The sequence below is a fragment of the Pseudonaja textilis genome, chromosome 3, assembly GCF_049901715.1.
Source record: "Pseudonaja textilis isolate UNSWEBS1 chromosome 3, rPseTex1.2, whole genome shotgun sequence".
Lineage (NCBI taxonomy): Eukaryota > Metazoa > Chordata > Lepidosauria > Squamata > Elapidae > Pseudonaja > Pseudonaja textilis.
This window is the reverse complement of record NC_141992.1, coordinates 135273174-135417352: the sequence shown is the minus strand read 5'-3', so window position 1 is coordinate 135417352 and position 144179 is coordinate 135273174. Positions and strand designations below refer to the sequence as shown.

Below are 144179 nucleotides of genomic sequence, written 5' to 3'. Positions count from 1 at the left end.
AAAATCTGTAGCATCTGAACAAAGCTTTTTCCATCCACCTTTGCGGCCTAGCAGAGTTTTGTAGTCCCCGATCCTTTTATCTGACTGCTGTTGTGTTTTATTAATTAGATAAGTCTCATTAATTTCAATAATTAAAAAATGAGCAATATCACATTAGGCTGGATATCCGCAGAGATCTTTTTACTGAAGTCACACAATGTGACATGAATGATCTTATTTTATTCTGGTTTTGAATTTATTCACCACAGCAGATATTTTTAAAACAGCTTTCATGACCGTTTTCACTTCAAGGATCAATACATAGATCATCAGTAGCTCCTCAGCTTTTGAGATCACATTTCATCTTGCTATTTCCTTTCCTTGATAAGGGAAAGATTAAAGTTTAATTCTCCCGTTGTTGCTGCCCCCTCGTTTTCTTCTTGCTGAATGCCTCACGGTTTTTGGCTGCTCTTGCCTGAGGTTTAATTTACTGATAGGACAAAACCTTTTGGAACTGTGCTTAACATATTTTATTGATTGCAGGTCCTTGTATGGTTTTAATTTGCATTCCTGGCATTTTTAAAGCAGCCTTAACATGCTCTCAAATTCCTCTCTTTCCTTAAAATTTCTGCCCTTCCTTGAAGGTGCGATCTAATCTTCCCGGCCTTTGTCTTCTCCCATTAAGTGATTGAAGGGGACGTGTGGGTGAGGCCTAATTTGGCAGCCCTTGTTAAAATGTTTGTTTATGTTGTTGATGTAAGCCACTGACAAGCAGCCTTGGCACCAAATGCTCCCAGCAGCTGAGAAGGAAATTACTGATTTTCCACAGGCCCCATTCATGAAGTAGAAACCAATGTCCTTATTTGGCTATTTGGATTCCCCTTTCCCGTCATTACCATCAGAGGATAAGAATTTTGCCCAGTAGTGTTTTTTTTGTGGGGCAACAAAGCTTATTTTTCCAACATTATTTTGAATGTGTGCTGTACTCCTCTAGCTGAGACTCTGAGGGAACTAATATAACAATCGTAGCAGTTATGAAAACTCACTTGTCTGAAACAGTCACTCCAAGTAAACCCTGCAAGACTAATTTGTGCTATTTCACCACAAAATCGGAGAGACTGAGGAGGGGGACCAAAAAAAGTTAAGGCAGTCTTCGCTGTGCAATCAAAACCTCACACACACACACACACACACACACACACACACACACTTTTTAAAAAATGTATGTCACCTGAAGGGTCAAAGCAAAGTAGAATTTTGGGTAAACAGTGGACAGCAGATGGGACATATAAGTGTTAATCAGTAGAAACATCAGAAGCTTTGTGGAAAGAGCAATGGTACAACGGAAGACCACAGTTGCTAGTCAATGGGGATAAACTGGGAGAAATTAATAACAAGAGAGGAATCTTTCAAGGAGACTCACTCTCACCACTACTGTTTGTTATTGCATTGATTCCTCTGTCAACGATACTGAACAAGTTATGGGCTATCAAACATCCAAAAACATCTTCCAGGCTATCCCGCTTCCTTTATGTGGACAATTTGAAACTGCATGGAAAAACACCATCCGAAATAGAATTGTTGCTCAACGTGGCCAAGACTTTGGACTAGACAAAGGTGCTCCCCTCATCATCAACATCACTAGAAATCATTCTCAGGCTGACCTCATGAGGCACTGAAATCAAAACTTTGAGACGTGAATATGTCATGAGGGTAGAGAAGATCATAAAAATTCAAACTCAGTGGGGGAATACTATCAAAGCTCTCGACACACGGGCAATTCCAGTCATTAGATACACAGCTAGAATAGTGGACTGAACTCAAGCAGAAATAAAAGCCTTGGATAGGAAGACCAGAAAAATATTAGCAATGAATTGTGCCCTTTTCCATTGGGAAAGCCATCACTGTTGCCCTTCATTTGCACCATATAAATATATAAATGCACAATGACCAATAAAGTTGCAAGAAAAGGACTTCTATGCTTCTAAACTCTAATCCATGCCCAAAGTGCTTAAGATTTCAGCTTTCATCTGCCCTAGCAAGAATGGCCAATGGAAACGGACTGTGGAGACCATAACTCAAAACATCTGACGGCTCTATTCTATCCATCTCTGCAAAGCATTCCTCTGTGAGTAAATCTCACAAAACCTAATGAGTCTTACTTCTGAATAAGCGTGTATAGAATTGCACTTCTAATCTCCAGTGGCTTTTCCTCTAACTGGTCTCCAAAAAGCATGGTAAAATTTACATAGTTCTAATCCTGCCTAGTTCATATGAATCTGTTTATTCTCAAACCTGATGTCAGCCACAAACTCAGGTGGGATGCTTCAGGGAGATTAGATTTCTCTGAATTACAAGAACATCCCCCTTTTTTAAAAAAAAAAGCCTCAAGCTTTTTAACACCATATTTAATAATCTAGATCAAGCATGTTTGGACTTTAGATGAATTACATTGCCATGGAGAAGTTTAGTATAACAAAACTGTGAACACTCAGTAGCATTTAATGACAGTTGCCACTGGTATATTGAACAGAGCCTAATCTGATAAATGTATAAGCATTCAATATTCACGTGGTGTCTTTGCTGTGGAAAATGAATTAAATGTACTACATTAGAAATTCATAAAGGCTTGTGCAGAGAACTTACTATTCCAATTACTATGGCATATTTTATTTATATCCCACCTTCATTATTTTTATGTAGAACTTAAGGCAGTGAAAATATCTAGTATTCCTTCCTCCTCCTATTTGCCCCACAACAGCAACCGTGTGAGCTGGGTGTATAATATGAGTCACTAATACCTCAAATGCAGTATAACTCAGGAAAAAATTGCTAGATAAAATCTGCAACATTTTTATTAATAGCTTAGGTTGCATCAAGGGACTTGGGAAACATGAGGTAATATAAATAAAGTTGAAGGTCACCATTCTAATTCATGATAAATTTTACTACGATTTAATTGACTAAGCTATGGTTTGCTTTGTCCACATGTTGTTCTAAAACTCAAAGCATAGATTATAAATGGCACACAATCCATATTATGATTTTGTCCAATATTTTAATGCAGTTATTATAGTTGGCAGGTCACAATTTATAGTTTAAATATAGCAATACCTATAGCACTTAGAGTTATATACCGCTTCACAGTGCTTTCTAGCCCTCTCTAAGCGGTTTACAGAGTTAGCATATGACCCCAACAATCTGGGTCCTTATTTTACTGACCCTGGAAGGATGGAAGGCTGAGTCAACTTTGAGCCTGGTGAGATTTGAACTGCCAAATTGCAGTCAGCAGTCAGTCAGCAGAAGTAGCCTGCAGTACTGCACTCTAACCACTGTGCCACCATGGCTCAGTACTTGTTGTCATATTAGAACATGTGTTCAGAAATTACTTACAAAGCTTGTCCTGCTAATAAGATATGAAATGAATAAGAGTTATTCTTGATAAGGAATATCTTCATGGATCTCTCAAAAGACTACATTGAAGGAACAAAACTTATTTTCAAGAGGGAAAAAAATCATTGGACTCTAGTACATGCCACACATCATGATCTTGAGGACTGTTAAAAAGATCATAGGGATACAGTTGAGTTTGTGTAACATAGATTGTATTAAGCAGTTGGTCATCCTCTGTTTAGTCTGGTAAACAATGGGCAATCTTGATTATAGGTCATCCTTGATATACAACCACAATTCAGCCCAATGTTTCCGTTGCTAAGCGAGATCATTGTTCAGTGAATTTTTTGTCACATTTTACCACTTTCTTGCCACAGTTGTTAAGTTGAATCACTGCAGTTGTTAAGTTAGTAACATGATTGTTAAGGGAATCTGGCTTTGCAGGTCCAAAAGTCACAAAAGGGGATTGCATGATCCCAGGTCACTGCAATTGTCATGAATACTTGTCAGTTGTCAAGCGCCCTGTCACTAAACTAATAGACTTGAGGACTATCTATATATTTCTATTCTGTTCTGTTCTTTCTACCTTCCCACTTCCCTGGCAAAAGCTAATTGGGCTTGATGAAGGCTGTAAGTGTAATCTGTATCTATGGTGGCTATGTGAGCTATTTTCTTTCACAGAGGTTGTGGACTATCTATATAGAATAGAATAGGATAGGATAGGGTAGCGTAGCATAGCATAGCGTAGCATAGCATAGCATAGCATAGAATAGAACAGAACAGAACAGAACAGAACAGAACAGAACAGAACAGAATAGAATAGAATAGAATAGAATAGAATAGAATAGTTTATTGGCCAAATGTGATTGGACAAACAAGGAGTTTGCCTTTGCGTAAATACTCTCAGTATACATAAAAGAAAAGATACATTCATCAGGAGTCAAGAATCATAAGGTACGACACTTAATGATAGTCATAGGGTACAATAAGCAATCAATCATACTAGGAAACAGTCAATATTAATCGTAAATATACAAGCGACAAACTTACAGTCATACAGTTGCAAGTGGGAGGGGATGGGTGATAAGGAGTGATGACAAGATTTAACAGTAATAGTAGTGCAGACTTTGTAATAGTTGAACAGGGTTGAGGGAATTATTTGTTTAGCAACAGTGATGGCTTTCGGGGGGGAAATTGTCTCTTCGTTTCCAGATGTTATGTCCCAGAGCAGAGCCTTAGAATTAAGTAGAAATGGTGAAGGTAAGCATTATCTTGAATAAAACCAGAGCTATATTGAATTTGCTGTTTTAAATTACAGAGGGCTAGGAACGTTAAGTCTGCATTGGCAGACATGAAAGAGTCTTGTAGCATATTCAAATGCTACTTCAGATTCCGATTCATGGAAGTTCAGGCTGTGATAAAATCAGTTAGCCTTTAAGCAGTCACAAGACTTTTTAACATTTATTTTCCTGTTCATCCTGGTGGAAGAGTCTGAAAGCTTGACCACAGCAGCCGTATAGACTGCTGTACACCTTGAAACAAAAGAAGTTGCTTTTGAGTATGGAAATGAATTGGTATTAAGTACTCCGGATGAAGCAGTAAAGCTGAGAAGGTGGTCCTGCGTATTACCACCTTAGCCGAAATAGCAGAGAATGATTTCACCTTCCTTTGGAGAGCTGTCAAGTTATCAATCACTTCCAAACTGCTAATCAAAACAGTTGATCTTGACGGCAGAGCAAGTGAGTAATTCTCTGAACCAACCACACACATCTGGAGGGTACTTAGTTGGGAAAGATTAGCATACATGAACTCAACCAACCCCAAATGCTATTTCTTGATCAACTTTATTTTATCATTAAAAAAAACCCAATCCTGAAATATAGGATTGGAGCAGAGGTGATATTCAGCAGGTTCTGACCAGTTCTGGAGAACCAATAGTGAAAATTTTGAGTAGTTTGGAGAACCGGCAAATACCACCTCTGACTGGAGATTTTACAGTGTCCTTCCCCTGCCATGCCCACCAAGCCACGCCCACAGAACCGGTAGTAAAAAAAAAAAATTGAATCCCACCACTGGACTGAAGATGCCAGACAGTTTTTACTGTGTTTTCAGAATATCTTAATAGGACTGCTCCTTTGCAGCTTCATTACTACTCCTTGAGCAATGCAGGATAAATCTGGATGGAGACAACCTTTAATTGGATTTAATTTAATTTTAATTGAATTTAATTTTAAATATATGCATAAACAACATCCATTCCCATTTCTCATCTTCTATCCTGTACTCTTTTCTTTGCCTTCTTCCCTATACAAAAGCCTAATACAGAAAAATAGATTCCTGGTCACACGTGCACATTAGCCAAAATAAAGTATAAAATGAAGAACAAAAAATGTGTGAGTCTTTGTGTACATACAGAGAGAGAGAGAGAGAGAGACAGAGAGAGAGACGCAGAGACAGAGAGAATGAAGAGAGGGAGACAGAGAGACTGAAGAGAGGGAGACAGAGAGAGACAGAGGGAGGGAGAGAGAGGGGGAGCGGAGAGAGGGAGGGATGGAGGAAGAGATGGAGAAATCATTTCTGATTTCCCAAAGGGGCTTCCGCATCTGATCCAAGAGTCATTTTGTGTTCACCTCAGTGAGATATATCAGAAAGAGATGTAAACGGAAGTGTCTAATATGCTATACAAAAGGAAACCTTGCTTTCTAAAAGCCATATTAAAAATAGCCCTCATGATGTAGTATTTATGTTCATTAAGGTTCTCTGGGGAGTGAACTTCCTGCTGGCTGCCCCATTTGACTTTGCTAGTTGGAAGCCGGCTTTGAAGGACACTTGATGGCAAAAGATTCAAGAACAGGTTGTAAATCTCTTTTTTTCAGTGCCATTGGAACTGCAGGTGGTCAATGAACAAGGAGTTGTAAGTGAGGACTACTGTACTATCTTTTTTTTTCTTCAGAACTTAACAAACGTTTTTGCCCTCTTTGCTTATAACAACAGTTCTTGCCAACTCCTGTTATGTTCTTGATTGTCTACGTGGTACTTATTTGTTAGGGAACATGACATACCTTAAGAAAGTATCCAAAATTGATCTCCCTCTTCGTTATCACATATGGAGAACCACTGACTTTTCACCCACGTTTTGGCAGTTTAAAGAGAGAAAGACAAGAGACGTACAGTAATGTCCATAGAAAAAGCAGGAACCCAAACCGTCCTCTCCCCATGTTGGAAATGCCACCAGACACATGGATCGTATTATCATATGTGGTAGACATGTGTAGAAACCAAAAGATATTGGACAAAAATACATATGGGGTTGGAAAAGATGATACAGCAACATATTGATTTCAAACCTGAAATATTTCTGTTGGGGGTTATACCTGAATCTTATAGTAAAGAGAATGTATATTTAATTATTCATGTAACTTAACTGCAGCAAGAATCGTATTTGCATGAAATTGGAAAAGTAAAAAAATTCCAGCTGATGAGAATGTGATCAGGAAAATATTAGAATGTGCAAAAATGAATAGGTTAACAGCTGCAATTAAAGAGAAGGAACAAACTCAATGTTATATGATATGGGAATTATTTTATCAATATCTGGAGAATAAACATGGAAGTTAAAAATTAAAGAAAATTAGGGAAAAATAGTAAACATGTGAATAGAATTCAGTATGTTAAGATGAAGATTATTATAATAATTAGATATATTATGTATACCAGTATTAAGTAAGAATAGCGTATCAATACTAAAGTAATGAATATGGATAAACTGTAATTGTTATTGCACAAGACATTGTACCGAGACAACACACTGTTTAAATGGAAGATAGATTGTATAAAATAAAATAAAAAGTTTACCAAAAAAACCCCAAACCCCAGTCCTCTTCCTCTCAATTAACCATGGAAAATCTAACATCTACTAACCATGGGAGGACTAATCCATTAATCAGGGAATGAGCAAACCACAAACGTAGTGACGTATGTATTATCTCTTTATTTTAGAGGAAGTAACAAGAGGCTTTTGATCTCTCATTATGATGAAGACTTTTCTCTTTAACACCCTATCATTCTCTTAGTTCCTGGACCCATCCTGTTGAAACAACATCAAGCAGAGGTGCAAAACAGGGTTTTAAGCTAGAGATAAAAGAGTTGACATGTGCCAAATCTCTTTTATCCAGAGGTGGTGTTCAGCAGGTTCTGACTGGTTCTGGAGAACCGGTAGCGGAAATTTTGGGTAGTTTGGAGTACCGGCAAATACCACCTCTGACTGGAGGAGATTTTACAGTCTCCTTCCCCTGCCACGCCCACCAAGTCACGCCCATGGAACCGGTAGTAAAAACATTTGAATCAACATAGGAAATAAAATAATAACGTGCCATTCTACCCAGTGCACTGCATATTTTTATGATGTTGTTCTCTCCTGAGAAAGTAGTGGCCAGAGAACAGCCACCCAAACGAGAGGAGCCAGGTATGAATAGAGTGATATTTTCCTAGGCTGTGTCTGATCTTCCTGTGTACCTTAGAAAAACAAAAAAAAATAGTGCTGTTTCTCCAGGAAGTCCAATGTTGTATTTGGCACATGACAAATATCCAGCTTTTCTCTGTTTGGAATCACGCTTACATCCAATTAGAAGCAAAAAACTGATATTTCCGGCATTTGTTTATAAATCATCTTCCCACAATCAGTTTATTGTACATAATTGTACAGTTATGATCAGCTGTGGTGAGTGGATGAAATTTTTTATGCAAAATGTTAACAGCTTCATATTAATTAAAACACTCTTGTGTAAATAGATCCTTATGTTGAAAATGCAGAAGCAGAGAATATATTCTGTGAACAATCACCACATTTTATTGATTGCCAAGGATGAATGTTAATATCCTTTGCAAAAAAAAAAAAAAGTATTTCCCTTTTAATTTTGCTTTTTTCTCTCTCCTTGCTGTATATTCCTGCAAAACTGAAACAAGACCCTGGTTTCTTCTCTAGTGATTGCAAAAAACCTTTGGTCCTATATGGCTTCATATACTCTAGGGAGAACGCTGAGGTCAGAATCTTTCAAAGTTAGCAGCTTGGTTTTTGAGGTGTGTTGAGGTAATTCCCCGTTAGGAGAATGAGCGCACACAGGGAGACGTAGTGAGAGTGGTGAAGAATAACACACAAACAGCACACAGATACACTGTACAGTAAATGTAGGTTTTTACTTCCAATAAAGGTTTAAGCAAAGTCCAAGATAAGCAGTTCAAGTCATTCACAGGTAAAGCAGTCAGTGTTCAGTTCAGGGATAATCCAAATATCAAAGGCCAGTATCAAAAAACAGTTCAGTAACAGACTTACATCAACCATCAGTAACAGTCTCTCCAGCAGAAGGAACAGAGAGACTGAGACTAAACAACCCAGGTTTCTGGCTCCATCTTATGGCCATTTGCGGAACCACATCCAATTACAGTTTTAGGATTCTCTTAAAGATACAGTATTAAAATGTCTATCCTAGTTTATATATTTCCAACCCAAATAACTGTTAGGTGACTTACATTCCTAACAAGGTGGACATTTGATTGATTCCTGTCAGCTCTTGAGTAATTGGATCAGGACTTGTTAAAAAATGCAATGAGGTTGTACAATGGTAGAAGTATTTCCTATAGGCAGCCCGACTAAGAGGCAGGCTTTCTGAAGTTTACAAAGCTGCAGTTTTGTAAAGCCTGGATGAGTTTTACTAAAGGTGTCACTAGACCTATTGTATTGCAGGAACATCAAAGAGTAAACCTTTCCGGTCAATAGCTTCAGGTTGCAGTATTTTTTTTTTCTGAATTCCTTCCTTTGTCTTCTTTAAAATACTATAGACCATACTGGGGCGTACTGAATTACAATAAAGGAAAAAGCGGGAGGAAGCCCAACTGTTCTCAAGTGACATCATCAGAAAACCTGCCTGTGATTTCAAAATAATCAAAACCACACATAGACAAGGCAGGCTTGGTTTTTCATATTTTTTTCTTTTCAGTAATCTCTCATCCTCCAGATAGTGTTGGATTCCATTACCCATTACTAAAAACAGCATGGCCAGCAAGTTATGATTGACGGTAGACTGAGTCCATTAAAGGAAAATGGACCTCAGTAGTCCTATCCTTGGTTTAATTTAAAACAACAGTGTAAGAAGGCATACACCATCCAATGTAGCCTATTGTGACTAATGACTTCACCAGAGATCCTCCACATCCAGACACTTATTCTTTCATGGTTGTTATTGTAAATGATGCTACGTGTTCTTTGCTATAGCTATACAGTATAGTTGCAACCAAGTTGGAAAACAAAAACGGGAGTGAATGGTACAGAGGAGAAAATAAGGAGTAAGTGTGTTTATTGGTGATTGAGTAATTCATGCTTATGTACAATCTATGCTAACAAGTATGAGAACTTATGTAAATTCCATATTCTGTGTCTGTCTGTGTGTGTGAGAGAGACAGAGAGAGAGGGGTGGGGGCAAGAGAAGAAAGAAAGAAAGAAAGAAAGAAAGAAAGAAAGAAAGAAAGAAAGAAAGAAAGAAAGAAAGAAAGAAAGAAAGAAAGAAAGAGGAAGATAGAGAAAGAAAGACAGCAAGAAAGAGCAAGAAAGAAAGAGGAAGAGAAATACCCAAGGCTGGACATCTAGGAAGTGAGATTCTTAGCCATCTAGCAAAAACTGTGTGTATATCTTTCTTCCCCCCGCCCCCAAATATAAGTAGTAGCAGGTGGGTAAAAAGAAAAATATTTAGGAATGGAATGGAGTGGAATACTTTATTGGCCAAGCGATTGGACACACAAGGAATTTGTCACCAGTGCATAAGCTCTCAATGTACATATAAACAATAAATAATATAATTGTAAGATACAAATGGAAGAAGGTAATAGAAAATATGAGAAGGATAATATTAATACAGCCATACTACACGGGTAAATATCCTTAGACATAAGACAACATTGTGGTGATTAGGTTAGGTATTCAGCAAAGTGATTCTAAAAGAATTGTAGAAAAAGGCAAAAGTTTAAAACTTTGATTCCTCTTCTGGGTCTTAGTCTGCTGCTCTAACTCTGCTCAGTCTCATGTTCCAGCTCTCCAATTCTTTTTATTTTTTTTAAAAAAAGCATCAGTGGAATCATGTGAATCACGAAGAAGTTCAATAGAACTTAGTCTCAAAGCTGCAACTTCAGACAGTTCTTTGTGACTCGTTTCCATCAATATGCTATTTTCCAATCTGAGGTTATGCTGAGTGTGCTAAACTATATTCAGCACTTCCCCCAACCGCCTCACATGATGGCACAGTCAACCACACAGAGCTGAGCTTTGGTCCAAAGCTGTTCCTTAGCATGGCATGAGCTTGTTTCATCAAATTGGGAATTAAGGCATGATTATAATGTTTATTTTTAAATTATCAGCTTCTAGCATTCCGGTTTTCAATGCCACAATACCAAGAGAGATTGCTTGCACTCTAGCCACACAAACATATGTAATCAGCTGGATCAAATACACACAGAATCGGGAAGCTTTTCTGAACAAGGTGCCCCATCAATCACTGCTTGCTTCAAAGAAACCCTTGCTGTGACCTCAATGGAGCACCTGTTCTCTTTCTGACGTGATGAAAAACGGTTGTTATATCAACAACCGTATACTTCTGTGTACTATTTCCATCCCTGATAAATTCTTACCACATAAAACAGCTTGGTCTGTCAAACACTAATTAAAGAAATGGATGGAAAGTTCCAGGCCCAATTGCTAATACAAGCTTTTGTCATGTTCTGTCAACCTAATAAATTTTAGCACTTTCATCTTCCTTTGAAATGATATTTAAAAATGCATCTTCCTTTCTTATAGCTCCAAGAAGAAATATTAAATACACTATGTACAGTACAATCTTGGGCGTGAAAGGCCGTACACATTTACCAGCTAAGTTTTGGGACACAGATGTTTTTCTGGCTGCAGCTGGGACTATTTCCCCTTGAAAATTACACTTTAGGCCTTTTGCGTAGATCTTCCCTAGATGCAGATTGATCTTTCTGATGGGCTCTGCAGGCCTCTTATCCCGCAGGGTTTCAAGTATTTGAAGCGGGAAATTATATACGTGCAATTTCATTGTATCATTAATTTGGTTCTCCACCTGCTGTTTTAGGAACTGCTTCTACCAAAAGGCAACTCAACTTTCTTGGTATTCCCCCCACCCCTTTAAAACATTTCTCTGCTTATTCAAAACACTTCTTCAGTTCTGGCTAAATTGTGGGGAATGGGAAGGATTTATATTCCTAAGCAGTCATCTGGTAGTTAGCACTGTGAAAAGTTGATCATTAGCTCTCTGAGAGTATTGTGGTCACTTGGTGGATTATCTGGACTCTCAGGGTTACCTGAATCAGAGTACAAATGGGTATGGATTGTGGAACCTTCTTGGGATTCCTGAAACGACTGCATTGTAGACAGGAGATGAGTAGTGTTGTATCCCACCCACCCTTCTGTTGAGAAAGGACTGTTCAATTTTAATATAGAGGGCCTCTTTGAGCCTTCTTTCAAACCATGGTCCTCTTTGACCAGAATATGGACTTTGCTGTCTTCAGAAGAGTCACTTTTTTCTTTCAAATACAGATGGACTGTTGAGTCTTGCCCTGATGGATTTGTTCTCCTATGTTGTGCCATGCATTTGTGAAGTGGTTGTTTTGTTTCTCCAATGTGCAAATCTGCACATATCCTGCATCACATACCACATTGCTCAGTTTGTGTCTGGGTATTTTATCCTTGGGGTTAAAGTCTTCTGCCTTAATGTATTCTTAATTTTATCCCAAAGGTGCTTTTTCAAAAGGCAACTACATTTTGTTTTTCCTGGAAGACCTGTCACTTCTCACCCAAGAAGTTTCTTCAAGAATTGAAGAACTGAAGTTCTTGAAGAAGCTTCTTGGATGAGAAGCCACAGGTCTTCCAGGAAAAACAAAATCCAGTTGCCTTTTGAAAAAGCATCACCTGGATGACTGAGAATCTCCATAGACATTTTTAATTTTATAATTGTCTGGATATTTGTAAATTTTATGATGAATGGCTGGGGGAATAAGAACAGGCAAAAAAACCCCAGAGAAATAGGGAATAGGAGCAACAAATAGAGAGCAAATATGTTAGAGTTTTTACTCCAACCAGTTTTGATATTACAGGGGATTTTGCCAAATGTTTTTAAGCATTGCTTTAAAGATCATTGTATGCAACCAAACCAAATCTACAGTCAACACAAACACATGGACAGACAAACAATGGATTGCCTGTTATAATTTTTATGAGAATGTTGCTGCAAAACCATATGGAATGGACATATGTTACATAAAAATAGTCTCCTGCTCTCTCTTCCCCTCCTCTAATATACACATTCATTCCACAAAAATAGAATAATCAAACAAAGCTTATCTTTAAATCAAGAACATATTTCCCCTCACTATTTTCAGATAACACACACCTGGTAAAAATAAGTCTGTTTTCTGTCTTGCAGATGCCAAAGGTTCCCTTGTGAAAAACCAGTCCGATTATTTTTATTTTTACAACCAGGGATGCTGCCAGAAGATATTAGAGCTTTCGATCTTTGCCTATAAGTCTTCCTTCTGCAATAGAAAATTATAATATAAAAAAAGTTGGCAAGAGTTTTTCCCCCCCAAAAGCTGTTGAATGCAAGCATGTATCTGTTCACAGACTAAAGCTACAAACTAAACCAGATGATTTTTGTTTGTACCATCTGACACCTTCCCCAAAAGAAATCCAGTTTAAGAGAAACAGGCGATGGGAACGGCAATTTTGCAAGCACCATGGAAGGACCATACAATCAGAGTTAGTTATGGATAAATGGTCAATGTGCACAATTGGTGAAGTTGCAAAATCATTTGATATGCATGAAGAAACACAGACACAAGCATTTTATATTGACTCCATTAGTTTTGGTCTTTCTCACCAAAATGGACATCTTCCAGGTACCTTTCAAGTGAAGAAATGTCACTTGGTGAGACCCAGGAAGCAGGCTTTTTCTCTGGGTTCATCTGCCCTCTGGAAAAGCTTCCCCCAAGATTCAGGTGTTGAGTCCTATTGGACTTTCAATAGGCTCTTCTCCCAGGCAGGGAGCTGGCCTCTTAATGGAGCCTGTATGAGTGTTTCATCTTTTAATTTTAGTGCCATTTTTAAGGATGCCTCAACTATTGTCAGTGGTCCTGGATTGCTTATACTACCTTTATTACTTTGTTGTTGTTATTGTTAACTTCCCAGAAGTATTTGCTTAAGATAGTCAACCATATATATTTGCTAAAGAAATCAATAAAACAGAACGGGGTTCCCAAAGATTTTGCTGCTGGAAGCTAAAATCAAGATATTACCCATTCCCTTACATGCTACATATAGGAGTTAGAGCCTAGATTACCAGAGGCAATGAGACAAATTCCTCCATCAAACATGGCAGAAGAATGTTTATTTAGGGGTTCTGGACAGCATAGCTCATATGATGTTTGCAGGAATGATGGCAGAATAACTCACCTGGAAGGCTGCTGGTGTACCTACCTACCTACCTTGGCATCTGCCAGCTGAAGCAATCCATTTCAGTGAGATTAGTTTGTCTATATGTGTTTTTTGATCTAGTTTTGTTTTACTGGTCTTCATGGCAAGGTATTTTATCATTTTGCCATTCACCACTCAAGGTTTGGAGAAGTACGGAAAAGAAGAATACAGTAAAATATTCTGGTAAATTGGGGTTCAGTTTTAAAATGAAATGGTTTAGAAAGCGCGACTGTGCTGTTAGTCATCCTATTAAAGTAACAGGCTCATGAGAAAAAGGTCACCTTGAAAATGTTATTTTCTTACAGATCAGCTTTTGAGTTTACCGGGTGATGTTGCTCTATACAACTGGGTGAGCTACATTGACTGTACATCATTCTTAAACAAGGAGTCTTTAGGTTCTGCTTTTAAAGCAGGGGTGAGGAACTAGGGCCTTTTTACAATCTGTGAATTTCAACTCCCAGAATTCCTGAGCCAAACATTCCTGGGGATGAAGAGTGGGAGGATAATTGAAGTAGGGGATGCCTAACTGACAAAGGTGGTTCACTAAAGGTAAAAGAGGGCTGCTCCTTTACCTGTCCTCTCATTAGCACATTAATAACTTCATTATTACAGCAATGCTGTTTCCTGTCCAGCTGAGATATCAGCTATTTTTTTGATATTGTCTTTTAATGACCCCATAATTCCTTGCATCAGGGTGGAGTAGGGGCAGCTGAACGGTGCTGAGTGTTTACTGGCTGGATGCCCTTCCTGTCGTCAATGCAGAGTTCACAGCAGATAGTTACTCCAGAGAGAAAAATATTGGCCGCTATCTTGGATTAAACTCACAGCCTCCTGATTGTGAGGCAAGAACTCCCCTTCTAGGCCATTGCACCACTCCTGAAACATCTAGATTCCTACATATATGCCAAGTTAAAAGGCCCTTAAGTGAAAATAACTTCGAGAGGAACCTTTTCTAGCCTAGGTATAAAGATAAGGGCCTAACATCAGCTGAACGGGGTGTGCCAGATTATTTTGAGGGAATGTAAAGCCCTTAAGTGCGTACGTGTCCTTCTGTTTGGAATGCTGAAATGGGGATACCATTCCAGGCCGCCAAAGGATTCCAGAAATTCCCCGAGTCTGAAGGATGGCTGATGCTTGTACGTGTTCCTGGCTGTGTTTATTGATGACTCTTCCAATGGTCATTTAGTTATCTTCTGGCCTCTGACTTAAACAAAAACAAACAAAAAAGTTAGACTCTTTTGTTTCAGTCTGAGATCGATAATTATTTCAAAAGATCACAATAATATAAATTGGCTTCTTCATTAGTGGTAAGGGAGTCATACGCTAGGCATGAATCCAAATCACAGTAAAAAAAGAAAAATCCATTGAAATCTTTTACAGGATTGTCTCAGCATCAGGAAACCACAGAGAGGGTTTTGCTTCCCAGTCCAGATATTACTGTATTACACCAAAGTAATTTCATATTAATCAGGTATTGCAGTCCTTAGGGATAGAGATGCAGGGTGCAGGATATTTGACTTTATCGTAGGAAAAACTCTATGGCAGAGGTGTCAAACTCACAGACCATGGGCCGGATGTGTTACGTGCTGGCTCCGCCCCCGCCCGGTTTAGGGGGAAAACTCCCGATACGTCACGTGATGCCGCCCTGACGACGCAAGTGTAACACCCCTGCTCTATGGCTTATGTAGTTTCATTGTAAAACTAGATGTCTCTCCTGAAGGAAAGGGAGGGAAGGGATTGTGTGTGGAAAGTCCTGATATTTTTGTATCTATAGATGGCAGTCTGTATAGTCTAATTGTTTTTTTATAAATTACAAATGTTGATGATTATGAAACTGGACTGAAGCATCCAGGGACCACAAGCAATAGAAAAGAGAACTACCATGGATTTCTTGCTTTTATTACATACCCCATATACCTGCAACTCTGATATACACGAAATGCAATATTTTTAGCCAGGATTATCACAAGGAGAGCCCATATATAAGATAACCATGTTACAGGTAGTCCTCGACCATAATTACGACCACAATTGAGCCCAAAATTTGCTGTTGTAAGTAAGTAAGACATTTGTTAGGCGAGTTTTGGTCCATTTTATGACTTTTCTTGCCACAGTTGTTAAGTGAATCACTGCAGTTGTTAAATGAGTAATACGGTTGTTAAATGAAACTGGCTTCCCCATTGACTCTGCTTGTCAGAAGGATGCAAATATTGATCACATGACCCCCCCGGACACTGCAACCATCACAAATATGAGTCAGTTGCCAAGCGTCTGAATTTTGATCATGTGACCATGGGGAGTGTTCTGGCCCAAGCCTTGTTCAAATCAAACAAACACAAAGTATGTATAAAAACAAACCTTTTTAATGCGGCGCTGTGACTTCTGTTCATTCACAGCCAACAGTCATTCAAAATTAATTGTCCCAGATAAGAGCCAGCCCTTTCAAGGTTGCGAAAAGCTGCTAAGAACAAAAGACTAATTGAAGATAAATATCCCAAGCCAGAAGTTTCCAAAAACAAACCAGAGAAAGAGAACTCTGAGCATAAAGAATTTCTTTGCTTCCCGCAAAGAAGCCAACCCCGAAGGCTGGCTTTTATCCCTTATGGGAGGGGCCATCACCTTCCAGCCTTACTCCCGAGTCACCCATGCTGCTTCAGCTGTTCTTTCCTTCTAGCAGTCCTGCGCACAGCCCTGTGCACACTGACCACAGGTTTCCCGGGGTCCTCTTTGTCACTGCTGCTAGACTCCACGACCTCCGAAGGCAGCACCCCATTCTCTGATAGTCCTGACCCCATCTCTGTATCACATGCAGGCCCCTCACCTGAGTCCTCACTTTCAGAGACCACTGCTGTCCACACCTGCTGCCAGCGAACCACAACAGGGAGGCTGCAATGGTCATAAGTGTGAAACATGGTCATAAGTCACTTTTTCAGTGCTGTTGTACCTTTGAACAGTCATTAAATGAACTGTTGTAAGCCAAGGGCTACATATACTTCCAAACCTCTGTGCACAAATACTTTTCATCTCCTGATTTTCTTACAGAATACTAAGGTCACCATATGCATTAAATCATCCTTGTTTTGATCTAGGGAGTCTTTGTTTTTTAAAGGCAGAGTGAACAAATGTTACAGCAAAAGTTCCTGCTTTCTCTCTGATTGCCCTTTTTAATTTTCCCATGGGGAGACATAAGAAGAGCATGGATGCAAAATGTTGCGATGTGGTGGAATAAAATAATCGCAATAAGAAAAATATATCAGTAGTTCATAGACAAACCCGTGATTGTGTGACATGGGATCTGGGCTGGAAACAATCAGATGCCTTGTCAAGGGTTAAAAATTGAGGTTAAACCTTGGTTTGTGCAGATGCAGTGTTGTTTGGCCATGCCTTCTGGGAATAAGAGCAATGGATTGTGTTGGCTCATGACTATGAGAGTTACAATCCAAGACTGGTTTAAATTTACAGGATATTTTTCTCCTCTTTATGATTCTGTCAAACGTTTCTTCCTTTTCATAGAAAACAGAAGCATTTTAAAGGCCAAACAGATACGGTCTCTTTAATGGAAACCTTCAGAACAATTGAATAAAAATTTCACTACTCTGAAGAAAAATGACTGAGTTTGAGGTAACGGCCTTATAAATTCAGATGAGCCATGTAGCCTATGCACCCCACTGCTCAGCATTGGCCCCTTCCTCCAATATTGGGAATGTCCAAGGCAGACTTTTTTCACTCAGAATAATACTTGGCCCTCTGAGAAGCAAGATCTCCTTTTCCATGTCAACACAGGTTCAATTCTTGGCATTGCCAATTGGAAGTTTCAGGTTTCAGAAATTAGGAATCACCCCAGCAATTTACAAAATTGCACCGATCAGATCACAGGCTAGCGGTAAAGAAAAGACAGAAAATTCATATAAGCACACAGAGAAGCTTTTATATGTAAATATTTACAGTATGTTTATGTGTGATACGGCTGGTATTTTGGCTAACCACCAGTCCCAAAGATGTTTTTCCAAAAGGCAACTGGTCTTTCTTGATGTTTTCCTTGAAAATGTTTCACTTCTCATCCAAGAAGTTTCTTCAGTTCTGGAATGAGAAACGAAACATATTCAAAGTAAAAACCAAGAAAGTCCAGTTGCCCTTTGGAAAAAACACCTTTGGGACAGCCATGTCCAGAATAATTGAGAATCTCCATGGATGGTAGTCCTGATGGGATTAAAATATCAATTAAATTTTCACCAACTTAATCGCCATTAACACCATTAACACAACAAAAGAAAAAGAAAAATCCCTATTTAAGGAGTTCTTGGAAATTGAAAGTCTACATACCATTTGGCAAGAGCTACCTTAACAAAAACATTGCTATATCTGTTTTATCATAGTCAGAACTAATTTATACTCATTCTTCTCTATCATATTCACAAAAATAGCAATCTTCTTTTTCTTGGTTGAATAACTCACATTATTAAAAGATGGTGTATGATAGGATGATATGATTTTGGGGCTTGGATTATCATCTATATTAATTCAGTTGTAGATATTAGAGATAGCTTTTATAAATTTACTGGTCAATGGGACTAGATATTTGTGCTTGTTTTGTTTTTAAAGGGACAAGTGTATAAATCATAAACTGTTTTGGGGATTCATAGATACCAAAAAATCTTATTAACTACTCATAATTAAAGCATTTAATCATTGATGTGTTCTATGATTGGAAATTGTCATTTTATTTTTATATTAAAGTTCTTGTGAAGAGGTTGAAATGTTCACAATGTTTGATTCAATTGCTGAGAGACAGCTTGTCAAAACCTGTTTCTAGATCTCCTAAAAGTGAAAATCAATTATTTCACCCCTATTCAAATGATTTAAGATTGTTTTTATTTGATGGATGTTCAAATAATGCATGAAGCAGGCTTTACCCTTCACACCCACAAGAGAACTACGGTAAGTCCAGCTCACCTTGAATTCTGTTGACTTTTATTAACTACCAATTTGCTTTGACCACTAGTAGTTCAGGTACTTGTAGAGAGCAATAGCATATAATAAACCTATAATTATTTGAACTGCCTGAACTCCTGATTTCCCACACTTGACAGAAATATAAGACCATCTATTTATGAGAAATGGAGCACCATGGGGTCGGGTCGTCGGATCACTGTTTGTGACTGTACTATATTAGCATACTCTAAACCCTAACACCTGATTGGTCCACACGGACCATGTCCGGATTGGCTGACTGAACGGCCGTGATTGGCGCGCTAAGGATCTACCGCGATCGGTCGAGTTGATCGTGGGAGATTCAAAGCGCTGTCATTGGCCGCTGAGCCGCGAACAATCCCTATATGAAGGGTTGCCGCGGCTCCAAGCTTTCGTACTGAACTAGATCTAAATAAAGAGCTGAAAGTTACTGTTGGTCTCGCATCTCCTTGGGAACCGATCTACCCAATCTAACAGTGACCTTCCGACAACCAAAGTCAATGGGGAACCAGTTGCGAGTTACCTAATCATTGCAGCGATTCATTTAACAACTATAGAAAAAAGGTCATAAAATCAGGCATGACTCACTTATCTTGCTTGGCAATGAAAATTCTGGCCCCCACTGTGGTTGTAAGTTGAGGACTACCTGTATATTCATTGGCGGAATCAATGAACCACGGGTCGGGCTTGGGCTGGACAGCAGTGGCATGCCTACCATCTTGCTGATTTTGACCACTGCCCATAGACACTGTTGAATCACACATCCAATTATTCACTTTTTTTTAAAAAAAGGGCTGCCCCCAATGGTGAGATTCAATTTTTTTTACTACCGGGTCTGTGGGCGTGGCTTGGTGGGCGTGCCAGGGGAAGGATACTGTAAAATCTCCAATCAGAGGTGGCATTTGCCGGTTCTCCGAACTACTCAAAATTCCCGCCACCGGTTCTCCAGAACTGTTCAGAGCCTGTTGAATACCACCTCTGGCTGCCCCTAATTCATGGCTTCAACCAAGTGGAACAAAACACACACAGAGAGAGAAAGAGAGCTCTCAAGCAGGGAAAGAGAGCTCTAAGATATCACCTTATGTGGTGAGGCGTAAGAAGGCAAGGATATAAATTGCTATTATGTTCTAAAATCTCCATGGAAGCTATAGCTTGCCTGTGTTCCCTCCCCTTCAAATAAACAGCCATCTGGAATCCAGTAGGTTTCTAGATATTGTTATGTGCTTGAGAACAGATCGCTTCCACCTGACGGTTGACTGTCTTCAAACAATCCTTCAGCCTTTCATAACCGCCCAAACATCAACCCAAGTGCAATTCCATCCATCAAGAAAGTCTTATATGTGCTCTGAATCCGGGAAGCCCATAATTTTTCATGTCTGAAGTCTGAAGCTTCCTCCTGCAAAGTTTGCTTTGGGGTTCAGGCACTGACCTCGTTCCTGTGTAATCCTAACCCTAGCAGAAAATCCTTGAATTATACAGTCCTGAATATCACATGGAAGTTGAATCCCTGATTGGTTTCACCAGAAAAAAAATTAAGGAATATGTTGAGTGTGCGTGTGTAATTGTTTTTATTGAATGCTTTTTTTCAAGCAGTAAAAAAACAAATCTTAAAAAATAGCCATAAATAAGAACAAAGTAAAGAAAACAAATCTTTAAAAAAATAGTCATAAGTAAGAACTTTTTTCAGCGCTGTTGAAACTTCAAACGGTGATTTTAAACAAATGGTTGTAAATCAAAAATATCCTACTCAGTGAAAGAGAAACTTATTCTTCAGGGGCATGGAAGAACCCGGAAAGGACTGGAAGCAGAGATTAGCAGTTGCATGCTGGGAAAAGCAAGGAGCAGAAACCGTTGCGGTATTTAATTATTGCAAATGAAAGCTAAATTAATCCTGCTCAACAGCCAGTCTCAGTTTATAAAGAACCGACACTACTTGCAACTTCTAGGTGACAGGAAATGCAAGTAGCATATTATCATCCAACAGCACTGAAAAAGAAGAGGAAATAAATTGCTTGCGGTTTTCTCTTTTATGGCCAAAAAAAGAAAAAAAAGAAAGCAGCAGCTTGCAATTTGTCCAACGTGTCAAGGTGGGGAAAGAGTGCTAAAATTAGCAAATGGAAAAGGCAGGATGTTTGGTTTTATTCCCTAATTGTTGAAAATGACATCACTTCTCTGCAGCTATGAGCTGGTTTGATGACTGGCACAAAAGGCGAGAGATAAAAAAGAGGAAGGTTCTTTGCATGCAATTTGTGTGTCTGTTTCTCAATGTTTTCTAATATTAGATACACGAAGCTCTGTGTTTTGGAAGAAAAACAGTACTTCCTTTTCTCTCTCTTTTTCTTGCACTTCTTGCTCCTCCAGATGTAGCAGAGGCAAAAGCGAGGTTTTCCTACGCGTGTCTTAATAAATCTTTTACTTCAGATATAATGAAGGTCTGTTAGAATAGCTGGGTTAAGCTCGTACCCTGCATTCAAAACTATGTTGTGGGCTGTGTCTCCGGGTATGTGTTTCTGTGTATCAACCTCTGCGGATTAATTACCCTGTTAAAACCAGTGGTCAAAACAATAAATCTATTCAGTGGCTAGGATTGTATTTGCTAAAAACTGGAAGAGTAAGAAAATTCCATCAGAGGAAGAAATTATCAAGAAAATATTGGATTGTGCTGAAATGAGTAAATTGACATTTGAAATTAGAGAACAAGAAGATAAACAATTTTACGAAGTTTGGGATCTTTTTTATCAATGGTTAGATAATAAAACACAATAATAGAATATTTAGATTTAGGATATAATTTTTTTTTTATATTATTTTTATAAAACCTTATTAAGATAGATTTGGTATGATCTTATGATTCGTTGCAAAATAAATTAAGTAAATTATAGTTATTTCGTTAAAGTATGAATTAATAAAATTATAGTTAAATGATTTCTCGGTAATGATACTAGGTTATACAATTGTTGATTGATAATATGAGTTGTTATGTAATATAACTATATTAGCGTTTAGGAAATGGATGCACAAAAAAAAGTGGTAAACCAACTGATACACTGTTTGTAAACTTATGAAGAAGGATGATGTTTTTATGTTTTATGTCCTATGTCCTATGTGGTTTTGTTTGTTGTTAAAATAAAAAACTTTAAAAAAAACGACAACAATAAATCTATTTTTAAAAAACTTAATTACTCAGAATTCTTTCAGCACTGTGATGTTTATGTCAAGTTCAAAAGGCATTTTTACTGTTGCAACTATTATTGCCTCTCCTCTTGCCAATGAACTATGAGGGGAAGGCAGCGATGGGATTCAAGACATTTTACTACAGTCCTGTGGGCATGGCTTGGTAAGGATGGCAGGGGAAGAATATACTGTAAAATCTCCATTCCCTCCGCACTCCTGGGGGAAGGTTACTGCAAAATCCCATTCCCTCCCCACCCCACTAACTTGCTTTCCAGCTCCGTTCTCCTGTGCAGGGCAACCAAGAAGTCCCAGCCAATCAGCTAGGACTTGGGAGACAGAGAATAGGTGGGCGCAGGGCCAGTCAGAGGTAGTATTTGCCAGTTCTCCGAACTACTCAAAATTTCTGCCACCGGTTCTCCAGAACTGCTGAATACCACCTCTGGGGGGAGGGAAGAGGTAGATAGAAATTAGGTTCCAGACATCAAGATGCCAGCCACGAGAACCAAGGTCACTTCGGCAGGGGTTTATCAGAGCCAAAAGACTTTTCCACAACAATAACAGGAGACTCCATGGGACAATGTGACCTGGTCTAATGAGGGGAGGGAAAACCTGAACTAGGTATGTGGGTTTGTGTGGGAAGTAACTAGATCTGGTTTGGCCCTCATGTTTGCGGAAATGATGGACTCAATAAAGTTTTGCGTTAAGAGATTGGATCGTCTCGACCATGCTTGCTTTGGTTGGGTTCATCAGTCAGAACGTTGACAATTCAGGCATAGTATGTCCTCTGGCAAAAACTCCTGAATTCAGACCTTCAACACTGGAAGAATCCTGTACCGGTACGGATACAAAAGAGAAGTGAGAGAACAGTGGATAAAAATAGAGGTTGATAATATCACCTTGCAAGCTGTGGCTGCTCTTTCACCTGCTTTCTCTGTTTCTGATACACAAAGTAAGCATCTGGCTTTCAACACACACACACACACACACACACACACACACACACACACACAGCCCCATTTTGTCTGCAAATGCATTTTCAGCAAAATGATGAGCACTCCACTCATCACAAAGCTATTAAGCAACAAAATGCTATTTGGATTTTTTTTTTAAAAAAAAAAAAGTTTTATTGGTAAAATGTAGTGTGTTGATCGTGCTCCATTGAATATCACTCTAATATCACTATCTAAGCAACGATCAGCGCTAAATCTACCCCAAAATTTCAGCAAATTGTAGGAGATAAGGCAAATAGTTTACACATTCTGGCATCTGTCCAATACGTAAATTACCCAGACTAATCTCTTTCAGCTCCATCCAAAATCGATAAATCTGCTAAATGCCTTTGCCAGATTCAAGCCAGGGATAATTTCTGTATTAAATCATTAGAGAGAGACAGTCTACTGAGAGAAATGCTTTCTCTGAACTGAGAAAAAAAATGTTCTGATAATATTTACACACAGCATTTTGTCATTTTGGTATGTTCTGACATTGCAACTAATGCCCATAATCATATGTGCTCTTGGATTTCCCCAAATGTTTTATTGGGCAGCACCATATATGGTTGATGTGTACTGTATGTTATTACTAAACAGAGGAAGAAATGTACACGCTGATCAGCAATAGGCCAGGGAGGGGAGAGTTTTAGACACATGACATGAAATTTAATGCAGGGGTCCCCAACCACTGGGCCCCGGAAGGGTACCGGTCCATGGATCATTTTGTACCGGGCCGCCTAGTTTGCTTGGGCGCCGCCATCTTGTTTCGACGGCGCTTGAGAAAGTGCTTCCGGGTGAGCTTGTCGGTCGTCGGTTGGAAAGCGGCTTTTGGGTGCTGAAGGAATCCTCGCACCTTAGTTTCGTCAAAGTAGGGGGGCGGCTTCGAACGAAGAGCTGTCCCAATGGCGGTGGAGTCTCGCGTTACTCAGGAGGAGATTAAGAGCCCAAAAAGCCCATCGACCGCGAGAAGGTACAAAGGAGGAGTTGAAGGTGACAGGGAGAAGCGGGGGATGGCTGGCTGGCTGGTCGCTCGGCTCGCCTTGCCTTGGTCGTGCGTGCTGATGCCGGTACCAGTCCGTGGATCATTTTGTACATTTTGTACCGGGCCGTGGTACAAAAAAGGTTGGGGCCCACTGATTTAATGGATTCAGACATTCCAAGCATCCACTAGGACATCTCCTACCCCAAATCATAGATTATTGTAATGAGATTGAGATATTGCAATTAAGCTTGCAATATCTCTGCATCTGCATGATCACAACATCATATTTAGCTAAATAAAATAGAGACTTGATGTTCCTATTGGGGTATTCTATTCTCTGACATTCCAAGACAGCGTTCTACGTCATGCATCTTGCAAAACTATTTTGAAGTCTTTTTGGAGTTCAAATAAATTTGCAGGGATGTGTTCCAACACAGGGAACTCTCATCTTCCTTTATTGACTGGAAGGAATTATAAAAATAATCCCACAGATCAAAAGGGCATCATGTTGGGAAAGGTTAATTTAAATAACCATAAAGTTTAAACTTTATGCATGGCTGCAAGCATCTAAATGAGGTTTTAATGCAGGAATAACCACAATGAAAGAGAACACAAATCACAACCAGCATTTAATAAGGTTTGCTTTTCTTAGTCCAAAAATCTAAATAATTCCTTTGTTTTATTCTCTTCAACCTAATGTATAATTGAATCGTATCTTCATTCAGATAAATATACTACACACATTCCTGAAGCACGTGGACTGCAAGTTGCCCAGAGGCAGATAGAGTACTGTATATGCTATTCCCTTTTTATTATTTTTTTCATTGTTTTAACCACTTGTGTATCCTTCTTTAATCATTTACTTAAACGCAAGCCTTGTTTAATTTAATGGGATTTACATTTTAGTAAACTAGTTAAGATGTACATCTCAGATGTCTGTTTATGTTTCAATAAATTTCTTTTGTAGTTGATGTGATTTAAGAAAGTCACAATGTAATGTAGATTAATAAAGATGAGTAATTTTTATAAAAGGAAGGAGGAAACATGACTGAATTAGGTCTGTGTAACACCATTCCTGGTTTTGGGAAGCAAGTTTTCATGGCATGATATTTCACAGAAAGGATTGTTTAATGTCAGCTTCACATGTTGTGCAAATACCTAGCAATAAGTAAACAATGAATAGTAAACTACTTGTATTATTGATTGCAGCTGATTAATTCAGACTAGGCTTCATTCATGATGCTCTTTAAACTAAAAACCTAGTTCAGGATAAGATTTAGCAGGCACAAGTGGAGCTTGGGAAGTTCAGCAAGAAACAAAAATTGATATTGTTGTCATTGTTACGTTTTTATCCCACTTTATATACAAAGGGCAGAAAGAAAACTGAAGAACTCTGGCCAGAAATTGTGTTTTTTATGGTGTCTTGACATGACCTAGCAGTCATATGATGTCTCAACAACTATAGTGATTTGCTTAACAACCTTCACAAAAAAAGAATGTAAAACTGGGTGCACTCACATGATGCCTCACTTAATAACTGCACCACTTCACAACAATTTTTACAGTCCCTACTGTGGTCATCAATTGAGGATTAGCTTTACAAGCTGGCTACCTTTTTCTCTGGAGAAGAACTATATCTTTAGCTTAATTCTAATAAATGGTACTACTCTAGAAAAATTGACTAGGTTGTGCTTTTGCAAATTCAGAAAAGTGTGAAGCTGATAAATAACATAAAAGGCAGTTTGATGGCTTTGAATTGTCAGCAAAAAAAACAAACCATACATAGGTTTAGTTTTGTGGTGAGAAAAAGAGAGCAAGAAAGAGACAGGGAAATAAAGAGAGAAGGAAGGAAGGAAAGAAGGAAGAAAAAGAGAGAAAGGAAGGAAGGAATAAGAGAGTAAGGAAAGAAGAGGAAAGAAAAATAGAAGAGAGGGAGAAAGAAAGAAGAAAGAGAAAGAAAGAAAAATAATTATTTCTTATTTATTTCAAGGTTAAGATGATAGTCTTGGGTGCTTTGGAATATATAATTTGATTTGGGCAATCCCTGGCTCTGGGCACCTGTCATCCAGCTCAGAGTAAATATAAGTGATTTTGCCTTCAGAGGGCATTGCAAGCTACTTACAAAGTCAAATGATGCCCCAGAACCCAAAATGAAAAAGTTCACTCTAGATGAAGTTGAAGTTGCTAGTCTGCACGCTCAGACACAGGAAGTGCAGTGAAGTATTTGTGGAAATGCTGGCTTTGCTCTCAGACTTAATTTGGACGAGGAAAAAAAAAGGGGGGAAGCAATCATCTAATTTCCTCAAAAGTGATATTTTCCTGGAAACAGATAGAAGGCAACATCATAAGGATGCAGCAGAAAAAATAAGTTGTTATAATACAAGGGTCTCAACCTTAGCAACTTTAAGACTTGTGGACCTCAACTCCCAGAATTCCTCAGCCAGCTTTGCTGGCTGAGGAATTCTGGGAGTTGAGGTCCACAAGTCTTAAAGTTGCTAAGGTTGGAGACCCTGTTCGTGCATGGTTACATGGGTGCTAAATTTTTAAAAAGCACTCATGTGCTCAAGAGTACTGTAATAACGTCTTAGGTCCTACAAGTGATCAATGGGCTAAGAATGACTTTATTCAATGATATTTTTAAAAAGCTTCCATGGATCTCGGATTCTCAGGCAGTTAGAATCAAGTGCTTATCATATACATGACTAGCCCTTTCCATGTATAATAGCAAGGCCTTGCTTGTCCCTTTCCCCTCATTATGTAATCATTGGTCCCCATATACGAAATGTTCTGATTGCCCTTTGTATTGAAAACTTCCTCTTAACTCTCCCTAGGGTTACTATCCTTACATTGGTGGTTATGAAGATTTTCTCTGATTTGCTGTCCCTGAGTTGAGGCTAAGAAGCTATATTGGAATCTGCTTAGGCACATTGCAATACAGGCATGCCTCCTTCACAGGCTCACAAAAGCAAGAAAAACAAGCATTAAAAGATGTAACTTGACTATTATTAAACTTTCAGAAAGCACAACTTCAGTATAATCAACTGGCAGGACATTTTGAGGCCAATTCTGCAGAAGCCCAGCAATTGTGGGTTAAGATGGTTTCCAACTATTACCTAAGACCTTCAGAGTTGCAGATGTCTGTACCTTATGCCATCCTCCCCCAACCTGATGTAGTAAAATTTCATATATTCCAGGAAAGGAATGTATATGTATATATAATGTATATATATGTGTGTGTGTGTGTGTGTGTGTGTGTGTGTTTGTGTGTGTATGTGTACATATATAAATGTGTGTGTGTGAGTGTATCTGTGTGTATGTACTGTATATGTATACGTATATATGTATATGTGGATCTTTGGTTGTTCGGGTTTTCTCCAGCGTAAGATTCGAAGTATATAGGCAACGTTTCGATGAAGTCTCATTCATCATCTTCAGGCTTTTGTCTCCGGCTCTGTGCTTCTCAGAGTAATGGAGATTGCAGCTGCTTCCTCCTTTTAACTGCCAGTGGGGTGGGACTTGATTGGGTGGGGGCTTGGCTGTGTTCTGATTGGGTGGGGTGTGTTCTCATTGGTAGGGGTTTGGCTGTGTTCTGATTGGTTGGGGGTTAGCCGTGTTCTGATTGGTTGGAGGCGTGTTCTGTTCAGGTGGGGGCTTGGTTGTGCTCAGGTTAGTCTTAGTTGCTGGGGATTTGAGCTGGAGAGTTGTGATCTTGCTGTTTGGCTTCTAGTTCGTGGTCCTGCTGCATCTTCATAGTGGGTGTCGGTTTGCTTCATGTATGGCTCAGAGGGGTTTGAAGTGGTTAGTGATGCAGCTGCAGTGCAGTTTCTGGTCCATGGTCGTTTCTCATTTTCTGAATGGGTGGGAGTCTGTTTTCTACATGGAAGTGTGGTGGTGGCATCTTGTGTGGCTCTCATGGGTGTGGGTCCGGTGTCCTTTTTCATGTTAGGTACTCGTCTGTTCATGAGGGCGGGTTTCCAAATGGCTGGAAGGCGGGAGGTGTCATCTCGTTTGTTCATGCTGTGTGGGCGTTTTTCTATCTCTATGGCTTCTCTGATTATTCTGCTGTTGAAGTGTTCGGTTTTGGCGATAGTTCTGGTATTTTTAAAATCAATTTCACGTCCTGTGGCTTTGAGGTGTTGGACCAGGGAAGAGGTCGTTTCTTCTTTTTTGATTGAGTTCTTATGTTTTTTGATTGAGTTCATATACATATATGTATATGTACATACAATCTCATTATCAATGCAGAGAGTGGATGGGGGAGATGTGATGAAAGAAATCTAGGAGGAATAATTATCTGTAATAATAATAATTCAAATTAACCTTAGGACGCTTTAAATTTCATGATTGCTGGCAAAATTATTATAAAGCAGCCAATATCTTATAGAATTAAGTTGGCTATATATAGTTGCTCCACAAATCATTTATTTGTGTAGTGGAGATCTACTGTAAAAATATTGCTAAGCTGAATTCCAAACATAAAATAATAATTTCCTTTTAAGGTACAAAAAATGAATATTTTGGCATAGCTAGAGAGTTCCCGAAATCTATGGAAGCTGTTGTTTTAATTTTAAGAGGTTCCCTCCCCTGCCCTCAACCTCTCTTCTAAAACACTAGTCAATGAACTACATTTGGAACAATTAGCATTAAAATTGCTCAATAAAACATATACCACTTTTTTTTTAACCCTGAAAATGTGCCTTAACAATGGCATGACAATGCCTACCTAGCAACATGTGGCCTTTTTGCCTGCTGGGTATCTTGAACACAACACTCCACCACTAGGAGTGAGAAAGGCCTAAGCCACCCTTAGCTGCTCACAAACTGAAGTAGTGTTTCCCTCCTTATTCCAACACTACCCAAGGACAATCTCAAAGCCTCAAATCTCTTAGATCTAGTCCTCCATCACCTTGAAGGGAAGTTGGATGATCAGCAGCCAATGGGGATGGGAATAAGAGTAGAAGGGTGAGTTGTCAGCCAGATCTCTAGCATGGGCTGTTCCTTTGATGCATGCTTGCTATCAGCTGCCATAGTAACAGGGAGCTGGGGCATGGCATTTGGGTTTGGGAAGTGAGCTGGTAAAGGCCCACGTGAACTAAAAGTAGAGGTGATATTCAGCAGGCTCTGGCCAGTTCTGGAGAACCAGTAGCGGAAATTTTGAGTAAGTTGGAGAATCAGCAAATACCACCTCTGACTGGAGATTTTACAATATCCTTCCCCCGCCACACCCACCAAGCCATACTCACAGAACTGGTAGAAAAAAAAAAATGAATCCCACCACTGACTAAAAGGGAGGTTTGCTCTCAAGAATTATTGTGCTACTGAGTGGAGTTGTTTACACCCAGTCAAGACCAACCGTTCTAGAACTCCAGATGGGCAATACCTGAAGATGACATTATGCAGGATGTGGATTGGACATTCAGCCTGGGTCCCTGGGGGGGAGGAATTTTGGGGAACTTTCAACCTGTAACTTTCGTGCCTTTTGAATCAGATCTTGCCTTGCTTTTGCCGTTCTCATTTCAAACTCAGTAAAAGTACCTCTTCTCTATTTCAATGGTGTCGGGGGTTTTCTTTCTTGGGTTTTCAATGGAGGCAGGCCTGACATTAATAAAACAAATATAATTTTCAGACAAGCTCAGGATTGTGAATCAGCAGTGGGAAAAGGCTCATGCTGAATGAAAGAGTAGATGAACTCTGGGTGACCTACTAGAACCAACTTTTCTCTACCCCGTTCTGAATTTCCAATTATCCTAAATAGGTCCTTAATTCCTCTTTCGGTTGTAGTTCACCTCTTTCATAGTTCTTCATTTCCATCCACAGTAGTTACTGCTGTTATTTAACAGAAGAATTCAGGGAAGAATGAATTTTCCCCAAGAAAGGCAATCCTGAGAGAAAAAATGAGTGCAGGTTTTGGCAGAAAACCTTGATTAGTAGTGAGGTTGTGCAACATTTCACTTCATTTTTAAAGAGTCTATTTTGAGAATGGGGACAATGTAATGACTTCACCCTTTGCCTCTTCTGATTGGTACAGTTCAGCTTTTGTTAAAACAGCTTATTCTTTTTTCTTTTCTCATAACTTTATTTTTTTAACATCAGCTCTTCTCTATGCACTCATCCCATCACGAATAAAAGCCAAATGAACTCATGTGGCCTCTCAAAATCCAGACAGAATATTTTAAGAAACGGACTGATTCTTTCTTGTGCCTGGGGAAGGTAACTGATACATCATTCAAATGTCCTACGTGTGATGTATTTGATGTAATATTTTGTCTGGCCTAAAGTTGATCCAATTTATCATTCTGGGTATAATTTATTTGAAGAGATGGAATAACGTCTCAAGAGAATGAGTGAAACAAAAATACCTATCTGCCACAGTTTCCTGATATTAAAAATAACTTTCTTACTCTGTGCATTCCTCATCTATTAGGTTTTAAATTTGAAGAAACATACTTAGGTCATTGCATTTCAAAAGCCATCCACTGACTTAATTAGAAATGCTGATGGTTCTGCGTTTAGGATCGTTTACTTGTTAAGTAAGTGCACAAAATCCAGCAGATTAAATTCTTGTGTTTAAGGAATAACTTCTTACCTCATCTTATAGCATATATATTCTCTTATAATAATAGAAATGTAGATACAGTTTAAATGTTTACATGTCGCAGAATGTTTACATGCACAAAATGAGGCCAGAAATATTACAGGTAGTCCTCATGTTATGACCAACGTCATTTGTTTGAGATGGGCATCCATATAAAATGAATGAATGAATGAAGCATCTTTCCAGCCTTTCTTTTGTTCACATGAAGTGATGTGCTTTTCGAGGCTGGAACTGTGTTTTTTCTTCTGGTTAAAACAGCAGGTGAGTTTGCAATTGAGGAGAATTGGTAAGATCTCTTTTTATACTGTTTGTAATATAATATAAAGTTATAGCTGTTTGTGATAGTATCTTTGTTGTCAAATTGGTTCACTTTGTGAGCCTCAGAGTTATTTGCTTAAGATGGGCAGCCACCCGAATTTCCTAAATAAATAAAATGAAAGCTGACTGAAAAGCAGGGAAAACTTCTTACTTCTGTAATTCTACTTCTATCTCTTTGTTGTACTGATGCAAATATGCCACACAGCTGACATTTGATAAAAGATTTAAAATGTTTACATTTACATTTTTAAAAGACAACCTCCCCCACCCTGGCAATCTCCAGATACATTAGACCATTTTTTATAATAGCTTATGTGTCATTCCTAAATAGCAAGCTGACTTTTAACAATGAGAGAACTAGCCCAATACTGCTAGGAGGCATCAGTTCATTGAATGCTTGTCCAGTCATTCTGCCACCGGAAATTGCTTTTTTTTTTTTCAGTCTTTCACATGCCTTTCCCTTATGTTCTATTTAAAGAGCCTGCACCAGAGAGGAGGACATTTTGACCTGTCAAATGTTCGGAAGAGTAGGAGAAAATGACCTGACATAGACCTTTCCTGTGTTCTTCAGTCCTTACAAGGCAAACAGCAGCTGAATATACAAATTTTCAACATTTCACTTCAGTGGAAGTCCACGAAGTTTAATCTGTTCAGAAATGGCAAGAGGTAAAAAGGGCTTGCTTGACTCCCTGTACTATGTTAACAAACCCATTCACAAACATGTACACAGCAGTAAATAGTATTGCACGCCATCTTCTCTCTTACGTACTTCATTACAATGAAGAAGAAATGGAGAGCGGAGATAGTGGAATGCTCTACATATAAAGAATTTCTTTTAAAGAAAATCTCAATCTACATTTGACTCAGATGCCAATCCTTTTTTCCTCGGTGCCCTAGGATTTAAATATATTATTATTTGTGGACTTTGATGAAGAGTAATTTCTTTCCTTTAATTAGTCTCCTCTCCTTCCAACCTTTAGATGTGCTGGAACATGAAATTGTATTTGTTTATCTAATTGATACAGTTGCTCATTTTGCACACAAAGTGACTCTAGGCAGCATACAGCAATTAGCTAAAGTAATACATGTACAAGAAGAATTATTATTTAAACTTAAAACAGTTGTTGTTAAAAGAAAGAAATCATAAGGCACAAGACAGAATGAGTATTAACTGCAGTCCAGAAGCCATCTTAGAATTTCCCCCAGTCCCCCAGGCCTGATGGCATAGCCAGGTCTTGAAGAATTTCCTGAAAATTAACAGGGGTGAAACAAGGTCCTCGCAACACTCATTCTTCCGGCTGCAATTCACAGCCACCATGGCTCCTGGGCTCTTCCTTAGTGGGGGAGTAGATTAGCAATAAGCCTTCCTATTCTGCAATCTGGGAGAAAGGAAAATCTTCTCACCCAAAAAGAAGACTGGAAAGAATATAAATGTGGATATGGAAACATATGCAGTATGAGCATATATAAGTAAAAGGAGGGCCAGTAGAGAAAGAGGGAAAGAAGCGTTTGAATTTTTATTGGTTTATCTGGAATCATAGATGTTCTGGAGTTGGACAATCTATCTGAAGATGTGGTCTTATAAGTTATCTACATGTGCATGAAAAGCAAGAAAAGTGAAAAATAATTACAATAATTTTACAGCTTACAGATATTTTACGGCCGTTTTGGAATAAGGTAGCACAGCACAATACATCCATTTTAGTTAACAGCCTACAAGATGTTTGGTTTATAGCATCTCAACCGATCAGCATAAAAATCAATCAATCATTGAAATTTCACATTTAAAACTCTTGTTCTAGATCATGGGTGTCAAACTTGATTGTGTCATGTGATATTGTGATTTTTTTGCCTTCTGGGTGGGTGGGCGTGGCCTGCATGTGACACCCCTGTTCTAGACGAATAAAATCTTTATAATAAAATCTTTTTAGATAACAAGGAAAGTATATAACAAAAGAGCCAGAACATCTTGAAACGATCATCAACTGCTGTCAGCACCATCACATAACATCATGGTTTACAACCATTTCATTCAGCTTTGAAGTTGCCAATCCCAATTCATATTATTAAGTGAGGACTATCTGAGTCTGGAATCAGAAATAGAATCAGAATCATCAAAAAGCCAATAAAGTGCCCAGTGTTTCTGTTATGAAGATAGTTAAAAAAAGGGGCTTCCTAAGATAATTTTCTACTTCACAGACTCCATTTGATCGCTCCTTTTTAACTTACCTCCACATAGTTTCTAGAGCAAATAAGATCCAGGTTCTGTCTTTGTAAATCCCAAATCTCTGTTTTTTAAAAAAACTATCTATCTTTTGGCAAAAGGAGCTGTTTTTCTGAGTGTCGTGTAATCAAGCACACATTTGCTCCTAACCTTTCCCCAAGAGAGGGCAATCCTTGTAACAAAAGTGCAGTAAATCCTCCACCTGCTGCATTTGACACCGACAAAAACCTAAGCTCAAGGAGGGGCCTTGGTCAGGCTGCCCTCAAAAACTGCAGAAGGAATTAGCTCAAAACCAGCAAGAGTAGAATAGAATAACAGAGTTGGAAGGGACCTTGTAGGTCATCTAGTCCAACCCTCCCCCCACCCAAGCAGGAGACCCTTCACCATTTCTGACAGATGGCAGTCCAGTCTCTTCTTGAAAGCTTCCAACGATGAAGCTCCCACAACATCTGAAGCAATGGTGGGATTCAAATATTGTTGCCACCGGTTCGGTGGGCGTGGCTTGGTGGGCGCGCTTTGCGTGCATGCACACACTTTGCGTGCACACATGTGCCAAATGTGAACTTTGCGCAGGTGCAAAGGCGTTAGCGAAGGCGCAGAGACGTTCTAACTCGCCTCCTGCAAACATGCGCGATCCCGGTCGCTTCAGCAGCTGCCGTGCAGCACTCTTCTGTGTCGCACAAAGCAGCTGCGCTTCAGAGTCAGAGGATAAAAGTGAGTATTGGATCCCGGGCGGGTGGGCCCAACAGCAGAACAGTGGAGAGAACTGGTTCAGTCTCTGCTGCTCATCGCTCCTACCGGCTCGCCAGAACTGGTCAGAACCAGTCAAATACCATCATTGATCTGAAGGCAACTTCTGTTCCATTGGTTAATTGCTCTCACTGACAGAAAACTTCTCCTGATTTCTAGGTTGAAACTGTCCTTGATCAGTTTCTATCCATTATTCCTTGTCTGGCCTTCATAAGAGTCAGACTATCTGTAATCTTAATAAGTGAACAAAAGTTGTTAGAAAGTTTTGACTTTGACATTGCCTATGTTAAGGTTTGGAATTGGGCTGGAGTTTGGCCATTTATTCAACTATGCAATCCTGGACTTTTTTTTTTCTTTCAAGAGAAAGTGTCTCCCCAACCCAATATATTTCTCTATGCTCTTTTCCATCAATGGCAGATTAGTGGGTAGTTGATCAGTCCTCAGTAAACTGAAGGTGTAGTAGAAGAAATTGGGTTGTACTACATGCTTAGAAGTGACTTCAAAAAGAGGAATGTGGGATTTGGCATGAAAATAAAAGTAAGAGACACCCAGACCAAACAATAGCTTGGTAGAAATCCATGGCTACGATGCTGGAAGAAAGTGCATGGACAGATCTCTCTCCATTCCCAGAAAGCAGCACTAGGCGAATGCGAATCGCATTCTTGAGAGAGGAAAAAAGAGAGGGGAGGGGGAAACCCCTTGGAGATGGTCCAAAACAGACAAATGTTAATTTACGTTCTATAAGAAGACTTCACATCTCCGTATCACTAAGATCTCGAGTGTTTTTAGCGCAAAGCTTTGTGTATGCGTGTGTGTATATCTCTGTGTGCCGAAAATGGAATTTAAATGTATAAATATTTTCAGTTTGGAATGGAGTTAGGAAATTTTGCACAAGCCACTACATTTTTCCCCTCGGTCTTTGGATAGCAGACACAGAAGAAAGAAGGCAGTTGGCTCATGCTCCCCAAATACCACTTCATTTATCTCTCAAGGGAAGTGTCTTCTGCATCCAAACAGATGGGCAGAGCCTTTGCCAAGCAAACAGTTTTCCTCATTTGCTGGGAACACAAAAATCAGACAGTTGTCTGCCTTTCATTCTTTGCTATTCTCAACTGAAGAATCTCCACGTTTCCCAGCACGTTCATTTGTATCAGCTTATGATGGAAAGAAGCAGTCAAATTAGGGGGAAAGATTGGGGAAACTGTGTTTTCACTGTCAAAGGCCTCTATCTTAAAACACACATTTGATTCTTTCCGTAATGTTCGGTTTGCAACAGGGGTGGGATTCAAATTTTTAACAACCGGTTCAGTGGGTGTGGCTTAGGTGGTGGTCATGGCTTGGTGGTCATGTTATTTGTTGGGTGTGGCCAACTCAATATCACTCACATCGAGGCACGTGTCTCCTCACCTGGCCTCTCATGACTGTGGGGATGCTGCAACAGTCGTAAGTGTGAAAAACAGTCATAAGTCACTTTTTTCAGTGCCACTGTAACTTTGAATGGTCACTACACACAAGCAAAGTACCAGCAAAGGAAGGGAAAAAAACTCCAGAGAATTTCCTGAGACAGGAAGTCTAGTCCTGCCAAGAAAGGGTTAACAGAGAAGCAGTTTCTTTAAGCAACACCAGAATGTTTCCTTCCTGCCTACCTTACAGGATTAGTCCAGTAATTTCTTCCAACAAACGGTTCTCCAAACTGCTTAGAATGTTAACAACCAGTTCTAGCGAATAGGTGAGAACTGGTAGAATCCCACCCCTGGTTTGCAATGTAGTTTGTGTTATTCTGCTGTGAACAACCCAGTATACTTTACTGTCCAAGAACAAAATGGCCAAAATGGTACAGGCTGTTGAATGTAATTTCAACACAGGAAATACAGGTAGTCCTCATCTTATGACCACAATTGAGCCCAAAATATCTATTGCTCAGTGAAGACAGTTGTTAAATGAGTTTTGTCCCATTTTACAATCTGGCTTCCCTATTGGCTTTGCTTGCCAGGAGGATGCAAAAGATCGCATGAACCCAGGATATTGGAAGCGTCATAAATGTGAGCCAGTTGCCAAGCATCCGAATTTTGATCATTTTGATCACTATAAGGATACTGCAATGCTTGGAAGTGTGAAAAACAGCTGCAATTCACTTTTTTCATTGCCGTTGTAACTTTGAATGGTCACTAAATGAACTGTTGTAAGTCAGAGGACTATCTGTATGTCTTCCATGACATGTGAAGCGGTAGAATAATAAAGTCAGAATACTAGAACAGCACTTAGACTTATATACTGTTTTATAGTGTTTTACAGCCCTCTCAAAGTGGTTTACAGAGTCAGCATATTGCTCCCAACAATTTGGGTTCTCATTTTACCCACCTCGGAAGGATGGAAGGCTGAGTCAACCTTGAGCCTGGTGGGATTCGATCTGCCAAATTGCAGTAGGAGTAGCTTGCAGTACTACACTAAAACCACTGCACCACCGAGGCTCCCTATTGTTACTGTTGTTATTATTGTTATTGTTGTTGTTGTTGTTGTTATTATTATTATTATTATTATTATTATTATTATTATTATTGATGAAGAGTGCCTCTGCTATCCTTCCCCTGCTACACTTACTACATAAGGTTACTCTCTTATTCTGCCTCATGACGCGGGACATCATAAGGGCTTAATGGTTATTTAAGATCCTTCTAAAGCAAATTTGTGTGGTTACTTTATTGATCATGCTTTGTTGGGGTGGGAGAGTAAGAGGTCAGAGGAAGAAAATTTGAAAAGTTAAAAAACTTTTGAGAATATATACAAGATAACTTACCGCAGAACTATAGAGGGCTTTTATGCTTGCTAAACAGGAATTTAATTGTCCTTACACATTTGATAGAGAATGCTCATTGAATCACATCAAGCAAAGATATTCTGAACAAGGGGAATGGCAAATGATTGGCAGACCTTGGATCACTAGATTAGAAACGACTATTTTAGATACATATGCAGAAAAACTGTAAACAGCTAAATAGTGGCCTTGTTGCAAGTGACAGCAGCATTTGATACGGTATCATTTAAATCTTCGGAGCAAGTTTTGACCAAATATGGACTTTTTTTTATGAATTAGTTTAAAATATAGCACGCTAATCCTTCAGCCAGGTTTATTACAAAAGGAATCATTTTCTCGACTAGTAAGAGAAGTTATCAGTCCTGTTTTTCATCTCCTCATTTACTGGAACCACAAGAAGTGGTATGCAAAGAACAGAAAAGGAGTCACTGTGGGTGAGTTGGGAAACATACATACATACATACATACATACATACATACATACATAGGGTGGGATTCTACCGGTTCTGACCAGTTCTATAGAACCCCTTGTTAACTTTCTAAGCAGTTCAGAGAACTGGTAGTTAGAAGCAATCTCCTTTTGTTTTTTTCCCACTCTAGACTTCCTGTCTCTGGAGCTTCTGGGGCTTGACTTTCTTAAAGGGGAAGAGTTGTTTTAAGATTTTTACACTGCTGTTGGGAGGAAATACTTCCCTGGACAATCAGCACTTTGAAGAAATAATTGAATAACGAAGCAAAGCTTTTAGTGACTAGATGAGTGACATTCAGCAAGGCTTCTTGGCTTGCTAGAAAGAGTGACATTCACATGTGAGTTTACATACCCTTTCTGAGTTTTGGTCTAAAACTGGTTTTTGGTGAAGGTTAATTCTGTGCTTGGTGACATTTAATCCTGTGTTTAATGATGGGATAATTTCCCCTATTCAGCTTCAACAAGCAACAGCTACTGTTGTGATTTAATTATTTGTATTGTGTTTGAATTTTTTCCTGCCTCATGATTTCTTTTTCTATCTGGGGAGGGGGTCTTCCTTCACTGCTTTAGTACTATCTGGTACTGTTCTTTTGGGGTATACTTCCAAGAGGCAGGATGCAAGCTTGGCATTGATATTTTTTACTGCCTTCTGGTGGGCATGTGACCTTTCCTTAAATCTGGATGATTTCCTTAGGATATCTTATGAGGTGTGCGAGACCAGCTGGTGTCTTTAAGTGGTGCAAATGGATCTAAAGATTCCTTTTCCTGGGTGTGCTTTTTCTGCAGAGCTTAAATGACCTCTCTGCTAAAGAGTTTCACTTTATGATCAAGAGTTGGCTGCTTGATAGTTATCACTGCATTTTAACTATTTTCAATCCTCAAGGTGTTCTGGCACCCTGCCTGATTTGTAACTCTGGCTTGCAGGTATTTTTAATCTAATGATTGGTATTTTTCATCTAATGATTGGTATTTAGGGCAGCTTTTTGCAAGCAAAGAAGCTTTTGTATTTTTGTACAGGTAATCCTTGACTTACAACAGTTCATTTAGTGACCATTCAAAGTTACAGTGGCACTGAAAAAAATGACTTATGACCATTTTTCACACTTATGACTGTTGCATAGTCCCCACTGTCATGAGAGGCCAGGTGAGAAGAAGCGCCCCTTGACATGAGTGATGTTGAGTTGGCCATGACCACCCAATCACATGACCACCAAGCCACACCCACCAACTAAGCCACGCCCACAGAATCGGTTGTTAAAAAAATTGAATCTCATCCCTGCATGCATGCATACATACATACATACATACATACATAGTTTCTTTGGAACCAAGAAAAGAAACAGTAGGAAAGGGAGACGATTTATGGCTGTGTATCTCTGGCTAGAATGGAATGAAAAGAGAAAAGAAATTATGCTTCTATGATTTCAAAACCAATGAGCCTACCAATGGGAAATCATACTGAGTTGATCCACCAGAAGAATTATAAATGTGGCAGCTGCATAGAAATCCGCCTTGCCAGAAAGTGTTAGGTTTTTAACGTGTGCATCAAAACCTTCTCTTTATATCAGCATTCTGATCAATTTGTTCCTCTGTGACCAATTTGTACTGTTTTATTTGTCTCAATAAGGAACTTTTTTTTCTTTCCTTAGATATCACTTAATGTTTTAGAAAAGTTCCTCAAAGTCAAGATTGTATTTGGACCCATTGAAAAACATACTGTGAAAAATCAATGAAGATAACAGAATTTAGACTACTATTGAGAAGAAACTATAGTAGAAAAGAACCATTCCAAAAATGTATTTTCTGGTACCAAAGCAAATGTATTTTTACATTTTATTTTTCAAAAGCCCAAAATATGTCAATGAAATATTTCCTGTTTTCATATTTCGCTGTGTCTTCAATGTTGTCAAGCATACAAATCAAGCACACAAACTGTTTTATATCAAGTCCTATTAAGGCCAAGGGCGAAGATCCAAAGAATTGTTTGTAAATAGCTCATTTAGTAAGTATTTCTGATTTCTACCCAGTGTCAGTTACATCTAGCATCTGTGCTACAAAACAGAAGATATACCATGCATGCATTTCAAATTATGCACCAAGCAATGTTTAATTTTTAAAATATTTACATAGGTTAACGACAGTTGAGCACATGTTTACAGTTGGATTAAATGTGAATTAAACTGTACCCCTTTCCCGTCAGTGAAAGTATCTATTAATAGAAGGAGAAGGGGCAATTCAGCTTCCTTTTCAAATGTCTGAGCGCTCCACTGGATTGATCACCCTTAAGCAAAATCAAGAATGGTCCAGCCTTTCAGGCATTAAAGTTCCATTAAACAAACAGGAGTCCAATCACCACAACATGAGATTTCCTCCAGCTTCTCTTATGTAAATTTTAACTACCAAATGACTATAATAACCTAAGTTGCATTGCAGTGTATAACTTTTTTTTTTAAAAGATGGCATTTTCTAAAGACTTTCCTCTTTGCCCAGAAGCTCCCATAGAACTGCAATTTGTACACAATTTTTGTCTTTAAACCCTCTTGCTATATTCAACAACAACTTTTTAGGATAATGTTGAGAATGCTATTGTTGAGAGAGGGGGGGAGGGAGGGAGGGAGGGAGAAAGGAGACTCTTTCACAGAGAGAGAGGTGGAAGGAGAGCTATATTAGTCTACCATAGCAAATAAATTAGAAATGTGGTAGCACTTTTTCTGAGTAACAAATTTTATTAAATGTCATCGGCCTTCATGAGTTGCAGCTCATTTCAATCAGACGCTTGGAAACACACAATATTTCTCAACTTACCATATCACAGATAAAACCCTAATGAGGGAAGACCTGAAATAAGAACTTTTGGATGGGAAACAAAGTTTCTGGAGCACAGAAAAAGAAATATTAAGGGGGAGGAGGTTTCCTATCAAGGCTGTCATTTTGAAGTCACAAATGAAAAGTGTTTACTGGATTAATAAACTAAGCGAATTGTGGAAAACACTGGGTGATGATTAAATTTCACGTTCGGAGTGTTGAAGCCTTAAATTACATTTTGTTCAAATTTGACTAATCTAAGCAGGGGAATATTCTTCTCACAAACTAATGAAAAACACATTTAAATATCAGCTTTACTAGATTAGAGGTATTGGAATGTCCTAAATAAAATAAGTGAAAAAGCTGTGAAATTCAAACTGCTGTCCTAAGCAGACCTATTTATGGTTTGGTCTGTTCTGACTTTATAAAGCATATTTATATTGGTTATCACCAATATACTAGTGATAGCCAATATATAATATTAGTTATCACCATCAGCCCTTCTACCTTAATACTGTTTATTCTGTTATTTCATAAGCACAACCAGAGATTTATTTTAACTGGCCCGGCCATTAACTTCATTATGTTGAATCATAAAATGGGTGAGCAAACACTTACTCATATAATGTTGGCTTATCCTATTATTGCTTATAGAAATTGCTGAATTTATGCTGTATTGATGAGTAGCAGTTATTATAATGAATATATTTTTTGTAGCTATGGTAATTAGAACATGCACAAAAGAAAAAAACAAAACCCTAGAGGCAAGTAGTGCTTATTTGCATTTATTCATTCATGTAATTGTGCATATATTTAATGGAGAGCAGGCTGAAATATCAGTTGTGTTCCAAAGTCTGCCTGCTGTGCCCAGGGATATGTGATACAGAATAGAGGTCTGTAGAGACAAATACTCAGAATTTTGTTTGGATAAAGTGGGTGTGTTCTGAACACAAGCATGGACTAGAAAGAGGAGAGGGTGCAAGGTCAGACTGTAGAACTTACATCTTTATTATGCCCTCACTGATCCCCACCCACCTGTCATCCCTTGGGACACAAAAGAGGGCATCTAGTAAAGGCCAGCTAACAATCTGAGACACTAGGAATCATGCCACAATCTTCTATAACAAGTATGCAGCAGTATGAACAGCTTGTCTGGAGGATAACATGTAATTAGTGCATCCATCCTCGCCCTACTTGACCTCTCAGTGGCTTTTGATACCATTGACCATGGGATTCTCCTGGGTCGGCTTTGGGGGATGGGAATAGGAGGCCTTGTGCTGTCTTGGTTCACTTCCTTCCTCTGCAGCCACTCTCAGTCAGTGTTGATAGGAGGGGAGAGATCCAGCCCTCGGCCACTGCTTTACGGGGTTCCGCAGGGCTCGGTACTCTCTCCGCTCCTGTTCAACATTTATATGAAACCGCTGGGTGAGATTATCCGTCACTATGGACTGAGATATCACCGATATCTAATGATACTCAGCTGTATGTCTCGGCCCGTGGTGAATTAAGCGTTGCTGTGTCCTCCCTCTCGCAGTACCTGGAGGCTGTTAGGGGCTGGATGGGGAGCAACGGGTTGAACCTAAACCCTTGCAGGACCGAGTGGCTCTAGGTTTGGGCTCAGGGAGAATTACCACCTTTAATCTTGGATGGGGTGACACTATCCCAAACAGACCCTGTGCATAATCTAGGGGTTTCCCTGGACTCACGAGTCCTGTGGTGGTGGTTGTGGCCAGGAGGGCCTTTGTGCAACTGCGGATTGTGCACCAGTTACACCCTTTCCTGGACCAACGGTCCCTACTCACACTCACTCATGCCCTGGTCACTTCCAATCTTGATTGCAACACGCCCTACATGGAGCTGCCCTTGAAGAGCATCCAGAAGCTCCAGTTGGTGCAAAATGCAGCAGCCCGCATGGTTTTGTGCAGACCCCGGTGTGCACATGTGTCACCTCTCCTTCAGGAGCTGCATTGGTTGCCGATTTGCTTCCGGGTGCAATTCAAGGTGCTGATTGTCACCTTTAAAGCCCTTCGTGGCTTGGGTCCAGGTTATCTGATGAAACATCTCTTGCCAGTCACATCTACCCAATCCATTAGAGCGAGGAGGCAGGGAATGTTGCGGGTCCCACCTGAGGGAGATACAGAGAGGGGCTCCCTCTCTCTGGAATATCATTCCCCCAGAGATTAGAATGGCCCCCACTCTAACACTCTTCCGAAAGGCACTGGAGACCTGCTTTTGCCAGCGGGCCTGGGGAACCCAGAGAGGGATGGTGCCCATCAAATGGCCAGTGTGGCCGGCACAGGGCAGGTGGTGGGAGTTGTTTTTTTCCCCCAAATTTTGTTCTATTGTACTTTACTAATTTATTTGATTCTTTTTGTTAGTTTTTATTGTTTTTTATTTTGTTTTAAATATGGTTTTACATAGTGTAAGCCTCCTTAAGAGGGGCAGGTGTTCGGAGTTGTGTTTTTTTTCCAAATTTTGTTCTATTGTACTTTACTAATTTATTTGATTCTTTTTGTTAGTTTTTATTGTTTTTTTATTTTTATTTTTTGTTTTAAATATGGTTTTACATTGTGTAAGCCACCTCAAGTCACCATGGGCGAATAGGCGGCAATATAAATCAAATAAATAAATAAAAATAATTATTTTGGAGCAGTGTACAAATAACAGAATAAATGTGATTGAAATGCAATAGCAAAATTCCATTAATGTTTTCAAAAGGCATCTTTAAAAGGAGATTTCAGGCAATATGAACACTGAGAAGTCAGGAAAAGATCATTACACCACCACAAATGCTCATCTGGGCAATATCTTGGTCGAACCTGTGGTCTGTTGTAACACTGGCTCAAGCTGATTCACAAACTTGGAATCCAGGGTATTTATTTCCGCAGTCACACTGTAAGCCAGCTTCACCAAATCATTATTCAGTATTGCGTGGGACTCAAACTTTGCCAAACCAGGGTAAGATCACTTTATAAGTTGAAGATCTTATATTTAATACATTCTGGTATCAGGCTATACAAATTGGTCAAAAGAAAGCCCATAGGAATGCTATTAAAATTACCCTATCTATCGAAGGGCTTCCACTAGCAATTACCTTAGGACATTCTTCTTTAAACTTTGCTGCTGTGTGAATACTTGAAAACAGCTATTGACCAAAACCACTAGCAACTGGCATTCTTGGCCAAATACAATTCTTCTGGATTTAGCTGTGGGATTTTGTGTGTGTCTATGACAGGCATATGTGAGCCCCTCCAAAGGTTGTAATTATATACATAACATTTGCCCAGATGAGATCATTTTACCAATTAAGACATCTTTGGGGAATGTTTCAGCTAAACTTTTAGAATTTAGCCAAGCTTCAAAACAGAGAAGCTATGTTTTTTTCCAAGTATTCTGGGGAGGGAAAAAGAGATCAAGTGTCTAGTTGGAAAGAATAATCAGTAAAGCTATAACATTTGTAAATAATAAACTTATTGCTTCTTTTCTTCTGGAAAAAAAATCCATTTGTCCTTTCTGGTCAATAAAATATTTACATTGGTTTGTGCCAAAGATTCTTTAAAAAAAATAATGCAAATTAGATTCAGGCAGTAAGATATGGGTTGCAAAAAGATTGGCAACTCCTAGGTGGCAGCAAAGATTAAAAGTGTCCTGTATGCCTGCTGCTGCCCTCTACTGGCTATCTGGATGTTGCTGCTCAGCCCTAGTAATAGTTTTAAAGGCAGCTTCAATTGCCATTTCCAGACTGCCTACATTTCAACCACTCATTAACCCCTAAACGTACACACTTCCTCTCTTCATTCTTCCTGTCGGATGCACAAAGGTAAGAGTTTAATTAATAGCCAGACATATTGTGCTTAAACTTGAGCAAGCTAGTTTTGCAGCAAACGCTTTGAAACTTATTTTAGCAAAACCAAAGTTAATGATCCTAGTTTTTTTAGATTCAGGCAATATCACAATTTTAATCATAAATGGAAGCAAATACTTTAAACTTCTCATAGCTTCTCCAGAGAGTACAGGAATAGCAGACCCATGAATCAGGATTGGAATAAGAGGTACCAATATACTGTTATCACAGTAAACCATGTTTTTTTTTTTTTACCATATATAGCTTTGGTGGACTATTGTAGAATTGCCAATGTGTTCAAGAAATTAATTAAATAATGGTTTCTGTGATCCCAAAGAGTCCGATTGTTGAGATTGATGCTATATACTGTATATATCAGATCATATTTCAATTATATAAAATTACAATTTCAACAATATAATAAATCACCTGCTATTGTTATTTCACTATTGCTTTATTTTAATTTTAATCTGTTAACTTTCTTCGACAGGTTAATTCAGAGACATTACAAGCTTTTGAATTAAATGCAAACACAGCAAGTTCAATGATATTTATGGTAGTATTGTGCATATGCATTTATTTAAAAAAAAGAAATTCCATGAGACCAAGAGTGAGTTTGGTCTAGTGGCTGAGGCAACAGGCTAGAAACCAGGAGTAATGAGAGTTCTAGTCCCATTTTAGGCATGGAAAAACCAGCTGGGGGACTTTGAGGCGGTCACTTTCTCTCAGCCCAACCAATCCCACAGGGATATTGTGGTGGGAAAAATTGGAGGAGGAAGGAATATTATGTATGTTTACTGCTTTGAATTGAATATGAAAGAAAAAGATGAGATATAAATCTAAAATAAAAATAAAAATTAACAGCTTGATCGCACTGACTCCAAAAGTTGAAGTTAGTGAGGTTGACCTCTGTGGAATCCCAAGATCAGCAGAAGACTCACTTTATGTCTCTGTATTTACTATTGAAGTCTTAACTGATGAGGAAATTCAAGTTTCCCTGCCTCTCTCCTACACCTTAGAGCAGGGGTGTCAAACTCAATTTCATTGAGGACCATATCAGGGTTGTGTTGGGCCAGGGTGGGAGTGGCCAGCTCAACGTCACTCTTGTCAGGGTTCCCTATGGTGGCCCAAGTGCTCTGCCAGCAAAAACGGGCACCAGAGCTCCATTCTCAGCTGCCACAGCCTCCTGTAACCTTCTGTCAGTAGAAACAGAGCTGGGGAGGGCCATGAGCTCCGTTTTCACTGACAGGGGTTGTAGGAGGTCATGGCAGCTCAAAATGGAGTCTGGGGCCTGTTTTCACTGGCAGAAGCACCGAGGGCCAGTCCTTTGCTTTCCGGGGCAGCCCTTGACCAGCTCTAAGTGCCCCGCATGCCGGATCTGACCCCTGGGCCTTGAGCTTGACACCTCTACCTTAAGAAACCATTATAGATCTGTGACTAAGTCCTTGAAACTGCATTGATTTCTGTGATATTTTTACAAGGTGAATAATAGGTAATAATTTGTATTGGGAATCACCCATTCATTTGAACCTGATTATAAGTAGTTCTGATGCTGCTAATTTTTTTTTCTTTGCTTTCATTTGTGTGATTATCAGTATGTAGTACTGTGTGTGCTCTGTGGAAAAATAATGTTGATTGCATTCACTGGTTAGCATGTGTGAGTCAAGTCATCACCCCACTAAAGGAAGGAAGGAAGGAAGGAAGGAAGGAAGGAAGGAAGGAAGGAAGGAAGGAAGGAAGGAAGGAAGGAAGGAAGTAGGTAAGGACAAGGATTTGGTTGCCAACTTTTGGTGTAGACAGGCAGTCTGGGGAAACCATATACAGCCTATATACAGCCTACATCCCTGATTTAAGTGTCCTTAGTCATTCCTCTTTTACATGAATGAAATGAGTTCTGTAGTCTAATGCAGCTTATTGTCATAATAACATGTATATTTATATGGAAATATATTGATTTTATGAATCAAAAGTAAAAGAGAATGGCCAAAAAATAGCAACAAATGAATTCACATCCCTAAAACTTGAAACACGAAAATTAAAATCAGACTAAAATTATTTCAATTGTGGAATGTCATTCCACATTCTGTTTGCTGTGCTGGGATAGACCTACAGAAAATTCCTAGAAACTATGAACATTTCAGGCTCAGAATGAAGTTTTATTACACTTCTACAGATTGATCAAATAGTCCATTTTCTTTAATATAACAAACACTGACAGTTGATTGAATGTTGAATTACCAGGAGAATGGTAGAACTGGTACAGAACAGATATCAACATAGTGCCCACCTCTTATGAAAACAAAAATAATGGAGTCCATTATAAGAAAAATAAAGGAACAAGCATGATTGGTACTGAGATCTTTTCTTCTCATTACAAAGAAAAATAAATCTGTCCGATACTTTCAGAACTTGCAATCCACTTTGAAAAGTCAAAAGCTAAGATGAATTACTGTCCAAATACACTATGCCTTAAGCCATGTTATTTACATGTCTAAAAACCTACTCTACCTCTGATGGTATGGGGATTTTAGAAATGTTTTATTGATGTATAAATCAGTACTAAAAGTACTACTGAATATAGCCAGGAATTTTATTGAAAAATTCAAATCCCCTAGGCTTGTCTGGAAAATAAGAAACATGTTCAGAGATGAAGTGTCCTGCAGGGATTAAGGTTCACAAGTGAAGGCCGACCAGTTTTGTCTAGACGGAACGTTAACCTTCTTGTTCAAAATGAGGAAAATAGGACAGACACCGACTAAATTACTTCTGCATAGAGTGTTCTGTCTTTGATTAAATGTATGTGTGGGGGATAGGAGTTAGCTAAGTCACATAAAGTAACCATGCCAGCCAGGGGCGAAGAACAGGAAGCAAAGAAATGCTGCACAGTAAATGACCTCTGGATTGTATACATATTTTTATTGTGTTGATGTCTTACGTCAGCAATCTAGAAATGAATCCATTTAAAACATGATCAAAAGAGATGTTCCTCTCCAGTTTCACCCACCTGCAAATTGCTACCAAGTATTCTCACTGAAAAAGGAACGGGGTGGCTCAGTGACTAAGACACTTTTCTGGGCTTGTCGATCAGAAAAGTCAGCAGTTCGGTGGTTCGAATCCCTAGCACTGTGTAATGGAGTGAGCTCCCGTTACTTGTCCCAGCTTCTGCCAACTTAGCAGTTTGAAAGCATGTAAAAATGCAAGTAGAAAAATAGGGACCACTTTGGTGGGAAGGTAACAGTGTTCTGTGCGCCTTCGGCATTTAGTCATGCTGGCCACATGTCCACGGAGACGTCTTTGGACAGCGCTGGCTCTTTGGCTTTGTAATGGAGATAAGCACCGCCCCCTAGAGCCAGAAATGACTAGCGCGTATGTGAAAGGGGAACCTTTACCCTTACTTTATTGTCACTGAATCCCAAATTTGGGCTCACCTCTCTTTCTTTCTTTTTCTTCCTTCCTTTCTTCCTATTCTTTCTTTCTCCTCCTTCCTCCTTTCCTCCCTCCCTCCCTTCCTTCTTTCCTTCTTTCTGATCCTTCAGATAATCAGACCACCCACGAATGAACTTTCTCACTTGGTGGTAAAAATTACATATTGTTAATCCTTTCATTATGTATATCTATTTTACAGCAGAAGAGAAACTGTTTTTCAATCTGAAAGCAGGATTGGATCATGAAATAGCTCCAAGAGAGACAAAATATGAATCAGTGGCCATAGGACCTAAGTTCAGAAGTGCCACTTCTTAGACATTCATACACACATAGATTCCATGATTGGGACACACACCTTTTTTGTCCCTTGGTGTGCAAGCTAGGATTGTATGACATGTTGATCCATGGTCAGGAGAAACTTTGAAGGAGAGGTGTTTTTTTTAGGCCAGATAGAAAAAGATTGTCAAAGGACCTTATGCATGCATTACTATATAACACACTGCATAGTTGCTTGAATAAAGAGCATTTCTGTGGGACACAACATTATTCAAAATAACAATGTCTTTTGGGTTTTGTTGTTTGCACTAATATATCTCTTTGCAGAGATTAGCACCAAACTGGATTTACTGTTCTGGTTCCCGATTTGAAGCCAAGTAAAAATCTTGCTATCAATGCAGCAGGATGAAACTGACAGCAAATAAAATAAGAAGGTTTGCACAGGCATCTGATGCTATATAGTAGTGCATAGACCACACTTCTTATTTTGCCATTATTCTCTGCACCTTTACAAATCAAAAGAGGGCACGATGCCAGGTAAAGGCTGCATCTTGAGTTTGCCTGCCCATTTCATTTGCTTGAACACCTGGACTTCAGCCATTGTTCCTTCAAATACCTCATGAAAAAGCATCAGCAGTTCTTTTCTTCTTTGGCACAATTGTTGGGAAGAAATGGTTTGCAAACTGATAATAGCTATTGTGTTTTATTGCCTATTGGTTTGTTTCCTGGCATTTAGGCAGAACAAATAGCTTGGTGGAGTCACTAACAGTGATCGCTAAGGGACCGTACCACAAGGAGTGGGCTTGCAAAGTACAGTCATTAGGAGATTTTTATCAAGACTCATACAATCCACTTTTGCTTCTAAAAAGTCATATAAACAAAGAAGCTCAACTGGATGAAGCAATGTGAAAACAATGTGCTGAGGGTGTCTGGTGTGTGTGTGTGTGTGTGTGTGTGCGTGCATGTGTGTCGTTTGCCTATTTCGCAAGAATTTCCCAATGATTGCAATTATTACTTTAAAATATCCTGGAATTCATATGAACCTGGAAACTACATCTTCTCATCCTTCACTTTAATCAGAGAAATCCCACAGCTTAATAGAGCATATAGTACTTCGTATGCAGGACACTTGGGATTCAATCCATTGCATTTCCAATTAAAAATATAGATACTAATTATAAACGTAAAAAGATAAAAGTTTCCCTTGTCCAGTTGTGTCTGACTCTGGGAGGCTGTGCTCATCTCCATTTCTTAGCTGAGCGAACCAATGTTGTCCATGGTCATGTGGCTGGCATGACTATCTGCCGAGGTGCAGGGAACAATGTTACCTTCCCACCGATGATACCTATTTATCTACTTGCATTTGCATGCTTTTGAACTGCTAGGTGGGAGGAGGTAGGGCAAGCAACAGGAGCTCACCCAATCATGTGGTGCTTGGGTCTCGAACTGCTAAGCTTCCAGTCAACAAGCCCAGTGACTTAGCAGCTAGGCCATTGTGACCCTGCAGATACCAGTTATAGAGAAAGCAGAGTAAACCATAAGGAAATTTTTGAAATAATCCAGCGAGAATCTTCCTGTTCATAGACTGAAGTCCACAATCTGATAGGAATAGAATAAGCTCATTAAGTATATCTAGAGACATGGATGTCATGGGGTGGGAGCAATGGGAGCAAGTTCATTGCATAAGTATTAATGTACTTGTGCTGGACGTGATGCAAATATATAAAAGTGGTATCTGTAGGATGATATAACTATGCACATGTCATCATACTGACATCATCATCAAGAGCTGTGGATGTGCAGTGATTAGAATGTAATATTGCAGTCTAATTCTGCCAACTGCCACAGTTCGATTCTCATCAGCTCAAGGTTGACTCAGCCTTCCATCCTTCTGAGGTCAGTAAAATGAGGACCCAGATTATTGGGGGCAATATGCTGACTCTATAAACCACTTAGAAGGGCTGTAGAGAACTATAGGTCTAAGTCCTATTGCTGTCATGGTTTGCAGTGGGCACTGTTATCTCAAGTCATATGCAAATGATATATTAGCCTTAACATGTAGAGATTACAAAAATCCAGACAACCACTACAGGGCATCAAAGAATTAAATATTTTTATCAACAAGAGACAAAGAGAAGGACCAGTAAAGAGCACCTTGCTTCCTCCCCTAATGCCACAAATAGTTAATAGATTGAAAACATTTTTAAAAAGTGGATACTCATGACAAACTGTCTTGCATTTTTTTCTGGGTTCAACACCCATGGTTTTGGATTCTTGGCTATGTTTTGAGACCTATAGACATTATGGTCCATAGCAACCAGCAATAGCCACTGGACCTAGAAGCACTGTGCTGGATGCAAAGGCAATATTAATAGATAGTAAACCAACTTTCTATATGTCTATCCTTGTTTCGCGTTGCCTTCACTATATGCGTAAAATAGAATCTGAAATTATTCAGGGTTACATTTATATATTCTTCATAGACTCCAGGCTTTAAATGAAAACTAATGCCCAGGCAGAACCACGGTGTGCCCTACTGGCCTAGTTTAAGTCCTATCTTTCTTATGGATTAACTAACCAAAAGCAGATAACTTCGCCTGTGTGGCTCTGAATTTTTCTGAAATAGAGCCAATAATGAATGTTTTACAGCTTGAACTTAGCTTAATTTGTCAGAATGAAATTTTTTCCATTTAATGCCTTTACTCCTAAACACTTGATATTGAATGTCTTTTTATTTTTATTGCATTTATTTATCCATGGGCTCTTTTCTGCAACCAAGGAGTCATTTCTTTTCCTACTCTGAATTAGTCCCTGTCAGACCTTTAGCCCCTGGGACTAATGCAGAGATCTATCTGAACCAGAAGCAAATTTATTTTTATTTGACTCCAAGAACTCTTAGCAGGCCAAGACTTACTTAAGGGTAGTCCTGGACTTACAGCCATTTGTTTAGCTACCATTCAAGTTACAATGGCATTGGAAAATATGACTTATGATTTGTCTTTGCAGTTGTAGCCACTGCAGCATGTCTCAGAGTCCTATGATAACCCTTTGCAAGTTTCCCAACCAGCTTCTGACAAGCAAAGTCAATGGGGGCAAGTCAGATTTGCTAAGCAACTGTGTGATTCACTTAACAACTCGAGTGAATCACTTAGCAACCATGGAAAAAAGATCAGAAAAGCAGGCGTGGCTCACATAACAATTGCCTTGTCATAAGTTAAGAACTACCTATACATGAGTGCTTCTTCCATATGACATTGAGTGATCTACTTTATAAAACATATATTATCTACCGGTAGTGATCTAATTGTTATCTCAGCACAGGTTGATGTGGATTTAAATTAGGTTAGGTAGGTGTTTCTCATGGCTGCCAAGTAGGGGTGAAATGGCCAAGTTAATAGTTTATCTACATATAACAAAGGCAAATGTGGTTCTGTATGTTTTGCAAATGAAATAGAATAGAAGAACAGAATTGGAAGGGACCTTGGAGGTCTTCTAGTCCAATGCCCTGCTAAGGCAGGAAACCCTACACCACTTCAGATAACATTTTTTTAAAAAACTTCCAGTGTTGGATCATTCACAACTTCTGGAAGCAAGTAGTTCCACTGATTAATTGTTGTAACTGTCTAAACTTACACTAAATAAAGTGTAAGTTTGCTAAACATTAACTAGTAATAGAATTAGAGCTAAAATATAATATATATATTTTGTTCTGCTGATTTGCAAGATGCATTTTGAAGCATATTTAGATTTCCAATAGAGCCCTGGTGGCACAGTGGTTAGAATGCAGTATTGCAGACTAACTCTAACCACAATCTGGAGTTCAATCCTAACAGGGCTCAAGGTTGACTCAGCCTTCCATCCTTCCAAGGTCCATAAAATGAGAACCCCAATTGTTGAGGGAGCTATGCTGACTTTGTAAACTGCTCACAGAGTGCTGCCAAGCTCTATGGGGCTGGTATATAAATTTAAGTGCTATTGCTGTTGCTATCTTATTCAAAGTTGCTTGAAGGAATCATACTGATCTAAAAGAGCTTGTCCACAAATGGTGCTTTCCTAACTTTTCCCAGAGTGGCACTGTCGAAAGATGTTGGGACTGTAATTCTGAAAATTCCCAGTCAGATTCCATGGGTCAAAGACATACTGTAGTATTAAATGGCTTCTCTATGAATTATGATATTGGCAGGATTTTTTTTTTCATGTCAGTTCAGACTGCCAAGGAAAGTTGAGGGATAAAAGTAAAACACACGGGTAAGATTTTAACATTTGTCACACAGACTTCCATATTATGCTTTCCTGTCAGCCATCCAGGATTCTATCTAAGGTTGTTATTGTTTCTAGTAAATGGATTTGCGGGCAGAATTCATTGGCCTTCAGTCAGTAGGATGCACAGAAAGCTGTTGAGGGGTGGGAAAGAGAATTGTCACGGCTATTGTTACACCTTTTATTCCGTGGAGGGGATGACCTGATACATGTGAAACTGTGTGGATTTATGGAGAAGGATAACTTGGTAGAAAATTCAATCATGCAACCACATTCTATTTATTAATTAACCCTTTGTCCGAATATATATATTTTTTAAAGGCAAGTATCACACTTTTCTCCTTTTTAATTATAAATGAATGGAGAAAGAATCCTTTGTTTTCCAATTCACAGAATAATTCTATTAAGTATTTTTATATCTCCGGTAATTTCTGTATTTATTTTATTTACATGCAATAGTGTTTTTTAACACTGTCTCTATCCTTATTGAGTGCAACTTATTGTATAATAACCTTCATTCTTTGGTGCCAAGATTTCAGACTTCATTGGATGAAGGCTGATTCTTCTGAGAGGAGGGCCCTGCTCCTCTCTTTCACATTCCCATCAGTCTATTGGGTCTTACATCTGCCTCTCCACCCCAAGATCCAATACCATTGGCAATTTTCTCCATTGGTTGATTGGGAGAGGGGAGGGGGGAAGAGAAGACTTTTCAGCAGGGGAGGGTTACTATGGCAACTGTATGACCTGTGGACTTCAACTCCCAGAATTCCTGAGCCGGCACTATATGGCTAATAAAATGTATGGCTTTTTAAAAAAAATGAAAGGAGGGTATCACCGATGGGAAGACCATGGTTTCTTAAAAACACTAACTTTTGGCTTACCTGCTATTTGTATATTTTTGGCAGTTGAGAAAGAGAGAGAAATGTGCTTATTGACCCAGAATAAAATAAACTGGTGTGTTCCAAGTTACAGCATAAGCGAAGAAAATTTCGGTGTTTTTAAGTTTTAAAAGAAATGGAAATGGACTCATTTTCTTTGTCTTCTTCTTGATAGCACTTCAAAGAAATATGAGATTTGGCATTCTGAAACATTTTGTTTTATACATGCTTGTGGATTTTCCATTCTCTCTGATATTTCTCAACTGAAATCAGGCCCTAATAAGGCTGAGAATTGGCAGCATTTTGATAGAGAAAACAAATTGAAGTGAAGTTCAGAGGTTTTTTATTTCTTTAAAGAGGGTATCTGCATTTTGAGTACAGTATTAAGGTTAATAATTACCCCTGCTTAATAAGGGCACTATTTTTTTTTTTTTTTTGATATACAGTAGTTGAAAGAAGAAGCTTTTTTGGTATTAAAAGAGAAAGATGAGTGAAATCTTTCTTTGGCTTTAAGTTTGTTTACTTTCCAAGTCTTTTGATCCACATTTCTGAGCCATATTAGCTGGCTAATTTCTTGCTTTGTCTGAATCAAAGTGTATGTTTGTTTATATATAAATGAATATATATATGGAACTAGATATATATACATGGAACTAGTGACTTCTGGTTAGTGACGGAAAGCGTTGTAATTTGACAACAGTTCTTCAGGACTAGTTATAGTCCTTATAGTTCTGCAGTGCCAGGACTGAGCTAAAATAATGTTTAGTCAGTTTAGCAACAGAACGTTACTTATCTGCGCTGCAAGTAAAAAGAATGAAAGAAAATTCATTTTTTGAAGAGAGCCTGGAACACCTGTACTAAATAGTGACAGGGAGTCGAGGCCTCAAAGGTGAACAGCACACACAGCAGCCAAAGCACCCATTATAAAGATGGACCGCACAGAATCTTACCTAGAGGCTCTCTCGAACTCCCGTGAACCCCCAGCAGCCCTGCATACGGTATACAAAACTCAAGTTTGTTCCTGGTAATTTAAGCTGACATCCTGTTTTCTGCAGTAGGCAGCCCAGACGACTAAAGCTAAATGTTTTTTTAAAACATGTTAAGCACTCATGAATCATAAAAGATCCAAGATTAGCATTTCAAGCTGTGTACCATTTTTTGCACAGTTCCCCCCCGTCCCAATATAGTTGAGCTCTTCTAGTTTGGATTGTTGAAGTCGAGCACTCTTTTCTAAAAACATTAAATTGAAATAGCTAGAAACACTGTTATATACAGGCTTAAAACATCTTCCCTAAACATTGATTATATATAAATGATATTATTGTGCATAGAACCTCTGAAGAGGATTGTGTTCTGGCTTTCAGCTTCGTTACGAGTGGCTAAGATTAAGCAACCATTCATGGGTGGGAAGGAAAAGCCCCAGGCTACAGATTAGTATGATTTCTAATTAGGGCCAGGTTAAAGTAGTTCTAAATCCCTAAAGCAGACAAAATATGCTCTCATCCTTCGTGTTGGATAATTATTATGGTCTCTCAGAAAACTAGTTAATGACAGCTTGCTGTTTTATGACCTAAGGCAGAATCGACTTGCAGTTGTTTTACTGTAAGCTCCTTCCATTATTCAAAGAGACCACCAAAATACTGTTATCTCATGGCACAGCAATCTTTCTCATTACCCTCGAATAGGTGTAAGGAGATGTTCTCCATATAGTGCCCCACAAACTTCACCTAGTCCAAGGGTCTCCAACCTTGGCAACTTTAAGCCTGGAGGACTTCAACTCCCAGAATTCCCCAGCTGGGGAAGTCCACTGGAATGTTGTGCATCTCCTTTCCCCCACCAGTGACTTTACCACAAAAGGAAAGGGCTTAGTGACAAAATATAAATAAAAAATCAATTTCGTTCCATCCCAAGACGAACATATAAAACAAAGCAGGTGCAGGCCTCTATTTATTTAAGAAATAAATATAGCTACTATATCTCGGTCATGAGATTTCTTTTTCTTTTTTCTTTTTTAATCCAAAATGTATGGTTGAAAAGTACTGTGGAAAGGGAACTTCACAAGGACAGTGGTGTCACCCAAGCAGGGAACATCAAGCCAGCCATAAAACAAACTTGCATAGGAAAAGGAATCAAATAAAAGGTATTAAAGAAGCCCCTTAGACAAAAGCCCAATAATTAAGAAAACTAAGGAAACAAGAAAACAAAACCCTTACAAACACAAGACATGCCAGATCAGCAAAACAAACAGACAAAAGACACAAAATATATTGCAAAGGAGACAGACAGGAGATTGCCACAAAACAAATATAAGAAACCATTAAGCAAAAAAAAAAAAAAGATTAGGACGAAACCGATAACCCAATCAAACCACCCTGCAAAGTTTGCCTTCTGCACCCCGCGGAGTTTACCCTCCAGCAGAAATGAAGACAACCCCTGACAGGATTTAAAACATTAAGAAATACAAACACAAGCGCACACACACAAAAGGAGAAAAGGTATAAAAAAATCAGGGACTTATCATACAAAGCTAGCTAGCCCAGGAACGCAGACTTCTTGCTATCTCTCGCCTTCCTGAAAAATAAAAAAGATCAAGCTTTCAAGCAGTTGTTTGTATCCTTGCACCGGAGCTCTCCCAGTGGGTAAATCGAATCCTCAGAAGAAAGGCATTTTGACAGCCTTTCAACAGTACATTTATTGGCATCAATCTAAAGGATATGCAGGATTTGCAGGAAAACTGTTGAGCTTTTGCAGAGCAAAAAGCAGAAAAGGCTAAAAGTTTAAAAATAAGTCAGATGTGGTAACCAAGAGCCTACACTTTACAATAAATTTATTTTCCTTTTTTGTACTCTCTTTTGTGAGGAAGAGCTTTGCTACAACATTATGGGAAAACATACTTATAACCCCAAAGGGGAAAACATGGCTTTCAGTTGAAGCTCATTTACAGAATCTGAATGCCACAGTTTGCATAAAAAGATATTATCTTTTGGTCTAATTTAAAATCCCCCCTAGTCATCTCTTCTGGATGATGTGATGATCATGTGAATGTTGCATATAATTTTATTCTGCATTATTATGGTGTTTCCCTTGAAATACTCAGTTCCCCAAAAATTAAGTAAACACTAAGTGGATCCCATTCTCTCAATTTTCTATGACAGAAAACTGTTTAGGTAATATGTGCCTCTTTCTATTTCACATTAAAAATGCAGATTGGCAGAAGACCAAAGGGGCCTTCCTAGAAAAGAGATCAGCGACTCTATATGTCATTCCAATCAACCTATCCTTCTTTGGGCAATTACCTCAACCAGGAGAAAGTGACCTGATGCTCTCCAGAAATTGGAGACTTCAGTTCTAATTAAGCAGAAACAGTTTGGCCAATGAGGAGGGAGCATGCAAGTTATGTCCCAGACATCTGGAGGGTCATAGAGTACTATAACAGATCATGGAAAAATGTTTGTAAGCAGTAAATGTGTGATTGTGGGATCATGTGACTTCACTCCCTGAAGGATTTATTTTCAGTTCTTTACTATTTCAGGCCGCTGTATGGTGCAATAATGAAAGCAGGGGGAGGAGGGAGGGAGAGAGAGAGAGAGAGAGATTGTGGTCATTGAATAACTAGATTGCTTGGCTGTAAATCAGAAAAAGCTGTGATTAATTGTCAAGTGCTAGATATAGAAATAGCAATGCCACTTAGATTCATATACCACCCCACAGTATTCTCTGGGCAGTTTACAATGTCAGCATATTGCCCCCAAACAAATTGGTCCTCCGTGGAATACAGTTTTTCTGCAGACCATGGGGTTGTGTGTGTGGTGTAGGAAGTTAGCACCCACCCCTCTCCTAGAAAAATGAAATATCCTGGGAAATATTAAAAAGGCAGAATATTTCCTCTAAAAATAGTAGAAACTCAGAAGCAGAAGCTCACCTCCACCTTTGTTAATGGGTGGGCCATTAAGGCCTGGGCCAGAATACTTTACATAACAAAGATCTCCGGGTAAAGCTATCGCAATTGCCCAAAGCCCTTTTCAGTGCATCATCATCAGGCAAGGTTCAACCAAGCCTGGAACTCAGGACAGCCTCCAGAGTTGCCCCTGCATGGCCCCATGGGAGTCTGACAACCAATCAGAATACAAGCTCCAAATACCAACAGAGGTTATACAACCCAGGCACTCTCAGCATATCAGCCCTTCTTGATCTTTTCCTTCACCTTGAAGGATGTGATCATCCTTTTCACTTTGGAGGTTCAAGCCATGTGGTCCTGTCCACCATTAAACCTTCCAAACAGCCTCCATGTTTCCAGTGTCTTTTTCCCCACTTGGAACTGAACCCAGAAGGATTTTTCTTCCAACAGTGGTTTTGTGCATTGCCTTGGATCCAGTGTGTGTGACTTTGCTTGCTTGCATGGCTTGGCGCCTGGCAGGCCGCAGAGCAGTACTGGGCTATGGACTGATGGTGGTAGGGGGTTGGGGGATCCCTGTTGTATTGCACATCACATACAAGCAGTTTCCTGAAATAGGCAAGGTTTCCCCTCCTCTCTTCTAAACTTAAGGAAACCACAGCCTATACCATTTTTTTTTCGAGATTAGTCAGGGGGATTTGGGACTGTCTTTGAGCTTCAGAAAGGGCAGAGTTTTACAGCATTGCTTCCTTTTGTGGTCAGCCTGTTTGGTGAATATATATATATATATATATTTGCTCAGTTGTAAGTTCCTGTCTCTCTGCTTTCTCTTTCTCTTTGTATGCAGCATACATAAAAAGGTACCGTATAAAAGCCATTAACAATAAGGAAGATAGTTACCTGCTTTCCATCCTTATCTTTCTTTATTAAAAAAAATGAATTTGTATTTCAGAAAGCCCCAGAAAAAGGTCAACTGATATTTCTGAGGCGGAAATGCACTTATCACCCCTGCGTTTATTTTTATTTTTTTGTTGCCTTCCATAAGAGTGAAGAGCAAGAAAGACTGCTTTGAAGATAAAGACAATAGGAGGTTACTGATTAAAAAAAAAAGAGTTATGGTATAGTATATATATAGCAATTTATTGAATTTACTGAATATATAACAGAAAGATTGCTGGCAATGTTATATCCTGGCATCCTTCTGAGTGTACAAGTGATGGCGCACCTTTTCCAGAGCTGGTATTCAGCAGGTTCTGACCAGTTTTGGAGAAATTTTGAGTAGTTCCGAGACCGGCAAATACCACCTCTGACTAGCCCCGCCCCCATCTATTCTCCGCCTCCCGAGTCCCAGCTGATCGGCTGGGTCTTCTTTTGTTGCCCTGCACAGGAGAACGGAGCTGGAAAGCAGGTTAGTGGGGTGGGGTGGGGAATGGAAATTTTACAGTATCCTTCCCCTGCCACGCCCACCCAAGCCAGTAGTTTAAAAAAAAAAAAATGGAATCCTACTACTGACCTGCTGGAAATGATCTTGGCAAATTTCAGTTTCTCTATATAGTCATCGCATATGTTGGTGGGGGAAATCCAGAACTATTTTTTAAAATCCTTTTTTGTCAGACATATTCACACCCTTATTCAGGCTTCAATAAATCAGGCTGCTTTTTCATATCACTATTTTGCAAATGTTTCAAAGCTGAGGGAGAGTGCTAGAATATGGACCTTGCCTGTTTTTCCCTGGATCCAGTTAGGATTCTGTTAGGATTCGGCTCAGGATTCTGATTTAATCTCTCAGAGTGTCAGCCTAGGCTCCCTTCAATAATGAGCTGCGTAGCATATAAATTTAATGAATAAACGAATGAATCATCATCATCACCATCATCATTTCCATTTGCACAAAGGATTTTTGAACTACTTTTGTGTGGTGTGGGTTTCAGTAAGTTTGGTGGCTGCTTTTTTAAAGGCCACTGGCACATCTTAGCAAGGCTTTGCTTCGGTATTTGCCTACAAAAATGTAGCCTTTGCTTGAAAAAAATGTTTGGCACAAACAAAACATTTTTTAGTCTCCACTTACGGCTAGATCGATTTGCTCAATACCAGAAAAAGTTAGTAAGTTATGTGGAATGCTCTTACCATGTGTTGCATTGATTCCCAACTTCTTTGTTAATTATGTATGCTTTATGGTATTTAATAATAAAGAATTCTTTAAAGGATTTTGGGTTGTTTACAATATTTTCTAACAACAACAAAAAGTGCCGTAAATTCATTTCTACAATATCATGATGGAAAAATGTGCTAAAGTATTTCCATAACTCAAATGTTGTCCTTTGGCATTAGCTCTGAGGCAGTAAACTTAGAAAATTAGGACCAGATGAATATTAAATAGAAACTTACATAACTTTTATATTGTATAGATGCGTGTGTTTTCCTAAATGTGTGTGCTCAGTACAGTGTTAATAAAATTTAACTTTCACACATCATTTCGACAATTATATGCATGCAATTTGACCTTTATGGAGAAAAAAAAAATCAGAAAATATAATACAAGCTGAATAGTCAAGACCTTGTTGATGATCCAAACTCTCTCAAGGACCTTGGAGTAATCATCTCTAATGATCTAAGTGCTAGAGCCCACTGTAACTACATAGCCAAAAAGGCATTAAGAGTTGTTAACCTAATCCTGCGTAGCTTTTTCTCTGGTAATATCACACTACTAACTAGAGCATACAAAACATTTGCTAGACCAATACTTGAATACAGCTCATCAGTCTGGAATCCGCATTACGTATCTGATATTAATACAGTTGAGAAAGTCCAGAAATACTCCACAAGAAGAGTTCTCCACTCCTCTACTCGTTGCAGAATACCTTATGCCACCAGACTTGAAATTCTAGACCTAGAAAACCTAGAACTACGCCGCCTTCGGTCCAAACTAAGTATAGTACATAAAATTATATATTGTAATGTCCTACCTGTCATTGAATACTTCAGCTTCAACGATAACAATACAAGAGCACACAATAGATACAAACTCAAGGTTAACCACACCAAATTTGATTGCAGGAAATAGAGCAACAGAGTGGTCAATGTCTGGAGTACTCTACTTGACTCTGTGGTTTCTTCTCCAAACCCCAAAAACTTTAACCTTAGACTGTCTACTATTGACCTCACCCCTTTCCTAAGAGGTCTGTAGGGGGCGTGCATGAGCGCACCAACGTGCCTACCGTCCCTGTCCTATTGTTTCTTTTTATTTTTCTTATATGTATCCATTTCATGTATTCATAACTGTGTTTATACTTATGCCTGTTATCTTATAATTGCTTGACAAAATAAAATAAATAAAAATAAAAATAAAATAAATAAAAAATAAAATATCCTTAGACAGTATAGGCCCAACTTTGAATATGTATTTGTAAAGAGAGATGGACTTAATTCAATTATATCAAATATGTTTAAATAAAGACAAAGACACTACAGATGGTGCTTGAGTAATGACAAATTGTAACGGTCGTTAAGTGAGGCAGCCATGTGATAACCTCAATTAATAACCCCTGCTTTCTCTATAGCAGTCACTTATACAGAGCATGGGGCTGGGGAAGCCATGGGAGACCTAGCACAGCCCCAGGCCTCCCCAACTCTGAGTCACCCTGTGCTTTGCTTCCTGCCCCTCGGAGTCCCTGCCTCAGGCCTGCTTTCTCACCCCACCAGGTCTCTGCAAGCTTTGCCATGTTTAGTAGCTGGCAGTAAAACAATTGCTATTTTTTTCCGTTAACAGCAAGAAACCAATGGCTTTGCTCTTTTCATTCAGCTGATCAAGTGATCATCAGGCTTGTGGGAACAGAAATGTTGCTAATGACCCAGCAATTGATATGGCCATCGGGTCTGAAAAGGTGACCCACTCACAAAATCAGTGCCCTTTGGGGTTTTGTACAGTTGTGTCCTGTAAGGATTTTTATACGTCATGATGAATGTTGCCACATGAAATATGACTCCTTGTTTGGTTGTGATATCCCGAAGAGTAGGGGTGGGATTCTACCAATTCGGACCAGTTCTATAGAACCGGTTGTTATGATTCTGTGCAGTTCGGAGAACTGGCAAATCACACCACTGGCTGGCCCCTCCCCTCCCCAGCCACCCCATCCAGGGGGCTTCCCTGAGGCCCAGTCAGGGGTGGTATTCAGGGGCTTGGGGGAGGGAGAAGTGGCCTGAGAGCAGAGCTGAACCTTCCTTAGGATTGAAGCTTCTATTTTTCAGTGCAGACTCAGGCAGCAGATTGCAGAAAGGTAGATCTGGGAGTGAAGCTGTGATTCTGCAAGCAGCTCAATCTGCCCGTCTGCTTTGCCTGATTTTGGGTAAAAGTTGCTCTTTTTAAAAGTAAAAAATTCAATCTTTATATTTACAATTTTTACATACAAGCCATGGCCAGCCAGTCACATGACCATCAAGCCACTCCCACAAATTAGGCCATGCCCACAGAACCGGTTGTTAAGAAATTTGAATCCCACCCCTGCCAAAGAGTGTTTTGAGAAACACTTGTTCACTTGGCATTCAGTCTAATAATATCTTTTCAATACCAAATTAGGTAAGGTGACCAACCTAACTAACCTCCTTTAGGGAGGAGAGTCCTCCTTTTGTAAGTTCTGTCCTCTCTCAAAAAGTGTCCTCCTACATGTCCTCCTTTTTGATATTTGAAGACTAATCTGTAAATCTCCGTATTCGATCGATGCCGATCCGATCCGTTGTGTGTGATGTGACGTATTTGTATTTGACATGATGATTCGTCAAGGCTCGGTACAGTGCGGCGAGACGCGATTATGAGACGCATGCGCTCCACACAGGAGAATTGTTTTGAGAGAGTGTGCCACGCGCAAGAGTGCACCATGTGCAAGAGTGTGCCATGTGCAAGTGGCTTTGGTTTTTTTCTTCAATTTATTCGTGTCCTCCTTTTCATTGTAAAAAAGTTGGTCACCTTAGACTAGGGCATTTTAATTCTTTCATTCCTTTTTATGCCATACTGAAATTATTTTATTCAACTCTGATGGTCATTCAGGATTTTTTTTTTGTTCTTTTAGCAAGTAGGTTTTAGTACTTCTATATGGTTGCTGGTGGCAAAATCCATGCTAACTTTGCAGGTTGGGTTTGGATTTTACTCTGTTGTGCTTTATTTTGTTACGTTTGTTTGGAATTTATTTATGCTGCTGTGAGGAATCCTTTCTCCAAAGCAACGAATAAATATAATGAGTAAACGCATTCAATATTCTTATTTTAATATATTTCTGGGTGGGGGAGCTGTTCACATTTTATGCTTAAAAACCAGAACTGTGGGTGTTTTGCAAAATGGAAAAGAAAAAAAAAAGGAAGAAAGTCAAATAAAGCTTCAGTAATGCAATATTGAATCTTTTTCCTGCTTTGTTCACCAAGAATCCTGTGTCACAGTAACACTATTGTTCCGATCTTTTGAAAGTCACATTTCCTAATTACTGGGATGGGACATGGAGGAAATCAGAAAGTCTGTATTTGTGTGTGTGTGCTTGTGTGTGTAGGAGAAAAGAGAATAATACATATTTGAAAATGACAACGTTATTTCAGTTTAAAAGGCCTGAAGTAAATCCAATGTGTTTGTGGGAGTTACGGATTTTGTTTGGTAAGAAATTTCCAGTTTTCCTGGAGCCAGAAAAAAAAAAAGCTCTTTCTTTCTTTGCTCTTGGCTCAAGTGGGAGTTGCCATTCTCATTTTTTTTTTTAATATAAAACTTCTAAAGTGTGTCTATGTATTAGAGTGGCTACTTTTAAGTGGGTGGGAAACAGAGAAGAGAATGGGCATTCAGAGCAGCAGAAGATTGCCTGCTCGGCTTTGTTTCAGAAATGAAAGAAACTTTGAAAGTGTCATTAGAAGCAATTGACTGCCGCGGAGCACCATCTGTGCATTCCATTCTTTCTTCCCTTCTCTACATAGTTCAGATTCTTCTGCTGCTTCCAACACACCAGCTTGTGACTGACTGGGCAAAAGAGAGACTAGAACTGCAGCCATGAATCCATTCTTAATTCGAACAGGTTAAATATGCAGCCATTTGCAAGAACACATACAGGGTGTGATAGAGACATCATACTGCTTTTAGGCTAGAGGACACATGTTCATCAGGACTTCTAAAACACCCAAGACTCTATTCCACATCTATCCATTTACTTTTAGAACAAACGGGTATGGTTTTGTCTGCTTTGGGATTTCTGTACATACCACATTTTGCTTAGGGCAGTTTACAGATGGAGTTCCATAGGTTGTTCCGTCTGCATCTGGTATATGGATGATCTGTATACCAGACACAACCTGGATTAGGGATTAGGTATTCCCTGTTTCCATCTATAATTTCCCAGTGCATTAAAAAAATAGTTATGAACATATAATTTTGTAGTTGAGCTTTGCTCTGAACTTATACATTCCTCTGGGACAAATCCCTCCACTAAAGATATACAGAGCAAGACCACAAGAGTAATTACAGGTTTTACAGCACGCAACTGATTTTGCACTATTAATGGAATTTCCTGTTTAATAAAAAGGATTACAGATAGTCTTAGAGGCATTTGTGGAGTTTAACTGGCCACAAGGACATTTCCCTTTGTTTTGAATGCATTACGTTCTGGGAACATAGCAGTCTATTTTGTTCAAGTGAAAGGGATGGAAGCCACATTAGAAGCTTCAAGATTTTCCAAACAATACACGCAAGCCTAGAATGGACTTGCTACAGGGGTTAAAGAAGAAGAAAACAGGGGAATGAGGCCCACATTTGTTGGGGTGGTGATTCAGAGTTTCAAGAGGTAAATTGAGACAGTATTTTGTAGCACTGCAGAAAGTTGCAAATGAATAACCTCTTCCAGCAAAATTTAAGACTTGACAGCAACTTTTTATTTATTTCTTCAGAGTCAAATTGTCTTTTCCAGCCTCTATCTTCTCTAGAGCAACATAATTCTTCCAGAAGTTTTCAGTTTCTATTAGCTCCAGACAGCATGGCCAATGACACGGACCTGACTTAATTTGTTGCAGCCACAACACACATAAGAGATCACTCGTCAGATCTGGTTTTTGTGACATGACATGATTTGAAAGTGGGAGGCACTGTGTGTTCCCCCTTGCAAATAACTATCTGGTTGCTATGGGATTTCGCTGGGTGAAACCCCTCTGCAGTGGGAAAGAACATGCCACATGTATAGTACTTTGGGTTTTTTCCTACTAAACGGTAACACAAGATCAAGTAGCCAAGGATCTAACCTTTATATAGAGGTGAATATTATATATGTAGTTATATAGATATATCAAAATCACCTGTCCTTTTGACTCCATTTCCCAGCTTACAAGAGCAAGGCATGCTTGGAATATAATTATATCTTTCCTCTCTCTCTGCTGAAGGGAGGGCATTGAGCAGGGGTGCGATCCGACTGGTGTAACTACCGGTTATGTTTTGCGCGCACAAGTGAAACGTCGTCAGCTTGCTGCCTCGACAGGTGAGCAGCACTACACGTGGGTGCGCAGCATTTGAAAAAGCACTTTTTTCCTGCTTTTTCAACCACAGCTGTGCCGCGCAAAGCAGCTGGGGTTGAAAAAGCAGGAAATAAAGGTCAGGTAAGAGCCCGGACGAGCGGGTGGGTCAAAACAGCAGCAGACACAGAACCAGTTCTTCAGAGCTACCAGTTCTACAGAGCCAGGCAGAACAGGTAGAATCCCACCCCTCGCATTGAGGCAAGCTCTAGTAAAAGGCCCAAGTATATTTAGGATGAGTAAGTGACTTTTGGTAACCTATTGAAAAATGACTGTGTTTTTTCCTAAAGGTCAGTACAGCCTTGAAGTTTGATTAAGTTCACCTTGTGGCTCTTCGATCATTTGCTTAACTGACTCCTTTGCTCAGTTTAAGCTAGCGGTCAGCTGGTTGCATCTGAGACATATGTTTGCAATTCAGCTACAATGCAACCTTGCCTCTTGGATTTGTGCCAGATGAGTGCTGTTAATAGCAGCAATTCCATAGTCATCAGGTTAATCCAGATACAAGCAAACAAACATGCTTTGACTTCTATTCTAGAGACCATTTTCTAATCTTGGTGTCATGTTGAGCATGCATCCAAGAATCATAAAAAGCTCAACTTTTTATATGAACTTTTGATATGTATCAGAATTAGTAAAAAGCTCCTGGTTGTATATTATAGGGCAGTTGTGCTACTCATGTAAGGGCAAATAGCTTCACTGTAGCAGATATACAATTCTCTCCCTGATTCGATTCTTGTGGCATCCTAGGATTGTGTCCTTATTCTAATGGAGATACACAGTTTATCTGAGTAGTTTCCTCAATTGCACAACAATCCAACTGGTGAAAACTAAACTGGGCATTTTAAATCTCCAAGTGTTGTTAGAAAGAAAAAATCAGCCATTAGAGAAGTTCTGATTTACTCATTAGACTCAGGGCATCAGTAATGAAGCATTTTCTTAATTGGGCAATCAATACTCAAATAGGCTTTTTGATTATTATCCTTTAAGTATGAAGTATTAAGTAATAAGTATGAAGAAGAAAATGCAAACAGCTATTGACTCATAGGTTCCAAGGAGAGTTCAGATAATCTCTCCTCAACAGTACTCTCTGCACTGATAGCTGAACAGGGGTTTACTTAAACTGTAATAATAACTACTTTATCAAGACTAACTGTATTTGTTTTACCTGGAATTCTAGGTTTGAGATTGTTGTGACCTGTTGTTTTCTTAGTGTTCCCCTTTCCCTATGAACTCTTTTTTATATCTAGAACAGGGGTGTCCAACCTTGACAACGTTTAGATTTGTAAACTTCAACTCCCAGAATTCCCCAGCCTGGAATGCTGGGGTCAATCAATTGGGTCACTCAAATTAAACCAAAAGTGTTCTGGTCATTGTCCTTCACACCCTTAACTACAAAAACCTTGACGTAGGTGTAACCCACAAATGATTCCTGCAAGTTGTTTTAAAGTCAGGAGTTTGGATTGTTAACACTAGAAGCTTATGATATAATTGAGCATCTTAAAATCTAGAGCTTCTATGGTTATCATAAAATAAAAAATTCTCCTTCTATTCAAATGTGTCTGATTTTTGGAGATTGCCTGGACAAGTCCCTGCTGTTTTCTTGGTAAGTTTTTCAAAAGTGCTCTGCCATTGCCTTTTTCCCAGGGCTGATAGAAAGTGACTTTATGCCTAAGGCAGGCCTAGAATGCACAGTCTCCCGTTTCTAGCCTGATGCTTTAATTATTAAACTAAACTGGCTGTCAAAAGATAAATCTATACCCTTTCTTATGATTACATAGATGCAACCACCTTAAAAGACAGACAAATCTCCATTTTCAGCAGATAGATAGAACACATTTGTACTATTGATGTGGATGATACATAGTTATATATATTTAAAAATAGATAGTAGTACTTGCCTATATAAGAAATTTGATCAGAGTGCTGTATTACATATAAGTAAGAAAGAATGTTCCCTTCAACAAGTAAAGGAAAGTAACTTTCTCTTAGCTTTAACTTTAGTTAGGGTTTTTTGTGCTTCATGTACTTCATGTTCATAGGAGCCCAAACAATCTGATCAATTCAACAAACCCACATAACCGGGGTGGGATTCTACCTGTTTGGACCAGTTCAGGTGAACTGGATGTTACGTTTTCATCTGGTTCGCTGCACCAGTATTTCAACCGGCCAGCTGGCCCTTCCACCCTCCCCTCCCCTCCCAGGAGTCTCCACACGGCCCATTTTCGATGCAGGGTCCACACAGAGGCTCTAAGAGGGGGAAAAACCAGCTTTCCAGAAGTCTGGAAACAAGCCTGTTTCCAGATTCCAGAGGGCCTCCAGAGCCTGGAGGAAGCCATTTTCACCCTCCCAGAGGCTCAGGGGAGACCTCCGGACTTGTTGGGAAGGTGAAAAACAGCCCTCCCAGAAGTACTGGAAGTCTCAAAACAGGCCTGTTTCTGGCTTCTGGTCAGCCTCCAGAGCCTGGGGGAGGCCATTTTCACCTGAGGCCTCCAGACCCTTGGTAAGGTGAAAAACAGCCCTCCCGGAGTACCAGAAGTCTGGAAATGGGCCTGTTTCTGGCGTCTGGTGGGCCTCCAGATCCCAGGAGAGGCCATTTTCGCACTCCCAGAGGTCCAGGAGAAGCCTTGAGAAGGACCCTTGGGAAGGCGAAAAAAGGCCCTTGTGGAAATTCTGTTAGGCCATGCCCACCATGGCCATGTCCACCCAGCAACCGGGCAGTGAACTGGTTGCTGAGATTTTTGAATCCCACCCCTGCACATAACCAAGTTTAATCTGCTGTAGAAGCACAGCCAATGACTTCAGCCATGTGTCTTGCCAGAAGATAGAGAAGGGGAAAAAATCCCTTGTTAAATTTGTTTTTTTCCTTCCCAAAGTCATCCAATCTATCCAGTATCTGATTGAATCGGAACTCTATTTTCCTATTGTGCAAATATGTCCTTTCCCTCAACTGCCTACTTCATCCATTAAGAGAAAGAGGCTTGCAAAACCCAAGATTTGATTTGGTGTAAACAAGCCATAGTGATCTTTGTGACTGCTCTGGAAAAAGACAGGGTTGTGTGGGCAAGACAGAATGGCACATGTTCATGCAGGGTGTTGGATGACTGGTATTGCTGAATGGTGTAGGAAAAAAAATAACAACTGATAACCAGAGCTGAACTGATTAGCACTTCTCTCTTTTACTTTAATAAAGTTTCCTTCCTTCCTTCCTTCCTTCCTTCCTTCCTTCCTTCCTTCCTTCTTTTTCAATATGGGTTGGATCTATACAGAACTCAAGGCTAGAATATGATTGGTTAAATTTTACATCAGTTGTTTGATGAAAACCCAGACTCAGTGGAATGCGATGTAAGTTTACTTAGAAGAAAGGGTCACTGTTTGATAGAGTCAGTTTCCAGGAAGGCCTGCAGAGCAAAAAAAAAAAAAAAAACATAAATAGAGGACTGGAAAATATTGGATTCCACTGACGAGAGATTAATTGGCATTTCACTTACTTGACCTCCAGTGATTCTAACCATATGTTTAAGCTGCCCTCTGAAACCAGTCATAGCCTACTAAGTTCAAGCACAGCCCACTTTAAAATAGCCAGTTTCGGTATCCAGTTTTGTTGGGCTTCGTGTCAAGACACTAAATTTTCTAAAAGGGAAGAGTAATATAATATCAGGTTGTAAAACCATTAACATCTAGGGGTGTTAGGAAAACGTCAGCAGTTGCACTGACCGCAAATGTCCTTTAAAGCAGGGGTCTCCAACCTTGGCAACTTTAAGACTTGTGAACTTCAACTCCCAGAAAGTTGCCAATGTTGGAGAGCCCTGCTTTAAAGAGTTTGTTTTACTTTTGCAGTTCCACCATCTTCGGTATCACTTTCGTAATGGATTCAGTTTCAGACATTCTGGGAAATACAATCACATTGTGAGCGGTGTAAAAATAATTGCAGTCAGCTGGAGTCTTCTATACCCGGAAAGAATAAATACAATTTTGAAGAAAGACTCAAGAATAGTAGGGTATTTTTTAAAGATTCAGGTTGTATATTCTTACATATTGTGAGCTTCCAAGTTTAAAATGTTGGGTTCATTTTTCAGGTAACTTAATTAGTTGCTTCTAAATACATAACAAGATCTGCGGCTTACTTTAGAAACAGAAGAAAGAAAAAGAGAACAGAAATCTAATTGTACTACCTAAATAATGCTCTAATTATAAAAATAATCCTGACTTCCAGAGCAAGTTGGTACCGTAGAACTCTGGCAGTGATGGATTCTCTTCTCCACCTGCCAGTTTTGCCTAAAGGTTTCCCTGTCCAGCCAGGTCTGATTCTAGGGCACGGTATTCATCTCAATTTCTTGGCTGAGAAGACTATTTCCATGGTCATGTGGTCAGCACAAATATATGCCAATAAGCACAGAACGCTATTACCTTCCCACCAAATTGATACCTATTAATCCACTTGCATTTTCATGATTTTGAACCGCCTATTGGGCAGGAGCTGTGGCAAGTAATGGAAGGTTACCCTGTTGTGCAGTGCTTCGGTCTTGAACCCAGGCTGTCCAGAGCTGACAAGCTCAGTGTCTTTAATTGCTGAACCACCGTAGACCCCAACCTATCTTTCTCTACCCAGATGTAATCCTAGGCACATTTATGTGCAAGTAAAAACCGCTGGTGTTTTAATTTTCTTCTCATTAGATATGTGGAGAATTTTACTTGGTGCTAAAATTAAATTTATTTATTCATTTAAACTGATTTAAATCAGTCCATGTCACCAATGCAACAAGAATTAAAATACAAATTCTCTCTCTCTCTCTCTTCCATCCATCTATCTATCTATCTATCTATCTATCTATCTATCTATCTATTATCTATCTATCTATCTATCTATCTATCTATCTATCTATCTATCTACCTATCTATCCATCCATCCATCCCCAGCCAAATACAGGAAGTCCTCGTCTTATGACCATTTGGGCCAGAATTTCCATTTCTAAGGGAGGTAGTTGTAAAGTGAGTTGCACCCAATCTTATGACCTTTTTTATCATGGTTGTTAAGCAAATCACTCCAACTGTTAAGTGAATCCTACAGTCATTAAGCAAATATGGCTTGTTGGAAGCTGGCTGGGAAGGTCATAATAGGGTAGGGTTAGGGTTAGGATTAGGGTTAACTCCAGACCTCTGCAAAACTGCCAAAAATATGGTTGCCAAGGCCCATGAGTTTTGATCATGTGACTCTGGGCATATGACAACCGTTGTAAGTGTATAAGGAAAGGTCATAATTCACTTTTTTCAGTGTTGCTGCAACTTTCAATAGTTGATAAACAAATGGCTGTAAATCGAGGACTGCCTGTAACACAAAGTGACTCCTGAAACGTTTTCACGTGGAATGTTTTCTTGCAACCATTATCTGTTACTTTCTCTAGTCAGCCTCCATGAAATGATCAAACCACGCAAAACTCAGCTATGATCCCACAGTGTCTGTGGGGGCAGAAGGGAAAGATGTGGAAGGAAGAAATGAAAACAACAAGTGATGCTCATCAGCCCATCTCATTTGCTTCCATTAATAAAAATAATCTTAGTGCTGGGTACTAGAGGATTTCTCTAGGGAAAGAGTTCCTTAAATTGGTGTTAGGAAGGCTGATGGCAAATCTAACAGAGCAAAAGATGTACCTCAGTGGGGTTTAACTGTTATAGCAATTTTTATTATTATTTCGGTGCCTTATAGTAATTTCAAATTATTAGTTGCCAAAGAGAGTAACTTTCACAGAAAGTTTGCAGAACAAAGAAAGTTTTTCAGATTGGAAAATATTAGAGGTTGTACTAATCAGGAAGCCAAGGAAGAACTAAAATATCCCGATTTAACAAGAACTTCACAAGGAATTCCTTAAATCAGACAAAGATAATTAAGCCCAGTGCCATTCACTGACTATGACAGTATTCATAGAGCCATTCTGTTCATCTATGTTCAGTTAAAGAAAGCAACATCATTGTCCATTCCAAATTTCTTGTGGATAGCTCCAGGTATTAGCAATAAAGGAAATTTCCATGTCAGATTACTTCCATTTTTCAGTCACTCACAGAAATGAAACTGAGCTGCAATCTTCTTCGCTTCCACTGACCTGGAAATGCTGAACTATTTAAGAAATCATGAGCTCCTACTGGCCGACCAGTAAGACAGTACAAAGATCATCATTTAGCCTGTGCCCTACCCCAAAAATCCTCATTCCCTTGCTCCCCACAGGAAGGAAATAAATGGCTAGCATCCTATTTATGCATTTTGTTCAAAAGCATTCATTTGTCTGGTTGTGTGCAAAAACACAATTTTCACTGCACCGTTTGAAAACAACGATGTATGTGTATATATATATATATATATATATATATATATATATATATATATATATATATATATATATATATATATATATATATATAAATTACATATATGGAGTGTGACATTTAATGCAGTGTTTTCAGTCTGCTCCTGATTTGTTTACATTTTTTAAAGCATATCTTGGGAGACCCTCTTATGAATCTAGAAATAGTCTGACGATACCTAATAAAAAGAACAAAAATCCAGATTCCCTGTTCAGAGTTGCTGGAAATCCAGCTGCATCTACTCTGAAATGGAAACTTCGTACAGTAATCTGGTAAGAGAATGTAGCTTTTTGCTCATTTTTAGATCTTTGGAAGCAATCCGAGTCCATCTGTGTCTCGGGAATATTGGCGCAGGTCCAAGTTGGTCAGAATAAAGGAAACAAACCCCAAGTCCTACTAGCAGAATGCTTTGAGTCTCAGACAAGATATTTTTTTTTCTTTTTAGTTCAAATCATTTTGTCTGGCTGGAGTTTCTCCCAGTCAAGATAGTGAACGTCTGGCCAGGAATCATCTAAACCTCATTAGAAGGAATGGCAATAGTATTTCAGCATTTCATTTCTCTCTGTTGAACTCAGTGAGCTCCCTAGTGAACTCAGATTATTTTTTCACTATGGTCTTTATGTTGCAAATGCAACCAACAGGCAGCTTGGGTCATTTTAAACAATTATGTTTTTGGCACTTGATTAAGGCATAAAAATCCAACTCTTCCTCCCCCTTTTCCCCTCCTTTTGCAAGATAAACCTTTGATTTTTTTTTTAATCACAGAAATAATATTTGAAACATTATAGGAGACCATTTCTTAAGGAGGGGACGGGGAAAGAGCAGTTAAGATGCAGTGAATATGAAAACTGTCAAAAGATGAGCAGTAATCAAGAAAGGCAATTCTACCTTCTTTCATTTAAAACGAGGCTATTTTTCCTTTTCTTGGAAAATAAATCCATTCCATCTTAATTTACAAAATAACTTTCCAAAATACAGAGACCTCCCAACTTACTGTCTTTTAATGATCATCCACTTTAGGACACAACAATTCTCCAGAATTCTGGAAAACATACAGTACTTACATCCTTCTACTTTTGCCATTTCTAATTAAATAGCATTTAATTCATAGGTTTTGCTTTTAAAATTAACCGGCAAACTTTGTTCAAGAAAGCCTGATCTACAGAGAATGTAGATACTAGCCTTCTTCACCATTTAGATGAACAGGACTATAACTGCAGATCTGCAGAATGGTATTTTTTGACTTCTGCAACTTTAAGATATGTGAATTTCAGCTCCCAGAATCCCAGCGCATGCTGGCTGGGGAATTGTGAAAGGTGAAGTCTACATATCTTAAAGCTGCCAAGGTTGAAAAACACTGCTCTAGAATCACAAACAGGCCCTTCTCTGTACAGATAGCCTTTGACTTACAACAGTTCGTTTAGTGACTGTTCAAAATTACAATAGCACTGAAAAAAGTCACTTATGAGAGTTTTTCACACTTATGACCATTGCAGCATCCTCATGGGCACATGATCAAAATTCAGGTGCTTGGCACCTAGTTCATATTTATGACGATTGCCTTTTGCGACCTTCCGATAAGCAAAGTCAATGGGGAGGCTGGATTCATCGAACTGTTCTGGACTAGCAGGCTCAAAAGCCTGCAACTCTGATTGGCCCGCGAATAGCAGATCGTGATTGGTCGCCGCAGACTAATGCGATTGGCTAGTAAACGGGCTGCCGCGATTGGCCCAGCCAAGAGCGGCAAACTCAAATCGCCTTCATTGGCTGCCTAGCCACAGCCAGCCCTATATAAGGGGCTGCTGCGGCTGGGATTCTTTGCTCAGATCTGAAAGAGCTGTTATTGTTATCTGAGTCTTGCCTCCATTCTTGAACCATCCTCCCAGATCTAACACGAACAGCCATCTTACTAACTTTAAAAATGCAGTGATTCACGTCACAAGTGTGGCAAGAAAGGTCGTAAAATGGGGCAAAACCCATTTCACAAATGTTTCACTTAGAGACCACAATTTTGGGCTCAGCTGTGGTCGTAAGTCGAGGACTACCTGCACTTTGATTCTTCTGTTCAGAATCTCACTGGACAAAGCAGCTGTTCTGCCACTATGGGACAATTGTTCCCTGTGTAATACAATTAGATATTCAAAGCCCACTTCCTTACTTGCTAAATTCCTACGAAGGACTAAAATGCTGTTCCTGCAGATACTGAGATATTGCTATCCTACACATGCTGCGCAAGCAACAGAAACAAACAAAAAGACTGCACTATTCCCAAATTCAAAAGGGTCTGATGGGCTCCTTGGATTTCTAAGGGTTATGGTGAGAAATAAAGTAAGTTTATTTCAGAGAAGGCATGTTCTAACTGCTCTGCCTCTGCTGTACCAATATTCCTTCCAACATTATCAAAAGGTTGTTCCCCCCATCGCTCCCATTTTCTTTCACCATCCCCTCAAAAAGCAGCATGAAACTGAGCCACCATTATCTTCAGAGAAACGAGGAAAGGACGGTGAGGTGACATGTGAATTCCCATCAGGGCTAAATGTCTATGGAGATTCTCAATCATCCAGGTCATGATGATTTCGGACAACCGCACCAATATGTTAGAACTGAAGAAGCTTCTTAGATAAGGAGTGAAATTGTTTCAAAAGAAGAAGAAAAAAAACCAAGTGAGGAAAAAAAATCTTTCTGTCCCATCAGGTCTGTTCTGGGCAGTGATGTTTAAAAGAGTTAACTTTATGGCTGCAACCATGTAATTAAACATGTGAGATCCAAAGGTGCTTTTCTCAAGAGGCAACTGGACTTTCTTGTTTTTCTTTGAAGACATTTCGCTTTTCATCCAAGAAGCTTCTTCAGCTCTGTGTGAGATTTCAGACACCAGCCATAGCTCAGTTTTTTTTAAAAAATTATTATTTTTCCACTCCCCATGGACATCTCTGCTTCTTGTCATTACATAGTGTTAGGGTTTGAACCGCCTGTAACCATGAAAATGTGAAGTTAAGGTATGGCAGCTGTGAAAAAAGTCCATGTTAGGAATCATTAGGAAAGGATTGAAAATAAAACTGCCATCACTGGAATGCCCCTATCCAAGTCCATGGTGGGCTGGCACCTGGCATACTATGGATAATTCTAGGCGGTGTCATTTGAAAAAGAATAGAATTGGGAAAAATACAGATGAACCAAAATGATTGAGAGGTTTGAATACTTTTCCTACAAGAAAAGGGGATAGAATTCAAGTCCCCATAGTTTACTAAAAAGAAAAAAAGAGGCTGAAAAGGAATATAACTGAATTGCATAATGCAATGCATACCACGAGAAACTGGACAAGGGGAAATAGTTTTTCACTTCTCAAAACTGTAGCGCAGACATCTTTCTGAGAAACGAATCTTGGATGAATAAGGGCCTTCATCAGATTTAGCAGTGTTGTTCTTACATTCTTACAGAAGAGCCTGCTCAGAACTGGGGTGCCAAAGCGATAAGGCTAGATTTGCTATTATCTCACAGTGAAAGAATAAATGACCAAGCAAATGACTCAGTTCCTGCATTTGGGGTGCATATTATAAATATGTAGGTTTTGCTTTTAAAATTAACCTGCAAACTTTGTTGAAGAAAACCTAATCTACAAATAATATATAAATCTCGAGTCACACAAAGTCCCTGGGAAAAATGATCCAGTAATCCACTAACTCAAAGCCTTTCATAACTTTCCACCTTTGGCTTGGAGTTGCAATCTTCACCAGAGATGGTATTCAGCAGGTTCTGACCAGTTCTGGAGAACCGATAGCAGAAATTTTGAGTAGTTCGGAGAACCGGCAAATCCCACCTCTGACTGGAGATTTTACAGTATCCTTCCCCTGCCAGGCCCACCTAGCCACACCCACAGAATTGGTAGTAAAAAAAATTGAATCATACCACTGATCCTAACATATATGCAATTGTGAAAGTCTGATTAAAGTAAATTCCCCTTGTGGGAAGAGGTACCCTGGGGCTGTGAGAGAATGACGACCAAAACCATGGGTGAGATTTGGTGGTTCCTGCAAGACCAGACTTTTGTCTATAGAAAAACTGATGTGGTCTCTCCCAGCCACTTTTTAACTGATCTCTTATGTGTTAGCTGCTCCACAACACACTAATCTGGGGTTAATTTTGTCCAGGTATCAAGTATCAGACTAATGGCTTCAGCCACCTGTGATTTTTGATCAGTTATTTCAGAGTGGGCAATTCTGCAAGTTGAAGTCCACGCATTTTAAAAGTTGCCACCCATTTTAAAAGTTTAAAGAGGCTGAGAAACACAAAGTTGTTTGGACCTCGGGTTCCATTTGACAAATGAGGGCCTGAGAGTTGAAATCAATGGTTTCCTGTCAGAGTTTCATTTTAAAAAGGAGAAATTCCTTTGACACTTTGGGCTGCGCTTTGAAATCAGGTTTCTTTTGCTTCTTGTGAGAAGTCCCATTTTCCCTCCTTCGCTCATCTGCTTGTAGCAGCACAAAAGGAGAGCCTGGGCAGAAGGTCGGGCAAGAAGCAAATGAGCCAACCACTAAGACAACCAAGCAGGACTCTTTTCTTGTAAAAGGCGCAAGCGACAGCCCGCATCTACCTTTCCTAGCCATAGCTCGCTGGGACCGTATTACCAATGGAAATCATGCTTGTAAGGCTGCAACAGCGCGAGAAACTTGAGTGGAGGAAGTCATTTCCGTCAGCAGTGTCCAACTTTGGCAACTTTAAGCCTGGAGGACATCAGTTCCCAGAATTCCCCAGCCAGCCTGGAGGACTTCAACTCCCAAAATTCCCTGGCCAGCCTGGAGGACTTCAACTCTGGCTGGCTGGCTGGGGAATTCGGGAGCAAAGCTGGCTGGGGAATTCTGGGAGTCGAAGTCCTTCAGGCTTAAAGTTGCCAAGGTTGGACACCCCTGATTTAAGTAACAGGTCCAGGATATTGAAAACTGTATACTTTTTTTTATTTCACCCGAACCGATCAACTTCGGAGCAAAACTTCGGATGACTTTCGCCCTCAAGCCTTTAAAAGAGGGGAGGGGGGGAGAGAGAGAGAAGGAGGAAAAGAGGCAGGGAGGCAGGGAGAGGGAGCATGAGGGCGGGGCGACGTCACGTCATTGCTCCCCCCCTCCGTCGTTTCCCCACCCCCACTCCCACCCCCAAAGAGTCCTCCTGCACTCGGCTGCCTTTCTCGCCCAATCACGGGGCGGTATGCAAACGAGCCGAGCGGTTTTGCCCGCTTGCGAGCAAAACATGAGCTCAGAGTGGCTGGGAGCGGAGCGGAGCGGCGGCCTTTTGCATGCGAGGCGCCTCTTTGTGGCACCCGCTCAGCGGCGCATCCCCGGCGGCTCTTCTTTATTTACCTCGCGCTTGAAGGCGGCGGCGGCGGCAAAATAAAAAATGGAGTGCTCGGCTCGCGCCAGCGGCTGGCTGTAGCAACGCGACCGGATTTCGCCGAGCAAAGAGATTCCTCCCCCCCCCCACAGTCCGCGAGCATGAAGTACAAGGTAAGGAAGAGACCGCGGTGGAGGGGGGGGGCGAGTGTGAGTGCACGCGCGTGGGGTGAGCAACTTTCCAAAGCGGCTCGTTTTGCCAAAGAAGGGACCGAGTCGCTTTCGGAAGGAAAAGGACGGAGCGAGAGCCCCGCGGATGGTGCTGAGGCAAGCTTCAGTGGGTGCAAACCGGACTGTCAAAAAGAAGATTCCCAGGGAGGTTTAGACTAGAGGTGGTTTGGGTGTGAAAGCGGCGGGGCTTGCTACCTTCCTGCCCGTGAAGACCTTTCAGGTCGACTTTTACTCCCGCCTTTTAAAGCGGAGCTTTCCTGACCTGCGGATGCTTCTCAGCTTTCTCCGCCTCTGTGAGGATTCAGGGCAATTCGGAATAGAGCTGGAAGGGACCTTGGAGATCTTCTAGTCCAGCCCCCCGCCCCCAAGCAGGAGACCTAGTATGTATCATTTCCCACAAGTTGCTGTCCGGTCTTAAAAGCCTCCAGGGATGAAGTACCCACAACTTTTATTTCTTTATTTTGATTTGTCAATCGCTTACAAGATAATAGGTATAAGTATATACATAGTTATGAATACATGAAATGGGTACATATAAGAAAAATAAAAGAAACAATAGGACAGGGATGGTAGGCACGTTGGTGCACTTATGCACGCCCCTACAGACCTCTTAGGAAAGGGGTGAGGTCAATAGTAGACAGTCTAAGGTTAAAGTTTTGGGGGGTTGGGAAAAAAAAACCACAGAGTCAGGTATTCCAAACATTGACCATTCTGTTGCTGAAGTTGTATTTCCTGCAATCAAGTTTGGTGCGGTTAACCATGAGTTTATATCTATTGTGTGCTCTTGTATTGTTATGGTTGAAGCTGAAGTATTCATTTGCAGGTAGGACATTGCAATGTATGATTTTATATACCGTACTTAGATCAGACCAAAGACGGCGTAATTCAAGGTTTTCTAGGTCTAGAATTTCGAGTCTGGTGGCATAAGGTATTCTGCAACGAGTAGAGGAGTGGAGAACTCTTCTTGTGAAATATTTCTGGACTTTCTCAACTGCTAATATCAGATATGTAATGCGGGTTCCGGACTGATGAGCTGTATTCAAGTATTGGTCTAGCAATGTTTTGTATGTTCTAGTTAGTAGTGAGATATTACCAGAGAAAAAGCTATGTAGGATTAGGTTAACAACTCTTAATGCCTTTTTGGCTATGTAGTTACAGTGGGCTCTAGCACTTAAATCATGAGATGAGTATTCAAGGGTCCTTTACAGAGCTTGGATCATCAACAAGGTCAGCCTGTATTTTATTTTCTGCCTGTATTTCTGTATTGTATTCAGCCTGTATTCTGTATTGTACTGTACTGTATTCAGCCTGTATTTTATTTTCTGATTTATTTATTTTTTGCCAATATGTAAGACAGAGCATTTATTTGTTGAGATTTGAAGTTGCCATTTGTTTGACCATTCTGATACATAGTTGAGGTCTTTTTGAAGGGTAGCAGTATTGTTTGTGGTGTTGAATAGCTTTACATCATCAGTGAAGAGAACGCAGTTGCTCTTAATATGATCACAGAGGTCATTTATGTAGAGTATGAAGAGAGTTGGTCCTAGAACACTGCCTTGGGGGACACCACTGTTGACAGGTACAGAATTTGATAGGACGCTCCCAATTTTGACCATTTTTTGTCTGTTTGACAGGAATGCTTCTATCCAGTTATGTAGTTGTCCAGAGATACCATAAGATTTTAGTTTTAGGAGTAGTTTGTCGTGTACCACTGAATCAAAGGCTTTACAGAAGTCTATATAGATTGCGTCTATTGTTTTGCCCTGATTGAGTTGTGTAGTCCATATGTTTTTGCAGTGTAAGAGTTGCAGATTACAGGATTTTTTTTCCTGAAACCAACTTGTTTGTTAGAGGGTAGGTTGTTTGTCTCTTAAGTGGAGGATAAATGGATTGGTTAATAATTGATCCCATGACTTTACAGATGACACAGTATAAGGAGATTGGTCTGTAATTTTCAACTAGGCTGGAGTCTGCCTTTTTGAGGATGGGGATGACCGTGGCTTGTGAACTTCTGAAGGCAAGTTGTTCCACTGGTTAATTGTCCTCACTTTTAGGAAGTTTTTCCTTAATTCCAGGTTGCTTCTCTCCTTGATTATTTTCTATCCAATGTTTCTTGTCCTGCCCTCTGGAAAATAAGTTGACCCCCCGCCCCCCCATCTTGTTGGCGTCAGCCCCTCAAATACTGGGATACTGCTACCCCTAGTCTTTTTCTCTATACTAAATGGTAGTTGCCTGCATCTGGAGGGTGCCAGGCTGAGAAAGGCTGTTCTAAATTTTGAGGAGGGATGTGTTTTGCTTTTTATTGCTTCCAACGTGGGAACGTTTTTGCTCCCAAGATACCAACATGACGGGCATCATTTGCATCATTTTTGTTTCCCTGGAGCAATGTTCCTTTTAAGAATAAAATCTCACATGGTTCTGAGTCAAGCACATTGCATCAAATAAGCCCCACGCAATGCCCTTTATCTAAGCCTAAGTCCTGTTGAACTAAGGAACTCGATATACATCATGCTGCCACGTTTATTACTTACAAATAAGTCTGTTAGCTCAGTTTTGTCATAAGCATAGCAAATGTTTAACTTTTCTGACTAAGATGCAAGGTAAAAAAATATGACAAATCGGTTAGTACTCATAAAACCAAGTAAATCAATCTTGAATGGACAGCTAAAAGAGAAGGAATTCTGATGGCATTCAGTTACTTATAAACATCTTCTGCTTACTTGTGGAACAATCAGGTAGTCCTTGACTCACAACAGTTCATTTAGTGACAGTCCAAAGCTACCACGGTACTGAAAAAAGGGACTTATGACCATTTTTCACAGTTATGACTTTGAAGCATCCCCATGCTCATGTGATCAAAATTCAGATGCTTGGCAATGGGTTCACACTTATGACCCTTGCTGTGTCCCAAGGTCACACGATCCCCTTTTACAACCTTCTGACAAGCAAAGTCAATGGGAAAGTGAGATTCATTTAACAACCAGGTTACTAACTTATCAACTGCTGTGATTCACTTAACATCCCTAGCAAGGAAGGTCATAAAATGGGGCAAAACTCACTTAACAAAAAAATATGTGGGGCTCAGTTGTGGTTGTAAATCAAGGACTACCTTTATTAATGTTGCCTAAACAATGATAAAAAGATTTTATTGGGCGCTGTTCAAGCTCCAACTCTAAGCAAGATAAGTATTTCTTTGGCTTTGCTAAAAGCATAAATTAGGATTTTGTTTCCTGGTACTTTTGTGATATAACGTCAGCTGTTGACTTGAGAGGAGGTAGAATTTTACCTTGTCTTGTGCGAGTATACATAGACGATGTGAAAGATGTTTTTTTCCCAGTGAAATATCATGTTTTGATAAGCAGAACTGTATAATTGCAGAATAATTGCTTGCTTACTTTAAGTAGAAATGCTTTAATGGACAGTGGGGCAAAGTGCTGGCTTCCTTGATCTGATGCCTCTAGATATATACTTTCTGGCATTTCAGGATAGTGGATCTTGGGAATTGTAATCCAAGACATCTGAAATCAGGCAAGAGAGCAAGGGATGATTGTTATGATTTCTCTATACTAAATTCCTTGCATAAGTGGCATTTGTTATATTTTTAATAAAGAGGCTATAATTTAACTCACCGGCAGTGTTTTACTATAAATCTGTCTATTCCAATCAGAATAATTTATTATCTTTCCAAACTTTTTATTATTATTTTTTATTATTTTAAATTTGTGCATGCTTGCTCAGAAATCCTACTGACCTCAATATATATATTTACAAATAGGGAAACTCTGGTTTGATTGCTGCTAGAGTAGAACTGCGTAAAATTTACCTGAGTAGAATCTAGGACAACCTTTCTCAAACTTGGCAATTTTAAGCTAGCTAGAAAATTCTGGGTATTGAAGTCCACCCATCTTAAAATTGCCAAGTTTGACAAACACTGATTTAGGAAGACACTATAACCTTCTGGGCACTGATGGATGCACAGCCATGGAGTATATCTGAGATATGAATTTAGCAAATAACAGCTACTGCAATCTTATTTTCTTAAAATTGACAAGGACATGGGAAAGCAAGCATATCAAGATTAAGAAAAATACAGAAGATTTGTTCAAAAGCTCTTTCTCACAAAAAATGTTCACAGCTTTATTTTTTGTGGGGGTGTGAGTCTTTAGCTTTTAGATAAACTTTCATATATTCAATATATACAGTAGTTTTGTGTTGCTTCTAGGAGCCTATGATGATAGGAGGAGACTGAATGTGCAAATTAAGAAAGATAATAACAATAATAACAACAACAAATAATAAGATCATCAACTAGATAATCATGACCCATTATAACTTCAGAGATAGTTTCTTATGTCGGATGACTGTGGCTATTTGGCAGATGCAGATGCAATGGGAATGGGAGTGACTTCCAACTTCCTGCCAGCTTCCCCCCTTGGCTTTCCTTCTAGAAAGCTGGCAGGGAACATTGGAAATGACAATGACGTGACTTCAGCTGATCATGGCAGCACAGAAGTGGACAAACCTTTGCCAACTTTTAATCCCACAGGAGTCATGGGTCTCAGATTTTGGATGCATTTTGTAAATTAACCCATTTATGGCAGGTTGATTCAAAAATGGTTGCCCTTTGTTGCACTGTGATGCAATATTCAAATGGACAAAGGGGTTTTAGTAGTACCGGTATATAGATCCATGCCTAAAGATAAATATAGTACCTAAAAGTAATCTATTCATGGCTTATCAGAATTTACAAGGCACATGCAAATTGCACATTAAGTAGACATTTGAAAATTATAATAACTGCACGCCTATTGCTGTTATTACCTGTTATTGCATGATTACCAGAAAACGGACAGAAAGATCCTTGAAGGACAATATGAAACATCCATGAAATGAGTGCAATTTTCCCCAGTCTGGTATCATTCAAAGGTACTGGATTATTACTGCTATTCTGCCATTGGTGCACGTTGAAGCTGTGGGCCAACAGATTTGCAACACCTTGGGTTTCTGTAATTTTACTAAAAGGGTCTCTTTCTTGAGAGAAACTTGGGGCAGCTGCAATCATAAGACCCGCCCCCCCTTGCCTACCTGTAATTTGACTGCAATTAGCCATAGCACTAAGGCCAACAATTGGTGTCTTTAGGGTTGGTGTGTCTACTAGGGCCTTAATACCATTGTAAGGCCCATTGTAGGTCTGTGTTTTGGTACTGTAAAATGTACTGTGTCTGTTTCTCATAATGCTTGTAATCTCCAATTATACTCTGAGACCTAGATGAAGAGTTGAAAAGTAGTTAAATCCAGCTACCCAGTTCTGTTTAGAGCAGTGAGAAACCCTGCCATAGCCTGGGATCTTCTCCAAAGAGGAGCTGATTTGATCACAGGCATCCGGAAGGAACAGAAGGAAGGCAGATGAATTCTTACTGTGATTTGGAGAGGACATAGTACTCATTTACTCAGGCATGCTGTTGACATATCCCAAATGAGGGTGGGATTATTTTTGTTGCTGACCCCTAATTTTTTCTTATGTTTTATTTTTTGCTTTTCAGATTGGATGGTTAGAGGCTACAGGAACTAGGTAGAGATGTTGTGATGTTACACAAATGAGCAAAGTTGATTCTTTTCCCTTTTGCTTTTCTCTTCGAGGGTTATTTGAGAGATGCTCAACTTTTTTTCATGGGAAAACTGAGGGGACATTGCATGGCTTAATGGTCAGCAATTGTGACTAATCTCAGCCAGTAACCATCCAGGATCATCCTAGAAAGAGTCATCATGTGAGGCCTATGAACTATATAACAAGGTGAGAAAGACTAGGAATTCCCAAAAGTTGGCTTCCAGAAGATCATTGAAGACTGTGGCATGCCCTTTTCTCTAATTATTCAGCAGGCCCAAAAGGTGTAAAATGGTGGGAAGGCAGAAGTGGAGGAGAGGAGGAACAGGTTCTACCTTCCTGCTGTTCTTTGCAGTATTCAAAACCTCAAACCGAAGTGGGTGCCATTCATCCAAAATCTCTGCTTGCTACCTGAATTCTGGAGCCTCCCAACTCTAACATAGTCTGGCTTAATATTGTGCTTTGGGGTCCTTTTCAAATGGGAATTCTGTTTAGCATATTTTAGCTCTGAAAGTAATATTGCAAAGCATAAGTAGATATCTCAGTTTGTTGGCATAGGCTAAGTCTCTTCATATGTAAGAAATGGGACAAATTGCTCTTTCTTCATGCTGTGGTTTGGTGAATGCACTCTTTAGAAAGAATGACCTGAGAAAGACTGCTCCATCAATCCTGCTGAAAGACCAGCTTCATCAAACTTCTTGAATTACTGGATCATGATGATCATGATAATATTAATACACTATGAAAATAATCTTAGGTAGTGCAACATGGCCTAATTCTGGCTTGGTTCCATTCTCCTAAGCAGTTGCAGAAATCTAATTCTTCTAAATTTTGAGTGGAAACCATTTTTGTAAACTGCTGTCATGACAATAATTAATGACAACTATATTTTCATATATCTTACTATATGACTAACAAGTATGATGTTGACCAGTTTACGTGCTTGGATGAGTCGAACAATTCTGTGCTGAATTCCACATAGCTCAAGATAGGCAGTACAATATTCTAAGAATTGTAGTTCTTAGAATTATGACATTTAGCCAATCTGACTTGATTTTGAAAAGCAGCCTCAGACTGTCTAAAACATGGGTGGAAGGTCACGAGGACGTTTGAGGATCATAAACTAGAACTGTGACAATAACTTGGGATATTGGAAGAAGAGCCACAGTTTAGACGACAGTCCAGTGTATCTCAGCCTTGGCAGTTTGAAGATGTGTGGACTTCAACTCCCATCTTCAGGTTGGCAAAATGAAGAAACACTGCAACAGTCTGGTAAGAGAAATCTGAGTCCAGTGAAGGTTTGGGGTGGAGAAAGTACCTCAAGAAGGATCCCTCTTTAGTTCCGTGGAAAGTAAAAGCAAGGAAGGGGAAAGTGCTTTCAGACTTGCAAGTTCTGTTACTGCGTAACCTTATAATAAAGATGACTATTCTTGATTTTGCTTTGCTGGTCTGGACAACTTTGAAGGGCTAGGTTGTTGCTAAAACAGGTACATAGATGTGTCTGTCATGTCATGAGGAGACAACACTGATTTCACTTTCTATTTTTAAGACTCGCAAACCCTAACTGAAGTGGAATAAGATTCCAACCAAATTTACTTGGGAGCCCTATACTTTACTCTGGTTTCTATGTAATTTGCTTTTGGGACAGCATCCCAAGTGGTCTAATTGAATCAAATCATTTCATCTCAACCAATCGTGCTGGACAACCAAGTTTGCTTAATAAATTCGTATTGCTCAGACAAGAGATTGAAGTTAAATTGGCATATCTACTTAGGAGTGACTAACTGCTGAGCAGACACATAAATGTTTGTGCTTTGCGGCTATATTTTTTCACATATGTAAAGTCTGCACTCAGGCTGTAATAGTGCCCGAGTTTCCCCAAAACAAGTGACTGTTCATTTGTTTAAATTGTTCCGTATTTTGATTGTTTAGAAATTTCAGAGGCCTTTCACATCAGTTCAGGACACCTGTCATTGGAAAAAAATAGGAGATCTGATTTGAGGTACATGGCCCTGTTAAAACCCAGAGCTATTTCATTATTCATGCATTGTGAGCCATGATTTGTTACATCATACAGCATTGAATAAACTGCAGTTGGCTGGATAAACACAACATGCTAAAATAGCAAACAAAATACATTATGTTTTAGTCCAATGTGCAAACCCAGCAGACACTTAATTAAATGTGCATATTTTGGTTCAATTACAAATTCTCTTCTGGTTATAAACAATGCACTGTGGCTTAATATTTCTGAGTATTTCTCTTGGCGCAAAACTCAAATTAATAAACCTATTTTCCACCAGGTTTCTTTGAACTCACCCATTTTAGTCAGAAAAAAAAATACAGTATTTCATGCTCTATAATATGCCTTCTCTATATTGACCAACAATCAACAGTTTTAGTTAAGGAGATAGTTATATAATTCTAGATGGAACAGTCTATCCAGTGTTTTCCAAACTTGGCAACTTTAAGATGTGTGATCTTTAACTCCCAGCATGCTGGCTGAGGAATTTTGAGAGTTGAAGTCCACATATCTTAAAGTTTGAAAAACACTGGGCCAGACAAAAGAAAGACAAATAAAAGATGGAAGATTTTTAGCTTCCATAAAACGTTTTCTGTCAGACTAGTATGTTTACTTTTCATAAGAAATCTTTTTTTAAAATTGTTTACCCACGGTTAGCATTCTTAATCTAAAGTCCACAAGTGATTTGTTCTGGAATACATCCATTGACTCCAGGGATATTAAAAAATGAGTCCTTGCAATTATTATAATTTCTTAAAGCTAAAGAACTGCTTATAGACTTTCTGTAAAACAAGCCAACCAACCAATCCTCCAAAACTTATTATGTATTTGTATTTTATTTACCTGCCTAAACTGTCACAGTGATTTTTTGAAGCTGAGTAACTCGGCTTGGATCATCCTTGCACCTCAAAATTTCCTTTTCAATCAATATTCATTAATTGTTTATTAATGGGAAATGCCATGCATGTATCTCAGAATTAGACTTAAACTATCCCCCCCACCCCCCCGTCTGAAACCACAACCTTTGTTCTTCCCTGCAGTGATATCACATCACCTGCTGTGATGTGGGGCTGAAATACATATTTTAAAAATAGTAGCTATCTCCAGTCTAGCAGGTTCAAAAACATGTAAATGCAAGTAGATGAATAGGTACCACGTATAAGCATGCGGGAAGGTAATAGCATTCGGTATTTCACCATATGTTCTGTGCTGTGGTGTGATATCATGCTGGCCACATGACAACAGAAACGTCTCCAGACAGCGCTGACTCTTACGGTTAAGAACTGGAGGTGAGCTCCACCTCCTAAAATTGATCATGACTAGCGGAGTAAAACCCACAGGGATACCTTTACCCTTACCTTTACCAATTGCAAAATAAAGTTGAACTAGGATCCACTTTATCAGAAACTCAAAAAAGATTTAGATCAGCATTTTTTCAAGCCTTTTGTTACTTTTCTGTCTACTTACATCTGAGTGGCATAGATTCTGGTACTTAAATCCTTCTTACTCTATAATTTGTCCTTGGGAGAGTGATTTGTGGGTACGTTTCCAAGGCAGAAAATTGTAACTTGGGAAGTTGCAGTAAGCACCATATTCTGGGAGATGTTGGAAGCTGCAACTAGATGAGGAGTCACCATAAGTTTCTGGCCAAAGGAGAAGAAATTAGGGTTGAGAAGTTAGCGTTGTAACTACTCATACATACAATACATACAAATAGCAAGATGTTTTAAGGGCCAGTTTTGGGTGGATTCCTCCACATCCCTGACCAAATTTGCTTCTCAGTTTCAACCAAGAGACCATCAGAAAGTTTCCCAGAGAAGGGCAGTACAATGAAGCAGTCCCTTTTAGGCCTCAAGGAAATTGCTAAGGCTCCGCTGGTTTTTCTCCCTAAACTAATTTATGGACACTTAAAATTCCATATAATCTTGCTTTTAGATATTCTGTAGTAAATAGAAATGTAAGAGGTAAGAAATTATACTGGAACAATTTTTTATTAGTCAACTATTAGATGCAAATTCTGGTTATTGAGATGTAGTAGTTTTTGTATTATCTGAAAGAATAATGGAGTTGTCTTATGATTCTTGTAGTAGTCAAAGCAGTAGCGAGATACGAAACTATAGATTCTAAAGTAATAAGTATTCCCAAACCCAAGAGAATAATCACATACATATATGAATGATACCAGAGTGTGCTACTTTGCAATTTCAGTAGCTGCATGTTAGTAATTTGAAGATGTCTCCACACATAAACCAAGGTGTGGTAAATTTGTTATAATGGCTGGGTTCACATAATATGCTAATCCACAAACCATGGTTTATATCCTGTAGTGATTCAATTCATGTAGTACATTAATCAAATAAAACCAACTTAATATGGCATGTGAACCCAGTCTAAGTCAAGGAAGGGCAGATGAGAACCTAGTTGACCTATTGGTTCAGCTGAAATTCTTTATAGGACATACTGCCTACTATTTTTCCTTTCAAAATCTCATATGCAATGTTTATAAACTATGAAACAGAAAAAAACCTCAGACTTTAACAAAAAATTATCCCGCCCACTGTGTGATAGTAATACTACTATGTCACAAAATAAGAGATTTAAGCAGTCTTAGACAATAGACAAATCCATTAAATTTAATAATCTGGAAATTCAATCAGTTATTTCTAAAATGAAGCAAAAAAAATAACAGTTGCTCCTGTTTGTGTGATAGAAGGCCTTTCTTTGTTCCTGAAGGAAAATAATTTAAATATTTCAGATAAATAGTTTTATTAAATTTTAGACTATGATTATGGGGACCTGTTTTTTTCCTTATATCTTCTGGGCAGGATTACTGTTAACAGCTTTCCTTGGTCTTGGTGCCTTGCAGGTACTGAGAATGTGAGAAGTTTGTCTTGTATTATCTATGCTGACTTGCAAAAGGCAAGTTGTTTAATTAAGTTGCTTAAACTTAGATTAAAGTTGTTGTTTAATCTAACTTATTTAAACTTAGATTAAACAATTTTTGTTTACATCAGTCCAGATAGTGAGTGCTTACTAATGATTAAGATGTTGGACTAGAAGCTAGAAGAATCAGGTTCTGGTTCACCTTCCCTGACAGAAGGTCACTGGATGACTTTGGGCTTGTTGATTTTGTTGTTAATCTTACAGTCTTAACATATTGTTGAAATTCTGATGTCAGTGTGTCATAAATTGCAGGAAAAATGAATAGGGAAAGAAGCTTCAAAAAATCAAATTGTTTGGAGGCCTCTAATTAGATAGGGTGAGTGGGAATTCATGTCCCTTCAAATATTATGAGACTACAACTCAGATCATTCTGGACCTTTGTCTGGCCTGCGTTAGTCCTGGAATTCAACAACTTCTGAGAAATAGGCTACAATCTATCCCCCAAACCACCAGATAAAAATCAGGATTCAAAAGACTGGAACGTGGAATGACCATATCCATGGATGGATTCAACCAGTGTAATAACTGATTTGGTGGTCGTGCGCAGCAATCAGCTGTGCTGCGCAAAGCAGCTGAGGTTGAAAAAACAGGAAATAAAGGACAACCTAGAGCCCGGGTGGGCCAAACAGAAGAACAGAAGATCATCCGAGCAAACCGGTTCCTTCTCAGCTGATCTTCGGAACTAGCAGTTTGGCAGAACTGGGACGAACCAGTAGAATCCCACCTCTCACCGTACCCTTTGTTTACGGTCTTCCTTGTAGGCCTCATCTATGTTTTGTTGACATGGTAACAAGCCCTTAGTGTCCTTTCTGAAGCATCATACTATGAGAGTACATGGAGCAAAAGAGATATCCACGAGAGAAGTTGGAATCTGCCCATCTAACTCGGTTTCAGCTACTTTTTTGTTTTTTGTTTTGTTTTGTTCTGTTGTACCTGAAGGCAGGACAAGAAACAATGGATGGAAACTAATCAAGGAGAGAAGCAATCTAGCACTAAGGAGAAAATTCCTAACAGTGAGAACAACTAACCAGTGGAACAAATTGCTGTGGATGCCCCAACATTGGAGGCTTTTAAGAAGAGACTGGAAAGTCATCTATCAGAAGTAGTATAGGTCTCCTGCGAGAGCACGGGGTTGGACTAGATGACTTCCAAGATCCCTTCCAATGCTAGTACTGTTACTGTTTGTTCTTCTGTAGAGCTTTCCTTTGTTCTGCCATCTGAAATACTTTTCAGTGAAGATGCCTGAGAGTGATTTTGTGTGCCTTCATCCCTAAATAATGGCTTTATGGCTAACAGGCACTTAATTTCTTTTCTTAATTGCTTTTCCTTGAAAAATTTCCTTGAAATATATTTTTATGAGCCCGTTTGAACTTCTGGAGCCCAAGCAAGCATGCATTAATTTACGCTTCATTTTTGGCCAGCCTGGAATGGAGAAAAGAAAATGTGCATACAACCACAGCTGATTATGCGTACTAGCACAATCATATTCAAAAAAACTTCACATGCCGATTACCTTTAAAGTACCAGAAACCTGCTGTAGAGAAACTTTGTTGGGTGATTAAGAATCAGAAACAGAACTCTCAAGTGATCAATTTGCAATCTACATGGTTTCTGTTACCACTGCAGAAACGATGAGTTTTGATTATTTTTAAGTAATTTGTAGCAAAGAAAGAAACTTAAACAAATTGGTTTGTAATGCCTGCCATTTGGATTGCATACTACCTTAAATACAAAGTCTGCACTGCCAAGGCAAACTAAAACAGCGTCACTGGGAAGAATGACTGTATTTCTGATAATCTGCTTTAAAAAAAAAACCTTTCTGTTAACCAAGAGAATGAAAGCCCCCAAGCATGTAACTCTGTAAAGGGCATAGGAATGGCATGCACTGTCTCAAATGTTTATACTTGAGATTCCTGATTACTACCCTCTGACTGTCAAGACATAAAGGATGGTGAATTAGATCAGCAAAAGATGAGGCATCAGTCACATCGTCATAACTGCATGCCTTGATATGGCAAGGAAGGAAATCAGTCTTGCCACTTGCTATTTTAAAAGGATTACTCTCATTGTGAAATATGTTATAAACATGACATAAATAACAAAAATATTATATTAGCCTTCTTCCAAACTTCTGGCCCTCTGGTTGCATTTATCTCCTGCCAGCCTGATTAAGAGCCATATAGATTAGGATGCTGGAGGGATGTAGTGGAACACATTTGAAGGGAAGCCAAGCAGATCAAAATTGCCTCAAGAGAAAGAAGGGAAGATGCAGAGCAGAAGAGGGAAGGAAGGGAGAAAGTGTGAAACATGTCTGTTCTGACCCAGGCTTCGTAAACCGTAATTATTCACAAACTTGTTTTAAAAACAAAAGCTATTTTATTGCAACGCTAGGAATTGTTTTCATTCCCAGCCAGAATTAAACAGTTCCCCAAGATAAGCACACACCTTTCAGTTCTGTGAAGTACTACAACTTAATTCAAGCGTGATAAATCCATAATGACCTTGTGATGGATATGGCTTGCTGCATTCTCAGAATGGTGCTGTGAATGAAAGGTGACTCAAAATGTTATGTAAATAGTGGGTGATGATGTGCAAGTACTTATTCATCTCGTCATAACTTGTGAGGTCCATTATGGTTCTTTTAAGCTGTCTGGGCACAAAAATAGAGAGAAAGAGGAAATATATGTATCATTGTTCATTAGGTCCAAATTAAAATGTTACAAAACAATAGGACCAGTTATCCACATCCAATTACTCCCCTGACCCTCCCATGCATACTTGGTTCTATACTTGTCCCAACAAATTTCCAAGTGCATAATTGGAATGTCAGGTTTTTTTTATTACTTTTATTTATTTTGTGGTGAAGGTTGTATTCTGCCAAGCAGAAGTGAGGATAAGGCATTTTAATGCAGATCCAGCAAAGAGGTCCAACGCAGATCCAAGATCCAGTGTTTTTGAGTATTTGAATGGCATATGCTGATTTTTTTGGAGAGGGGTTTTTCCCATCTTCTTTTGTTTAGATCTGAGCAGCAGTGAAAATGTTCGTCTGTGAAAAAAACTTAATTCACAATTTGAGATATAACTAGAAGTGTCCATGGAATTGGGCAGTTTTGTCAAAATGACAAAAAAGCATCCTAACATCACAATGCATGTTGCCTGTAGATACAGACACTCTGACACAGGAACAAATAGAGTGAAAGTTGAATAGTTTCATTTGCCATCCCTAAGGAAGCTGATAGATGTAACTTGTAAGTGAGAAGAATAACTTTGCTAAAACTGGGCAGCTTTGTTGTGTAGGTTGAAGAGACTGGCTAGTTTTTTGGTTTCTAAGAAAAGGGGCCCAGTCCTGCCATTTGAAGTTTGTGTGTTCCCCTGTTCATTCATTCATGGGTTCATTCATTCATTCATGCAACCCGGATGGATTAGTGTGCTCCCAATGAAGTTGAGAAAATAAGAATGGATTTAGTCTGCATGAATCTAGGCAGCATATTAAGAGACCTCTCTTGAGAGGTGCCCTATTGACTGAAAACTTGGACTTTCCACAGGAAAACCCTGTGATTCATTCAAACACTGTAGTCATTGAAAACTGCTTAATAATTGTGAGAATAAAGTTTTGCTAAAGTCCAATCTAGTCTCAACAAAAAGTAAAAGGCCACGAAGAATCAAGAGACATTATGCTTAATCCATTAGTTCAGAATAATTGGATATGCAGAAAAATTCTGACATTGTTATTCATAATAGCAGAAACTTCATCTGTACTTTCGTTATTTGCTGTGCTTTATAGAACTAAATGACTAGTTGATTGCCCAGAAAATGTCACATCATTCTGCTGTTGACTAGATATTGCTGAAGTAGTTTTTCTAAATGTCATATATGGCTATCCTTCTCCCCCATTGAATTACAGCTTTTCAGAAGTTTTCAGATGAGGGGATAGAAGGGGAATTCATCAAATTTGCAGAGGATACCAAGATAACAGGAATAGCCAACACTCCAGAAGATAGGCTAAGGATAGAGAAGATTTTGAAAGACTTGAACGCTGGGCCCTATCCAAGAAAATGAAATTCAGTGATGAGGAACGTAAGATTCTGTGTTTAGGCAAGAAAAAAACCAAATGCACAGACAAAGTATATTGGGTATCTAGCTCAATAGCAGTAACTGGGAGAGGGATCTTAGTGCCGTAGTGGAGAATCACTTAAATATGAGCAAGCAACGTGCTGCAGCTGCCAAAAAAGCCAATGCAGGCTTAGGCTGTATTAACACGGAGAATCAAGTTTATGAGAAGTGTTAGTACTACTTTATAATGCCTTGGTAAGACCACACTTGGAATATTGCATCTGCTTTTGGTGGCCACAATTATAAAAAAGAGGCTGAGTCTCTAGAAAGAGTTCAGAGAAGAGCAACAAAGATGATTAGGCGACTGGAGGCTAAAGCATATGAAGAACGGTTGCAGGAACTGGGTATGTCTAGTTTAATGAAAAGAAGGATTAGGGGTGAGATGATAGTAGGAATATCCAATATCTAAGAGGCTGCCACAAAGAGGGGAGGCTATTTTTCAAAGCACCTGAAGGCAGAACAAGAGGCAACGGATGGAAACTAATCAAGGAGAGAACCAACTTAGAAATAAGGAGAAATTTCCTGACAGTCAGAACAATTAATCAGAACAGCGTGTCTTCCAAAGTTTTGAGTGCTCCACTAGTGGAGCTTTTTAAGAAGAGATTGGACAACCATTTTGTCTGAAATGATATAGAATCTCCTGTTTTGAGCAGGACTAGTTTGACAAGATCTCCAAAGTCCCTTCTAACTCTGTTATTCTTATTATTCTGTTAAGTGTAGTGAGGATGAGAAGTGGAATCCATCTAATGTCTTTGATGTTGATAAGAACTTTTTATGGCATTACTATCCCTAAATAAAGTGTTTACCTATTAAAATTCAGGACCAATTTATCTTTCAATGTCTATCGCAGTGAAGCGCCATTCAAGCTCTGTTATGACATTTGCACTGTTGAATACAAGATGACATCTGGTATCCTTTTTAAGCTAATGGCTGGTTACACAATATATTCTATCACCACACAAGCAACCTCAGCTTTTGCAAATATGAATTCCTAAACCACAAACAATTTTCTCATCCACAGACCTATTCTTTATTTAAAGCATTTACCCCCTTTCTTTCTTCTGAAAAAACCATCAAGATTGGTTACAATCCAAGTGAAAATATTTGTCAAATAAAATCTTCACAAATTAAATCACTTAAAATGTATGAGATAATAACTGGAAAACAATGGATGACAAAATACAATAATACTACTTGCCAAAAAGCATAAACTACATAAAGTTATGATTGTATCTGTCAACTCTGCATCTCTTAGGCTTGCCTCTAAATATTTGCACCATATGTCTATGGATTCTGGTGGAGCAATATTTAAATTGTGGTGAAATCTTAACTTGGTTTGCCTGATTCCCAGTATCTGTCTCCCTTTTAGTGTACTTTTTTATCTACCTATTTTTGTCTATGATCAAAAGCACTACGGTACATAATATATTGTGCCCTTAAAAGAAAATCCCTTTCACCTTCAGAGGTAACAAAATTCAGGAAATTGGAACTAAATACATATTTGGGACAAATTCTATGTGTCTATGCAGCTTGTAAAGCCTTGACTAGACTAGGCTGGAAAAGAAAAAGGGGAGGATTCCCTTTTTCTACAAAATTATGTCATTCCAGAGTTGCTCTCAATTCTCTGGAAAACCCCATGGAGTCTGGGAAATATGATCGGAGTCTGCTTCTTCTCCCTTGTTTCCTGTAAACATATTGCCTGTGAGTGTCTCTCTGATTGTTCAAGGCATATCTTGGGGAAGCTTTATGCCACTTACACCATTGCAAGAAGAACAATTCAGGTCAGATAGCTGTAAAAATATCATAATATCTTCCTCTGCATTCCTTGTGATATGCTTTATACAAAAGCAATACCCTGATGGATCAGACCCATCTGGCCCATCTAGTCCAACAGTCGGTTCCTACTGTAAACAACTCACTGTATAAGGAAGCCCCCTAGTCTCCCAGCAGATAACAGAGTTGGAAGGGACCTGGAGGACTTCTACTCCAACTCTCTGCTCAAGCAGGAAACTCTATACCCGTGATGTCGAACCTATGGCCTGCATGCCAGAGGCGGCATGCAGCGCCCTCTCTTATGGCATATGAGCCGTTGCCCCAGTTCCACTCTGGTGCGCATGTGCACGCGCTTCCCACTGGCCAGCTCTCTGACGTGCATTCAGGGGAGCGAGTGCGGGGGGTGTCATGCATGCATGCGCAGGAGCATGCCGGGGGGGTGCATTGCATTTGGGGGTTCAACCAGGAGGGAGGGGGGTCAAATAAATAGGTGGTAGACTTCGTCTCTCCAAACTATCCATCTGCTTCTTTAAGATTTGCAAGGCTGAAAAGAATTCAAAATAAAAGGATAATCAGTTACCTGGGATATCTCACTGTGACCTCTCCCAACACCGGGATCCAAGGTGGAGCAGTTCTGGCTGATTGTCTGCAAATATCTGTGTTGTGCCTGAGATCTCCCCAGCTCTTTCAAGAAGAAAGGCTGTTGAGGGGAAGTGGTGGTGTTGGTGGTGATCAGAGCCTTAGCTAACCCTGTCCCCAGTATGGTCCCATCTACCCAAATTACAAGAGCATTTCCTCAGAATGAGCAGACCAACAGATGGAATATCTGCTCAGCAAACTGGAATTCCTACTCACTGCTTCCCTTCTTGCAGTCAAGGTCTGGCCTGGGAGAAGTAGCCTCTCCAGGATTAAATCTTGGATAGTGGATAACATGGATGGATAATGAGCTGACAATGAAAAAAAGGGCCTTTTTAAAGGAGTCACTTTGGTTTCTCTGAAAGAAAAGATGCCTAATAAGCACTTTGCTTGCCTTTTAGAGTAATCATGATTTGTTTCTTCCCTTCCTTCCCTTGGCTTGTAATGTTTCCAGTCTATGAAGTTACCTCAGTTCCAACTCATTCATTCTGTAAGAAATTAGTAATCAGATGACATTATTTAGAAATCCTTACTAAAAACTTCTTGTTTTCCTACTCTCCAGCTCTTAACAGCAGTGGGTTCATTGCTTAAACTAATTTATGTTTTTCAGTAGGATTCCCTACTGAACTTTTTCTTCTGCTGCTTGGGAATCACTTCTGATCCCTGTACAGCTTTTTAATAGAGAAATGGGAATAAGGCTCCATTAAGGAAGAAAAAATTGCCCCCGTAGGCTTGGATTTGAAGATAAATTAAGAAACTTTCCAAGAAAACATTGATGTACCTGTCCCAGTATTATTTTACTGTTCTTTCTTTCCTTCAAAATGAATAATAGAAAAGGAAATATGACCAAATATGATTAGGAGAGTATAACATAATGTTACATTATAATCATAATTGCCAGTAAGCAAGTAACGTGCTTCGAGAAAGCGTATTAGTTAATCATATTTTTATTAAAAGGAGGTGAATAGAAAATCATTTCCCCTTTTGTTTTGTTTTCTTTCACATTTACCTGTGGTATAGCAACATCCAACACAACTTCTTTAAAGAAACTTCTTTCATGACACTAGAGATGCAGAATGAATAAAGTCAACTATTGTTCTCAAATTCATCTCCCAATTGACTTTCGAGGAAGAAAATTAATTAGAAAAGGAGACACCAGTCGGCATGCCTTCAGAGGTTCTATCCTAAAGTCTGAATCATTCTTGCACTGCATCAAAACCTTGAACAGCAAAACCAACCAAACATCTGGAATCCAACTATGTTGTTGGATGTACGCCTGCCACACCTTAAAATGAGCCTGGCATTGCAGGATTTATCTTGGATGTGAATTTAGGAAAGAATGCAAGTGGTTTAACTATTTTTTTTAAACAGCAAGGCTATAATTACTTTTTTAAAAACATATACATGGTGATTATAAATGCATTTTGAATTCTTGCTTTTACTTCTGTTGTCTAAAGCTGATGATGGCTTCATTGCAACCTTTGCTGGACCTCATATGTGATGTGGTATAGGAAAACAGGGAGTTACGATGTAATAACTCCATGGAATGATAAAATAGAAATACTTGCATTTTCCTACCCAGGCCAAAATGTTTCCTTCTGCTGTGGCCTTCAGACAAATTAAGGGTGCTTAATTGCTTCAGTGCTGATATTTTGGGAGAAGCACCAAAATGAAATGGCAGAGATTTAGCATTTAGCATCCTCTTTAAATCTTTGCTTTTTATTTGAAAATTTGAAAATGAATCTTCCAGTTTATGAGTTGGATAGGCAGAATTTTTTAATGATAATAAGCGTCCTGCTAGAATTATTTTTAGCCAAAGCTTTCCACAAAGAAAGTCTTCATTCTTTCTTCATAAAATACATACAGATTTCTTCTTGAAGAACCTCTTGTGTTTGGCTGGAGGACTGCATGTCTGAACTTTTCTTTCAACACACCTGCATTTTTCCTTAGCTGTTCTTTTGATATAGTTTTAAAAGCCTTTTAAATCTACTTTATTTATTATGAAAGCTTTTAGGAGGCTCTCAAAGTAGATGTGAAATCATAAAACAAGATAATCTAAAGAATGATGGACACAGAAAATTGAATGGTGAAGGAAGAGAACTACAGCCTTTATGACATTTGAAGGGGCCTTTAAAGACCAGTAAACTGAAATAGAATTAAGAGAATAAACTGGTGGTTGGATTCAATTTTTTTTATTACCGGTTCTGTGGGCGTGGCATGGCTTGGTGGATGTGGCTTGGTAGGCGTGGCAAGAGAAGGATGCTGCAAAATCCCCATCCCCTCCCCACTCCTGGGGGAAGGTTACTGCAAAATCTCCATTCCCTCTTCACCCCACTAACCTGCTTTCCAACTCTGTTCTCCTGTGCAGGGCAACAAAAGAAGACCCAGCTGATCAGCTGGGACTCGGGAGGCAGAGAATAGGTGGGGGCGGGGCCACTCAGAGGTGGTATTTGCAGGTTCTCCAAGCTACTCAAACTTTCTGCTACCGGTTCTCCAGAACTGGTCAGAACCTGCTGAAGACCACCTCTGGAATAAACTCTAGGATTCCGGGAACTACCATCCCTACTATATTAAATGATGAGACCCATCATTTTTCTCTACCAAGACCCACTAGTATGATGATGATGAGCTAATAGGTCTGCGAATTGCTTTGAGTTGGCTTCAGAGAAGATGCCTTGGAATATAAAGAAGCATGTACGCAACACCTGTTTTTTGTTTATAGGAATGGCTTTCTGTACAGAAGCTTCTGCTGTAGCTTAATGACCTGGAAAGAGATGCAGCTGCTTTAATGAGTTACTGACAAAAGTTGTATTCATGCTTACATGTGTGCCAAATGGACTTTGTAAAACTGTATTAAGTAATACTTGACAGAAACACCCAGATTAGTAGGAAACACCCAGTCCTTTACCAGATTAATTGGACTGGCTTTGTAGTTCCATTTCTTCTGTTCTTTGTAGTTTAAAATTCAAGTATATACTGTATATGGATAACATATCAGAGATCCATGCTGTACAGCCATCTGACAGACTCTCAGAGCTGTGTAGAAGTTTGGATATTTTTATGGAAAATATTTTCCTAGAATTTCCTAGAAGTAATTATATACTTGCAAACAGAACAACCTTTAAAAAAAAAATCAGCTATCCTTATTTCTGTGGCTATGACAACTTAGATAACATCTGTACTTGTTCATCCACGGTGAAGGTCACCCTATTTTTCATCTACTGAATAGTTAGACAAAATAAAATTTCCATTTCTCGAGTGGGAGGAGAAGCAGAGTTTTCCAGAATTGTAATTTTAAACTCTGTAGTGGGAATTAGACTGTTTTAGTTCCTACAAAACTTTCTACTCTCTGCTTTGTACAGATTTGTCACACCCAATGCTTCAGTGGGTTTTCCCTTGAGAGTGCAATACAATTAGACACTTTATCCCAGGGGTGAGGGATAAGAGGAGCTGGAGGCGGTGAGGCTGAGGCATAAAAGAGTGGCATAAAATTGTATGCTGGCATTTAGAGCTTTTCATTATCAGGCACACAACACAGCGTGAATTTTCCTTAGTTTACTCCCTGACCTTGTTTTAATCCCATGGTATCTTTTGTTGTTAATCTTAGAAGACTCCCTTTGGCTGCCTTCTGGGGATGGGGTGGGGATGAAATTGCACAAATGTCCAGCCATCAGGTTTAATAGTTTTCCCAGCTATAGTAATATAATTTCTTACAATCAGGAGGAAGGTAAGCAGAAGGCTGTTTTAATGACTCAAAGCTTTTCTCCCCGTCTGTTTGAAAAGAAGAGTGTTATAACATCGTAGCATTTACTTCTTGAGAAGGAAAGTTTCATTATATACAGTACAGGGAAGGAAGGGCAGGGAACCTGAATGTGAAAGGGTTTTTTTTGCAGAGTGATTCCTGACAAAAAAAAATCGTCACCAATCTTTCACCATTCCTGGGAGTTTGTAAATGTACTTGTTGGTTTATTTAATTTATAGGTTGCCTGACTTCCAAATGGGCGGCTTACAAGTAAAATTCAGCTGATGAAAAGAAAATACAAAATCCAAATAAAGCAAGGCAAAGCAAACTGACAGGTCTGGGAGAACAACCTGGCCCTCAGCGACTTCCTGAAGGGCGGCAGCCAAACAAATCTTCCTTTTGGAGTAAAAAAAAAAAAAACCACGGCAAACAGTGAGAGGGAAATAAAACAGCCTATGAAAGATCGGCTGCAAATTCTTCCTGTGTTTTTTTTTTTTTTTAAAACAATCTTGGCAAATGGCAATCGTTTGCTGTAACTTTTGCTTGAGACACTTACATCATATTGTTTCCTTTCCTCCAACCTTCCCACCCCCCACCCACTCATTGCCCCCCCCCTTACCAAGATAAAAGATACAACAGCTCATAAAGGTGCCTCCTTTACTCAGAAAAAGTGATAGCAACCAAGGAAACTGTAACAATAAACTCTTGGTGTGCGTAGGTGTCGGTCTGTACTAAAAAAAAAAAAAACCTTAGCCTGGTATATTGCTCAGGGTACACAAAGATACGTGCCTGGGAGCATTTCCTTCTCCCTTCTTTAAAATGGTGCAAGGGAGGAAAAAAAAAAAACCAGGGCTGGCAAAGCAGTTTTCTTATTAATTATTGAGGCCCAGGGAAGCCCTCGACACACAATCTTGTCTTTTGCACTAAATGCAAATAAATATTAAAGAAGCCACTCTACTTATGGTGAGATGATTATTGTTTTACTGTTTATGCTGAGGCTGCGTATCCTTACTGTGTTCTTGTGATCGACTGACGTCATTGTCATTTTCCCTGTTTACTTTATCCGACAGGATGGATACTCCCTCTCGTCCCACCCTAGTGCTAACTGGCCTCTTTCCTTTGACTCTAGGAAATGCGTTGACTCATGGCCTTTCAGAATTTTTTTTTTAGCTTCCCTTGCTTTGACTGAATATATATAACTTGTTTTCTTAAGTTTTTGCGGGTATTTATATGTATGGTATTCAGCTTTGTTCGGGTATTTTCTCACGTCATTATAGTTGTGCTTTTAAAGTTGTAGCGACGTTTCGGCAGAATTTCATCTGCCATCATCAGGCTTGTGTATTGGGTTCGTCTTGGGTACACAAGCCTGATGATGTCGAATAATTCTGCTAAGCATCACTACAACTTTAATGCACCTGGACTGTGGCAATGAGGCAATAAGCAGAATACGCTTTATTCATATGAATACCCACGAAAACTTCTAAAAATATAATATACAGTATATGTGTGTGTGTGTGTGTGTGTGTTTTCTTAAGTTTTCGTGGGTACTTACATGTATGGTATTCAGCTTTGTTCGGGTATTTTCCCACGTCATTATAGTTGTGCTTTTAAAGTTGTAGCAACGTTTTGGCAGAATCTCATCTGACATCATCAGGCTTCTGTATTGTGTTTGTCTGTGAGTCAGACTTTTACAGTTGTTTCAGTTTTAAATTTGGGGCTAGCCTACTGCTGTGCCAGAATGGTTTTTTCTTCATCCTGATTGGTTGGGAGTCTTGGTCTGTGTTTATTGGTCTTGGAGTTTGCTGTGTTCTGCTTGATTAGTGTTTCTAATATCTTCTGTCTGTTTTGTAGCGGTTTTTTTTTTTTGTCTTGATTGGCTGACAACATTGTGTTTTGTGTATTGGGGGCTTTTAGTGCGGCTTGGCTTCGGTTGAATGGCTGGCTATCATTTATTAAGAAGCTAGGTTTCATCTGGGTGGCTGGCTGGGGTGTGTTTGGGCTGGAGGTATCAGGGGGCGTCTGTTTGTGCCCAGGCATTTGCTTGGCTTGTGGTGTGGAGATTTTTTTGTTTGTGAGTGCAGGCTTCCAGATAATTGACAATTTGGTGTAGTCATCTCGTCTATTCATGCTTTCAGGTCTTTTTTCAATCTCTATGGCTTCTCTGATAATTCTGTAGCTGGGGTTTTCTATAGTGGCTAGGGTTTTGGTGCCATTGAAGTCGATGCTATGACCTGTGGCTTTCATGTGTTGGACTAGTGTTCCAGCTTTTTTATTGCCTTTTTGTGTTCATCCAGGTAGGTACTTATTCTTCTATCGGCCTGTCTGATGTATGTGGCAGGGCATGATGCACAGGGGACTTCATATATGCCTTGGTTTTTCAAGTCAATTTTATCTTTGGGGTTTCTTAGGATGGCTGCTATTTTTCTGTCTGTTATGAAGGCAGTCTTGATGTGATGCCTGTGTAGTTTAGTATCTTACTTATTTTGTCTGTAATGTATATATATGATGGTACTTTTTAAAATCTGAGTGAGATTAGCAAAAGATTTTGCTTAGAAATTATAGCAGTTTGGGTCTTTAAAGCCATCAGTGCAATAAACATAGAAGGACAGACAGGGAAACCAGCAATCTGATGTGTCTCCAATTTTGGGCCATAGGCAAAAGACCATGAGAGTTATCACCCCAAATATCTGGACGATTCCAGATTAATGATTCCTGCAAATAACTGTATTATTGTACCTCAATAACTGTTTGGTTTGGCACAGCAACCAAACAGGACATGTAGAGATTTCAGTGGATAGTTAGGACTGCAGAAGAAAACTATTGCAACCAGCCTGCCTAAAGATAGTTTTTTTCCCCTGTGCCATCACTCTTCTAAACATTTAATCCCCACAGCACTGTCTCATCTTCTTATCTTTCCCACTATCTCCTCCTATTGGTTTCTTATGATTTATCAGTTGTTGTTTGTAACTTATGATTAATGATTGTAACTATGATTTATGACCTATGACCTATTACTTGCTGGTTATATGTACACTTGTGAGCTTATGCGCCGGAGACAAATTCCTTGTGCATTTGATCACTCTTGGCCAGTAAGGAATTCTATTCTAAATTGTTGAAACATTAGCAGGCCACATATGGTGATCAATGCCAGCCACAAGCAGTGAAAAGAGGATGAAGGTAAAAGAACATAACATACATTACTCCCAAGCTTTTGTGCATGGACATGGCCTTGTGTATGTGAGATAAGACTCCTAATAACTGCTTGGACCAATCTATGCAGTTTGGCTGAGAGGAAACCACTGCCTTAAAGTCACCACCAGCTGGCTTCAGGCCTAAGGCAGGACCTGAACCCATGGTCTTCCTGTTCCTAGCTCAGGGCTTTCTGTGCTGTGGCCTTAACCACTATACCAAATGGTTCTCACTCTTACGAGCAAATAGGCACCCTTACAGCAGAAACAGGTATGGCCCAAATCAGTTTCTATCCGTTGTTTAAAATAAAGGAATTGAGATCACTCAGAAGAAGAGGAATACATGTTTAGCTGGGATCAGACTCCAAATAAGACAAAAACGTATTTCATTTACTTAGAAGAATATCACTGAACTCCCGGGGCTTATTTCTTGATTGACATTGAATGAAACTATAAATATACTCCCTTTAACATCTGTGTTGATTATCTTGGGAATATGTAAATGTATTTAACTCTAGCTCATAATTTGTCAAAAGGCAGGGGATTAGTTAGCTAAAACTCCTTTAATTAGCTGATAGCACTCTTAAATGCAGTCTGCCGTATATGTAGAATGTTCAAATTAATTCTTGTTCATCAAGTTACCCTTTTTTTATAAATTGTTTTTAATTTAAGACAACAACAAAAAAGGCAATAGGAATGCAAGGCTAAGATAGCTAAATGCATAGAGTTGCTCCACCATCATTCTTGATTAATTTACAGGGTGATACATTTCCCCAAGCAAATGTATACTATCTTCAACAATTTATTTGCTTTAAAAATTATTTTCTTCATAACTCTGCGTGATTTCACTTAAAATAGATGGAGTACTATGGTCAATGCAGAGTTCAGCTTTCCCTATCTGGCTCCTTCCAGATTGTATTGTAAATTCATTCCCCAGAATTTCCAGCCTACAGGGCAAAAGGCTGGGTACTCTAGAATTGCAATCCCGACACATCTGGAGAACACCAAAGAGAAGAAAGGAAAATGTAGTGACTAGAGTTGCCTTGGGGCCACTTTCACGAAAAATACTTTCGGGAAGGTGTGAGCAACGAACATGAATCACTTCTGTGTGCAAAACCTTTTAATCAAATGGCTTATTATTCCGAAAAGAACCACTCGTTCTTTTTTTTCCTCCCCCACTATGTGAGGCATGTGAAAATAAGCTTATTGTTAAGTTGGTTTGCATGAGAAATGGGGTTTTCCAAACCAAGTGTTATAGTTGATTTATATCCTGCATTTTTACAAGATGGCAAACATATCCAACACATTTACTTTGTCCTATTGTCCCCACAACAACGTGTTATGTGAGGTGAGTTGGGCTGAGAGACAGTGACCGGCCCAAAGTGACCGGCCTAAAGCAGAACTTGAACTTATGGTCTTCCACTTTCTAGCCTGCTATCCTAACCACTAGACCACCCACTTCCTCTCATAGTTTTGTGAAAGTTCTGGTTTTGAAGTAAACCCCTCTGGGAAGTGGCTGGATTTACCAATTGGGATAAGCCTTGTATGGCTTGTATTGACTTGTATGGCTTTATCTTGGTGTCTTGCATGAACCTGACTATTGTGGTTAATAAATCATGGTTTACAGTTTATTGTATTGTACAAATCTGTCCAGTGATTTATTGTCTGTCCTTTGAGGTAGACCAAGCTAGGGAAAACTATTATAAATACTAATCTTGTTCCTGGTCCTCAAGGTTATTCTTACATCCTATTCAACATGCTGTGGTTTAATGAATTCAGGCAATTATTTATTTGCAGCAGCAATTTGAGCAAAACTTTTAAAAAGGTGAAATGAGATGCCTTTGTCTGTCTTGTGTATCTTAGCAGACCAGGTATACATTCCTCATGATTTTTCACAGTTTGCAATTCTTTGAAACACTGAAGCCACAAAATGAATAGCTGTACTTTGCCTTGTACTAGCGGAGCCAAGAAGTGAAACATTTTGCGACAAGCATCTGTGAAGATTTCTAAGAATAAGACTCACTATATAGTTCGTCTGCTTTTCTCTGAAATCCTGCTTGGCTGACAAACTCGGTACAGATGGTGCCAGAAGGCCCCTTATGCCAAAAAGAAAAGGGATGAAGGCAAGGCATATTTTGTCTACGAATGGAGATAGCCGGCTTTTTAAAAAATAGGTGTGGGCTAACATTACTACCTATTAGGATGAGGAGACTTAAGGTGCTTTGCAGTGGATCCCTGCCAAAACCTAACTTGGATGCTCACATTTCCTTGATATGGAAACCTAAGGTAGTGTTGCTGCTTTCATGGTCTCAAGTAAAGCAAGAAAGAGTGGAATAGCACTGGAGATCCCTGGCTTTCTTTAGCTTGGTTATTTCCTTATCAGTTGAAGCTGTTTTAGGAGAGAACTGGAATTCAAGAACAAGAAGCTAAACTTAAAGGCACTTGGGACTCCTAAATGTATTGATTTTAGTTTTCTCTATATCAGCGGTCGCCAACAGGTGGGCCGTGAGAAAATTTTGGTGGGCTGCAGAGAAATCTCACCCCCAGAGCACCCCCCCCCCAAAGCAATTAATCCAGGCTGCGCGGAAACATAAGGCTGCTCAGCCCACGTGGGCGGCAGGAACCCTCCCCGCCCACTCACTCCTTACCCAGCAAACTTGTCTGCTAAGTTGCTATTTTTCCTTTTTCCGACCATCATCTGTTCTGCTCTGCCAGGATATTTAGATTAGCTAGAAAGCAGGAAATGGTTGGATTTCTTGCTTTCTAGCTAAGCACAGCCGAACCTCCCTTAGGACTGAAGGTTTGCATGCAAGCAAATTCAGTGCAGACTCACGGCAAGCAAATTTGAGAGACTGAGCTAGCCGATGGCAGATAGATAGATCACTGAATGATTCTGTGAGCAACTCAATCTGCCTGCTTTGCCTGATTTTGGATAAAAGTTGCTCTTTTTAAAAAATAAAAAATTCAATATTTACATGCATGGTGTGTTTTGAGTTAATTTTGTGAGTTTGCTTGCTAGCAAATTTTATGTGACAGACTGAGCAAATAGATAGATTTCTGAATGAATCTGTGATTCTGTGAGCAACTCAATCTGCCTGCCTGCTTTGCCTGCTTTGGGGTAAAAGTTGCTCTTTTTCAATAAACATTTAATATTTATATAAATATTTATAATATTTACATACAATCCATGCCCAGCCAGTCACATGACCACCAAGCCACACCCACAAATTAGGCCATGCCCACAGAACCACTTAGTGGTCCCTGGGATGTAAAATTAATGAGTTTGGTGGTCCCTGAGGTCCAAAAGGTTGGTGATCCCTGCTCTATATGGTATCTTGAAAATTAGCAGAGAGCTACCTTTGATGGAATATGAATACTAAAACATTGAAAAGCAGTCTTTTAGATATTAAGAATGCTCTGCTGAATTGGCAGGAAAAACATAATACATAAAGCATTCGCTTACAAAAATTAGCTCCTGGGTAAAGGATTAGACAATCTAAACAATTCATTTATATTAACATTTCTGATTTGGTGGCTCAGAATGATTGGAGGAGAATCTGAAGCCTCATGAAGAATTCATTAGATAGCTAATACATTTATAATAATACATTAATAATAAGCTGGGTAGCTAATAACAACATAAAAACAGCCATTTTAACCTATGATTTCAAGCAATCAGGTTTTCAGTTTTCTCCTAACTTCCCAGGAGGTTTCTGGTTTAGATTTTTTAGTATCCAAAATCCAGAATCATTTTTGTTGTGACTGGTATTTAAGAATTGTTGTTTGCACAGTTATTAAGCCGGTTGCTTTTTCAAGGTGGGTTTGGGGTAGAAGTATAGGACATTGGTAAAAGAGAGAAAATGATTGGAAAGAACAAAAATCCTATTGAATGAATGTTGAAAAGAGAAGTGTAATGGCTTAAAAAAAAATGCCAATAAAAGTGGTGTCAGAGCTTCCAAACTGTGGGGTCCTTGGTACTCTCTGAGCTTGGTTGTTTTCTTGAAAACATTTCATTCATTATCAAACTAGGTATCATCATCAGTGCTGGCTCAGAGACCACCAAGGACCCCACAGTTCAATCCTGAGCTACAAATATTTTCTTCTATCAATTTTCAAAGTGTGTTTGAAGTTTTTAAATTCCAGTAGTTCAGGCAAGGATAGTGAATGCTTCAATCTAAAACTGTGAATTCTGGATCAGAAATTAAACATTTGAAGGGCATTTCATGAGAGAAATCTAAAGATTTAACTTACAGAGCCTCTTTCACACAAACTACCAAAACAGAGTTAACTATGTTTTTAAGTAAAGCCAGATGTATTCAGGTTGTTTTGTTTATTTAACATATTCACCATAAATTTGATTATGCGACTAATTAGAACATTATACTTAAATTTTCCTTCCCCTTGTCTGTTTTCTCTGCAGAATCTTATGGCAAGAGCCCTTTATGATAATGTCCCAGAATGTGCAGAAGAATTGGCCTTCCGGAAAGGTGATATTTTGACCGTGATAGAACAAAACACTGAAGGTTTGGAAGGATGGTGGCTCTGCTCTTTACATGGCCGACAAGGCATTGTTCCCGGAAACCGTGTGAAACTTCTGGTAGGCCCTGTACAAGAGAGTCCATCTCACCAGGACTTGCCAAATTCAGGACCAGCAACTCAGTCCCCTAATCAGCAGAAAGTCTACCAAGTGCCAAATGCTCATACCTCTCCTCGGGATCCGATCTATCAAGTTCCCCCTTCTTATCTGAATCAGGGAATCTACCAGGTACCTACTGCCCACGATGTTTACCAAGTGCCTCCATCCGGGCAGAGAAGTTTTGGTGGAGTTGATGCAGGCAATAAGGTTGGTGCAAACTGATATTTCAAGCATCTGCTTCCAAAGCATTTGCATGAAACACATTACTGTGGAATTGAAAAAGTGTCTGAATTTGGTGAGCTTTTCTACACAAATGGCATTTAATGTGTCAGAAGGGAAGCATATTTATAAACAGGAGGGACGAACAGCCATTGTGGTCAAAGCACTACAGGGGTAATAGAATTAGACAATTCCTCTGAATTCTATCCTCTAAATGTATGTATTCAAATCAGAATTCAAATCAGAAACAGGAACAGTAGTTTGGACCAAAATCTGGACAGTTTGGGACTAGTCCCATACTAGCACAAATGATGCTTGACCACATACCCAAGGGACTTGTGTCTCTCTTTCATTCATGCTACAGAGTACGTGGAATTGAGTCAACCTTGATAGATTCCAAAGAATTGTAAACAAATGACCCTTAACTTTATTAAACTAATTCAACTCAAATTGTAAATTAACTAGCTGTATCCTGTTATGAAGACCTGAAATATTTAGGGGCTCCTATGTAAAGGATTAAGATTTAGAATTGTGTTGACATAAATCCACACCGATAGTACTAAGTGTGGTTCACGTTATCTGCAGCCTCCTAGAGCATATCACCTAGACACTTCGTTGGTCACACTTCCTTTATTTGTACCAAAATTATGCAAATACCAGCTTTAGATAAAAGTGCCTATTTGTTTAAAGAATTTAAGCTTCAGGCTACATGGAAAAAATGATGCAAGAGTGGCATTATTACTATGCCAGGAATAACAGGATGTCTGGATAACCATAATTAAAAGGGTAACTCAGTGTAAAATCCAGAGCAAAGAAAGTGTCACCTGGCACTCCTCTAGAGCGTTAACACGCCCTTGGCATGAGTCAAGGTAATTGCCTCTTAAAAGCTGGCGGAAAAAAATATTTATTTTTTAAATAAAACCTTTCCACTTCCTCTGATAACGAAGCTGGAAAGGCAGAATATTATCAGAATATTCTTGGGAATACTTAGGTCTTTTTATTTAGCCATTATGAATATGTTACAATGACATACAACAGCTAGGAAGTACACGCCTGGCAGTGCCAAAGTTTAATCTTAACACTGCAGTTGATAGGAGCAGAAGTTCTGATTGCCTTTTCAACTGTGAATCCTTCCAGCTCACCTTGAATCACGCACCCCATTTAATTTAGAATAACTCAAATTCCATTTTCTATTCAGCCTTTTTTGGGGTGGGGGGGTGGGGGGTGGAACCTTATCTGATATTTTGATTGTGGATTCCTCCCTCCTTCCCCCATTGCAATCGACATATTTTCTATAGACAACCAATTACTTTCTTGTTCCTTTGTTTACTGGGCAAACCATCCAGAGATACTTGATTTAATCATGGGGAAAATATTTGTGTCCATTGGGGGGAGAGGACAGAGATTCGAGGGCGGACAAGGAAATGAAAAACCCCACTGAGGCATAACCCATCTGTTCTAACCCTTGTCTTTACAAAAAATCTTTTCACAAATTACATCACTAAAAATATTGTTACCAAATTTGGGCAGCTTGTGGGTGTGGGTGATTTGGAGATTGCAGAGTAGGATTTGGGGATAGCAGATGACAGATGGCCGACTGGGTTCTATGAATTTTGAAACTGTAGTATAAATTATGTCGAAACTGATTTCATCTGCTTAACTAAATTCCAATATAAAATACCTTGATACGAAACCATTTCTTTGCCACTGCTATCTCTTCTTTCTCCTCCTCCTCCTCCTCCTCCAAAGTGCTACTCTGAAAAGGCTGACCTCACTGTGTTGGAAACTCTTTTGGACTTAAACTTTGGCAAAACTTATATTTGAGGAGTGACCGTCAAGTCAGTGGTGGCTAACCTTTTGGGGCTCCTGTGCCAAAAATTGTGCGCACACTAGCGCGCATGCACTCACATGCCAGCACCCAAATGACAATGTGCGCCCCATGTCCTCTGCGCATGCACGCGCAATTCCCCCCGCCACCAGCTTACCTGCATTGTGCCTCACAGCTGATTTTTTTGGCTGGTTTGACCTGGCTCATATTTAGCTGGTTGTCCACTAAGACTCCAAGATCCCTCTCACAGTTACTGCTATTGATCCTGGTTTCACCCAGTCTATATGTGTACTTTTGATTTTTCTTGCCTAAGTGTAGGACTTTACTTTTCTCTACATTGAATTTCATTTTATTAGATATGGCCCAGTGTTCTAGTCTGTCAAGATCCATCTGGATCTTGAGCCTATCTTCTTGGATGTTAGCTATTCCTGCCAGCTTAGTATCATCTACAAATTTGGTAAGTTCCCCTTCTATTCCCTCACCTAAGTCGTTAATGAAGATATTGAAGAGTACTGGGCCTAAGACGGAACCTTGTGGCACCCCACTGCTTACTTCCCTCCATGTAGACTTAGACCCATTAAGGACTACTCGTTGAGTACGGTTTGTCAGCCAGTTGTGAGTCGATCTAGTGGTGGTGCTATCTATTCCACTTTTTTCTAGCTTATTAAGAAGTAGGTTGTGGTCTACTTTGTCGAATGCCTTGCTGAAATCTAAATATATTATGTCCACAGTATTTTGCTGGTCTACTAATTTAGTCACTATGTTGAATTACATAGACTAAAACTGTAACCCTAAGAAATATGAGATGGAATCCCATCATATATTTCCTATTTGCAGAAAAATCTGTACATTGATGAACTCCTGGTTTCATGCCGCCGGGAGTCACTTTTTCGGGAATATTAAATATAAATTTAATAAAAATCAAATAATAAAATAAATACTTGACACCTAAAATATGAATATCATTCTTTCAACTGACAACACCTGTCCTTAGCAGATTTAATGAGCTGCTGTGCTTAAAACAGGCAATACTTGCAAGCATTCTGTGTGTCTTGGCAAAGCTGTGGAGTTAAAAATATTCCATCTCACACAATCTCAGAGAGCCTTATTAATAGCAGAGGGTCAAAATATCTGGAAGCCCGCAGCCAGCCTGCAAATGGCTTGTTCCTGTTTTTCTAGCAAGATTTTCTCGTGTAAACCACAGTTTGTCAACATCCTTTTCCAATGAGAAGGCAAGATGATAAGCTAATGAATAAATGCGACACATCTCTCCATTTACAACTTTCTTTTTAAGATGTGGATATGGCTTATTTTCACAGCCATAATTTATATAGAGGAGAAAGGAGTACATATTATTTATTCAGCATCAATGAGAGGTTTCTAGTATTGTCCTGGGTATAGCATAAGACAACAGAAGGAAACGTTAGAAAAAGAGAATATGTAAGTACGCATACACATCAAGGACAAAAAGATGACTCCTTGCATACATAATTATATTTAATCTAGTATTTGCACACACCACCCTGAAGTGACCATAACATGAGAAAATAAAGCTGTATAAACATTCGCAAATGAAAACATTTTCTCGGCATGAAAAAAATGTCACGAAAGAGCAAACTAGCATATCAGGAAATGAGTTGTACAGAAACTTGGTGCCACTTAGTCCATGTGCCTCTATCAAAATAGCAGATATCTGCAGGGACCAGTTGTTCAAAGAGATCTTTGAAAAGCTGCCTATGAAAGGGAGTGGGCACCGCGCTGCTTACAAGTGGCTAATTCCCTCTGTGGAACACAGTGTTTGCTGCTTAACAGTTTCCATTAGATAAGCACTGAGCATTATAAAACCATGCTCACACAGCAGTTATTATTGCTGGCAGGCATGGCAAGGCAGGTCAGAGAGACGTCTCCAGGCAGGTGATTAGAGTGATGCCATGACTGAGGAATGCGAAGGCCATTGCTGGATCAACTTCTCTTTTGGTGCTGAAATAAGCTCTGAAAACAAATGCTTTCAAATTGGCTGAGATCAATGATGGATGGCTTTGAATCCCTTGTTGAAAATGAGATTCTCAACCAGGATTGTTTGTCACAAAAATAAATCAAAAAGGCTGACTTGCCGCTTACATTTACAACATAGTTTGCTGCTTCTGTCTAAAAATCCATAATTCTGACTGTCTAAAAAGGCAATAATTCTTGAACAATCTTGAGGGAAAACCTGACGGCTTTTTAGGTTTTCCCACCAGCAGTGATGAGTGTTTAGATTTAACTGCTATTGTTCATTCTTTAGTTTTGTGGTGTTTTTAAAATCACTTAAATAGTTTTTCAATCTGAGAATTCCTTTTTCTTGCCTATAGCTTTCAGGACACTTCATGCAAATGGGAAATGGTGGCAAGGTTGGCGTGGGAACTGCCTGGCTTTACTATTGTCAGGAACAGCTGTGAGAATGGTATGGAAGTGCCCTCGGTCAGTCTGGTGGACCAAGGCATTCTGGGCTCTGGGCAGGAGGCTTGGAATTGTCCATCTGACATCCTGCCCATTTGATTTCTCCATCGTGGGTAATCCTATCTTGCTATAATGACCTGGGCTTAGAAGATAAGTGAACATCCCCACTTTGGGGAAACTTCATACCATCGAACAAGATGCTGCTGATCTTCTGAATGTGTGTATTCGGACACTTTCTGATTTAAATAATGATAGAACAGTTTCTAAGCACCTGCCTTGATCACATGAGTAAAATATGAAGAGAGTTGAAACCACGGTAGACTCGCCTGGATTTTTAAACTGAATTTCTATCGATTACTGAATAATCAACAGTTCTGGGTTATAAATCCTTGCCAATCTAGTATTATAAGCCTAAAGATTTATCTGACTTTTGCCCAAAGTTAAGTAGACATTCTTTATAAACAGTATAACCTTAGGCTCTCTTGACCTTCTCAATTACTTTCTGAATACCTATGGAATCTTTCTAAATATTCTTTGGATGTTGGGAACTGAACTTATGGCATTATATTATAAGGACCCTAATTCTGTGAAATTCTCTCTCGTTAGAGACCTGCCAGATCCATCACATTGCTTCTGTAGAGCAGCAGTGAAAATGTGTGTAGTGATTGAATGGTTGTGAAACTGCAAGGTAAATAAAATTCGGAATAAATCAGAAGTGATTTGAAGTTAATCTGCAGAAGATATGTGCAGCAGTCTGCTTTTAACTCTGCCCTGCTGTTGATATGTTGCTGTTGTTGTTGTTGTTGTTATTAATTATTATTATTATATTCCTTCTTAGAATGGCAGCTGAAGCCAGTTTGACCACAGCTGGGATAAACAAGCTATGATTTTCATAATATAGTACAGTATGGTGCAGTCCATTAATTTTTTCCTCAAAGAATGTAGCAATTATGATGAAGTAGTGGGAGGCTTAGAGTCAAGTCTCTAATGGGATGGGAGGTTGAAGTGAGAGTACTGCGAGTGAGGGGAGGTTTCACAGGTAGATTATTTAGACATTTCTGTGAGTGTGAATGACTAGGAGAATCAGCAGGAATGCTCAGATAAACTGTGTTTCCCAGCATGTGTATAAACCTATTTGGAAAGGGGGACTAGCTGTGTGGTGCCTATTGCCACTAATAGGTCATGACCCTTCTTGAGTCGGGGAGTGGAATTGCTAAATACCACAGCCTCAAACTGCTGCTAATAAATGGTGGTAGAACCCTGTGCAGGGTTCATGAAGACTGAGGCGGTAAATAAATAAATTGAATGAATGAATGAACGTGTATATCTGGATCCTGAAGATAATGAGAGTAAGAAAATTTGACCATCCTTGAAGTTAAAGATGTGCTCTTTCCTAAGGAGACCCATCTTGATGGCACAGTGGTTAGAATACAGTATTGCAGACTACTTCACTGCTCACTGCCAGGAGTTTGATTCTGACCAGCTCAGGGTTGACTCAGCCTTCCATCCTTACGAGGTTGATAAAATGAGGACCCAGATTGTTGAGGGCAATATACTGTCTCTCTGTAAATAGCTTAGAGAGGCATTTAAAGCACTATGAAGCAATATATAAGTCTAAGCGCTATTAAATCTCTCAGTTCAGCTTTAGTAGACAACTTCCAGTGGGTTTTCTATTTTCCTTTTTTGGTGAAATTTCAGTTCTAAATGAAGATTAACTAGATCAAGGGTCTTCAAGCTTGGCAAGTTTAAGACTTGTGGCCTTCAACTCCCAGAATTCCTGAGCTAACATGACTGGAGGAGGAATTCTGGGAGTTGAAGTCTACAAGTCTTAAAACTGTCAAGTTTCAAGGCGCTGAGCTAAATCCTCTCCATCCAGGGTTTAGACCTGTCAATGGCAAAGAAACAGCATTGGCCATTCTGTTAGATTATCTTTACTGGGACTTGGATAAACACAATGTCCTTGTAAAGCCCTATTCAGTGGGGTCCCAGGTGATCTTACAAACCACTTCCGTCTGCTTCTCCTGTATAGTCACTGAGGGTTCTGCTCCATAAGAAATGATGGACACATGGATTTGAAGGCAAAATTTCTCTCTGGCAGCCTCAGCTCTTTGGAACTCCGATACATATCCGGCTCCTTCTGTGTAGATCTTCTGCAAAGTAATTGAAATGAATTTGTTCAGGAAAACTTTCAAATTTTAGAGGTGATGTTTGGGATTGTGACAATGTACCTTTGTATATGTGCTCTGTTTTATGGGTTTAGTTGCATAATGTTACCTTTTATGTTTATAAATTGCCCAGGTCCTTATAAATGGCCTTCTGAAAAGCCCCGAAAATACTAGAAAGCTCACGGATCCCTGATAACACAAAGCCTTGCATGGTGGTCGTATTGTTACATCTTTCTTCTCATGGTCTTGTTAATCTACTCTTATTGCTTTTCCTATGTTAAAAATCTTCTGATTCCTGTTTTTCTTTTTTTGCAGAGTCACCTTGTGTGAGATGGGCAGCCATATAAATTTGGCGACCAAAGAAACAAATGAGGGGTCCTTGGTGCTCTCTGAGTTTGGTTATTTTCCTGCAGACATTTCATTAGCAAACTAGATAACATCATCAGCACTAGTACTTGATTAGCACTGATGATGTTACCTAGTTCGAGTAATGAAGTGTCTGCAAAAAGAAAAAAAAAAGCTCAGGGAACAACAAGGACCCCTCATTCCAACCCTGAGCTAGAAATATTTCAGCGCCGAGCTAGAAATATTGCCCTTTTAAAAAATAAGTAAATATCTAACAAACAAATGTGACTTGAGGCTAATAAATCATAATATGAAATATATTCTATCATAACTTGTTCACATAATCTGAGCATGTCCATCATAGATGAACCCAAATAAGTAGAAAATTTGACGGGTTGAACCCATATAGAGATATGCCTATTTTATGCGATTTGGTATGGGTTTAATTAATGGATAACCACTATATGTTATATAGAGCTTTGTAGATTCTGACACTGTTCCACTGCCCCTCAATGTACCACTGGTGCTAGGATTAGATATGGAGAATAGTGATTAGTAAATAACATGTACGTACATGTCCTTAAAAGGTTTAGTGTTATTAAGCATAAGTTTGATGATTGATGGGAAATCATTTTACTCTTTATCCTGCACTTTTCTCTCCCCCCTTTTCCCTTTCCCATTTCCCCACTATTTTCATTTTCATTTGTAGTTTTATATCTTGATAATTTTAATAAAATTATTAAGAATAAGTCTGGATGAACTAGATGGAAATACTTAATCAGATGTAGTCATAGGTGCTACCCCACATCTCTTTCATTTTATTTTCAAATGAAAGGATATTTTAGCCAGCAGAGAAGCTAAAATGCATTCTTGAACGTGTGTCCATGGCACCGTTTATTACAATGTTGTTTATTCCAGGTCTGAATCTTGGCACTGACAACAAATGCTGTGGCGGAGCTCAAGCTCATAATTAAATCCCCGTCAAAAGCAACACAAAGGGATTGTGTATGGTAGCAAAGCCAGAGCCTGCAATTTGTTATTAAAAATGTATTTCCAAAATTGGTAGGCTACCAAGTGTTTAAAGTATTGTATCACAGACTAAATAGAAAGATAACTCCAGTCAAAAGCCTCTCTCCGATCATATAAACATCTCTGAGCAAACTGTTCAAAACTCTGCTTTCCATGAGACTCTGTTAAAACCCTTACCAAAAGAAAGGAGCTTCTCTTTCTTTCTCCATCCCATTTGAGATTGGCAAAAGCTCACTCAGTAATGAGTCTCATCGTCATACTCTTCCATGTTCCCATGTCTTTCCTTCCAGTTAAGCTGCAATCACGACCTCAATTAAGAAAGAGAGAGAGGAGGGGAAAAGATTGAAAAAAATTTAAAAAAAACATTTTCTCTGGCCCATTATTGTTTTCTGCTGTTGTTCACATGGGCTTTGAAAGCCAGAGGCTGTGGTTATGGTGAAAGCAGCTAAATTTTGTTTGTTCTTTCTGCACAAGATATTTTAACATCAAAGGGAGGAAAAACATCTGCACTATTTGAAGTTAGATTGTGAGCCAATTTTTCCATTTGGAGAATAATTCCCCCGCACCCTGTGTGCCCTCATTTCAACCTTAATCGCATAATGCCCAATTTCTTGCTACATAATTCTCAAAGTGAAGTTTACTTTAGAAAAGGAGGTCAAAAAATCAATGTACAGTTTCATTTCTCATTTTAAATATGCCAAAATAGTTGTGGTTCTAGTGAGCAGGATGCCCTAATTCTCTGCTATCACTTAAATTTCTTATCCCCCCCCCCCCCAAGTTATTGCTTTTATTCAGTTCTGGAAAACATTCTGCAAGAATGAGGTTATCTTATAAAATAATGGTTTCAAAAGTTCACACTTTCATGGTGACAAAAGTATTGTCTTCAGATGGTTGGGCCATATTAATAGCAAAAGTGTAAACTATGCTAAATGATGCTCTTAATGATCAACTAATCAAAACAGTACAAAGGATACACGTTTTCAAATTCTCCAAAACATTCCATCAAGCAATTCTGGGGTGTAGAAGACACAGAGAAAGACCCAGAGAAAGCCAAAAATCACAGCCACCAGGTCTTCTTTCCAAAGTCAGCTCCTAAATGCAGATTGTAGGCTGAATGCAGTAGCCATTAGTGGAAGTGCTTAGTAATAGGTACTTTCAGATTACACATACAGTTAATGCCCCTAATTGCTAGATATAATCTGATACTGGTAGTACCTCCTGTTGACTAATATGTTCATTCCTTGATCTTAACCCTGAAACAAATTTTAGTCTGCACTTTGGTTAATGGTTCATGGGACAAAAATTTGTCAAACTTGCCTGATTTCAAAAAATGAGAAACAGGGTTAGATTTGGGTGGATTTGGATGGCATATGTTCAGGAAATAGCAGGGCTGAAGGCTAGGTTAGAAGAAAGCAAGAGCAATTCACTTGTTATGAATAAAATAAAATAGTTGATCCCAGGAGCCAAACTCAGTTTGAGGAACTCTTTACTTTTTAATGTAGTTATTGTTCTATTTGCATCAGGGACATGCGGTTAAAATGGATTGTTAAACAAAAAACAACCACAAAAATTATAATGTATAATGTAGGTGCACTGATCATTTCAATAATAGTTAGGAAACAATTCTTAATTCCTGTCTGTTGATCTTACAGCTATCTCTTTCATTTATTGGTCCCTCAGGATTGTGGTGGATAATTTATTTACATCACACCTTTATTATTTTTACAAATAACTCTAGGCAGTGAATATATCCAACCCACTTTCCTCTGTCTATTTTCCCCACAACAATAACCCCATGAGTTGACTTGGGCTAAGAGAGACTGACTGGCCCAAGATTACCTAGCCAGTTTTCATGTCTATGATGGAACTAGAGTGCACGAACTCCCAGTTTCTAGCCTATAGTAAATATTATAGATGAATTAATGAATAATGTGTATCTTCTCTTTCCTTTTAAGAAACTCAGTGCAAACGCATTCATCTTCCAGTCAATGTTATTTTCTGAGGACGATTCAGCACTGTCTTTAACGTTTCAATGTACCATTAAATTAACTTCTGATAGGTGAACTTTCAGTTTTCAGAAGTTGCCAGTGATTAAGTTGTAACAAAGAGTCAAACCAATTGGCAACCGATTTTCAAACATATTAATTTCCAAAGTAACCTGTTTAATTCTTGGTTCGTTTCGACTTTTGATCCCTTCATAATGCAATTCCCCGAATGCATGTTTGTATTCCTATTCAAGATAAACTCCGCATCCCCAAAATGGTGTGTTTCTTCATTGCTGGTCGCAGCTGCTCTCTCTTGACACATTCATACAGTAGTATCATCCATATTTCATTACTTAAAGTTGATGACTTGTTTTGTTCCTCTTGCCCTCATAGTTCTCTTGAGCTTCTGTCCACGGTAATCAACCTGAGTGTTATATGGCCTCAAATTATGAGGAGAAAAGTGTTTTGGGTAAATAGGTTCATAACCATGACTATAATGGGGGATGTCCCACTATTACGTACTTTAACTGTGTAAGTGCTAAATGCTACATGTACTCCTAATTTTGGAGTCAAGCAAACCAGATAACTGAATCCTTGATGCAGGAAGCTGAGTGGGTACTATGTTGGGAAAAATACTATAATATGAGACCTCAGATTTGTTGATGATCTATGGATGATTGCAACATGCATATGGATTAATTTTTGAATTCTAGTGAACAGGTTTGCCTATATATCAAAGTACTGTATAAAAGGCTCCTGCAGTTAAATACATTATGCTTGGTTCCAGTGTAACAAAATCCATCTTTTATTTGCTCCACATATCTATTGAACAGTCTCATTCATTTCAGCCATTAGCCTCCATGTCTTTGGTTATTCTTTAGCTGGCAGACTTTCTCAGAAAACCACTAATTGAAGACTCGATCAACCAGGAATAAGGAATGATTCACTAAAGTGACTAGAAAGTTTGAATTACAGACCAGAATTTGTATAATATGTCTTTTGTGATTGAGTGAGTGGATTTATTCATTTTCACAGTAAATTTGGCAAGAGAGCATTAATTACTTTTTATCTTGATTATGAAAGGGAAATGAAAAACCATTACAGCTTATAATATATGTATTTAATATGTATATGCTCACTTGGATGCAAACTCCATTGGTTTTAATCTAGATTTTTACATATTTTAGAAATTTAGACAATCCATTTTTTCTTATTTTAGAAGACATTTTACCTTGCTTTTCCTATTTCCCAAAAAAGTCACTCACCTTGCTATACATGAAAATAATAGAAACAACAAATATGAACATATTAAAAATAACAGCAAAGAATAACAACAAAATAAAATAAAACCCTATTAGCAATCCAGTAAGAGCGCCAGTTGGGCCTAGTGATTAAGGCACCAGGATTAAAAAATGGGAGACTGTGAATTCTCGTCCCACCTTAGGCAGAAAAACCAGCCAAGTGACTTTGAGCCAGTCACGCTCTCTCAGGCCAGCCTACCTCACAGGATTATTGTTGTATGGGAAAATTAAGAGGAGGAAAGAATGTTCTGTACGATTGCTACCTTGAGTTATTTATTTATTTAAAAAAAAACTGATGAAAGAAAGAAAGAAAGAAAGAAAGAAAGAAAGAAAGAAAGAAAGAAAGAAAGAAAGAAAGAAAGAAAGAAAGAAAAAGAAAGAAAGAAAAAGAAAGTTAATCAATTAGAGAAACATATGTCTGTTTCAGTAGAAGAGTTTTCCTCAGACCATGGAATACCGGATCAGGTGTAAAACTGGCAGCTTAGAGAGACCCAGCTTCTACTTCACTCTCAGCCCTGGAGGTTCACTGATGACATGGCCAATGACAGTGTGCTATAGTGGGAAGTAGGGCCTTCTTGAGCCCTTGAAGGAAATGCAGAGTCTAAATCAGGAGCTGGGAACTATGACCTATGGACTTCAACTCCCAGAATTCCTGAGCCAGCATGAACTTGAAGAAGCTTCTTGGATGAGAAGCAAAACATTTTCAAGGGAAAAAAACTCAAGAAAGTCCAGTTGCTTTTTGAAAAGAACCTTTGGGGCAACCTTGACCTGGATGATTGAGAATCTCCATAGACATAAAGATGCCATACTTGCCTACCTGGGTCTAAATAAAATGAATAAATGCACTTTTTTTCTGTCAAAATTCTAGTTAACAGCACTTCCCGAGCGCTTCAAGGACAATCCAAACAGAGTTAGTTAACTGAGATCTAACAGCACATCTGGCCAATGCTGAGTGTACTTGTGAGCAAGATCCAGCTGCTAATGAGGCAGACATACCATTGGCCACAGCCAGCTCTTGGAGAACATTTAATGACAAGGCTGGTTGGAAGAGAAGTTTCTGTTTTATTCCAGTGTGGTTCCATTTCTTCATCTGTTTCATAATGTAACTATTTGCAGAGCTCCACAGAATTGTATTCATCTTTACAAACAAGTAGTTTATTTGCAGTCATGTGCAGTGCATGCCTAAAAGAACAGATATACATAATTACCAGCTACATATGCTCAGACAAGTGGCATGAACATTTTCTCAGATGATTAACTCTGTGTTGGCACCATCAGCATTAAACTATTAGCCTAACAGATGGCCGACATGTTTTTCTCCTTCTCTCTAGAAGAAATTCATGGAAGTCTTGGGCTTTTGCACTAAGTTTTATAGAAGGAGGTACTAAAAAGGGTGTTTTTTTTACTTGTTATTAAAGTGGCTAACTGGGAATCAGAACTGATGATAACTTCACCTGATGTTTTTTGCTGTGACCCTTGCAAAGTAAAGTTCTGAGGGCTGCAAAAGGCAGCCATCCAATAAAGTTAATCAACCATTTTTTTTAGTAAAATTTATATAAAATGTGGATTCTCGTTGATGTATACAGGTAGTCCTCGACTTACAACAGTTCATTTAGTGACCATTCAAATTTAAAACAGCACTGAAAAAAAGTGACTTAAAACCATTGTTCACACTTATGACCATTGCAGCATCCCCACAGTCACAGGATCAAAATTCGGATACTTGGCTGACTCAACTTTATGACCGTTGCTGCGTCTCAAGGTCATGTGATCGCCTTTTGCCACCTTCTGACAGGCAAAGTCGATCAGCAAGGAAGAGTCACTTAACAACTGTCTTACTAATTTAACCGCAGGTTCCGCAGGAGAAAAAGCAGTTTGTAAATTAGTTTATTTTGCAAAATCAAAAATGATCTCTTTGTATGCAAATGACATCACGTTTGCTATTGTTCCAGTTCAGTGAACATTGAATGGATTTTTAATCTAGGTTTTATAATGCAGCTTAAGTTGCTGAATGTTTCAGTGTTAACCACATTCTGAATGCCGGAGAGAACATTGGATTCTTTCATTAAGAACAATTTGTTTTGATTATATTGTGTACTATTTTTGGAAACTGCTATATAACAGGACCTTTGGCTTATAGCAGGAAATAAAAGAAAGCACTTTCATCCAAAACTCTTCAACCTGATGCCAATTCTTGTTAAAACATTTAGAAGTATTTTCAGAAAGGACCTTTGTTGAGTCACGTTATATCATCATTTCCATTTGACCTTGAATAGGGTTAAAAGAATACAAGGAAGCAAAATTTATTTATCAAGTATTTCCTTCTGATTGAACTATTCATTCATGAATGAATTATTCAACTAATTATTGAAAGTCCTTAGACAGGTGCAACAAACAATATACACTGCTCAAAAAAATAAAGGGAATACTTAAACAACACAATGTAACTCCAAGTCAATCACACTTCTGTGAAATCAAACTGTCCACGTAGGTAACAACACTGATTGACAATCAATTTCGCATGCTGTTGTGCAAATGGAATAGACAACAGGTGGAAAGCATAGGCAGTTAGCAAGACATCCCCAATAAAGGAGTGGTTCTGCAGGTGGTGACCACAGACCACTTCTCAGTTCCTATGCTTTCTGGCTGATTGTTTGGTCACTTTTGAATGCTGGCAGTGCTTTCACTCTAGTGGTAGCATGAGACGGAGTCTACAACCCACACAAGTGGCTCAGGTAGTGCAGCTCATCCAGGATGGCACATCAGTGCGAGCTGTGGCAAGAAGGTTTGCTGTGTCTGTCAGCATAGTGTCCAGAGCATGGAGGCATTACCAGGAGAGAGGCCAGTACATCAGGAGACATGGAGGAGGCCATAGGAGGGCAACAACCCAGCATCAGGACCACTACCTCCGCCTTTGTGCAAGGAGGGACAGGAGGAGCACTGCCAGAGCCCTGCAAAATGACCTCCAGTGGCCACAAATGTGCTCAAATGGTCAGAAACAGACTCCATGAGGGTGGTATGAGGGCCCAACATCCACAGGTGGGGGTTGTGCTTACAGCCCAACACCGTGCAGGATGTTTGGCATTTGCCAGAGAACACCAAGAATGGCAAATTCGCCACTGGCACCCGGTGCGCTTCACAGATGAAAGCAGGTTCACACTGAGCACATGTGACAGATGTGACAAGGTCTGGAGACGCCGTGGAGAACATTCTGCTGCCTGCAACATCCTCCAGCATGACCAGTTTGGCAGTGGGTCAGTAATGGTGTGGGGTGGCATTTCTTTAGGGGGCCGCACAGCCCTCCATGTGCTCGCCAGAGGTAGCCTGACTGCCATTAGGTGCCGAGATGAGATCCTCAGACCCCTTGTGAGACCATATGCTGGTGCGGTTGGCCCTGGGTTCCTCCTAACGCAAGACAAAGCTAGACCTCGTGGCTGGAGTGTGTCAGCAGTTTCTGCAAGATGAAGGCATTGATGCTATGGACTGGCCCACCCATTCCCCAGACCTGAATGCAATTGAGCACATCTGGGACATCATGTCTCGCTCCATCCACAAATGCCATGTTGCACCACAGACTGTCCAGGAGTTGGGGGATGCTTTAGTCCAGGTGTGGGAGAAGATCCCTCAGGAGACCATCCGCCACCTCATCAGGAGCATGTCCAGGTGTTGTAGGGAGGTCATACAGGCACGTGGAGGCCACATATACTACTGGGCCTCATTTTGACTTGTTTTAAGGACTTTACATCAAAGTTGGATCAGCCTGTGGTGTTTTTTTCCCCTTTAATTTTGAGTGTAATTCCAAATCCAGACCTCCATGGGCTGCTAAATTTGATTTCCATTGATAATTTTTGTGTGATTTTGTTGTCAGCACATTCAACTATGTAATGAACAAAGTATTTAATAAGAATATTTCATTCATTCAGCTTTAGGATGTCTTATTTTTGTGTTTCCTTTATTTTTTTGAGCAGTGTATTTTATTATATTATAATATGGGATTGTTGGGCATAAAGACCCAAAGGAACTTTTTCAAGAGGCAAATGGACTTTCTTGTTTTTCTTTGAAGACCTTTCGCTTCTTATCCAAGAAGCTTCTTCAGCTCTTGGGCTTAAAAAAGATTTGTGGGCTTAGAGAGATGATAAGAGCCATCTCATGTCCTATGTTTATCTCCCAAGGTCTGGTACAGTTTCTGCTGCAGTTGGACTGAGCATGTCAGTCAAAACACCTGTATTATCACTGTACATGATTCGAGAAACTAAAAGTGCGATAAGGAGGATGTAGGTTACTCCTATGTTATGCTATTGAGCGTTTCTATTATTATTTTTTTTCCTACTTTCTGCAGTTCTCTCTGAGCCTTCACAATCTTTCTTTGAGGACTCCCCGGCTCTTTAGATGAGATATGGAGAACGGGGGAGAACTTCAAAAGAAGGGGAATCTTTTGGCTTGCTAAATGTAATTCCTTCCATCAGCAAGAGAATGCAGTCGAAGGTTGCCATGGTGCTTTTCAGGCTCTTAGGAGACACATGAAAGAGGTCTGAATAAATAACTAATCTTGCCAAATGCACCACCTTGTTTGGACTTGCCCACTTCTACAACTCTGCACAGCTATCACACACTTAGATAGTATTCTGTAATGATTAAAAGAATAAGGGAACTCTAACCCTGTTCAAAGTTCACTGCAGCTATAAACTCTGGAGAACGAGCTTTGTAGTCCATTCCTGCCCCTTACCCACAATATCAGCAGAAGAGCTGAAACCGTTAACATGGTGATGATTTATTACTGTATTGTTTCTTGATCTAGCTTTTGTTTTGTTATCACTGTTTTATTGCAACTCTGCTGTAACAGTCCTTCAGTCCAAGGCTGGATAACTTTCTTGATGGCTAGGCCGCACTTTGGGGAGTTCAAGCGAAGTGGGTGGAGCTATATTTTCCTTTTCTCCGTTAGTGGGAAGAATTGTATGGGGATCCTGTGGGATTCGGAGCTTTTATTTTTTTTAAAAACACAGTTAAACGTTTTGTAAGATGGGCAGTGCAGTTATAGTGTAGCTTCTGCCTCATGGTTTGGAGAAATTATGCCATTGATCTGAAGCAATAGTAATTAACCTGCAAAATAAACCCGGGGTTCTTTGTGACTATGTTTAATTTAGGGATTGCAAAATTAAGTGATCCAAAGCTGTCCATTTCCGCCAGTATTACACTATTCCGTGGAAAGGGAGGGAGTTCAGCAATCTCTAGGGTAGAAGTAAATCTTCCAATCTGCAACAGGTTTGAAGAATTAAAACCTGAATCAAGTGGCCCTGATTCATCCAGAACATTAGGTCCAGAACTTCTTAAATGGGTTTGGACAATTTAGTTTGGGACAATTTTCTCCCTCTCATGGCATGATCCAAAGGAAGGTAGAAAATTCTAGAGTTCTCCAGAAGATCCGTTCCTGGACTGATGAATTTTGCGTATGTTTTGTTCGAGTTGTTAAGTTGCTGTTTAAAGTGGGGTTGCGCATCTCTTTGGATTTGATTTGGAAGAAATGCTTTGGACCGTGCAAGAATGCGAATGTAGCATCTGTCTGCAGTTCGCTGCAGCAGTTGCATCTGCTTCCAGGATTGCATGGCTGTTGCAAAAATATATAAGTTGCAGCAGCTATAACGAGCCACCAATACATTTGGTGCTTTTTCAAATTGAATCTGAAACATTGCACAACCCTATTTTAAAGTTGAAAGCATGTTCAGGATGCTGTACTAGCTACACATTCTCATTGCCAGTGATTTTCCATGATATGCACAAATTGAATGCTAGTAGATCCGTATCAGAGACTTAACTTAATAGGGATATATTTGTTCTTCTCTTCTGCATTTGTGCTGCTTTTTGTCTGACGCCACAATAATAATTCCATTGGAATTCCATTAAGAAATAAAAATCTAACCAAGAACATTCTGAAATAAGAATGGGTCCATTTCTCCATTTTGTCTAATTTTTTCCATGAAACTGATTCTTAGCTATGTTGAAAGAACATTGGATTAGCTAAACCATAAGTCCAATCTCGCAAGACATTTCTCCAGTGCTCTTTGGTTCTTCTATATTAGGCAACAAAAAAGGAAGAATTCCTCTCACTTTTCCTTGGGTAAGGAAAAAGGATTTAATGAACCACAAAGTTGGATGCCTGACACAGTACATGTACCGTCAGCATTTCTCTTGCTAACAGAACACACAGCTGGCACCAGAAAAGCCCCAGTCACCACTTTTGGAGAAGGAACAACTGATAGACAACCAGCTTTCTTCTTCTTTTTAATGCATTCCTATATGCTGTAGGACTGACACATGTACGCTATTTGCTTCAGCAGAATCAAAAGAACACTTACCGGTTGTTTTGCCCAGAAGAAATGATCATAGCGTTTGGCAATTGTCAGCGATATCAGAAGAGGAAAAGGAGTTGTGGGTACACCATCTGGTTTTGTTAATGCATAAACAAGTTTTTTAAAAAATCTGGTCTGAAATGCACAATTTTTAAGAACCAGATGACCACAGGCATTCGGAAAGAGAAGGGAAGAAATGAAAACCTTCAGTTCCTTGACGTTTGTCAGGAAACAGATTCCTGCATAACAGAAAGTCAAAAAGCAGGGAGGGCAAAGAGACAGCTAGGGAGAGAAGGTGGGTGGTGGTGGTGTCTGCCTCTGTTTCTTTCTTCTGGGAGTTCATTATTTTAAATGCTACATTACAAAATGATTCTGTGGATCTTCCGCTTCTTTAAATGTATAGCTCACTGGAAGACTTTAGAGAGAGAGGGTAGAACCATAAATGATAGACAATAGGCAAAAAGTGAGGTTATGTGCCAGTCCCGTCCTCATGTCAGCTGTGCCCAGCTACAACCCAGGTCCAGAGAGGCATTGAAATTCTAGTTCAAGCTCATGACCACTTCATATATTTCCAAAGCTTTTTTTCCACAAGGCTGGAATCCACACTCTCCCGGCAATATCTGGTAGGGGGAAAAATGTACGTTGAGTAACCAACATGGATTCTTCCCATGCTTGCATTTTTCAGGCCCCCAAGAGGGCCACAAGCATGGGAGGAATCCACAACTATTTGCTTAACCAACCAACCCAGCTTCTTCCAAGCCTTTTAATCTACTTTTGCCAAGTCTTTTTTTTTTTTTACTTTTGCTTTATTTTGCTTGATTCACTGTTGACGATTTTTTATTTAAAAGTCTCCCTAAGGATTAGTGATGGAGGATACACTACAGAAACCTAAGAACAAAAATAGGACCTGAGAATTAAGTGGGCCTGAAATGCAGTAGAGAAAAATAATTGATTTTTTGGTCTTGGAAAGAATAGGAGAATCCACCAGCCTTGTCTGCCTGTGTATCTGATTTGTATAACCAAATATGAATACAATGAGATAATTAAAACAAAGTATTAATTAAACATTGAAGACAATTAAAACATAAAAATAAACAAAAATATGGGAGAGTGCATTCAAGGTCTAGCAGCCATTTTTCAGAGTCCCTATTTCCCTGGGATTCCCAGGCCTGTTGGCAAAACCATATTTTAAGAGATTTTCCTCTTAATGCAGCAAATCTGGATCTATGAATGATGAAGTAGTTCCAGAATATCTTTTGATTGGCAGCCTGATTTACTTATTTACAAAGGATTGTGAAGTGCAAACATAAGAACAACTTATAAAACAAGCTGTAAAATTCCAGTAAATTTCTGGGGTGAAATTTCATTGCCACTGTGCTTGCAGGCTACCCCAGTCATTTGTAGAAGGGGCCATGCAGTATTTATGTCAGGGAGCTCCTATGTTTCTTAACTATTCTCAGAAGAGCTTTTGTAAATGACCAGATAAACAGATACAATTCTGGCGAAGCTTTGCCTGGTCTTGGTGCTGCGCTTTGAAGGACTTCAAAGTGCTTTGAACCAGTCATTCTCAGAGGCACACTGCATTTTGGGGCTTTTTTTCTCACTGAATAAGGTGTTTGCCAGAAATATAAAACAAAACCCCATGGTGGCGGAGTGGTTAGAATGCAGTACTGCAGGCTACTTCTGCTGACTGCTGGCTGCGAGCAGTTCGATTCTCACCGGCTCAGAGTTACTCAGCCTTCCATCCTTCCAAGGTCAGTAAAATGAGGATCAGATTGTTCTGGGCAAGACCTTGACTCTGTAAAATCGCTTAGAGAGGCCTGTAAAGCACTATAAAGCAGCATATAAGTCTAAGTGCTATTGCTATACTTGCTGTTCCTAGGCAAGATGTATGAATATATAGAGCAGGACAGAAGCTCCATATATTTAAGTAGGACAGAGGCTCCATCTAAGCCGTCAGGAAGCCCCTGTCCTGCTCTGTATATTCTGTTATATAAGCATTTTCTTTCTGGTGGCTTATAGCTTTAGATGCAACCCTTAATGAATATGGGATAAAAGTCAATCCCTTTTACTCTAGGATTATTGGACAAAGGTTGACCACATCAGTTTTGATTAAACCTCTGGGAGAGTCGTCCACATCTTCAAATCAAACCTGACTCCTGGTGATTGCCTACAATTTTCTTGGCAGGTTATCAGAAGTAGTTTGTCATTCCCTGGTTCCTAGGGTTGAGAGGGAGTGATAGCCCAAAGCCTGCAGAGACCCAGTATGTGTGTGGGGGTGGGTGGGGGGAAGCAGGCCAAATATCTGCAGGGTCCCCAGAGGGTGGGAAATGAAACACAGGGTGCCTAACCCTAACCGATGCCTCCCATACTCTCGAGGTAGCTTGTCACCTTGCTTAATGACCATCATGACTTGCGAATGTAACGGGCAGGCTCCACCTTACGCTTATGAGTCGAGGTCAGTCATATTTGGTGTGGCCTGTTCTTAACAAACCCAACTTCAAGGGATTACCTTGTTCATTTCTAGGTGCTCACAAACTGTTCGCTTGATGACCTTTTCCAGGTATTGACGTCAAGCTGACCAGCCTGTGGTTTCCTGAATCCGTTCCCTCCCCCCCTGTTTATAAAGATTGGATCCACACCAGCTCTTTTCCAGTCTTCTGGCAGTTCCCCTATGCTCCAGAAGCTCTGAAAGAGCTTCATTCAGTGGTAGTGAGACCGTATCTGCCAGCTCCTTCAGAACTCAGGGTTGCAGTGAAAATAAACCCACAAAAGAGCCCAAACAACAGAATTTGTCAAAGGTGCATCTTATACTGCAACCCAAAGGCATGGGAGATAGAAAGCTCCAATTCTCTGGATACACCCTTTTATAAATTATATGAAAAAGGACAAAAAGGCAGTCATTATAACTCATTAAAGATGCTAATATTTGGTGAGAAAATATTTAACTCCAATTCATAGGAATTAAGAAACAAACAAACAAAAGAACTGCAAACACTATACTTCATGAAAAACTTGACTTGTATTAATGAGTCCTGTATTTTTGGAAGAAATTTATTTTATAGATCTGGAGGGTATCAAGTTGATTTATAAGGACAATTTAAAATTCCAAGTAGACTAGTTTCATGTGCTTCTAAAAATAAGACTGAAGATCATTTTGCAGTAGGGTTTTGCTAAAAATTATGTGCCAGACAGCATAGAAGTTGTTGATTATTGATTTTAAACTTGCTTTGAGATTGAAGATGCAGTTCCTCTTCCTGTGGAATTGCAAAACCAGTCGTGGCAGTAACTGGAGAGAGACAGTTTACTGTAGTAGTTAAGGCACCAGGCTAGAAACCAGGAAACTGTGAGTTCTAATCTTGCCTTAGGCATGAAAACCACCTGGATGACTTTTTGCTAGTGATGCACTATCAGCCCATAATTTCAGGCCCAAGAGAGAAGCTGGATCAATGAATCAACACTCGATTTTTTAAAAATCATTTTCAATTGTTTTATTTAAGTGACAAATAATTATAGCAGCCAAACTAACAGTCTCCTAATAAGTATTCACAACTCTTAACTCTATGGTGATACAGCCTCTCAGAACAGGTGATTTGAGTATTTGAAAAGATTAGATCAGAGGTCCCCAAACTTGGCAACTGTAAGACTTGTGGACTTCAATTCCCAGAATTCTCCAGCCAGAGAATTCTGGGAGTTGAAGTCCACAAGTCTTACAGTTGCCAAGTTTGGGGACCCCTGGATTAGATGTTCACCCAGATTTGGGCTAACTCCCAGAAGCCCTCCTTAGAGTGAACAGCAAGCCTTGATACAAGGAAGAAAGAATATCCCTATTTGCAAACGGTGTGTATTTTCATTATATTATTCCTAAAAAAATAATCATATCCAAAAATGCATATGATACAAGTGTCCTTGGCTAGGATTCAGAGTAGCAGATTTCAAAACTGCCATGACTTGAGAATTTTTCTTTATGGCTTGTGCAGCTGAACACTAAAACTTGAATTAGCTCAAAGATTAACATGTAAGGCTACCCTGAGATGAAGCTTTTGTTTTAAATTATCTCTTACCCACAAAGGATAGTTTGTAACAGCACAGGAACTTGTTGGTTATATAAAAATAGCTGCAAACAAAGAGTCTCTGTAAGACCAGAGTTTGTTTCTCTCTGTCTCTCTCCCTCCCTCCCTCTCTCTCTCTCTCTCTCTCTCTCTCTCTCTCTCTTTAGCACAGAAAGGCTCTAGTTCCAGAGCAGTGTTTTGTTTTTATGAATTAGTAGGTCGGATAGCTTGTCACTTAGGGATACAGGTAACCCTTGACGTAAAAGCACAATTGGGGCCAGAATCTCCCAGGTTGTGGAAAGTGTTCATTAAGGAAGACAACAGCAATCCCAATGTTCCCAGTTGCAGTCATTAAGCTGTCTCAGGAGTTGTTAAGTGGATGGTCCCAAGTAAGGAGCACACAGTGCCTCAGGACTGAGGTGAGACTCCACTCAGGAACTGAAAATCCTCATTGCCATAATCTAAGCAGGATTTCAGCCCCCGAGCAAAGAGAAACTCACGTGCAACCTGTATTAGGCCTCCCAGGGCCTCCCTCTCTCTTCTGACCCCATACTTCTTGAGTTTTTGTGCGCCTTCTCCACTCTGTTCGAATGTTTGGCTCCTTCTTGTGACTGAGGGCTGGCTAAAAGGACGGCCTACCAAGTGAGTTCTGCTCCTCTCCATATAAAGAGGGGAACTTTAGGATTTGAACTCTGTTTCCGCATCCTGCCTCAGGACTTCATCTCCCTCAGGAGGCCGTTCTTCGTAGCCATCCCTTGAGGCGAGAGGAAACCCTGTTAGCAAGAAGCAACAGCTTGCAACCTTCCTTGCCAGTTTCTGGGGAAGATGGCAGAGAAGATTGCAGGGGGTGATTGCCTGATCACAGAGCGTTTGGCAACCAGTCGTAAGTGTGAACAACTGGGTTGCCAAACACCCAGATTGTGATCGCATTGTGATCACATTCACCTGCAACATTTTGCAATGGCTGCCATAATTCCAAACCATCATTCAACGTGCAGTCGTAAGTTGAGGACTAACTTGTGTTATTTTGCACATCAGTCTTAAGAATAGACTGACTCCAAAACTGCCTGTATGCTCAAAGGAGTGAAAGAAACGGAAACAGCTTGAGGTATTTGTGTTTCCTGTGTGGTTGTATACATTAACACATTTGTAGGGTTATAAAGGCATACATAAAATACATATTCACAGTATGTGATTGGTTGACTAAGTTGATGCACCAATCAAATGATTGCATGCAGCTAAGCACTTCAAGTGAAGCCCTTGAGATGAAATTTCATCATTTCTAGCAGGCAGCCTTGTTTTCTGCATTTCAATGAAAAATAAGGATCTGATGATATTCATTTATGTATAAACAGTTTACAGAACTACCCCTGTCACTTTCATTTAGACTCCAATTTTGTTGTGTCTGTGTGAACTTAGGCCAGGGAAGAAATCTTGCAAGTTTTATGTCAAGCGCTTTGCTTCTAGCACTTGAATAGCAGGATAGAAACTATTTTCTAAAGTGCTAAAATATTCAAGTCAGATGAAGATCCTAATCTAAAACAAAACTTCCTTTCTTAGAAAAGTCAGCATTCTTGCTACCTGTGTTTCTAAATCAGGTTATGACAAAGAAAAGCATCTACTTTTATAGTAGTGCCTATTGCCCCAAGGATAGACATCTGTTTTGGAAAATATACGGAGCTAGAAAACAAGTTGATACTTCTAATGACAATTTCCATCTTGCCTGCTTGTTAGGTTTATTAAGTGCTTTTCCCTCAGATTTCTGAAGTCCGTTTTTGCACCTACTCCTGTGGATTTTTGGGAAACAGGTTGAACAAATTTGAATTACCCAAACTTCAGTTAATTGAATGCATTTTTTTTTTTTTGCACACAGACGTTTTGCAAAAAATTTAATCCCTGATGTTGCTAGTTGAAAGGACCATACATTTGGTGATGGTGAAGACTTTTTCCAGAAGCACTGAAAAGCTGGATGGAGAATTAGTTTAAACCACTAAAAGATATATTCTTGTTACCTGAATCATTCAAATATAAAACCAGATTTATTGAAAAATGGTTAGCCAAACCATCCTATCTATCTCAAGGGGGAAGCCATAATATTTAATATAATAATTCAGAAAAATCATCATGCTTATTTTCACACCAAACCATAATCTATTATTACATTTTAAAAATGTTGATTAAATAATTATTTGGTTAGTTTCTCTGATATGGTAGATTCAGATATAACCATTTATGATAAAATAAAATTAGTGAACTAACAGCAAAGCATGATTCAGTTATAATTATTTTCCAACAATCTTTATTGGCATAAATTTTTATGTCAATTAGACTAAACTACTTTTGATTTGTGTGAACTGGTTTACTGTGACTGCACACTAAAAATAGGTTTATGAATAAATTCTACTTACATTTTCCCTAAATTCATACATTAAATCTACTGGTTTTTTTCCTCTTATTTGAGGAAATCAAAGCAATTCCTCCCTGATCCTCTTTTGTGAAAATAAGCAGCTCATTGATTAACTATCCATTTTCAGACATATGTTAGTTTTGTCTTTGAATTCATTGTGCAGTATATAATGTTTATTGTTTATGAAGTATCAGTTTATTCTATAAACACTATTTATAGAGGGCTTTATAATTTTTTAAGGCAAACAAAAGTAAAAAGTTGCCCTTCATTGACAATTTTGATATAAAGCCTTCATTTGTTACCCAAGATTAGTATGAAACTATGAGGTTGATTTCTTAGAATATTTAAAACAGAGGTAAAACAATTACCAATTGCATCATTAGCTTTTTAGAAATGTATTGCAAATTTGACATGCCTTTCCAGATTGGGATTTTGGCAGAAAAGGCAGAAGGATTTGATCATATTTCTAATCCATTTTTCTGTTTTCTACTCCTACATTTAAGCCTAACCTTCACCTTCTACTTGCAATTGTGGGAGGGCGATGTGGGGTAGATCAATCCAAATTGTAATCACACTGGCTTTGAGTTCAAATTAACCACATTTCAGTTTAGTATGTCAACTGAATTTAATCTGTGATCATAGCTGATAATGCAATGTGCCACGTGAACAATATGGCAGTTAAGCTAATTGAGCCTACTGTGATCGAGCTAACCATAAGAAAAATAATGTTCAAACAGAGCCATTCGTTATGATCCAATACAGACTCACACGAATTGCAGTGATCTTGGGGGTGGGGGGGGGATCCATGAAATTGTAATTTTGTAATGGGCCTACAGTTCCTTGGACATGTAAGCATACAGTTCTCCAAATGGAGACAATTGATTCTCACAACACACCAACCTTGGGTAGCCACAATCCAATCATAGTCCACTTTCTGATGAATTTGGCAGCTCATAATCAGTCTAATTGGCCAAAAGTTGTTTTGGAGCAATAAAAAGTTCTTTCCCACTTCCTCCAGCTCTGCCTGTATTTTATCTCAAACTGGCAAGGGGTCCTTACATCACTAATAGCAATAGCGTTTAGACTTAACGTACCATTTCATAGTGTTTCATAGCTCTCTCTAAGTAGTTTACAAAGTCAGCATATTTCCCCCATCAATTTGGGTCCTCATTTTACCGACCTTGGAAGGATGAGTCAACCTTGAGGATTGAACTGCTGGCAGTCAGCAGAATTAGCCTGCAATACTGCATTCTAACCATTGTGTCACCTCTGCTCTTACACAAAGAAATCCAGATAAAAAAGAATGTGCTGCAGTCAACCAATTCTAAGCAGGCATGTTCTTTGGCTATAAAGACTAGGTACCGAGTTTTACAATGAAGTACTTTATGTTTTCAGCCTTTGTGTATCTTTGTTTCATTTCTTTGGAAGAGTGACAGGCAGGGCAGGGCAGGGCAGAGTCAGAAAGGATTCACTTCCTGAATTCAGAGAACAGATAATCAGAGTTGGAAGGGACCTTGTAGGTCATCTAGTCCAACCCCTGCCCAAGCAGGAGACCCTACACCATTTCTGACAGATGGGAGTCCAATCTCTTCTTGAAATGGCGCTCCCACAACTTCTGAGAGCAAGCTGTTGCATTGGTTGGTTGATCTCACTGTCAGAAAGTTTCTCCTTATTTCCAGGTTAAATCTCTCCTTGTTCAGTTTCCATCCATTATTCCTTGTCTGGCCTACTGGAGCTTTAGAAAATAGCTTGACCCCCTTCCTCTCTGTGGCAGCCCCTCAAATATTGGAAGACTTCTATCGTGTCTCCCCTGGTCCTTCTCTTCACTAGACTAGCCATGCCCAATTCCTGTAACTTCCCCCAATCTGGCCATGTGATTCACAGCACATGGCCAGACTGGGGGAAGATGCTTGATCCAAGGGATTAGGCCCTGAATTAACCAGGGTTCTGGGTTTGCACAGGACACTTGATCCAGAAATAATCCAGAACAAGTGTGTCGTACAAATGCCAACTTGCTGTTCCTGCTTCTGTCCCAGTTGCCATCCCAAATTCAGGCTGGTCCCAAGATTCACTAGAATATTTCACTTGTGAAAAAGGGGGTGCTGATTTAATGGCTTAGTAAAGTGTTCCTCAACCTCACATTGTTAAATAGCTCTCCAGAATGCTGGCTGGGAATTTCTGGCAGTTGAAGTCCACATAATTTAACAGCCGCCAAAATTGGGAAACACCGGTTTAAAATTAGGTCTGTCATAAATCATAGGTACGTTTATATTTGCCATAGCTGTCGTAGGATGCTGTAACTCATCTAATGAATGCTCCCATATATTACCTGTTTCCTTAACAAGTGCTTTATTCTTGGGACATTGTTTTCTTGTACATGCACTTTTAAACATCTAGAGTAGCTTTCCCGACCTTATTTTCTCCAGCTGCACTAGGAGGACTAATCCAGAATTCATAGCCAGCATAGCCAAAACACTAATTGGAAATTGTACCACTATAATCCCAATATTCTGGAAGAAATTCAATTGGGATAGTCTAATCTAGCACCTAAGGCACTCCTGGAGTCACTGGAATTCACTCCTCTTCCTCAAAGACTTTAGGCCTGGTCTCCTGTCTTAGATACCTCAGTTTCCCATGACTGCCTGAGATCAGTCTGTCAGCTATGTTGAATTTGTTTGGCCAGCTAATTGCTTGTGTACAGATTGAATAGAGAAAGTAAGTAAACAGAGTGATGTAATTTCACACAAACGATTGCGCTAAACTATATATCCTAGTTGGGTGTGCATATTTTTTCAATCCAAAATAAGGATGGTTAAGTTTCTCACTAATAAAATCACCAGATAAAATGCATCCACAGATGCTCGCTATTCATACTGTTCTGTACTTCTCTTTTAACCTTTAGGTGGTAACTCCGGTCAGGTCAGGACAAGGTTATGTTTACGAGTTTCCTACCAAATACCAGAAGGATACCTACGATATCCCACCAGTTCGTCCTCTTCAAGGGGTAGGTAGTAATAAAAATGTCATCAGCTCTGAAATTAAGGTCTTGACATTGTAGCTATTCCCTCCGCGCATATCTCATTTTCACATTCTAAATTAAACAGGTGACTTGCTTTCTTTTTAATCTTGACAAGATGAACTTTTTTACTCTCTAGATAGCCAGAATATTTTACAAATACGCCGTATGTTGGGAAGCAGAAAAGAAGAAAATCCATCTCTCTTTTGTTAAGAGAGACAGTTAATCCATCTGATCATGAAAAATATGTGAACGGATAAATATTATCCGTTGCGTAGAATTTTTTTCTCTAAATGCTGAAACCTTTTTTCCCATGAACATTTACAATAAATAGAGCCAATATTAGTGCAACATCAATTCACTACAATTCACTAAAACTATGACTTGAGAAACCATTTGCAGGGACAGAGAGAATGGACAAACGTCCATTAAATCCACATTTGTGTCATTTGCACAATGTAGTCATTTGCAGTTAAATCTTGATTTAATAGATAAACTCACTTTAACAGAAACTTGACAGACATTAGTCTGTTAAACAGAGGTTGATTGCAAACCCAGTATTTGTCCATTACATCCAAAATCACTGACATCTATTAAATTGTGGATTTACTGTAATGGAATGTACTTATCTGAGAACTGTCTTGATTTTTTAATTTATCTGTGTTAAATGCCTACTGGGGTAACTAGACCGAGTTTCATTTTATTCATGATAGCGGATCTACGACGAGATTTGGGCAAGACCTGATGAAATCTGGGTTCTACTTCACTGAAATAAACATATTCCAGTGGGACTGAAACAGAAGTCAGGGAGAAGGGAACATGCTACAAGAATAATATGCAAAACATCTGCAGATTGCTGCCATGTTAAAAAGACCTCAAAGAGGCTAAACCCAGTGGTGGGATTCAGCCAGTTCGCATCAGTTCAGGAGAACCGATTGTTAACTTTCTGAGCAGTTTGGTGAACTGGTTGTTGGAAGAAATCATTAGGGCAGAGAACCGATTGTTAAATTATTTGAGTCCCATCACTGGCTAGACCTATCTTTCTTTCCTTAAGGATTCAGTAACTTCTGACTTTATTAGTACTGAGATCCACAAAACACGAAATTGGTTCTGTTTTGGCATTATTGGGGCTTTTCTTTCTTTTCTTTAAATAGCATGCACGCACACAGAACCTGATAAAATCTTTCTAGCTCCACATCTAATATATAGCAGAGAATATATTTTTGCTGGCCTTGGTGCAACAGTGAGGAGGGTTCTTGCACCTTGTAAAAATTGTTGGGGATTAGACATCAGTGTGGGGATTAAGCATGGTTACCATCAGCAGCTGCACTCGTATTTCAGTAAAGATGACAGGACGGCGGGGGGCGGGGGGTTGAGATAAATCACAAGAATTAATACTTCAGGAGGATCAAGGTCTGGTTTGGTTTTTTTTTAAAAAAATGGGGGATCATCCTGAGTCTGACTTCATATGTGGCTTCAAATGTATCTCTATCTAGTTCTTTCTTCTTGACAAGACATCACTATCAAGTGATTTGGACCGAAAACTAATTTACCTCTCAAAGGCCTTTCACAGTTTTTTATAGGGGGAAAAGGACTTAACCCTGCATTTTGATCTTCTATAGCTAAGAACCACTGTGTACATTATGTTTTTTAAATGTAAATCTTTCTTTCTCTGTTACAGATCCGAGGTGGGGGAAACAATACAGCACATTAAGCTTGCTGCACTGTATTGTCCTTCATCTTTGGTCATAAAAATAAACTGATCAGAGAACCAGGATTGTCTACAGCTCCTTGCTGAGCTGTCCAAGGAGCCTTAAATGACTGGTTGACTTCATTTGGTTCTTTTTTTTCTCCCCCTGACCCCCCCCCTCCTCCCCCAGCACTTTCAAGTCTGGGTGACAGTTAAACCCTTGATAATCAAAAGGGACTTTCACTGATCTGCTTCTGGTGTGTTTCTTTAAAAATATCAGAGGCAGAAAATCTGCCAGCAGTAGACCACTGCCAAGATATTTTGCTGCTTGGGTTAAAGAACAAACAGATATTCTTTCTCCCCACCGCCCCACTCCTCCATTTTATGTGCACAAGCAAACTGGACTTTAGTACTAAGGAAACCACAATATTCTAGAGCAGGGGTCTCCAACCTTGGCAACTTTAAGACTTGTGGACTTCAACTCCCAGAGTTCTTCAGCCAGCTGACTGAGGAATTCTGGGAGTTGAAGTCCACAAGTCTTAAAGTTACCACGGTTGGAGACCCCTGCTCTAGACCACCCGAGAGGAGCACCAACGTGAGACACCCAGCACTGTCTTCCTGAGGTCATCCAGGAGATTCAGGAGGAAATCTCAAAAGCCACTTCTGCTTCCCAACTTCTGTTCTCTGAGGCAGTTGGGCCTACTCCTAGGGCTGGCTCTGAAACGAGCCCCTTGGCTCATGAACCAAAACAGTTTTTCCCAAAAAAAGTTCACAGAAGGGGAATGGGGTGATTGAGAGACCATAAACAAATTTTGTTTGTTGTTAGGAGACATTGGACAGACATTCACGGCTATTGGCTTTGGTTATCCTACTGAGACATGTCATTTGCCAAGGAATCAATTAGAGAGCCCAGACTGATTTCATCAAGGGCGAAGATGTTTTTTCTTTTGCGTAATGCATTGTTTCTCTGCTTAGATCTACGATGTCCCCCCTGGATCAGTTAAAAGTCCTCCACAAGCCGCTCAAATGAGTGATACGAAATCTCAAGGGATCTATGACGTTCCTCCCACCAAAGGGGTAAGTTTATTGAAGTTCCATTTAAAGCAAACATGTAATTTCATGCTGGATTGAAGACATGTTTAAACAAAAAGTGTATTTTGCACTGAAGAGAAGACGGGAAGAAATAGCAGAGTGCTTTGAACTCCAGGCCTGTTAACATTCCCCTCAAGCCATTTATTTTTTGTTTGGTTTTTTTATTTTTATAACTGTTATAAAGGTACGCTGCCGAGCATAATTATTATCCTTATGTAAGATATTCTTGTAATTAGTGTTTTTTTTTAATCTGTACACATGCAATGGACTGATTGTATCTTTGTGCTTATCTAAGAGGAGTTCAAAAAACATGAAGAAGATATAGTCCTTTGTGTGAGGCTAAGTCAGCAGAAATCTCCATCTCAGGTTAATATCAGGGTGCACATCAGTAGTGCAGTCAGTATGTCTGGACTTCACTTCTGTGATACAATGACTGGAGCCCCACATCACACGGACCCTTAAGACTAAGCTCCCTTGGTTTAGCATGTGGCATCTGTCCAGTTCGTTTGGTAAGGGCCCTGCCACATGCTCCAGTCAAGGAAAGAGACAGGCTCTGACCCCCTCTGACCCAACTTGCAAGGGTTATTGCAGTCTGTGCATCCCAAGTCAATTAACGTTAAAAGTTGATCAACTGTTTTGCTTGCTCCAGAAAATAACACAATGAAAATAAATTTACTAGTTTTTCTCTCAGGTAGTGGAGCAGAAGGTTTTTGCTGGCAGGTATACTCTCCTTCTAGACTGAACATTGAAGGACATTGTTCCTCCATTTTTACTGATCTGAAGTAATTTTGCTATACTGCTAGGGAACAGCTTTAAACGCACACACTTAGATGTTATGTCTCACCTTTCTTCTTTTCAAAAAAGATGAAAGAGAACAAACTCACGCAAACACAGGCAGGCAAGCTGACTCAGACTTTATAGAGTTAATCCTTTATACTGATAATGTCCTTGGCATTCAAACACACTCTGCCTACCAAGTCCGAAGAGATAACAAGAAAAACTACCCACTGAAAATTCCAAAGCAGACCACAAAAAACAGTCACAGCGAAACCTGGAAGAGAAGTAAACTTTGTCCCGTACAAAGTTTCCGGAGAAAACACACCCACTTTTATCCCCTGTGGGGAGTGTCTCAATGACTCACTCTCTGACCTTCCCACTCCTCCTATGTTGCAGCTCACATTTCTTCCTACGACGCTGCCTAGGATCAAGCCAACATTCGTCCACTTGACTCCCTGTCAGGGGCTGCTCCAATATGCCCTCCTCTTCCTGATTAATCTCAGGCTGTTCCTCTCGGTTGTCTGATGAAACCTGAGGTATTATCAGGGAGGAAGGCACTGCCAGGGAGGAAGGTCCTGGGGAGGAAGGCATTCCCAGTTCCTCCTCCTCATCTTCCGAGTCCTCTTCCTCTAACAGCACAGGCTCGAGAATCGGAGCCACAACACTTAGATATACAGCAACAAAAGAGCAAGGGAAAAGACAGGTCACTGAGGATCTGGAGGGAGTTCTCAACAGCTACAGTGTAGAAAGGGTGAGGCTTCTCAAGGAGTCCTACACAGTAGCATGGGAATAATTTGGATGACTTAGGGGCCAGGTGGAATGGGTTTAGCCAGTGACTACTAGGCTGACGTGTAAACTGGATCAATTTGTATAGTCTTTATACAGAGCAATAGTCTTTGGACAGAGCATGTCTTAGCTATAAGTAGTAGGGTAAGGTTGTCATTTTGTGCCAAGTATCCACTGTACAAGATTTGATGTTTGTTGGGCTCTTCTATTTGAGCTTGACAGATTGCAGCTCAAAATCACATGTTTTCAGCCACTCATATTTCATAATGGTCAGGTTAACTGTGCTGGAGGAAAACCATCTAAATAATTGCTTTCTGTGCCAATACTAACTTTTGCTGGCCACTTTCAAACAATTACATTATTTTCCTGGGATTTGACCACATTCAGCCAGAGACAGCGCTTCCACATAATAGCGCTTCCACAATAAACTCTGCTTATTGTCCATGTAAATGGTAATCACCTACATTTGATAATTTAATGTCATGAAGAGCTATGGTGGCACAGTGGCTAGAATACAGTATTGCAGGCTAATTCTACTAACTGTCAGTAGTTTGATCCTGACTGGTTCACGGTTGACTCAGCTGTCCATCCTTCCAAGGTCAGTAAAATGAGGACCCAGATTGTTGGGGCCAATATGCTGACTCTGTAAACCGCTTAGAGAGGGCTGTAAAAGCACTGTGAAGTGCTATATAAGTCTTAAATGCTATGTTTTTAGCATAGTAACTTAAGTTTGCCTATTACATTCCAGATCTGTACCAATCCGTCTTCCTCGTTCAGAGATACTACGGATGCTAGAAAAGGAATGCCTGATTTGGCTGTGGGCGTAAAGCATGAAGTGAGCTCCGAAGGTGTATATGATGTCCCTCCTCCCATAGCCAAGGCAGCCGCCTCTTCTGAGCTGACACCACTCCAGCAAGGCCTCTATGATGTTCCAGTGAGCCACCAAACTCAATTTGTTGGACAGCAAATAGTTTCCCAGGCAGATATTTATGACACCCCTCGGGGAATTGCCTTTCCTGGACAGCATCTAGCATTTGGTGAAAGTCTGAATCCAGATGGAAAAGAAGGAATATATGATGTCCCTCCACAGGTCACCCAGGACACCAAAAGGCTACAGGATGCTACCGACGGGATAAACCGGTTGTCTTTTTCAAGTACAGGGAGCACTCGGAGTAACATGTCCACTTCTTCCACCACATCAAAGGAATCTTCTTTTTCAGCTAGTCCTTCTCATGACAGAAGGATAACCCTGGATCCCGACTCAGCTATCGAGAGGCTGTATTGGAATCAGAACACAGTCGAAAATACAGTCTCCAGTTTGATGGCCTTCGTCCACCCTGACTGGCGATCGTACGAGAACATGGAAAAACATATCAACAAGATACATACTGCGGTTGACAAAGTGGAACAGTCACTGGTTGACTACCTCCATTTCACAAAGGGGGCAACTGCCAATGCGTCCTATCTGTCAGAGCTTAGTCTCTACAATAAAATGAGGAGGGAGCTGCAGAGGTTAGAAGATTCCTATCAGATTTTGACCCAGATTAGCCACGACCTCAGTAACTGCAGCTGGTCCTTGAATGTCCTAGCAGTTAACAAGCCTCAGAACAAATGTGATGACCTGGATCGTTTTGTGATGGTGGCAAGGACGATCCCAGATGACGCCAAGCAACTGACCACTAGCATCAGTGTCAATGCAGAGGTGCTCTTCAAACAAGGACCTTGCAGCTCCTATATAAAAAATGCATCGGAGGGCGTGAATCCTACCGCTGATTATGTGTATGATAATCCTCAGGCTCTAACATTGCACCCTGGAGATAAAAACCAGGACCACTGCACTTCTCTATCCCCACTCCTTTCTAAAAACCAGCCTTACCAATGCAACAGCAATAACAGCTTAGAAAAGAGCTGGATGGATGATTACGATTATGTGCACTTGCAGGTGAGTCCCACCTACCTTTTCTAGAGGTGTCAGCCAGAGGCTTTGGGGATGTTTATAAGCAGGGCCTGAAGTCCCTGACACATCCTTTAGAAACAAACTTCCCAAGTCAGTTGCTTTTCACCTATACTTCTTTGTTTCAGTAATTCAGCCATGAATGCCCTAAAACTGATTGATGGTTGATGTCTTTCTGTATTGAGAGATAAGGTAGATCAGGATATTGTAGTCCTGATTAGATATCAGAATAACACTTAGAAGGGACATTCAAGGTCTTCTAATCCAACCCCCTGCTCAAGCAGGAAACCCTATACCCGTGATGGTGAACCTATGACACGTGTGCCACAGGTGGCACACAGAGCCATTTGTGGCTGCACTCGAGCTGTAGGCAAACTTACCTCACTGTGCATGTGCGCCTCAAAGATAATTTTCAGCCGGTTTGAGGCCTTTTTCGGCCTCCCAGAGGCTTGAGGAAGGCTTTGGCAGGCCTTGCAGGCCAAAAACTAGGCCCATTTCATCGCTTCCTGTTTTTCTGAAAATACCGGAAGTAATGAAACAGGCCTAGTTTTTGGCCTGCAAAAGCCTTCCTCAAGCCTTTGGGAGGCCAAAAAAGGCCTCAAACTGGTCGAAAATCAGCTGTGAGGCGCAGGGCGGGTAAGGGGGTGGCAGGGTGGGTGGGGATTGCACGCGCATGTGTAGGGGGACATGGGGAGCATTGCCTTCTGGGTGTTGGTGCGCGAGTGCACGCGTGCAAGCGCGCACACAATTTTTGGCACAGGAGCCCCAAAAGGTTAGCCACCGCTGCTCTATACCATTTCAGACAAATGGTTGTCCAATCTCTTCATAAAAACTTCCAGTGTTTGCAAGAGTATTTGCAAGTTCTGGAGGTAAGCTGTTCCACTGATTAACTGTTCTAACTGTCAGGAAATGTCTCCTTAGTTCTAAGTTGCTTCTCTCCTTGATTAGTTTCCATCCATTGCTTCTTGTCCTGCCCTCAGGTGCTTTGAAGCAGGGGCCTCCAACCTTGGCAACTTTAAGCCTGGCGGACCTCAAAGCAAAGCTGGCTGGGGAATTCTGGGAGTTGAAGTCCGCCAGACTTAAAGTTGCCAAGGATGGAGGCCCCTGCTTTGAAGAATAGGTAGACTCCCTCTTCTTTATGGCAACCCCTTTTAATATTGGAACGTATCTAAGATCTGTGTTGGATCTACCATCTCTTTCATTTTCTAGCCAGTGAGTAATTATTGTCCTTCCCTACTCCATTCTCCCTATTTGTTCAGCAGAGAATGGAAATTGTCTACCAAGGTGCCCCGGTCGGATTGGGGGTTCTGGGGAAAACCAGCCATTTTCTCTCTCCTGTTAAAATGTTATTAAGCAGAACAAGATGCAGCTGGACCGTCATCGGGTCGATAGAAATAAAAATGAAAAAGCTCCAGCCATATGACAGAATGCACAAAATCCTTTCGTGCCTCTCCTGCCATTTCCCAGGTTGTGCAACTCCTGTTTATTTAAGATCATAGCCAAACTATTAAGTTCCCACTGTTCTCATTGACTTTTTCCTCGCTACCGATTAAAAACACGAGCGCAAACGTAATAAAATGCCTGCTCTTTAAATAAATAAGTTAACTGCCATGTGAAGAGGTGTTCGTTTGTGTGATTGGACTTGTTTTTTTTTTTTTTTTTTGTATGTCAATTTCTCTCTGATTAGGGGAAGGAAGAGTTTGAAAGGCAACAGAAAGAATTGCTGGAAAAAGAAAACATTGTTAAGCAGAACAAGATGCAGCTGGAACATCATCAGGTAAAGAAATTTATAAGTAGCATCCAAACAATCAGGAAGGCAAAATGGAAAGACAAGGACCCTGGAATTCTGGGAGGTAGAAATGTTGTCTTAAAAAAAAAAACACTTGCACCAACGGAGGTTTTTTTTAAAAACCTTGTGTTGCTCAGCATCAATTAGACAGCGAGATGGTTGGTATATATATATATGTAATATATAAATGAGTAATAATAAAAGAAAGCAACCTCTCCAAGTATATATTTACTTAAAAGAGATAAAGTATAAGTACATTTCATGTGACACTACTCTAATTCCTGGCTACATTTTCTCTGCTTCAGAACAGAATTAATGTAACACGGAGTCGGAAGACCCCAAGTCTTTCCCCCACTCTTGCAAGGGACCATGTTTGAGAAAAATGTGCATGAATCTGGGGGTGGAAAAGAACAGTTTTTTAAAGCCTCCATTGATTGCAAGTGGTCTTCCCCAAAGCAGTATAAGCTATAAGGAATTCAAATAATCGGTTTACTCTCTGACTCCTGACCCACAATAGCTTTGTGTCTTCTTTTCCCAAATGCCACTCACCAGTTCATGCCCATTTGTGTTTCTCCAGTATTCTCTGGATGATTGGGGATGTCTATCCATTGGGGATGTCTATGGAGATTCTCAGTCCTCCAGGTCATGGTTGTCCCAAAGGTGCTTTTTCAAGAGGCGACCGGATTTTCTAGTTTTTCTTTGAAGACGTTTCGCCTCTCCTCCAAGAAGCTTCTTCAAATTTGCATTCTTCAAGTGACCAGCTGTTGTCCGTTCCCCACCATCCAGTGAGAGCTGAAGAAACTTTTTGGATGAGAAGCAAAATGTCTTTAAAGAAACAAAAAAAAACAAGTCCAGTTGCCCCTTGAAAAAGCACCTTTGGGACACCCATTGAGGATGTTTATTTTTTAAGTCACCACAATCATGATGAATTTAGATTATTGTTGCTCACTGATACATCCCTAAACCTGTGCTCCCTGCGTATGACAGTCTATAGGCTTGTGACATAAAAATCATAATAATCAACATTAAGAAATGTTTTATACTTCTTCCCGTCTTGGGATTCTTCACTGTAGCCCACTGATCCTAAGTTGAACTTGTCAGGTCTCCGCAATCTACTACAAAGAAGGGCATCAATCGCTGATAGAAGAACTACATGGTGTTGACTTTCCTATTTGCCTTTCAGCTGAATCAGTTCCAGCGATTGGAACAAGAAATCACGAAGCCAGTAGAAAATGACATCTCAAAGTGGAAGTCACCTCAAAGTCTTCACCCAGCAAAGAACTTGTTAGCCACTCAAGAGAGGCAGCTTCTTTTGTTTTATTCAGAACAATGTGAAACTCATTTCAGTTCCCTCCTGAACGCCATCGATGCCTTCTTCAGCTGCATCAGTGCTGCGCAGCCCCCAAGGATCTTTGTCGCTCATAGCAAGTTTGTCATCTTAAGTGCTCACAAACTGGTCTTCATTGGCGATACCCTGACTCGGCAGTTGACAACTCAGGAAATGCGCAACAGCATCATGAATTCCAGCAACCAGCTGTGCGACTTGCTCAAAAGCATCGTCATGTCAACCAAGGTGGCGGCCTTGAATTATCCTAGCACATCGACGTTGCAAGATATGGTGGACCGTGTGACAGATCTTTCCCACTATGCGCAGTTGTTTAAGTGCTCTTTGATTCACATGGCATCTTACTGAGATGCACAGGAAGGACTCAGACCAACAAGGAACTGGAACGTGTCTTTTATAATATGTACAGATTTTAAACTTGATTATGTATTTTTTTTTCTGTAGATGTTTTTATATGGAAATTTTTAAATTCATTTTATGGGTTAGAAATTACAAAGATTTTCAGCAATCTCAGTTTATTGGTTTCAATATACATTTATAAATATTAAATGCATTCTCATGTATGTATATGTGGGGACATTTCATAGAATCTATTATGTCAGCACCTTAACAAAAGCATCCATCAGTTCTGTGATGTATATAGGGGCTTAATTTTAGGATACCCATTAACCTGATGCTACTTTTCCCTTTCGGGGTGTACAATGTATATTTTATTTTAGCTTAATTATGTCATGTAGACAATGTTTTAAAGGCTATGGCAACCCTTTAAGTAAATATTGTTTTAGGTCCAAAGGAAAGATGCCAACAAACCCTATCTGGAATAATTGTTAGTAAATAAACTATACCTCCTCTAACACTAATGCTCTTCAAATTTTATTTGGAAATGAAAGCATGTATATTTCCAAGCATTTCATTTCAAAAGGCACACGCTCAGAATGGCTGTCTTAATTTTACTTTAGATTCTGGAGACCATCATTTGGAAAGATATAAATTGTACACTCCACAAGAGTAAGGGCCAGTAATTTGGACCTCAAAAATCGGGGGTTGCCTTAAGGCAGTTGATTAACATCCTTTCTTGTCATGGTTATTCCAATTTTCAGCAGTCCAGATCTGGTTACCTTACAAAAAATACCGGTTCCCCATTTGTGAAGATCTGATAATGTTCAGGGTCAATATCCACCCTGAGTTGAGTTCAAGCAACAAGGAACCAGATAATACAGAGTGAAAAGTATACCAACTGATGCTTGAAAAGGTCAAACAGTGGAGCTGCAAACCATAATCAGCGATTAGATATCTTTCTCTTCCAGGAAGACAATAGATACGATTCAGTTGAAGAGTGCATGATCTTTAGCATCTGCACTTACCAATGTGAGGTGGAGAAACTGAAAAAGGCTACTGTGAAACACCGTGGGGCACAGCTTCCATCAAGTGGTCAGGCCTGAGTCTGATAGATCATTGTCTAATTGTGAAAGCAAGGCAAACTTATACCACAAACTTGTGGATAAGGCAGCAGTTGCAGGCTGAGTTATCCACTCTGGGTAACAAGGAAAAAAAATGAATATGATTCTTGTTGTGTATTTACAGTTGATTAACATTTATACATTTCTCAATTCCTTGCATGATGCTTTACAGGTGCTTCATCAATAGTCTACGTCGGTGTCAAACTCATGGCATCACATCACGTCACATGACATATCCGCCCACCCCCTTCGCCAAACCAGGGGTGGGCGTGGCCAGCATGTGATGCATCCAGCCTGCAGGCCTTGAGTTTGACACCCCTGGTCTACGTTAATGGTGCTACCACAACCACCTCCTGCTCCAGAGTTTTTCCTTTAGCAGTAACAATTACTGACACGCAATAGAGTTAGGGTAACTTTAAAGTCTGCAGCAGTGAGGATTAAAGGGCCAGTGTGCTAGCAATGCTCAGTCATGATTGAAAGTTTAATGGCATTTCTGTCTCTGTTGCTCTGTGATCATTTGAGCTAAATGAACTCCTGCACGCTGCTTATGCAGCAGGTTGCTGCCAACTAAATGTTACCTACAACCTTGTGATCACTTGTCAACTTAAATAAACTACAGGTCTTTTTCGCACACAACAGCATGGTTGGTTTTTTTTTTTTTTTTTTGTAGTCTGGGTCTTTGTAGTCAGTATATTTATTTGTCAAGTAATGCTTTACATTACATTACAATCCTATTCGTGTTGACTCACATCTAGTGGCTGCCAGTTGCAGCCAAGAGATTCCTGCTGTTCTCTTACATACTAATTTCTACAACTGGTAATCTTAATCTAAGACTGGCCAATAAAGCACGATGTGGAGTACTTTTCATTGCTTCTTTCCAGTTATAACACATCACCTTTTCGTAAGAATTACAATTATTTGTTTAGTGTTTGTTAGATTAGTTATCCTGTTTCTCCAACAATACAGCCTCCCCCAATAGGAAGTCACAGCATGCTTTATAGGCATGAAATGAAATTAAGCCCCTCCCCCCAAATTAAGATCTATATTAAAACATGCGAAATGGGGGGGAAATGGCGGAGGGGGGCTTGCTGTTAGGAAGTACTTTCGTTGCACACCTGGATATGGTGCTGCCTGCGTTGACCCCGATACTAAGTGCCCCACCAACGCCGAGGTCAACATTCAAGCCGTCGCCGCCCGCCCGAAGATGCAAGGGGGGGGAATTAAGTCACCCCCAAAAAGACAGCCTAGCCATTTTTTCAGGGCTCAAAAGAAAAATAAGACCCAGCCTTATTATATGAGAAACACGGTAGTATCCAACATCTTACATAAATAACTCGTGTTATCTCCGTAACAACCTAGTGGGGTAGGTTGAGCTGAAAAATGGCCCATTTAGTCAACACTATATATAAACAGGCAGCAAACCTCACACACTTAAGATGTGCACTGTGGTGGTGCAGTGGTTAGAATGCAGTATT

General features: G+C 39.6%; 1 protein-coding gene across 2 annotated transcripts; it reads left to right on the top strand.

Moving 5' to 3' along the window:
* Positions 1-75716: 75716 nt before the first annotated feature.
* On the top strand, positions 75717-143340 carry NEDD9 (neural precursor cell expressed, developmentally down-regulated 9). Of its 2 annotated transcripts, none has more exons than XM_087930852.1 (7): positions 75717-75962; positions 104463-104885; positions 131698-131799; positions 134477-134578; positions 136905-138098; positions 139798-139887; positions 141083-143340. In XM_087930852.1, exons 1-7 carry the CDS (start codon positions 75951-75953, stop codon positions 141590-141592), a joined length of 2433 nt encoding a protein of 810 aa, XP_087786978.1. In that variant the 5' UTR covers positions 75717-75950; the 3' UTR covers positions 141593-143340. The 2 variants fall into 2 exon arrangements, with proteins under 2 accessions (XP_087786978.1, XP_087786977.1); XM_087930851.1 differs by lacking the exon at positions 75717-75962 and adding an exon at positions 97606-97817.
* The last annotated feature ends 839 nt before the right edge of the window (positions 143341-144179 follow it).

What these genes read in the sequence shown, in the direction of transcription:
- NEDD9 (XM_087930851.1), top strand. Translation starts at nt 97,782, where the DNA reads ATGCAAATAAATATTAAAGAAGCCACTCTACTTATG. An exon ending in AAGAAGCCACTCTACTTATG is followed by an intron (nt 97,818 to 104,462) that starts GTGAGATGATTA and finishes TTTTCTCTGCAG; the next exon opens with AATCTTATGGCAAGAGCCCT. An exon ending in CAGTTCGTCCTCTTCAAGGG is followed by an intron (nt 131,800 to 134,476) that starts GTAGGTAGTAAT and finishes TTCTCTGCTTAG; the next exon opens with ATCTACGATGTCCCCCCTGG.